The sequence below is a fragment of the Diuraphis noxia genome, unplaced genomic scaffold (assembly GCF_037042655.1).
Source record: "Diuraphis noxia isolate RWA-SAM2 unplaced genomic scaffold, SU_Dnox_SAM2 contig0002, whole genome shotgun sequence".
Classification (NCBI taxonomy): Eukaryota; Metazoa; Arthropoda; class Insecta; order Hemiptera; family Aphididae; genus Diuraphis; species Diuraphis noxia.
Window position 1 is genome coordinate 23,300,425 of NW_028301712.1, and position 144,179 is coordinate 23,444,603.

Here is a 144,179-nt window from a genome sequence, read left to right on the forward strand (position 1 = left end):
ATATATATATGCACAAATACTACGCATACACGCACACATAATACGTGCGACTAAGTCGGGAACCACCTCTGCAATTTAAAAGCGACGAGAAAGAGAGAGAGAGAGGGGGGAGATAGAAACAGGGATGTGATCGCCCAAGAGACAGAGAAAGATCGAATGAAAATAAATGTTTAGAGGAATGGAAGAAATAAAATAAATTAGCTACCGCTGGTTTGGCCCGATGTAAACGAACCCTTCGGTTTGTTCAGTACGGCCGCGACCGTTGACCGGTCCACAGATCATAATATTATCATAATTATTATGACCGAGTCGCTGAGCGGTATAAACCCGGTATCGTCGACACGGCCGTCGCAGGCCCCGTCCGTGATTTGTGCGACTACCAATTTTGCCATTTGTGCCCATTGACATTATTATAATTACGCGTGATACAGTTAATTACGATTCACAACTTAAAGACTACCGCTGCCACCGCCACGTAGTTAACACTACTTCCGGCCCGAGACGCCGCTGACACCTTGTACGTAACTGCAGGCATTGGAGCATCGCTGGTCGTGGTTTCCGGACAATAATTGTGATGGACGGTAAATAAGTGGTGACGTCGTCGCCGAATGCCTGCAGTCGTCTAATCTTTTTTTTTTGCAATCGCAAGCTTTTGTGGTCTGTCTGCTTTTGATTATGAGTTTTGACAAAATAGTGACCCCGTCAAATATAGAAATAAAAATGTTTACACATTGTCAACATACACACAACGTTAATATGTTTTCACGTCAAAATGTATGTATATAGTTTCCTACCAACATTCAAATCGGAAATATAACAAATTTAGTTAAAATTTAACTTCATAATAATTTTATTGATAGTGAACTGTACCTCGTATGCATAAGTTATAATGCACACCCTTATATTAAATTCAAAAAGATTGTCAAAGTAGACGAAATTACCAAAGTTGATGTATTCACTTGACTCCATAAAAGTAGGTCCTTCATTGTCCATACTCCTGTGGAAGTGATTCATTATTTTGTTCCTCTAAAAACACTTATTATAAGTAATATCTTATTTGTTGTCCTCTTAGATATATTATACTGCTATTATATAGATTCTTCAAGTATTTAATGTAACGTCTATAACTTAACTATTTTTATAATAGTATAATATATAATATTACGATTTATTATGATTTATCATGGAATTTCTTGAAAGTTTATTCCGTGCCTACCCTAAAAATTAATGGGATGAGTAAAATAAAATAGAAAAAAAGTTTTGTAACTAATACGTTTTAAAGTTTCTAAAAAAAAAATAATAAATAAGTTATTTATTTTTTTTAAAGACTAACTCTTTTAGTTGTTAATCTTTCGACGTCAGTCTCTTAACACATAAATAATTATATTTTAATTGGACATTAATTTAATCTTTCCCTAAGTAAATATATTTACATAATAGTCAACATTTAATTTTACAGTTACAAATAGTTTATTAAACTAAAAAGTTAAATATTTACTTTCGTGATAGTAATGCTACATTTTAATATATGTTGAATAAATGTTAAATATACAAATAACAAAATATAAATTTACACCAATCGTTTCCTATAATTAAAATCGTAAAATGTACTCATTATGTTATAACTAAATGCATAAGTGTAACATTAACTGAGTTTTTATGATAATATATTACCAGAATTAATCAAAGTATTAAAAATAAATCTAATGAAATATAAAACGTTTTTCCCTTGAACTAAGGACGCTAAGATGCTTAATGCATAATACAAAAAAAATCGTAATTATTCATACATGACAGCTTCCAAAGACATTTATATTTCAAATTATTGGATGTAAACCAGAACTTTTTAATAATGCATTACATCATTTTAAGATAGGTAGGTATGCAGTAATAAGATGTAGGTAAATAAAAAAAAGTTTTGTTATTTAAAAAATACGAGTACTATTACACAACGTTAAAATATAGGTACGTTTATCACGAAAATATTACGAAATCCAGTTGTCGTCGTATTCGATCAAAGTGACCAATGATGTGTTAGTAAATGGAATTATGAATTGGGTTGGTTATAAAAGAAAATGAATAAATCGATAATGGGGCTCCGATTTCCTGATAGAATATGTACTATAAAGAGATTATAGTGTCGTAGTGTCGTAGAGTTCGATAAGTAACTTGTAAAAACTTCACCGGCACGAAAATTTTACCTGCACACTATAAGAATATAATAATATGTCGTTGTAAATTGTTTTGAAACAATCTTTTATGATCTAACTATATACATTGCATAGGCCTAGAACTGACGGTATTTGAAACGGTTTAAGGTGCTTGTGCTATATGTATATATGTTATATTATGTACTATAAAGTTTATAATATGACGTATTTGAATACAATTACTCTTCTGTAAGTAGTTTAGTCTTTGAACACAATCGAAATATCGTGCATGCATGATGCAAATACTTTGCTGTCGTTTTTTTTTTTTTTTTTGGTATTATAGCTATTGACTTTTTTTGTATCTCAGATATTTTCCAGTAAAAAAACTTGTTACCTATCTACTAATAATCTACTACCTAAATAAATATCCATATTAAGTACCATAAATACCGTCAGCTCTTCACCCCATTTCAATTTATTCAGCCATCACGCCGTGACTTTGCACAATATTATTTAAAATATCTTTTGACACACTGAACAATTAATATAATATAGACATTCAACACTTCGCAGTACTGACATGGTGGAGTTATAATTAGTTTTGACAGTTAGATTAACCTTAAGCTGGTTAGACAATAAATTAGAGGTAACATTAATTATTCTATATTTAATAGATGGAAATATATGAATAAATGTATTTTAAATCAAGAAAAATAAAACGATCTATAGCCCTAAGAATACAATCAAATTATAAATTATACTCTAATGTAATTGTAAAGAAAATTATTGTAATCAATTTGTCCATTGGATCTTAACATTGAATAAATAATATAAGCAATTTTTTAATTATACTAGAATATTATATTGAAAATTAAATATCAATAAGCAAAGCATTTTTTTGTTCAAAAATTATGATTATATTTTAATGACTTAACTAAATAAAAATATAAAAACATATTAAATATTGGATTTATCTAAATAACTAATTTATACGCATTAATTAGCAATCGCACTGTTGGCATTTACATGAGCCCACAATGGTTTTCTGTGATCTGAACATTCTAATACAGTAATACTGCACAAATACCCATCAAATATTTGAACACATGAATTATAAATGTATAAAAGCACTTTTAAAATACAAATATGTCTACTATCGGTATCCAACACATAGAAGCCGGAAGTGCCATACAAGTTTATAATACGTAATAGCTTAACTATTATGTATACTATTGCGTTAAGGCGTATAGAGTAGAATTTCTACATTCTAAACACATTTAGGGGATAAAAAATAATATATGTTAATCCTATGTTAAAAAAATAATTTTCTAGTTGAATATTACATTTCGAATTGTTTGCAACATTTACATGTTTGTTTAGTATCGATTGATTAGATTATTGTTTATAAAAGTAATTAATGCAAATATATCGTAAGTCATTAATCATTATACTCATCAGTCATCACACAGACAAGCATAATATAACAAACAGTCACTCGATTTTATTCATTCATCTCGGTAAAGAATATTGGAGTTATCGCGTATTTGAAGTTTGAATATTATGTATGATATCTATTATCATCGGTACTGTCCAAAACATAGTTATAACCGAAAAACTATCAATATTTTATCATAAATAGACAGTGTTTTTGATTGTTTTCCACAATATTTTTCAAAGCTCGACAAAAATTCCAATAATGTACACCAATTCAGTCCTTGTTCAATTTATAATATAAATACACGCCGTGTAGTAATAGGTATGGAGTGAAACTTTTTGGGATTTTGAATTTTTTTTACGTGAAAAAATACCAGAAAAAATAACTTAAAAGTACCAGTCATTTATAAAATCAATAGCCCCCTCGTTTCACTCGAACCTAAAGTACGTAGGAAATTAATCATTGTACCAAAGGAGAGTTAAATTTATACCTCGTCCGGATTAAACACATGGCCATTAATTCCAGTAAACGTAATATTAAACATTATTCTTCCAAATGAAAGTGGATTACGAAGATGTTATTACAATGCTACGTTTTGTCACAATGCCTATGCCGTACAATATAGTAGTTTTGAAATACCTGCATCACGAATTCACGAGTAAACACTAATTATGAAATTAGCAACGTCAAAAAACAGATGTTAACGTTTTCATATTCATATCCAATGAATATAAAATTAGGTTTTTAAAAAACTTTTTATTTTAGATGGAAAATTAATTTATTATTTTAATTACAAGCATGATTGGTGTTAAAGTGTGTAATATATGTACAACATGTGCGATAATTATAAATTTATAAACTGCCACAAATCACATATCAATACAATTTGCAAAGTCAAAATACATATTAAACTAAGCAAAAACTAAATTAAAAATGAAAACATTTTCAACTTCGATAAAAAAAAGATAATATAATTTACACCCAATCAAAAAATTTACTACACATGACGATAATCAAAATTTTTAAAAATACCAAATATAAGAAAGTACAATAACATATAAAGGTTCATGCGACATAATATGTTTACTTTGTGACTAATTTAGATTGAAGATTTTCAAAAACCTTAAATATTTATTTTGGTTAAATTTTCCAATTTTAAATTCAGTTTAATTAAATTATTTAAACTAACAGTTATATCGCAATAACAGAATTGCATTTCAAATTTTAAGTTGAAATAAAAGTTGAGAATTGAAGAGAAAAAAATCACCAAGTCCTAGATGAATAAGAAACATTAGTCAGTATCGAATAAAATATATTTGTAGTCTTTAAAAATTGTTCATAAATATTGAACATAACAATATCATTTTACACGCATAACAATAACATTATTATTTGAACACCTGTCAGAACCACTAAGCCTCAACAGTTCATCGCTCTCGGCCACTTTCAAGTTTATCACAGAAGCAATACTGAAAAATAAATTATAAAAACCATACAAATAATAAATTTGTTGATTTAAATATTGTAAAAAAAATTGTAACCCAATGGCCTGTCACCTAGGGTAAATTTGTGTTAATCAAAAAACATAAAATAAAATAACATTATTTATCATAAATAGGTATCTATATGTAATAAAATGTATTTTCGTCAGTATTAACATTTATAATATTATGTAAATTTACGGTTATTGTATGTTTCCGATTCCGACCTCAGTGGTTTGAAATTACTTCATAATTATAATCTAAAGTTATAAAAAAAAAAACTTTAACATACTGTTTGATAAAAACGTACTATTTTACATTCTATTTTTCAAATAATATAACATAATATTGAAATCATTTTTATATTGATTAAAATATATGTGCCAAAAAACATTCTTTAAGGATGGTTTTCACTTTTAATTACCATGTGTGATAAAAAATTGTAAGCTGGTTGCTGGTACCAATACAACGTAAATGGATACAAATTAGATTTTAAAAAACAACACAAAAATAATTAAAATTAAAGTATTTATTATTAAACTAACTTAACAAGTATCATTATTATTACATCCTCAACATATAAACAGTGTTGTAACAATTTGTCTATAACAATTTTTTATTACTACATTTAAATAAACTTACGCATGTCTCATTGACATCGTTGATAGTTTTGATGGCTTTCCGTGACATTTAAAATAATTTATGATAAAATAATGACGATCTGCATTATATGATGTTAAATTAATATGGGTCCAAAGCATAAGCAGTAAATCAAACGGTTCAATGAATAGATTTAATTTATTTTTATAATACAACACTTATTCTATATTTGTAATGAAATTAATAGCTGAAAACCATAGCAGGGTTTAAGTGATTTTTTTTAATAACCTTAAGCATTGCCATCATTTGGTCAAACTTATCTAATGTACACATTTTGAAAACAGCAGAGAAGCACTTTATTTTATGATCATTAACAACAAATACTAGTTTATTAAATGCTTGATTTTAAAATTTTAAATTCTTACATACGGTTGAGCATTTAATTTATGCAAACTAATTTGCATAATTTTAACTAATTCATAACAGATTTTAGAGGGATTGATTTTACATTCTTCCATTTTCTAGTGAGCAGTCATATTCACGTCGTGATAATAAATACCTATTGCACTAAAATTGAAATTTGTTAATAAATATATATTAATAACATCTATATTTACAAAATTAAACATTATAATATAATATTCTCATATTTTTAAATAAAAATCGCATACCTTTTATTGCATGAGCAAATTAAAATAAACAAAACAATTAGGGTTCATGATTGAAACAAGACTTTTCCATTAAAATATGATGTAGTTTACGTATCTACATATTATTATACTGAACGCAGTTGTAAATCAATACAGTGCGTACCTAATATGTATAGCCAAAAACATCACAACCCAAAATTTAAAACTGTGAAAATATCTTAAAATCATTTTGCATAGTTCTTAAAACAGTTATATCTTAATAGCACAACACTACATACTGCATAATCATTCAAATTACTAAAATAGTCAACAGTCTAACGGTTAACATCACTGAGCAATTCATTGTGTTCCTAAATGTATTGATTAATTTTACATATTTTATTTTTTTATTGAAATTCGTCAGTTTTTATATTTTTATATAATTTTATATTTTTTTCTTATTACATATGTTAAATAAAGGAAAATACGTTCTTAAAAGACATTCAAAAATTTAAATTATATTTAAATTTATCATTTCATTCAAATGTGGTTACATACATGAAATTACAGAAACATATTTTGTTAAATTATTTACAATAAAAAATAATGATTCTCCAATTTATAAAACATAAATAAGGTTATTGTAAAAATGAATTCGCATATAAAATATTTTATTAATCTGAAAATAATTTTGACTTCATTTAAAAAAAATATCACATAATTTTTTTTATTTTTTTTAGCTTCCAGTAAAAACTATTATAGCTCGACAATTATATAAGTACATGATATAGATACAATGACAGTGTGGTGTTACAAAAGTATACATTTACAATGGTTTAGATAAAAATAGAGAAATTATACATTGAGAAGAGTCTTGGTAATTTATATCACATAAAATTACTATCATGTATTCATAAAGTATCCTCGTTAGTTGTTGACCGCTTAAAGTAAATTAAATTTCACAATACAGTTTATTTAATTATTCTCTGCTTGGTGTTTGTTACTTTACTTAAAAGTTAATAGTATGACATAATTATGGACTAGGTACAATATTAAATTTTAAAGTATGAACATAAATCAATTTAAAATGACTTGTTGAAACTTCAGATTTCCGAATAAATTTTAAATTTTTTCTAACAAATTATCCAAGAGTATACTATTTTTCAATAATTAGCATGAATAATATGAATTTACGAAAAGTTTACAAAATCATTAATATATTATATTGTGTAGTAAACAAAATAGGTACAGATTGTATAATATTAGATCATTTGCACATTTTCTTGATTTTTATCTTTAATATTTTTCAATTGCTATAGTAATTTTTTTTAATTATTTATCGGGAACCTTATATCAAATTTTCAAGCTTTTGAAAATTGATTATGTCAAATACTAAGTTTTATAAAAATTCCCCCAGATCTAATATGTTACCAGAAGCCACCCATAAAGTTAAAAATTTAAATATTTTTACTGATCTAAAAGTTGATGAATGATGATAGTCAGAAAAAAAACACACACATCATAATAAATTCAATACAATAATCAGTGTGCTCAGCACCTAAAATCGTTGAAAAAATAACTACTTAAATGCATGAAGTAACTTGGTAATTTGTAAGAAACAAAAATATATTTATCAAAACATAAGACTTTAACATAAGTTTATATAAATAATATTAAACTTATAACATGTTATATAGGATTTGAAAAATAAGTTTTGAAATGTTGTTTTCAATTTGTTCTTTTGATATCAATAGTATGTACTTTTTCAATTTATGTTGCACATTTTGTTTGATTAAATATGTTGAAAGTATTATTTACCTTATGTTGATTTCAACCATATGTCTATATGTCTAAATATTATAATACAATATAAAATAATTATTTATTTTTTCATTATCAGTAGTACCAATCTAAATGATTTATCTAAAAATATTTAATAAATAAGAAGCGATTTTTAATTTTAGTGAAATTTTTTTTATGTAGATTGTAAAACTAAAAGTAAACTTTACTCACATCTAATAAATTTATACATATATTATATATAATATATAAATATTTTCCAAAATGCTTGGGTATAAATTTAATATTTTTATATCAAATAAATACTTTATAAACTCTTATATGTAGTTCAAAGTTAAATCTAAAGGAGAAAAAGAATTTTGTCTACTCAGAGTTTTTCAAGTTTAAATAGCTATATTTAGTAAAATATGCATACAATATTATAAGATATGAATATAAACAGAAAAATAAACTACCTAAAAAAGTATCATAACGTTTAGAAGTGGAATTTTATATCAACTTTTCATAGAAATATTTGATTTAAAATCGCGATTGTCAACATTTTGTAAAGACGTGAAAACGTATATAACGACTTGAATTCTAGTAACACACACGCATACACTCCTTTATTTTATTCTTATATTCAAAATTACAAATTATACAACGTGTATAGGCAATTAGTGAATTATTTTACGGTAATACGCACATTTTGCGTAAGCCAGACGTTTCGTTGTCGTATATTAAACTGATTTTAATCGAAACTGTGTGGCCTGGTGCTTTGTGAATTTATATCGCAGGACCCGGAGGAGAAGGAAATGGACAGTTTGAACATCATCATCAGCAGCAGGAGCAGGACAATGGACACCATGCTGCGGCCGACGCGCAACAGCTGGATGTGCCCAAACCACCGGCACGCCGCCTATCGCGCAGCACAATGTCACTGAAGATTGCACCTGATATACCACCGAAACCACCGAAATTCCAGTTTTTCCCATCATCCCCGACCTCAATGTGCCTGCCCATGCCCTTGACCCCAATCACCGACCCGACCATCCCGAATGGATTTTCGCCGCAACTTTACCAGGCGTACACGTCCAACAAAGCCACCGATTTTTTCTTCAAACAGCTGGACGGTAAACGAATTATTATTTTTATACTTAGGTACCTATTTTTTTTTTTTTAATTTATTAGTTAAGCATCAACTACAGAGGTTATTAGCTTTAACAAGAGTATTGCATTTTTACATTATTATAATATTATGTTATTGTACAATTCGATTTTTTTCGCATATAAAACTATGTTTTGATAGTTTGATAATGGTCCAATTATTAATACCTATTAAAATAATATTATTCCGTATTTTTTATTGATGTGGTGCAATTTAACGCCGGGAAATTGGTTTGATGGTAATGATCAAAAACATGGCGTTGTGTAAAAAAACAAAACGAAGAACCGTAAACGTTCAAAAATAGGTTACATCGGGTCAGGTTAGGTCAAATGTCAATAAAGAGTTATGTGAAAATAAAAACCAAAGTAAGAGAAATGCCAAGGGTTTTCATTCCTCAAATATCTGTCTGTATACAATGTTATTTATAATAATATACCCGAATATCATGAATATATATGCAATTTAATGCAAAAAAACTTACACTGTGGTGGTAGTATTTGCCTTTTTTTAAGACAACTTTTCCAAAATTCGTTTTTTAGCTTTAGATACCACTAGTCGTAATTGTCATTACTGTAGGTAGCGAATGTTATTTCTACTAAATAAAAAAACACGATTACCAACTGATGGTATATTGCGAATGGCGTTTAACACGTAATTAGTAATAAAATAATACACCTAACGGGCGTGACTTATTTTTGTGTGCCTCTGACTATGGAAAAGTGCAGCACGAAAAAAAAATGTTGTGGTCTTTATATAATTTTCTTAACAAAAAAATTATTTGTTGCAATATATATATTTATATATATTTACAAAGTTATTAAATTTTGAATCTATCGATCAATGAAATGTCCTATTTTTTTAAATAATTATAAGTTTATATGATAATTTGATTCATGGCTATATAAATTGCAACAAAAATAACTATATCTGGGTTGCATTTGAAATTTTAAAATTTCATCTTTTTAATTTAAACAAATTTGTATTTGTATTCAATTTACATATTGTATGATTGAATTTGGGTTTTAAGATGAGTTGTAGGTAATAATTGATTATGCATAACGGCGGAAAAAGGGTATAAAAAATGTGCATTACAAAAAGTTAAAAAAAATGTTCTATGCCTAATGGTAAAAGATAAATCAATGAATACAGTAATGTTGTATTTTTATATTAAATAAAATAACATACCTGTAACCACTGCTCAATGGCAATTTTTTGAAAATGGGATATGATTTAAAAATATACAATATTTAATACCTATTCAATGTATTCAAACTTTCAGAAATATTATACCATACGCCCGAAACCCGATGACCATATTAAAATTCAGTACTTTTTTATCTGTTTTTAAATATTATATCCGTAGATATTTATTTTTCAATTTTATTGGAAAACTAAAACACAATACAGCACTGCATACTAAAATAAATATCGGTTAGGTAGGTACTCGTATTATGTTCACATTTTATAGGTTGTAACCATCAACGTTAAACATTTAAAATAAATACCATACAATAGTTAACTATTTTAATTTGTACTGAAATATTTTTTACAAAATGGTTTTAAATATGACCCTCCAAAAATACTGTATTTTAAATATGTTTAAACATAGACTAATCCATAGTTATAATTTAAATTTCATAGCTTAGATGCTTAATTTTATTTTCTGTCTTACTTGACTAATCCTTACTATAGTTTAGTATAAAACCTTAGGTACCCTTTTTATCTTTTACTTTTATTTGTCATGTTTTATGTGTATTATTTATTTTATATACGTACAAAAATACATATATAGCTTAACTAAATTTGTTTCAATTACAAAAATATACAATAGCAGTAAAACTAAATTAAAATTCAATAATAAATACAATAATAGAATACATTTCATGTTGATCAACCAGTATACTTCCTAGTATAGGTGCTCTAAAATTAAAAATAATATTACATTTGAGTTATAATTTTATCGAACACGAAGGATTTACTAATTTAAAGTACCTGTTAGATACTAATTGTCTTTAATTTTAAAAAAGGATTCAAAGATATTGTCTCCACGGCCAAATCGAGATTAAGCTTTGGCGAACGAGCCGTTTTTTGGATGTACGACAAGATCAGAGAATGGTCTAGAAAGTGGTTAACTCATTTCTTCCTACTCTTCATTGCTGCCGGTTATTGCGCAGCTGGAGCGCTAATATTTCAAGCAGTTGAAGGGTCAAAAGACCAAAACATAGTTCTCAGAGAGAGGGAACAGTTGATTATAAATGTTGCCAATGTAAGTATTGATTCATCAATAAATTTATTATGAACCATATTATTAGTTACACTTAAAAGTTAAAATACATCAACATAATATTACAGTTAATTAAACCGTGATCAAAGGAATTAAATAGTTTTAAATATATTTATTTTTTTAATACAAATAATGTTTTTTTTTTTTACAATTTATATACCATCTCTATCATTACACAATAAGTCAAATAATATTTAAATTAATTTAATATTTCTTTTTCTGCAATACTATACGTATTTCAAATTAAATACCTAAAGATAAACTTCATAATATTTTATTTGCAGTTTTTCCCCATCGTGATATTCTGATAATCTTATTTCTTGACAATATCATAACGTGCTCATTGAATTAATTTGTTTTTGCATGCAACTTCAATTACTGCAGACAAAGTAACACAAATCTCGGGCGGAATCTCTCCTAAAACAATAAGAAATATTTTAAAAATCTATTATCTAAATACCAATTCACGTATTATATTGTTGTTTATTAAATGCAATACTTAAGGCTTACTAATACGTATAATTAAAAATTAAAATCGTATATTATTATTTAATTTTTTCGAATTAAAAAATTCCAAAAACACAATAGGTATATTACGTTCTATATAGGTATATGTATAGCTACCTATAAAATGTATACAAACTCAAATAAAACACATATAATTCAAATAAAATAGTTATATACCTACTTATGTTCAGGGGTTAAAGTGGGGGGGGGGGCGCAGGAGGACTCAGTCGCCTTACCTCTGACGGTGGTTAAAAAGCGTCCCCTTAAACAAATTAGGATTTTATACATTAGACATTATACCTAAAATTATATATGGAACGCTTAAAACTTTATGGAGACATTAGTCCCCTCTGGAATTTTTCCCCGATTTAACCTCTGCTTATGTTATACTGTTATATAGAGCCATTATTTTTTATCCACATAATTTAAAATAAATTGAACTTTATAAATGTGTATTACTGAGATATCCAGATTATAATATATGTAAAACAATTAAAAACAACTGTATCTAAAATTTTATGGAGAAATTACTGAAAATACTGCTCTTTAATACTACCTACGATTTAATAATAGTGATTACAATTTATAAGTCACAATTGTTCTATATGATAAATATGACATTACAGACTAAACTTAATTTTATTTGGAAAATGTATTATTACAAACAATTTGAATGGGTACTTACATAAAAAATCTAAAACAGTAAAACATAACTGCACTGCATTTCGAAATACAACGTAAAGACTTAACTAAAATCTTTTTGAAAAAAAACCACCTCTTAACTATTTGATGATAATATAAATGTGATTTATCCAATTTTTTTTATTATTATTTTCAGCTAATGGAGAAAATCGTAAAAAGAAATGATTCAGTATTTATAGAAACCGGAAACCTCATTCGAAGATACGAATCTTTTTTTGTGCAGAACAACAAGCCAGAATGGAATTATTTAAACGCTGTATTTTATTGTGGCACTGTGTTCACAACCATAGGTAAGTTCAAATAATACGGAAGTACAGACAACAGGACATATTAAATTATATTGTGTACTTAAGATGCTTGACACAGTGTCATTGATGCAATATATTCCTAGTTGTTCCCAGTACATTTTAAGAACTTTTATTTCTACAACTACTGAAGTATACACGAGAAACATTTTGAGGGACACTTATAATTAAGCACCATAATGACTTATACTAGGTACATATATCAAATACTTATACATCAAGACTCATTACTAAACAACTATGTGATAAAATGTAAAGCCAATACATTTATAACTATACATTATAATGGACTGTATGGTATATCTAAGTGAAAAAAGATAACTCACACATTTGAATCATCAAAAGATTCAAAATACTTGAAAATTGTATTATTATACTCTTGATAACATTACCTCCTTAATTGATTCGAATAATATTTGTATATAAATACATTTAATATTATAATTTATAACACAAAACAATTTCATAAAATCATAAATTCCTCCTCTCAATCGTATAACATATTATCATTATAACCTTATTAAAATGCGTTCATATAATTGTGAATGCAGTTAAAATAACTGCAACATAACCGTTGTCACAAAGGAAGCGGAAAATAGTAAAATTTGATTTTCTAAATAATAAATTAATAAATAAATCATTACGAGTGTCTTCAAAATATAAAATACGTTCCTAATTGATTATAAAATATAAATAATATTTATTTTGCACAAGCAAAAACAAAATAGTCATCAGTCATATAATAAATTGTGTAAGCTCGTTTGTATAGCTAATAATGATCATCATTTATCAATCATCAATACTAAATATACAGAATGTAAATACTAAGTATTGTCAAACTTCAATCGACATTCCATGTAAAACCATAAAATAATAACTATAATCTACTTATTTTCTACAAAGCATTTATTTCTTTACAACTGCTATACTCGTATAATGGTATACTTTAAGGTACGTTTTCCTTCCAGACGATAGCCGATAAGAATTTTTTGTAAAGGACCACAAAATAGTAATAGATAATATAATTAGAGCTGGGAATTTAATGCCCTATAAAACCCTGAAAAATCTCCTTAAAAAATGCTTTATGCGTCCTGAAAATTCTAAATAATGCACTAAAAAAATACAGGTAAATTGTTTTTATTTGTAATAAATAATAAATTTTAAATAATATTTGATTAGATTAATTAAGTTGAAATAAAAGTGATTAAAATAATTTTTCGATAGTCCAAACTTCAACTTGGATTTATACACTGAATCACCTGATATTTTAGAATAAAAACGACCTTCTGTTACCAACCAATAAATTTTTGTTGTCGAAGTGATAGGTGAATATTTAATGAACACCAAATCATTTACTATTAGGTATATCATCAGGAATTTCATTTGTACAAAAACAATATATAAATTTACATAAAACATGCGTTAGCGTGTAAAATCTTTAAATAAAATTTCAAGTTTGAAATAGTTCCTATATCATATAAAATTAAATACGTAATTTTACAAAAAATTCAAAACTTTTTAATTTTTAATTATATTTCTTCGTAAACCTTTGCAAGTATCAAAATGTTGCATTTTTTGAAAATTTTTTAAGCTCAAAGTATAAAATAATTTTTATTCAAAACTTCGATGTAATATGATTTTAAGCGATTGACAGGAAAACCTAAATCCTTTAATATTGATCCTATATTAGTGAATCCTTCAAGGATCGATGCATATTATGTGGCTTTAGATTAAGGGTTGTCAACCTTTTCCAATAATTGAGCTATATTCTTAATTTTAAAACTGATGACCGACATGTATTTATTTATTTGCATTTTTTTATACTAGAACATGAAGTTTAAACAATATAATGTATCGTGTATACTACATTTTTATTGCGATCGACCTATAGTCCTATAAAGATCGACTGATTGGTGACGCTTTCTTAATTCATGATTTCGATTTGTAAAAGTTTTTTAACAATTTGAAAAAAAGTTGACAAGAAATTTGGTTTTGGTTATTTTTTGATTGAATATTTGTAAAAAAATTAGAACGGTCGCGGCGTTTAGACGCTGTTTGGGAAACAGTCTTGACGAGGCGTTCAAACGCCGCGTCCGGACGCTGCAAAGAAAACGTATCTTTATATTTTATTTAGAATTAGAACTATATTTAAATCATTAATAATAATAATACATTTTAAATTTTACTTGACAATGCATTAAACAAACTTAAACGAATAAAAATGATACTAGAATCTTTTGAAAACCACGATAAAAACAAATATTTATATTTATATTTGTATCAATTCTCAAAATTGTTTAATTTCTTATCAAAACTTTTTGGCCAACACGGCGGCACTTGGCGGCATCCAAGGTCACCCATTTATTTAACATAGAAAGATAGGGAGTGTCGTACCCCTGCTATCAGTTATCGATTCTTAAAATTCTTATTATTGGACGTTAAAAGTGTTTGGTGCTGAACAAAAGATAATACGTATTCGATTCGACAGCAAAAGTATTATATTACATACCTAATACACAATTTGTTTTCTATATTTAATTTGCCAATAATTCCCTATAGTAATTGAATACCATACAATACGCTATTCAATAAAGTACTTCATTCAAATATTATATTCGTCTTTGATAATTAGACTATTTTAGTATCTGTTGAAGAATAAAGTAAAACCACATTATTTATATAATTGAATCATATTTAATAATCGAATTTAATCGATTTTAATCACATATTTAAAGATCTCAAATTATTTATATTTTAAATTAAGCAAATAACAACTTACTATCTTAACAATATTATAGTATAATGCTGTACTATTAAATCCTATTCTACGTCTTTTCATTTTTTTTTTTTTTTTTGCAATTATATGCTTTGTAAACTAATAATTAAATTGAACACAATTAAAAAAAAATAATAATAATACATTTCATTCTAACCTCTACCTAGTTTACGTCAAATATTCAAATATATTTAAGTTGAGATTATTTAGGTGAACAATAATAAATTGCGTATTTTTATATTACAACTTAAAAGTGATCACTCAAAAATTCAATTTTGCTCTTTAAATATTCAGTGAGAGGTAACAATTTTTAAAATGAATAATCATTAAAGAAAAGGAATATTCTTATTTTTGAAAAACTTTCTGTGATCACTGAAAACAAAAGTTACCTACTATTCTGTAGTCGAATCATCTAAAAATTAGTTGAATCCCTATAACGTTAAGCAATTACAAGAAAAGAAAGAATTGAAAATAAAATTAATTATTAATGGTAATATTATAGTATATTCAAGTTGGCCAACTTCAAATACAAAATATGTAAATGAATGGATTAAAGCACAATAAATATAAAACAAAAATGAAAGAGAAATCGCCTTTTGTAATACAAATGTTTTATGCATATTGTACAAGTATATGTATGTGTTAAAACAAATAAACCACTTAACCGCGTAAAAACATTGTCTTCGAATAGTATGAATTATAAATGAGGAACGCTAGTGCTGAATAATTTGTACCCAAAATGAATAGTTTTTAACAGTACCGTTCGAATTCGAGATAAACAATATGGTTAGACATGCAATTTTCGATATATTATATATTTATATTGTGTTTTTGTTTTGCGATGAGTTTGTTTCATTTTAATAATATTGAATAGTGTACAGAAGGTTCTCACTAAAATTTATAAACAAAGAATAACTATACTCATCACGTGCCTATTCGTTTATAAGTTATAACACGTAGATAATATTATAACAACTACTTAAGTACTGAAATATTAATAAAACTCTCAACTCGATTTTGACGTAAATAATTATTATTGAAATTCATCGAAATAAATGTTCGCATCAAAGTGTAATATATTATAATGTATATTAATATATAGTTGAATAATGTAGTTCATGTCACGAATATACGATATAAAAATTTTAAGGCGGTGGCTTTATTTCCCGTTCGCGAAGTGTGTGGTATTAGATTACTGTTAAAATTGCATTAATCGTCCTAAATATGCACGAAAATCTTCAAATATTTATTTAAAAATAGTAAAATTAGAGGATTATATGCCCTTTGATGATAAAATATTTAAAAAATATAAACATATGAATGCGATAGGATTCTAATTCTAGTATATACGGCGAATAAGTATGCAAACTAATTTAGTGCAAGTACTGCAACATTGCCAATCGGGCATTGTGAAAAGTTATTTTTATGAAATTAGCACGTATGAAAAAGATGTGTGTACAAACAAATTATGGGACATATCACTGAAATCTGGTGGCAGATACCTACCACAATCATATTAAATCACCATTGACACACCATTTTGCTGTATAGTGATGACCATTATCACTTTTATTTGAATATTTGTTTTGAAAGTAAATTGGAAAAATCTGGAGTTGATAATACGTTTTCGTTCCAATGAGTCAACAATACTCTGCATAATGTTGTGAAAAATTGTTGGTTTTTATATTGTGTAGGTATTTTATAACTTTTATATGCCTAATATTTTTAATAATTTATAAAAAAAAATCAAATTTTTGAATATAAAATGAAAAACCCATCATTTTTATTCTTTATGTAATTAACTACTAAATAACAAACATCGTGAAAAAAATATACATGTTTTATTTAAATGAAGTCATTTTCTAGACGATTATCATTCATTAATCGAATATTATTTTAGCCATATTTGACTTATATTATTACGTCATATTTCACACCAAATATATTCAAAAGCGAATATGTTTAAAGTAAATTTAAAATAAAAATCCATTTTACAATAATTCCTAAGCACTGCTGATAACAGTGTTTACTACGAAAATCAAGCAGTGACTGTATGACGAACAGTAGACTGCGCGCATACTGGCCGCCGCTTTTCGGTTATATTTAACCATATTCTATTTATACACGGCCAGGCATTTCGCTGGCTGTGACACAGATTTTATGTTTTTCATATGATTTGACGCGTCAGTAAAGCGACGCTGGAACGGCCGGTGGTCAACGGTTTCGGTGGCGGTGGCGTTAACGGTACGAGTTTGGCTTAAAAAAATAAAAAAAATAAAACGTTGTACGATATCCGCACATCACATTATACCAATATTTAACGCCACACAGGATTCGCTTCCGGTGACGATAATATCTCTGCGTTAACAGTGTCGTGACGATTCATCCCGGACACCACCTGACGATGAAGAAAAGCGACGATGACGACGACGACAACAACGAAAGTTGTTACACGGATTACGAGACTGATGGTTTCTGGAGTTCGGAGAAAACGCTATTGGAATCCGTACAGGGGAAAGGGGCCGCGGACACAGCGACGACGACGACTCGAAGGAGGAAGAAGAAGAAGAAGAAGGTTAAGGACCGAGGAGATGGTAAGAAGTTGCACGTGACCGGAACTGGACTGAGACACCAGTGGCGGTGTTTCCTGCAGGAGAACGACGACGAGTGGCGACAATTCTGGAATTCCGGACGCAAGTGCTTTATCGATACGGTATAGTTGGAAATGTGGTCAAGTATTGTACGACGGTGGTCGGCAGGGATGGGGTGTTTCGGGGTGGTGTGAATTATTCGGACGGAGTCATACAATCGATCGCACCGGTGCCGATTCCGTTTGCAGTAAAATAACAACAATGGTTGGCTCCTTTGCGATTATCGCTTATACCTATAGGTACATATGCATAATTTTTTTTTCACGTCAATACCGATTTATGCGCTGCAGCTGCACAGTAATAAAACAAAATAATATTATGTTCTATATAGGATATAATATATGACCTATATAGGACAAATATATGACCTATATATGGATCCGTAAAGGTAGTGTTTTTCCATATCCCAAATGAAGACTTACGATGAATATCCAAAAAAATACCGTATTATATTATATAGACAACTATTATTTTTATTTCGATTCTGAAGAGCAATTCGACTAATACATTAATGGATTTACAATACTTGGAGGATTTTTTTTTTTTTTTTTAAGAACACCGCCGGTGTTGGTTCCGTATATTGTGTCAATCGATATTTAGTACTACATTTAGCTTAAGCCAGAAAAATAATATTTTTCCAGCATAAAAGTTTATCAAAAATTGATGCGTCACCATCTCCGACGTTGTCTTATGTTACGTTACAGCGACCACATTATACAATATAAATACATCTGTTAAAATCGATTAGATAGATATACGAATCATAGTAGAATTTTTCTGGTCCAAATTTCAAGGTCATTCCCCGTAGTGGATGCGGCAATCGATTCAACATTGTAAATGGCTACTACAAAAATAAATAGTTGCGTCCTCCGGTAAAAATGTTATCCAAATTGCGGTCCAATATGTTTTAGGGTACTTATACACAAATTGCAGCCCATGTTTTTTTTTTTTTTTGTGTGTACATAATAATATATATTAAATATATAAAATATAATATATTAAGTAACTTTATTTTCTTTCTCATTTGTATAGACTGTTTGTAGTAACATAAGTTCATCAGTTAAATTAAAAATATTGTTTTGCAGCAGTTTTCATTTAAATATTCGCCATGTTTAAAAAAAAAATGTATGTCAGGTCACAAGTAAAAACTTCTCTCATATTTTAATTTCGAATTTGTTAATTTTTAACTGTCGTTATCAAACTGTCATCGATAATATTATGGTATAATATTATGGACTTGTCTTAAAATTATATGTATCATACTTATACACAAAAAAACATAATTAATATCCGATATGTTACACAATTGTATTGTGATAGACGACAGACGACTGTCATTATTGTAACACGGGCAACGTTAATAATATTATAAGTCTATTATGAATATATAATATATATATATATATATAAGTATATAACTAAATTAGACATAATATATATATCTAAATAAGGTAAATATTAAATACACCAGAAATGCACTATCGCCTAAGAACCTGAACCGGAACTCCGAGACTGAGAGATGCGAAAACCTGGGCTGCAATAAATCCGAATAAGACGTTTATTTCATACGCCTACCTACAGTTTATCTTTGGGGGACGCAACTTTAGTATGCAGCCGACACCTTGACGGCCATCGGGTGAGGTCGTGGGAGAAGGGATCGGATAGGGTTTGGGACCATGCAGCCCCTCTCCGGACATCCGTTCACTCTAAACCTGACGCGGTCTCGTAACCAATATCATCACAGGTGATACTGGTGATCATGTGCGGCATAGGAGGTTTGGTGTTCCGTTACACCGAAGGCGCGTTCGAGTCGTTCTATAAGTGCGGCGTGAAGCGAGTGAAACGCGACTTCTTGGACGGGCTGTGGACGGACAGCAGACGGATGGGCGCGGACCAGTGGAAGCAGACGGCCCGTCGAAAACTTGTCGAGTTCGAGGAGCAGCTGCACGACGCGTTCGAGGCGGGCACGACCACGTACAGCGGCCGCAGCTCGTGGAGCTTTGTGAACTCGGCCATTTACTGTTTCACCGTGATCACGACCATAGGTAATGCGCGCATGTCACAGAGCCCACCCGCGCCCGACACATCGCCTGACTGTTCTATCGGTCCTGGTGATGTTTTTTTTCTGTTTGTCAAAGCTCACAAGGCAGTTTTATAGAAACGTTTGACACATCGGTCTATTGATACCTCCCACCCACCACCGATTTAGTCCAATATGTTATCCATAATATATGATATATAATATATATATATATATTACAGATCAATCCATAGAGATAATCCTAAAATTAAGAGATCCAATCCGTGTGCTTTAATAATATTAAAATAGTGTTATAAATTTTAGCATTAAATACAAATCACTAATCAGACACGGATAAACCATTTTTTTAATACAATAATGATGATATATTAGTATTAAATACAAAAATAATATTTTAATTTTTGATTTCGAATTGATGATTATAATCTAGATTTGCTAAGTAATTCTAAACAATATTTTTTCCATCAGGGTTCGTTAATTATTTTCGACCAAATGTATACTACAGCCAGCATGAATGTATGAGGTTTGAGAGCAGAATTCATACTTAGAGGCAAAGCGTATCTACTTCACGGTTTTTTGTAATTTAATCGAGCTTTAAAGATTATACTATTATGCGGCTAAACTTTATACGCTCACGTTTTCTGAGGTTCTGATGGTAATATTTTTCATACACCAAATTAATTGAAAAAGGAATGCGTTTTACAGATATGGCGTACATTTTTATCACATGATTGTCGAATACCAATGTTCTTTTTACGGCCCTAACTCGCGTTTTTCTGATGTACACTGTGATGGCTGGTACAATGATCATATAATACGTATAACGTTATATATATATTTACATATAGGATGATTCACCGAACATACTACCCCATTTTTTCCTTTAATAATACATTTTTTCAAATTATGGTTGTTTTTAATTTTTGGATATACTCAAAGACTGTATTTTCAAATCCTTGAATTTTTGTTTTTATATCACATTAGGCGTGTTCTATGATGATGCAAATTTCTATTTTTCAAATAAGAACCCCCATTTTTACTGTAAATTATTAGGTAAAAATTTTTTTTAGAAAATGTTGATTTGCTTAATTCAAAAATTGAATGAGTACCTAGTTTCCTAGTTGTATGTTAAGGATATAATAGTCCTAAAAAGTGGTTTGCAAAAAATATAAAATAGACATAAAATTAGACATATTATTTATTATACATGAAAAAAAAAAATGTGATCATGATTGGTTAATCATCCATGTACCTATATACCTATTTATTATTATGATTAAGTCGATGTTTTGACTACATTTTAACGGTGTGATAAACACAATTCACATGTGGTCTTATCACACAAAAACTTAATCATATTTAACACAAACACTTTAAAATATTGCTATATTTTCTTTAAAGTTTCACCGTAAATAGCGCAATAAACATATTTCACAGTAGAAACATACACTAATAAAACACTATCAATCATTTTTTGCCATTTTTGTAAAGGCTGGGAGTTGTTTAATTTTTTAACTGAAACTATTTCAATATAGCTATCGTGTTTTAGAATTTTGGATAGCATTGTTGAACTTATTATATACGAATATTATCAAAAAATTAAAAATCATTATTCACACATTTTCAATGTAATCAAATATTTTCAATATTTTTAAAATATCAAAGTTTTTTTTTTATTTTCACTGTGGTAGAATATAAAAATAAAAATTAGAAAGTTACTATATTCTAATGAACTAATGTTGAGTTTTTCGGTCTTTAGGACTTATAGGTGTATTTTACATAGATGATTACATAGCACGTTGAAGTTCAGTATAAATATTGTTGATTATACCAAAAATCTAATTATCAATTTGGATAAAAAGTCCAATTTACCCACGGTAGACAAACGATTGGTGTTTGATGTTTGGACAAGAAGAGTTATGTGACGGTGAAGTTATAATTTTATCTCTACGCCCATTTTCCACACATAATAAAATATATTCATTATGGCTCCTATCGTCTAAATTTTAAACGGTTCATAAATCAATCTGACCTACCTCCACAGCATAAAATAATTTTGTTGCACTGCTGAATAATATGTGTTAAACAGAAACTGCTAAAATTCTAGTCATTTGATATTAACTTTTCCAGCGACTAAACCCGAGGCACTGTATTTACAGTTCAAGCCCAAAAACTCGTTGCTCTCTATTGATTGGTGTATAAAATTACAAATATGCACAACAACAACAAAACAACACTACCTACATGACGTTGATTACACACAAAATACAATATTCATACCCACGTAGAAAATCTGAATACATTATAATATTATTATTATGTCCTGTAAATAATAATAATAATCTTCTAGTTGAATCGATTCCATTATTATGTCTCGTATTACTAACTTTGTCCATTATTCCTGTTAATATCCGCTATAGATTCACGTAGTATAATCCATTGTCATACCTAACTAAAGAATCCAAACATCCCTCAGGTATAAGGCGTATCGAACGGTATTAATACTATTAATATTACTATGATCCAGTATATTATATACGTCACGAATGAAAAAAATTTGGAAATAACAAGCATACAACCTTCATCCTTCGTTGTTACTTTACCTGTACTTAAGATGTATAACTGTATAGTATTGTTCGTTTTTGTTTGACCTACAAATTACAATAGGTATTACATGCGAAATGAATTTGTAAAATACACATTGTACACATTTTCTAATGAAAATTCCGTTGACTATATGAGTATATGACGTATGCGTGATTATATAGAATTAATGATATGCATACTTCAACAAATAACTCTCTTATACATACATGCGCATTATTTAATAATATGTATTTAAATTTCTAAACTACTAAAACGTTTTACGAATTTATAAGAAACGATTAGATTTAATACAACGGTCTGAATACTACGGTTATATTTATAGTTTTTAATTCAAATTTGTCAAAATTGGATATACTTATGACATATTAGATCAGTAGCTACACACATACAGTCGATACATGCAACATTTCAAATGTCGGATCAAACTAATCATCATTTATAATTATTTTGAAAATAAAATTTCGATATAATATTATACACTGTCAATAGGCAATACAAATGGTTCATAATAATATGATATTTTTCTTAACATATTTTCCTGATAAATATGGTATACACATAACTATTAACTATATTCTACATCATTAAACGTAAATATCATAAATTCATAAATTATTGATTGACGGCGGTTATTGATAAACTATCCAATGCGAATAATCATCTGTGACAACCATTAAATGTCTATCAGCTACTATTAAATTGCTTGATTGTTTATTTTATCTTAATTAAGAGGACGCTACACCCGTATGTGTTGTCTCCGTCTTACAAGTGCATAACATTGCAAAAACTGTTTCACGCGGGAAAGAACCGAGAAAGATACAGTTATAACTAAGAAACGAAATTATCACCACATAAAAAGGAGAATTTTGTCTGTCCAATATCGTCTTTATTTTTTCGATATCACTTATACAAAAAAAATTATTATTGTTTTATAATACATTAGTTTTGTGTTTTTAAGCATGAATAACTTTTTTTGTAGTTCTGATTGGACAGACAAAATTCTCCTTTTTATGTGGTGATAATTTCGTTTCTTAGTTATAACTGTAGCTTTCTCGGTTCTTTCCCGCGCGAAACAGTTTTTGCAATGTTACGCACTTGTAAGACGGAGACAACACATGCGGGTGTAGCGTCCTCTTAAATAAAAATACTACGCGTAAGAATCTATTTTGACCATTGTTGAATTTACGAAGATAATGGCCAAGTGAATCAATTTACAAACATACAATTAAATGCAATAATTCTTTTTGAATTCAATATCATTATTATTACACTCAATGGCTCAACATAGAAAAATGAAATTTAATAATAAATACACATATTATATGTATATATTAGTGTTAGACTAATACCTTTTTGTTTTATCGAAGTTTAAAAATAATAAAATAAAATTATTGTTTCATCTTATTTTTATTTTACATACAAACGTAGTAATTATTTTATATGTTTAACAATAAATACTCATTATATCAAAATTGTAAGATTTTTTTTAATCCTTAGTTTTGATAAAAAATTTTACAATCAGTTCTGCATATTTAATACTTACTTATTTATACAAAAATTACTATAGTAAAATTAAAAATGTAGGTTTTATCAAAAGTTATTATCAGTTTTCTCAACAAACAAAACCTTAGAAATTTAGGGATAGTATAAAACGTAAGGACTGAATATCAAATTATAACTAACATTATCTGAAAATAAAATTTAGAAGAAGTCCTTATTATGTTTGAGACAAAGTCTATTCTCTATTAGAAAAATCACAGTTTTAAAATAAAATATTAAGATAAAAATTAAAAGATTACATAATAATAATATGTACAGTGTATAAAATAGAAATTAATAACAATTTATTGTAAAATTCAAAATTCCATCTTCGCTAATAATGCATCTATAAACAAGTCAATTATCATTATTATGTTTCACACTTCTTTAGATTTCAATTTTCAGCTGTGGTATGATAATATTAAATTATAAGCAAACTAATTTCACATATTCCGATAGTATGAGCCGCCCATTGCACACATCATTATAATATTATTTTTGTACTGCGTGTGAAGCGTTAAACAAATTATAAAATCGTACCTATTTTATAATTTTTAGTCTACATTTCTTAGCTTATTTATAAGTTATTACCAAAGCTGATAATACTTGAATACTATGCAAACTATTTTCGTCAGAGACATGCATGTTTAAATGTATTGCGGTCAGTCGACAAAAAAAAATAATTGGGCTTTTTTTACTTTACATATTTTGTAGTTAATTATTATCAATTTATTTCCTATTGTTAGTTATTAATATAATTGTAATCAAATATCAGTCTTATTATTACATATTACTAAAATTTTAATATGTTTAATAATTGGTTAAGAACGACGTGTTTTCATGTATCCATTCAATCATCCAGATTCTTTGACGGGCATAAAATCATACCATCACTGAAGCCTCAAAATAATGTCCTTAACACTCCAATAAATAAACCTCGTAAAAAAATTTTGCTCGCAGCACTGATATTCTCTGGTCATTATAATTTATAGTAATCTATAATGTAAATTGTATACATTTTGGGTGTTTTCATTCCTTATTAGTAGGGCCCGGATTTAAATGCACTTAAAACCATACAAATATGTTCCAAAAAATAGCCAAAAATGTCCTTAAAAAATGCATTTTACCTCAAAAAATGACCTTAAAAATGCCATTTATATTTATTTTGTATACAATTTGTTATTATAATTTAGGATTTATTATTAAAATATATTTATTACTTTATTGAAAAAAAAAATTTGGAAAAATTGACTTGATGCTGCTACGATGTTGACACGCCACACGCATATGTTTTGGGGCAATATTATTCATTCTAAACATAGATACTAAAATATATATTAATAAATACGCTAAATTTGTATAGTATATTGAACGAATATGCATTAAAAACCATAAAAATGACCCAAAAATGCTAAAAATGCTCTTAAAACATAAAAACGGCAAAATATGCAAAAAAATGCAAAATAAAATGTTTAGCTTTGAAACACTCGTTACATGAAACGAATTTTATACTTGAAAAGCATTGTCTATAATCAATTAAAAAAAGATGCACTTTGCATTGAAATCCGGGCCCTACTTATTAGGAATAAATATATACGTTTATGCATTTTTCATAATTCGTGAAAATTACTTAAGCAGACAACCGGATGCGGTTCATAAAAATTAGGTTACTCACAATGGATTGTCGTTATTTCAGGTTATGGTCATATATCTCCGTCGACAAATACCGGTCGGCTGATAACCATTGTGTACGCAATATTTGGTATACCTATATTCCTTATTTTGTTGGCCGATTTCGGAAAAATGTTCACCAGAGGCATTAAATTTCTCTGGGCGTTCGTCCGGCGCTTATACTACACCGGCAGCTGTCGAAAAGTTCGCAGAACTGCACCAGTTCAAGTAAGTAAAAATAATTTCCATGACCATACTAAACCTTAAACTCTATGGACCGTATAGCGTACAATAGTGCTATCACTTATGAATGACTTGTGAATTCAGACTACGCAAATCTAAAACCTTAGATGGCTTATAAAGGATACGCATGACTAATAAACTACCATTTAATTTCCAAATATTTTATGCATTTTAGTAAACAGTAATTAGAGCGATATTTCAAGACCTATGTGAAATGTCTACTGTACGTCATATTTTATACTGAATATTTTATAAATATATTAATACGTTAATCATCTTATATTACGTGTTTAAAATGTGGATACAGCCAAATTATAATATCTGTAGACTGTTTCATATTATTAAATGACCAATTACTTATATAACTCCATGATTCCGATGTATGAAATATTAGTTAAAAATAATGTTAAACACTTCAAAATGTTCGTTGTGATTCCTAAGTAGGTGTAAATAATAGGTGTCAAAGGAAGTTAACCGTGATGATGTGAACGTTATATAATATTAATTTCAAAATAACAGTATGTTTTATTAAACAGAAATATGAACAACAATATAACTTTATATGCACATTGTATACACTATCGGTATACTAAATAAATAGAAAGTTGACAATTAGTGGAAGAGTTTCAAATACCTTTGTTTCTACTGTGATCATTTTAAAAGTTAAATCGTTTTGAACTGTAGATAAAAATATTAATGTATCAAATTTTGTATGTTAACATTTAAATATTTCTACACTGATAGGTATATAAGTAGGTAAATTAAACATTTGTACTTGCGTGTATTTGTAACGTATTAATTTAAAACATAATATTTTATTGGAAATTTGTAATTAGACTATAAAGTGTCGAAAGTATAATATATTTTCGACAAGTATTCATTAACTTTTAATTTTCATGGTTCTACATTGTGTACTAGATTGTCTTTAAGAAATGGTATCATTTCAATTATCAAATACCAATTTCATAGTTTTATGTGCATCAAGACTATACACTATTTATTCAACTTGATATAGTAAATTGAATGTTGATACTACGATAGTACGATACGTATAATAATTACCGAAATAATATATTATTATATTAAAATATTATATAAAGTTTATTGTTGTTTTTTAAACACAGCGTTTAAAAATTAAAACGAGGGTTCATAATAATATACAAAGCACAAACTATAAAACTCGTTTAATGAAAAAAAAAAAATTTCTCTTATCTACAGTAACCACATTAAAATAAGAGATCGAGGATATCATTTGATTTAATAGGTCATTGCATTTCAAAAGTGGTAGTAATTAATTTAAAACTATAATGGACGTTAAATTCATTAACCAAAAAAAAAAAAAAAAAAAATGCAGTAAAGGCGTTATAATGTTTCATTTCGTATTTCAATTGACTGAAAAAACATGTGAACAGTAATACAACGAAGACACTATTCAATTGTTTTTGTTTCCATAAAATATACAAAATAACTTTTAAAAGCTTTTAGAATTCGATTACTTTATAAGCCTTGAATTAAAACATTGAAATCGAATTAATGATTTTAAACTAATTTGGTACAATGTGTTCGATATTATGTTATTTACCAAACACGTATACATTAAATACTAATTAAATGGTGTTGAAATCAAAGTCACATTAAAATTAAAATTTTTAACAAAACTAAGTATGGAAATGTAGTGGGTATAATTTATTTTTTTTTGATTAATTGTATGTTTCGATGTAGGTGTTTTATATATCAGAGAATGAGAGAGACTATATAAATGAAAAAAAAAGAGATACTAAACAAATATTTATCTAAATTCCTTCCTGATCTAATCGTAATGTTTTTACCTCTATTTAAAATGATGAAAAACTTTTCCTAGAGAAAAAGGATTATTTTGTAAAATATTAAACCGATTTTTAATGAATAGCACGAAGTCAGTGATAGCATGAGAAGCAAGTATAGGAATATAAAGGTGACATTTTCAGTATTTTTTTTTTATATTTTCCGCCTATTGTAGACCACTTAATTCATTTGAACTAAACGTACAATATCTATATATATATATATATAAAGAGACTTGTCCTGGGTGATTCATCAACGCCCAGACCAAACCACACTAGGTTTAAAGACTTGAAATTTTGTACAGAGGTTCTTTAAGCAATGTAGAGGCGCACTAAGAAAGCATTTTTCAAAATACGCATTTTAAAGGGTTGTTCAAACAGGGATTTTGAGATTTACGATGGAAATAAATAATTTTGTTTATAATATTTGTTTATAAATGGTTGCTATAACATTCTGATTTATGTGTTCACACATTTATCACTTTATTATTACAGCTAATTATTATTATTAAATAACGTGTCTTCGTATACGCACCCGAGTTTATGTACGATTCTTTAACATATTAAAATAAAAATGTTTACATTCTTACAAATTAATAAAAAATAATTAATATGGTTGTCGAATTATTGAACATAAATGGCACAATTATGCCCCACATTTAAAATTATTGATGACAGAGCTTGCCTGTTTAGGGAAATATCTTTTGTGTTATATGACACTCAATATAAGGCCCAAGAAGTACGTAAAAAGATGGTAACCTATGTGATAAATCTCTGGGAAGATTATTCAATAATATCACATGATAGTGATGGAAATAATTATCGTTGTTTTGCTCACTACTTTAATGATATGTTAAAATGTAATACTTATGGAGGTTTATGTGAGCTGGTGGCAGCCAGATAATTATTTTTGGTATTTATTGAGGTGTATCTCAATGATGAACTGTATGAAAAATTTGATTCAGAAAGGAACCACGTAAAGAGATTTCGTTTTAATTCTATGTAAAACCTATCTAATGGGCATTTTGATGTTTATTTACCATATGAAGATGAATTGACTTTATTTGTATCTGACGATTTTGATAACATACCCAGCTCTTAGAAGCATACTAAAAAATGACGGAAGAGATTTACAAATGATATCAGAAAAAAACAACTTATACAAGCTGCTACTAAATATTAACTAAAAAATCAAAAAGTTTATAAAGTAGCAGATGCAGCCAAGTATAAAAAAAAACCAGAAGTAAATAGGGTACAAGTTCATAGATATGAACAAAATAATCCAGGAAGACGATCAGAAAGGCGAATCCTTCCATGAAAAATAAAAGCTTTTTCCGGCATGAAATATGAATCGGAAATAGATTATGAGACGAATAACACTTTGGGTACTATGAATCATAAATGCGTATACTGTGATACTCTTAAATTCAAACAATAGGCGCCTGGAATGTGTTGTAGTGCCGATAAAGTACAACTTTTATCTTTTTTACATCTTCCTGAATATTTTTATCGTTTGCTTATGGGGTTCCATCATGATCACATACATTTCATGGACCGTATTAGAAAATACAATAATTGCTTCCAAATGACATCTGTAGATCACTTTTTAATCAATATTTAGTTGATATGCACGCTAAAATTGAAACAGAGCGGATCAATTTAATAAGAAACAATCAAATGCAACTCAGAGCTGATAATTAGATACGTCTTAGAGATGCTATTGGGATACAAGATACCAATCTTACTCATCTTGGTCTGATGGTAGTGCTTCCAACATCTTTTACTGGCTCACCATGGGATATGCATTAAAAAACTCAGGATGCAATGGTATACGTTCGTCCTGATGTATTCATAAATTGTACGTGTAATCCTCGATGGAAAGAAATTTCAAATGCATTACTATCTGAACAAATGTCCTACGATCGCCATGATATTATAGCTAGGATATTTCATTTAAAATTTAATACGTTAATGAAATTGTTGACAAAAAGGAATTTGTTTGGGAAAGTGCAATGTTTTATGTATTCGGTCGAATGGCAAAAAGATGATTTGCCACACATACATATTTTGTTATGGCTAAAACAGTGCAGTGTATTTCTCCAGATAAATTAGATTATATCATTAGTGTGGAAATACCTGATCTTGAAAAAGATTCTCTATTTTACAAACCCAATGTGATACAAGGGCCTTGTGGTAATTCAAACAATAGTCAGGTAGCTGTAACAAGAAGTATCCTAGACCTTTCATTCAAGAAACACAGACAGAAGACGACGGATATCCAAAGTATAGGCGAAGAGCTCCAGAAAATTGTGGCTTTAATGTTAAAATAAATGGTAAGAAAATTTATAAGCGTTGGGTAGTGCCGTATAACCCAGTGTTTCACATACATTCGGTACTCATATTAATGTAAAGTACTGAAACTCGGTAAAATCTATAAAATATAAAAATACATTTGAAAATATATTACAAAAGGAAATTATCAAGCAGCATTTGGTTTTGAAAATGATAATGATGAAATCCAGCTTTATGAAAGTGTTCGATATATAAGCAGCTCTGAGGCTCTATGGAGAATTATGGCTTATTCTATCCACGAGAGATTTCCAACAATCTTCCATCTTTCTGTGCATTTAGAAAACGGCCAGCGTGTTTATTTCAACCCTAATGACTCCAGTCGTTTAACAGACAGGATCAAAAATCCCCCAAAAACTACTCTTTTAGCATTTTACGACTTATGTAAAACATATGATTTTGCAAAAACACTTCTTTATGTTGATGTTCCCTCTAACTATGTATGGAAAAATAATAGATTTGAGAGAATAAAACTGTGAATTTGCGTAAATGATTGGCCTGGAATAAAGAGAGATCAATCTCTGGGTAGAGTACATACCATTCGCCCTTATAATACCAAGTGTTACTATTTTCGCTTTTTATTTCATGAAATCTGAGGTCCTACATCTTTTTTGAAATTGAAAACTGTTAATGGCACAATTAAACCTACTTATCAGGTAGCGTTTAAGGCTCTAGGTTTACTGAATGACGAAAGTCATTGGAATACATCTATGGAAGAAGCTGTGCTTAGTGGTTCTCCATTTAAATTACGGGAACTCTTTGCGATTTTATTGATATTTTGTCAATTGTCAGATGCCTTTAGTCTTTGAGAAAAATACAAGGACAGTCCTTCAGAAAATATACGACATCGAGTGGAGTTGAATATACAACACGAGAATGTGAACTAAATTATTAATGAAGTATACAATAAAACGTGCGTGAAGTTGGCCCCCCCACTTTGTCGTATCGACCTCGAACCTTCGCCAATATTTTGGAACCAATTTGGAACTAATTGGAACCTTGTTTTCGAAATTTGGAACCTCAAATTTTAACCAGCAAACAATTTTTTCGGTTGGGGGGGCCAACTTCACGCGGCCCCCCCACTTTGTCGTATCGACCTCGAACCTTCGCCAATATTTTGGAACTAATTTGGAACTAATTGGAACCTTGTTTTCGAAATTTGGAACCTCAAATTTTAACCGGCACAGAATTTTTTCGGTTGGGGGGGCCAACTTCACGCGGCCCCCCCACTTTGTCGTATCGACCTCAAACCTTCGCCAATATTTTGGAACTAATTTGGAACTAATTGGAACCTTGTTTTCGAAATTTGGAACCTCAAATTTTAACCAGCACAGAATTTTTTCGGTTGGGGGGGCCAACTTCACGCGGCCCCCCCACTTTGTCGTATCGACCTCAAACCTGCGCCAATATTTTGGAACTAATTTGGAACTAATTGGAACCTTGTTTTCGAAATTTGGGACCTAAAATTTTTACCAGCAAACAATTTTTTCGATGGGGGGGGCAGCTTCACGTGCCCCCCCCCCCCCCCACTTTGTAGGGTTTAACTAACTGTTTAATAAACATAATAAAAAAATGCATATCTTTTGATAATTTATTTTTTTTTTAATTTCTTTATAAATGAAATATTTTAAAATGTGTTAAATTTTCTCTGACATTTAAATATATATAGAAAATAAAATATTCTATTACTGTATATATTTATTGAGAAATTAAGCGAAGAGTAACTGAAATGATGCTGCAAATAATACAGTTAGGTTACGTTAAGTAAGGTATAATAATATATTGTATAATATTACGCAGTAGGCATATGTAAAATATTTATAAGTGTGTATAACCATCATCAAAAAAACTACGTACACTTTATCGAAAAATCTAAATCTTAAAATTATAGAAGCAAACTTCACGCAGCTTCTATCGGCCAATTTCGCCCGATCGTAGAAATATTTAACATCACATTATCAACTATCGTCAATCTAAAAAAAATATTAGGTAACTTATAGTGCCCATGAATTTTCAATTCAATGTGGATAGTTTTTTTTAGTAATGTAACATTTACGTTATGAGTAACAACTTTTAATTTTATGTTTTAATACTTGAAGCAAAATAGAAGCCACGTTTTAAGATAATATTTTATAATAGCTGTAAGAGTAGACAAATGTAGATCATGGTGATCACTTGTTGGGGTCATTCTGACATTGTTGGTTAAAACAGTAATAAAGTGTTATATTTTAATTATTTTGAGTGTTCAATGGTGTACCTATACGTGCGTCGGAAGCTATCGGCATATATACCTATACAACCTCTTACTTCAACGTTTGCGTATAAAAACTACATTATAATATTATATTGTGTATATGATCGTATGTAATACAATTGTAATTGATTAGGTAGGTATACTGTAGGATTTTGATAAACAAAAAATTATACATATGGTTAATTTATATATAATAAAAAGAATAAAAATCGTAAATACAATTAAGTATAATATTCAATGTTCAATAACTACTAAACAATTTTTAATATAAAACAAATAAATTTTAATAAAAAAAAAAAAATACTCAATGTGGCTGGGCAGCGGACACAAAACTAAAATTGCATATTAAAAAATCACTGCTAAAACTAAATTATAATAAAGTAATAAGAGTTGTAGTAGGTAGTACTTATATTTTACGCATCCTGTTGTGCGATGGATGGCAGTGATGGCACACAAGTATACAACATTATAATTTGGTAAGCATCATATTTTTAATGATATCATAATATTATGAGTAATTTACTAATTTATTATTATAAATCACATTATCTATGTTATATTTATCGTGTCATATAATTTATATGCTATTTTTAGTACAACGCATTCAGTCCGCTGAACAAGCCGATATAAGAGTTATTTTTATCGATTACTTTGTAAATAGCTCAATATTCTCATAACATAGTTTTATACATATATTTTATATACCGTATTATTTTCATTAGTTAAATGGTAAAACCACGAGTCACAGAACAGATAATATTTTCATTCATTTGCAAAACGCTAATGTAGTGAGATAGACGCTTATAAATTAAATTTATGATTTTGGTTAAATTTAAGCATTTTGGACGTAGCTGTTAGAACTTTTTATAAGTTTTTTTCTAAAAATGAGCAATACAAAGGTAAGTAATTTACTTAAGTTATGATTTTTATGAATATGTAAATGCTAAGTTGATAATAATTTATTATAGTAATAAATACAAATTTAAAATGTACATTTTTGCGAATTTTAATTATTTGAATTAGTATACTGAAGGTATAACAATAAATTGATCAGTTGAACATTATTATTAATTGTGAGTATGAGTGCCGTATTCAGGGACACCAGGGCTGTTTTTTTCTTTTTTTACAGGCCGTATGTACTACCAATGTACCCAGTGGCGGTTTTGGCAATAATTTTCTGGGGAGGCGATAAATAACTTCACATAAGTGACCCGTGGGGGGCTTCGCCCTATAGAATTATTATACTTATACTCATAATTGATAACTTATAAATAATTGCTTAGGGACTAATCACTAATGATTAATACAACATACAATATTAATTATTATAGTAACTAATAACTAATAACTATACATTTTCAATTTTCATAATTATTTACTTTTACGCATAGAGAAATACGATTTATTTTGATAATAATTGAAAATGAGCAGTTTTGTGAATGTGTCACTGTGATAAGCCGCGAGGTTGATCCTTATCACTGAAGGAGGCGAAAATATTATTTTATTGCCGCCCAACTAGCAAAGCGCATGCGCAGTTCAAATGATTGTTTATGTGTGTGAGTGTGTAATTTCGTGTACACTTTGATAGCAAGGTAGGCAACAGAATCGGTTGCCACCTCAAGCTTCTACAGCGGGCAGCTGCTGTTGTAGTACAGTATGAAAATAACGTACTATTTTTAATATTTTTAATGATTTTCCTATCATTGAAAATAGTATACATAAAAGGGGCTTCGATTTTTTAATCGAATATAAAAATTCTTTTTCTTTTTAACTTTTCAAGGGAAACTTTTTAGGTAATTCATAACAACATAATTTTGTGTTTCATTTTACTTAAGTTTTGTATAATATTACAAATTTAAAATAACAAAATCTAATAGTAATAGTAAGTACCTAATATAAAAAAAAACTGATTTTAAACTGTTTATTGTAATAGTAATTATTACAATTTTATTTTATTAAATAAAAATTTGTTGTTTTAATAATTAAATGTTGTTTAGTCTTAACTGTTAGAGAATGGATTTTCAGGTTTTTAAAAATATATATTGACTTTATACAGCTCAACTGTGGTGAAAAATGGCGGTGCATCCGAAGTGCATACGAAAAACCGAGCGGAGACGATTTGTCAGTCTAGGATGTTTTATACTATATTAATTCTATTGTTATTATTTTTAAAAAAAATGTAGGTACCTATAAAATAAATTCCCAATTAATCAAATCAGATTCATTATGTACCCGACCCATTCAGTCGTTCATAGTTCCTATGTACAATAAATTTATTACAAAGTATTAATGTAAATCATTAACGACATTAACTATTATAATAATTATAATATAAAGTTATTTCTTGAAATTTCAAATACCCATGAGTAATATTTTTATATTACTACAATATAACTAAAATATCGTTATTCTTGGACTATTGGTTATTTAAAATATCATGCAAATTTGAACTTAAAAAAACTATGTTTTATAGGTTTTAGGTTTTTTATTACAGAATTAACCACTTACGTGGACCTTGTTTTAAATTTTAATTTTTTAGCTATTAAAGTTAAACATTTTATATATTTTTAACAATTGAATAATTTTAAAATTTAAAATTAAATAAATTTTGTCGAAATTTTAAATTTAAATTTAACGTTAAATGGTTATAAAATAAAACGTGCTTCTGTATTTTTAATGTTTTCCAACTGCTATTATATCAACTTATGGAGAACCTTGTACTACATTTTTAAGTTATTTGACCAAATGAATACAATTTTATTGACATTTGTCATTTATAAAATAAAAAACTAAAAAAATATGAAATTTCAAATGTCAATAAATAAATAAAAAAGCAATTCTGTGCAAGCAGAGGTCATAAAAGTGAAACATGTCGTGGTTATACCAAACTATTAATGTACAATCTACAGTTGTTACTTGTTATACTGTCGTAGAGGTTTCATTTTAGATTTTGAACGGAGTGATGAGTCGATGAATGTATTGATTTTACAATGATTGTTGTTTTTTTTTTTTGTTTTTTTTTTTGTGTCTGTGTACAGCATAACAAGTCGAAATAATGCTTTAGATTCAAACTTCGGCGGTGGTTTCCGATGGCCAAAAAACTTGAAAATGTATTAAAAGGTTCCTTATGAGTGGTTCTTATTGTAATTAAATAAAATCGAAAATCGTAAGTCACAATTTTTTTTTTATAAGCGTTAATAGTTAAAATTTTTACGAAATATGCCAAAATCAAAATTTGCAAGTAATTTTGAAGTTGAAAAATCATAAAATTTTTGAGTTTATATCTAAGGATAAAAAAATTCAACACTAAGTTTTCCATAAGTTTTCCTTCAAGTAGCTATAGAGAAAACTCGAAGCGTCATTATAGGAAAAATGTTATGAGCGTTTGAATTTTAAATTTTTACGAAATTGCGTAACGATAACAATTTGTCCTCAACCGATTTTAAACATTTGTTATTATTCAAAAAGTGTAATTCGTAGATACTTGAAAATTTCACCAGTTATTTAGATTGCCATTTTCTTTACATGATTCAATTTTCAAAATTTTTCGACTTTTTTGAGCTATTTATTAACAACTGAAATTTTCGATTTTTCTGATAATTTATTATTTGAAGTGTCAATAATTTTTTTTTGGCTGAGTCAAAATACTTGAATATTTAATTTATAATATTATAATTTAGTTTTAGCAGTGATTTTTTAATATGCAATTTTAATTTTGTGTCCGCTGCCCAGCCACATTGAGTATTTTTTTTTTATTAAAATTTATTTTTTTTATATTAAAAATTGTTTAGTAGTTATTGAACATTGAATATTATACTTAATTGTATTCACGATTTTTATTCTTTTTATTATATATAAATTAACCATATGTATAATTTTTTGTTTATCAAAATCCTACAGTATACCTACCTAATCAATTACAATTGTATTACATACGATCATATACACAATATAATATTATAATGTAGTTTTTATACGCAAACGTTGAAGTAAGAGGTTGTATTTTGTATAGGTATACGCCGATTGCTTCCGACGCACGTAGGTACACCATTGAACACTCAAAATAATTAAAATATAACACTTTATTACTATAAGTGATCAAATGTAAGTTTTCATTTTTATTAGCAACATTTGTTACATTCATTTCTTCTATTAATGTCGGTATTTTATTTGGAATTACACCATAAGGATAAGTGAGTGGGTAGGCAGGTAAAATATCTATTATATGAGGTATATTATTTAACATTTTTTAAATAATACATTGTTATAATACGTATTATTACACGCATTATTCATAGTCTTCAATTCTGTGAAAAATATGACATAAAAAAATTTTGAAAACTAGTTTTCAATTAGGTTTCAAATTATTTCCAAATTATTGATTAATTCCGAATAAGTTCCAAAATATTAGCGAAGGATCAAGGTCGATACGACAGAGTGGGGGGGGGAGGTTAGGTTAGGGGTGAAGTTGCCCCCCCCCCATCGAAAAAATTGTTTGCTGGTAAAAATTTTAGGTTCCAAATTTCGAAAACAAGGTTCCAATTAGTTCCAAATTAGTTCCAAAATATTGGCGCAGGTTTGAGGTCGATACGACAAAGTGGAGGGGCCGCGTGAAGTTGGCCCCCCCCCAACCGAAAAAATTCTGTGCTGGTTAAAATTTGAGGTTCCAAATTTCGAAAACAAGGTTCCAATTAGTTCCAAATTAGTTCCAAAATATTGGCGAAGGTTCGAGGTCGATACGACAAAGTGGGGGGGCGCGTGAAGTTGGCCCCCCCAACCGAAAAAATTCTGTGCCGGTTAAAATTTGAGGTTCCAAATTTCGAAAACAAGGTTCCAATTAGTTCCAAATTAGTTCCAAAATATTGGCGAAGGTTCGAGGTCGATACGACAAAGTGGGGGGGCCGCGTGAAGTTGGCCCCCCCAACCGAAAAAATTCTGTGCTGGTTAAAATTTGAGGTTCCAAATTTCGAAAACAAGGTTCCAATTAGTTCCAAATTGGTTCCAAAATATTGGCGAAGGTTCGAGGTCGATACGACAAAGTGGGGGGGCCAACTTCACGCAACTTACAATAAATGCTTAGTTAATCTTGAAGATACAGTTCTATCTCTGGGAGGTCAATTTTTACAACATTATGGTAAACCATCACAACCAGCCATCAAGATGTGAAGCAGTTTTACAAAATAAAGATTACCTTCGAGAGATCAATTATGATTCAAATATTTTAATAAAACATTTATAAACAAAAAAAAAAAAAATATATTTTGGCACAGTATATAAAATCTAATGAACATTTACTAAATAATAAACAGTCCTATAAATATTTTATTGGCCAGAGTACGAAAAGATCATGGAATAGCTTTGACTGTAGCTTCTTCGGGCATCGCTGCTACATTGCTAGAAGAAGGTAAAACAGCTCATTCTGTATTTAAATTACCATTAAACCTAGCGAGAGTAGAGACACCTATGTGCAATATTTCAAAAAAGAGTAATATAGCAAAAGTTCTAAAAGACTGTTAGTTAATAGTTTGGGATGAATGCACAATGGCTCACAAGGGTGGCTTCGAAGCTCTCAATAGAAAATTAAAAGACATAAGGGGATATAATAGTTTGAAGAGTGGAGTCACTATGCTGCTAGCAGGAGATTGTTGGTAAACATTATCCCTAATACCTCGGGGTACAAGGGCTGATCAAGTAAAGTGATGTCTAAAAGCTTCATATTTGTGGCCACACACCCATAAAGTTGCACTTTATAAAAATATGAGGGTCCATTTGAAAGGTGACACATCTGCTGAGATTTGCACTGAGATGTTACTTAAAATAGGAGACGGAAATTTCCCTTCATTGGAAGGTGAGATCACTATTCCCTTAAATTTTGAGTACAGTTGTTAGCTCTTTATCAGAACTATCATCCAGAATTTTTTTTTTTTTTGATTATATAACACCATAATGTATAATGTATGTAATAATGTAACTACGACGTTTTATAACATAATTAGTTTTAAAAGAGTTTACAGTATTTACTTTACAATACATGGGCAAACTAGGATCAAAATATCTAAAAGCCGCCTGTAATAAATATAAAAACTGATAAAATAAAATTAATAGTAGATGACTCAAAAAACTGTACACGGGCGAAGCCGAGTTATTCAGCTAGTATGTTATACGTTACAAAAGAGTAACGTCATGTACAATCATTCTAGAAGCTAATCCTCTCCTCCCTTTTCTAAGTTAGCTTAATTTCAGTTTTCCGGTGTTTTATTCGTCCAAATTATTGTAATGAAACATAACACTGACCGATTTTTTTTTTTTTAGGAGGTCATGAAAGGCGTACAGATGATGTACGACATTACCAAGTTCCGGAGGCCAAGCAACATGTTCGGCGGGGTTCCGGTTCCGGAGAGTCAATCCGGATTTCCTCCCACGTCCCCTAGTACGCCAGCCCTAAGCGTATACACAATCGACGACGAGTTCAACCTACCCGTTTCGGTGGCGTTCATCATGCTGGTAGTATACATCGTAATTGGAGCAATCATGTTCTGCATCGAAGAAGGATGGGGATTTTTCGAATCCTTTTACTTCGTCTTCATATCCATGTCGACGATCGGATTTGGAGATTTCGTGCCCAAGGTTTGTCGAAGACCAATAGGTTAAGAATGTTAAGATCGTTTATTGTATCTGGCAACCTTCATAATATAGTTTTAATAGAAAAAACTCATTATTTTTCAATTTTGATTGTAATTTGTTTATGGTAAAAATTGTAAAATTCCAATCATTTATTTTAGGTGGAACTATAGGATCGATGTGAATTTTATTTATTGGTGTACATATTGTTCATAATATTATTTTATAAGAAAGGAAATCAAATGTCAAATGATAACTGTAAATTTCTGTTGGTTAATTAATATGGATATTTAGAAATTAATATTCATAAGAAACGGACTAGCCTATAAATTATTAAAATTTTTCTTTTTTCTTTCATGCGAACCTATTTAAATAATTCTTTATAAAACAGAATGTTACAGGACATAGATAATCCATAATATAAAATTCATGGAAAATAGACTTAAAACAAATATAAAAAATAACTAATATGAAAAAAAAATTGGGTTTAATTAAAAGCAGTCTTACCTCAAATTCTCCATTACCGTCCATTATTTTTATAATAACGTAACATTTTTATATTTATTTTATAATCATTAGAATTGAACATTTGTTTCACAGAGCCAACTCGTGATGATTGTATCCATCGTATACTTGGTTTTCGGACTCGCACTAACATCTATGTGCATAAATGTCGTACAGGTAAGAGTTGACAAATTTAATGTTTTTCATAGATGAATTTTACTTAAAAATCATTGATGTTAAAATATTATACCTTAGGCTCTGCTGCTTTCATAAAAGACATGGAGAATTTACTACCCGTACAGAAATATCGTTCTCTGCTTGTCCATCCGGTCTCCGTTGCTAAATTATATATATTAATATAAGATAATAATGGTAATTACAATTTTGGGAAACAAAAGCCGAACAAACGTATTTTTGAATCATATCTATCCGTGGCTCCGAGCTATATAATTTTAATATACGTTATTCTTCATTTTATTCTCGGCCCACACTTGGCACACTTTATGTAAGTGTATTAAACTAATTACTATATAATATTTATATATATATTATCATGTACCCGGGAACCGTTCCCGGGCCGAATTTCGCATTTGGTACATTTTTTTTTTCTATAGAATTAATATTTAATGCATGTGATTAAGACGAATACGCTCGATATATTGTTACAACGAAATCTGTGATGGATTCGACCTATTATTCTTTCAACGAAATATAGGGTTTTTCCCACGAGATGGTTTTTATCAACGGACATGGAGTGCTCTTTATTATTACGCCCAGCTTATGAATATATGCAAGTTTCCGGGTGTCCCGACCTCCCCTGGATTATTAATTGTACAGTATAATATGTATATTGCATATATTTGCGGTACCTACTACAGCGCAAGAGGATTTCGGTTCCTGTAAATGTGTACGTTGCATTATTAATTAAACAGTAGGTATATACGCGTGGCATAACGATATTTCCTACCCGCGGAATGCGAAATCCAAAGGATAAACCTTTTGGCCGCTGTTATTATTTATTTTGGACGCACCACACAGCACACGTACTGTGATCCGACATTTTTAATGTAAGACACTAGTTTTTACCGTCGATGTTTGTGTTTTCGGATTAAAAAATGATCATAATAATATTCGAGGTCGGTAGCGGCAGGTGACGGGGATGACTCGTGACACAACGTTTTCCGAAAAATATTTAATTTAAACATTTTTAAACGTTAGAGACTATGTGGTAACTGTATAAGCCGTTTTAGGATTTTAACATAATATTTATATAAATTATATATAAAAATGAGATATAGTGATATCGGTTGTTGTTCGCCATAATCTGCAGAAGCAAATCTCGATGATCAAACTGTGCTAATTATTGAACCAATAGGTTAAGACGATAAGCATTATTAAGCACACTTTAGCCGAACGGAGCAATATGGAGCTAAAATGTATAATTTTGCTATGATCTCGTCAAAAAAAAAAATCTTTTGTGTATACGATTTAATGTTTAAATTATATTTCAGGAAAAGTTACAGAATTCGTTCAGACAAGCGACGACCAAAATAAGTGCAACAATTGGTCTCGGGTTACCACGGGTAGATAATAACGAGCCGGCACCTATCGTGGTGGACGACATGAGGACCATCGATGCGGAAGACGTGTCAACAATCGATGCGGACCCAGTTACCGATAACGACGACGACTGATTTTTATTTTTCATTTCAACGATGTACGATGACCAAGTACAAATTACATTATTATACGAGATGAGGGATTCGAGAATATTATGTTGTGATATCCCTTGCTTGTATACAATACATAATAATGACGACACACTCTTCCAAGTCCAGTAAAAGTGAAAAAAATAATAATTGTATATATATAATCAATATAAAATCGGTCAATTTTTTTCATTTATTTTTTCTGTGTTATTCTTTCGTAATATTGAACGACCTTTCCTATTTTTGTCAGTACACTGATACACTAAGATTTACTGTACAAAAATAAATTTATGTGCATCGCGAATTTATAACATCACACAATATTACAAACAAACGTATGGTAACAAATTTTCGGTTTTAACCGATATTCAAAAACGTATTCGAAACCAGTTTCAAGCCCGATTCAGGACGTACTTCGGAAACACTTTTTTTTCTGTACAATATAGTCATGATTCTCACTAGGTAACAAAAAAAAAAATTTAACGCAAGTTAAGTTAAAATCAATTAAATAACATTACAAAAACGTTTATTTGTGTAAATCAACTTAAGATGATGATAAGTGTTTATTTCCATCATCATCTTTTGAGCAGTAAAAAAAGGTACTTCGATTTTCTACTTCACCGTATTTCCTGATAGAAATGTGAACCTAGTTGGTACTTTGGAGCAGTCAAAAGTGAAAAATTCACAGCAGTTTTCAAAAATCGGGAAAAAAAATAAAAATAATAAAACTAAGATTTTTACGCAAAACTAGTTTTCTAAAAATCGATTTAATTATTTAGCATAACTCTAAAAAAAATAACTTAACTACCGTACATGCAATTTTAACGAAAAATTTTTATACACAATAAAATTGTCAAGATATTTTAACTCTTTTGAGCTATTTATAGATATAAGAATAACATTTCAATTTTTACCTATCAGTTGAAATTAGTTAAAATTACTGTCCATAAAAAATGTTTCACTTTGTCAAAAAACATGAAAATTTAATACATACAATAGGTTCCTCATAAGTTTTTGTTACCTAGTGATGATTAAATCTAAATTATGGAAATGTGTAAATTATTTTGAGTTAGAAAATATATTACGAGTATATTCGTTATACGTTATTAAAATAAAATTTTCTTCAAAGTGTTCAGATACTTTTTGGGCTATGTAGAAATTTTCAATTTCTTAAGTTTTTTTCTATAAAAATCGGTAAAATTTATTGTTGGGTCAAAAGCTTGAACATTTAATACAAGGTTCCTAATACGTTATGTTAATAGGTTTGTTCCAGCACAGTTTTGGAAACAAGTTATATTTGTTAACAACATACGCGCATGCGTCTAAAGTAATGAATTCGGAACCAGTGACCACTGACCTGCTGGAACAGTTTTCGGCTGTGAAAAGTTTTGGTTGTGGTTATTACCATTTAATGAGTTATGTAATTGTATCAAACTAGGTCAACACTTGCTATCATAATTATTTCTTAATACAACATTTTTCGAGCTATATTAACTCCTTAATTTACAAATAATCACTAATCAACTGTATAAATAAAAAACAAAAACAAGAATAAACTTTTCACATTGTATGCATGCACAAAACTTTTGACTGAACGTTAAACACTCGGCAAAAAATGTTTGTTTCTAACAACTTAACAACCTGTTGTTGCGCTGATGGAACAAAAAACATTTTTTTAAATGTTTTTAATTTGCTCTACTGGAACACAACTTATACTTTGCGCATGCTCGTGCGTTGAACTTTGCTTACAAAACTCTGCTAGAATATACCTAATAGCAACTTAAAAATACATAGACACCCATTTTTTTATTAGCATTTAAAGTTCAAATTTTGGCAAAATATTGCAAATTATTTAACACGTCCATTGCACCACTTCTTTTAGACATTTATTGTACAAAAGATCAGTGTACTCCCATGATAACTTTTGTACCTAAATATTATATAAAATATTAATGAGGGGATACTACTCTTCGGTTCACCTAAAAAATAATGAATATATATCCAGATCCTAATCCCATTAAAAATTTCTGTCTACGTCATTAATATGGGTACAGTAACTATCGACTATTAATAAAAATATATACTTTAATATCAACAATCTTAACTAACGGCTGGACGAACACAACGGGGATATAAGGTGTTGTATTTTTAATTAATTAATTGTGATCGATCACCTGTAAAAAAAAGTTTAAACGCCGTTTAACAAAAACTTCTATCGTTTATCACAATTCGGACAACGCCTGATATATGTATATCATTATAATACTATTGTAGAGAAATAAAAAATATTACTATCAGTATAAAAAATTTAAGTTCATAAAACATAAATAATAATATGTATAAAAGTGTTGAAAATAAGTAATACGCTAATGTGCTAAGTAAATTGCTAATTGCTATATAAGTACACTAAAACAACTTAATAGCAACCTTACTGCTCTAAATCAATTAACGCCTTATTTGGATGACATAAAAAAAGGCTTAATGTTGTCTGGAGGCTAAAAGAATTTCTTAAAACTGGATGGTGCATTTTTTTGTACGACAAATTATTTGACAAAAAGCATAATAACTTTCTGACGTCCGGCTAAGTTTTATTTTTATAAAATTTAAATTTTTCATAATTTATGAGTTTTAAATATTATGGGCACCTTATTTTGCTAAGTTCACTTTATTTTCTTACTTAAAACAACATTGCCGGAGTTTCATTGAAATTTATTAGTTTTGTCAACTCATAATTACGTTGTTTTCACTTATATTATAGGTATTATTATTATATTTAAATAGCACACACTTTATCACTAATATTATTATACGCATAAAAACATAGCTCTACTTGAAAATAACTCGATAATTCAACATTTGTAATGATAATATAATTTTATTATTATCATGTATCTAATTGTTTTAATGTTAGGTAAAATTTAATTCTACTGTCGGATAAAACTAGGTAAATTTAATAAATTACTACCCTGTCGAAATTCTAACCTAGTTATTTATATTAACTATGATAATATAATTAATTGGAATTCCCTAAAACGTATTATGAGAAAATGGTTGTTTATTTGTTTCTATATACTACACCATAAAATTCTCAACAATTTCATATTCTGAGCGAATTGTTATGGTTTTATAATGATGCATGTTTTGTTTTTTTCTTTTAGTCATTACATCTTGGAACAGTAAACAAAACTTTGGTTTTCAATTTTGAGATTGGTCTCTAATAGAAAATTAAAATTGATACTTTAAAGTTGCCAACGATTATAAAACTAATTTACTAATGACACAATTTCAAAATAACCGAGAAAAAACAAAATAAATTAAGGAAACCCGACAATTTTCACCAATAACAAATAAAAAAAAATTCAAACAATATTTTATTTTTAGGTTAAATCAAAAATAAATAACTTCAGAGACTTAACATTTTCACTAACTATTCATAATAATATTAGCATTTACAATTTATAACTTTGTGTAGCTTTTTTTTAAATTTATATATGATACAGTTTTTATTTTTGAGTTATTACATGAAAACGTAACACAATAAGGTTCCTTAAAAGTTATTTATACGTATAACAATTAAATAATATCAAAAATACATATTACTCGGACACAAATTTTTATGTACCTACTTCAATAATGTTAGAGTTTTGACAAAAGTCGTAAAATTCACAAAAATATTCAAGTTATTTTGCACAGTAAAAAATGTACAACATTTTCAAAATTCATATCTACGAGAAGTACTGGCAATTTAAGTTGAGGTTTCATACTAGATTTTCTCCGATAAAGCACGATTAAGCATAATACGATTGAACTTATAACTTTTTAGCAACAAAGTTGAGCATAGAATAATTTATGCGACGTTATTACATTCATATAGCCAACAATTTTTTATTTTTTATTTTCACGTATTATTACTATACTAAATTTAAAAGAGTCACGAGCAGTGAATAGAGCCCAGCTTTATTAACAATATTACTGATGCATGAGTTATAGATGTTGGTTTATATTTAATAATTATTGTCACTAGAAACAATACAATTCGCTATTAAATTAATACAAATAATAATAGTAATAATAATAACTAATGTTTAAAACAAGTATCATTACTCAAAACAAAAATAAATATTCTTAGATAGCCTTATACACTCCACAAAATATCAAGAAAACTATAGATCAGGGGTGGCGAACACACGGCACGTGTTCTAAAAGTGGCACGTTTGTCAAATTTCAATGGCACGCAAAAAATTTAAATTAAGAAAAATTATACTATTCTTTAAATTTTGTTGTAAAGAATTCAAATGAATAAATTATAAAAAAATTAAAAGTTATAATATTCATATATGTAAAATTGATTATGTTACTATATTATCACTATACTTAATATTTTCTATTTAGTGCTTACAAAGTTACAAACTTTAGGCACGTGAAAAATTATTAAACCTTTGATTGCAAAAATTTGGCACTAGACCCAAAAAAGGTTCACCACTCTTGCTATAGATTATAGAGTAAAAACAATAGATTAAGAAAAGGCTATACAAATCTGACTCATTCTGCACACTTTCATCAACAAAAACTAAAGAATCACAAAAATGTATTCGAGGCTGATACATTTACAGTGTAAATGTGTGTACATGTTGACAGTATAAGCATACGAATAAATTAAATAAATGTACTAGAACTGTTTACTTAGTACTTACTAAGTACTATTACGACCGTCTTAGATTAAGAATCCAATGAAAAACATTTTATCAATAAATTAAATAAAAATTGGAAGAAACAACTTTTTTAAATATGTATCGCTATCCATACCATATACATTATACATAGACCATTTAGATTTAGTACTTTAGAGCTATCAACCAAATCCTAAACATGAATAAATAAATAACCAAATAAAACTAAAAAAAGTTGTCACAAAATATATTCATTTTACTGTACCTACATTAACCTTTACATTACCTTTTTTTTCTCTTTCTTTTCCGTTAGTATCGAGAACCGGAGGAGGAACCATGATGTCAGTACTTCTCCTCCGGCCCCCATCGTTTATTGATAAAAATAACCAATTACACATTTAAGTAGCTGCGACGGGCCAGTCTCCCGTTCGATAGCTATTGCAATAGGTTGTGTACATTAATTACCTAATACCTATACAACTTACTTTTATATGTGGTATTAAATTCCTAAATACCTAATATTCTAATAGTTATAAATGTATTAATTATCTGGGTGTTTTCCGTATAAATAATATTAGCCATGAATTGCGATCAAATAAACTTAAGATATTTAATTGGTAGTTCTTCGTTCTTTATGACGTCGTATAGCTTTTATTTAATATCATAGAAACCCAGTAGGTAGGTACACTCCAATTTTTTTTATAAATTTAAATTATTTTTAAATCGTCTACCTCTTATTTATTTATTTATTCGTATGCTTGTTTACCTCATAAGTAAAAACATAAAAATATGTATCGTTAATGATTATTAATCGGTAACATATGTATATATGCTTGGCATTTACATACGAATGTTTTCATATTGAGTTTGGTATGTTATTAATGAATAATGATACATTAATAGAAAGATTTACTACATATTCGTTTGGCTTTGTGTGTTGACCTCAAACCCGTTTATCTGAGGGTCAATGGGTGAGGAAGGAGCCTCTCGTCACTGAAATTAATAAATTCCATCAATATAAATTTATTTTTTCTTGCACATAATAAAAAAAAAATTCGCTTCGTATCTTCTCGTGACTTGCTCTATATAGATACTATAAAATGTACAAAATAATAATCTGCACCGTTATACTGATTTCAATACAGCAAGCGTTTATAGATTTTTGACTTAACAGTTGAAATACAAAATAATATAGATAGGTTTACGGATGTACACCTGTGACCTGTAGAATGATCATTTTTATTCATTTTCAATAATGTTGAGTCTTTTTTTTTTAATATTAAAAGCCCAAACTCAAATTTACATTTTACTTCGTGTTTAGTTTGTTCAGTACCTACTTATCTAGGTATATATTTAAAAGCACGGTGCTTTGTCTTGTGAAACCCTTTTACTACAATATACAATAACCTAACCCTTTTACTTATCCTTCCCTAAGCCGTTTGCAGCGTTACACGTGCATTTTTCTTGAAATATTCACTGACCATAAAATGTTTACAGTTGCAAGTGCACATAATTATAATATATTATTAAATATTTAAAAGCAAAAAGCTAGTAAGTTATCACCATACACTTAGATAATTAAAAATCCAAGTACCCGAAAGATATGCATCATATAATAAACTGAACACTATAACTTCACGCTATACTATTATGACCTTTTCTGATGGAATTAAAAATTTAATACGAGATTTTTGCTTGAAACTTTTTTTTGACATTAAAATGTATTTTCAGCAAAACAATTTTTCACGAACTATGAAGGTTCTCCATACGTTGACCACGGTGAAACGATTTTGTTTCACTTTTAATAAACGATATTTTCATATAATGTGTCCATAATATAAAATATTATAATATTTGAGTTTATAAGCGTTCATTGTTCCTTTTTTGGTAACGCTGATTTTACGTACCGATACTAAAACACTACAACTACAAAATTAACACATACAAAAAATGTTATTTATCCGCATAACATAAACTTTTAAATTTTTATCAACGAAAAAATATGTATAATTACATTATTCTCCCATAGTATTTCGACTCTAGTGGTATCTTAAACAATACTCTATAATATTATACGTATTATACCTACCTGGTATTACTATGATAATTCGTCCGAAAACGTTAGGTATTAAAATTACATTTAATTGCGTTTGACATCATTTATAAATCAACTACTTATGCGTGCAAAATTTTCCACCTGCTCTCATGGACGACTTGAGACGGCCCAAATTTCCGCATGACGCTTCCCCACAGAAGCAGGTGCGAACGGATGACGAGAAATGAATCAATCGATATTATTTGTCCTATTAGAAATGATTAACTTCGGGCTTCACTTCTAATGACGGTGATTAGTTGTTCGGCAGATGCGATCCGCGGTCGGTCATCGCGATAATATAATAACATGTTGAAGATCAAATTGTCCTTCGCATTACTGACAGTGGTGTTGGTCATTGGCAAAAGTTCACAATTGTCCATGCTCGACCAATGTGGTCCTCGTCACACGAACCTAACCCAAGAATGTGTGGGAAAATTGATATTGGACACTCTGGCTAAAGTCACTGAAGACCCGGAGAATTTCTTTGGATCAAACGTGAGTATATAATATAACATTGTAAATACCTCGATAAATAACAAGAGAGATTTATGCGCAAAACACTATAATATAGTTTAAAATATTGGAGTAAAATTTTGTGATTTTCAAATGACAAAAAAGAAATCATAAATCTTGAAGTAAATTCTTCTATAATAATTTCTTTTTTGTTGATCTAGCTTTTTAATATTATCACATCTTTTTTTTTTAAATAAATCAAATTCTTTTTTATTCTATTAGGTGTCATATTAAAGTGTTCTATTCATTCTTATGACATCTAATACATTTAATTGTGTATCCTTCAGCAGAATAGTTTAACATAAATATCCATTTATCAATAATTTTTGATTTATAAGTGTTTTAACCTCTAAGTTATGAAAGGAGAAATTAAGTAGGTGAAAATTTAGCAAAATATAAGTACCTCCACACCTATTACAACTCACGCTCAACATCCGAAATTTTCATATAAATATTCTGCTTCAGAATAATCAATTAAAAATATAAAAGTTGTATTTTACAAAAATGTAATGTTATCTATATTTATTTATTTATTGACGAGTTAAATCCAACTATATACAAGAAATTTTTAATTGCGTACATATATAAATATGATTGTAACATGAAAATATTTAGTACCTACCTATATTAGCTATACTTTACTTGGTAGGTACTTATTAATTATTATCAACTTCATAATAAATATTGAACAATTCATTGGACCTATCGATCAATTGTACATAGTTATTGCCTTATTGGTATCATTTATCATAAACAATGGATATATCATTATGTTGATAGGAGCAGCTAAAGCGTAATCTAATTTGTGTGCGTTGGTAGATACAAAATGTACTGCCCATATCATGAATTTATTTACTATTGCCAATTAAGTACTTAAAGTTGCACACATAAATCATATTTTTTAAAAACAAAAATCAACCGAGTTAACGAGTGTTGTGCATTATAATTTTTTTAAGTATTTAATACGTAGAATAATATAATTTAATTTATTATATATGTATATATTATGTTATGCTACCTACCCATGTGCATCGTCTGATGAGCAAAGCTACGTTTTTATATATTTTTAAATATACTATTTTCAAATAAACAATAAACATAATGAAATAATAATGTTTTCCATAGCAATTTAATAACGACAGTGGAACGATAATGCGATTTATCAAACTGAAATTCGATAACGATACAATGAATATCGATGAACGTTATGAAATCGACGAGAGCAGATCCTGGAATGCAGGAAATTTTTGGGATCAATTGGTTTACGCATTTAAAAAACTGACCAATTACAGTACCGACCACGGAATTCTGTTGTCCCTGCCGCAATGGTCGAAAAAATTCCCACCTGTCACAGTCGTTGAGGAGGACGACGTTTTCCAAATAGTCAACCAAAGTGAGTATAATTAATATTTTATATAATTTACAAACAATAACAATACTTAAAAACAAACGTTAAAATTAACGTATATTTGAACCTTTATAATATAAGCATCGCGGATACAAACATTATGATATTCATTATAGTCTCATCAATTATCTGACATCGAATAAATTTAAAGAAAACATAAATTTAAAAATAATATTTTCATGGTTTCATAGTAATGTTCATAAAATTACAAAAATCAAATATCACCTATACTTATAACCACAATTTTTCGGTTTTGAATATTTTATAGTATCTATAGTAACAATTTAGGTAGGCAGAAATAATAAATTATTGTCATTTGAAAACCGGTAGTAACTAGTAAGTACCTATATAATAGGTAGGTTACATTATATTATTCCTTCAATGATTTTTACGCATGGCTAAACACGTAATTTCTTACACAATCGCCTAACCAAAAGTGTAATATTTTTTACTATTTTACTAAAATGCTAAACATAAAAATATGCGTATTACAACATCATGAAATAGTTACAAATTTATTAAAATAATATATTTTCAGTAAAACGGGCATAATCTCGTAAACGTGGAACAATAGAAATATACGATTTATTTTATCAAATGTTTTGACATAGCTACGATAATTTTGAGGTTATAATTACTACTATTATTTCAACGTTAGGTCAATATTTGGTTTGAAATAATAAATGTAATGAACAATTTGGACGGGTAAAATATAAGTTACTTGGCTTAGAACTATATAAGTTTTAGAAAAACACTAACAAATATTGTAACAATTAACAAGTAAGCGGTAGCTATAGGTACAATGAATTTTGTTACATTAAATTTTAAACAATATCATTTTCAAAACAAACAATATCATAATATTAAAATTACATGAAATAATTTGTACCTACTTTTTATCATATTATATAGATACTAAAAAGAGACTTACCTAAAATAATAGTCTATTACATATTATATTAATAAACAATAAATATCAAATTGATTACCTAGATGTAACGATAATGATAATTTAGATAATACTTGATTCTTAAATTCTCAATGTATAATGAGTTATTATAAATTATAATATTAATGTATTCTTTTACAATTAAAAAAAAAACACATTTTTACATTTCGATTTCCAAATTAAAAATAAGAATGTTAGTTACAAATCAAATTTTTTTTAAATTTTAAATAAACTAATAGTTAATAAAACAACGACTAGATATTTAAAACAACGGAACGAAATTGTATACTTTTTTAGACGGGTTTTTTTATTTGAATTACATATCGCCTATCTACGTATGTATTTTAATTAGTGTTAAATCAAACAGTTCTATAAAAAAAAACAAATCATCTGTTTAAGTTTAACTGTATAAAACTTAACCCGACATAAATTCACAATAAAAAAGCGGGAAAGTGGATATCACTCTGCTGTACAGTTAGGTTACAAGTAAGTTACTGTATAATGGATGAAATAACATTTGAATCCAATGATATTATATCATTGTATACGAAAAACGATTCTGAGCGGAGATGGTTTATCTGTCTAGGATATATTATAGATCATTAAACATTTTCAAATCTTAGATATAAAAAGAAAAATTATTATGAATTTCTAGCTTAAAACAATTTACGAATTTTCGTGATTTTTACGTATGTTATCAAAATCAAACTTTTAATGCTTATAAAAAAAATTGTGAGAATATTTTACTTTTGACCCCCAAAGTACCAACTAGATTCACTCTCTGAAATAAGGTACTGAAGTCGAAAATCGAACCATTTTTACTGCCCCAAAACGTGATGACAAACACAAAAAAAAACACATATCATGATAAAATCAATACATTCCTCGCTCCGCTCAGAATCTAAAAAAGTTTTATAAACTGAATTGGTAGTGTGGTTGGAATGAATAATTATATTATAAAATGTATTAAGAGGACTCCACGCCCGCATGTGTTGCCTCCGTCGTACAAGTGGGTAGCATACCAAATTTTACGCTCAGCAGATCACGTTTATCTCCGTTAGTTTAAAATTTAGAATCTCAGTGGATTGACCTATTATAAAGATTAAAGGCAAAATTATTATCCAAGGCATCTCGGGGAATTTTTATTATATTTTAATTTTAAAGCGGGTGTAGCGTCCTCTTAACTATTTTATAGAATACGTACTCGTCGAATAAAATTATAATTTTGAAGAATTCTAACGTCTAAAGTTCTGAATCCTATTTGTTCTGAGAAACATATATCATTTAATTTTCAATGTAATAATTAGGGCCCGGAAGTTTATGTACTAAAAACTAACGAAATATGTATGCACTTATGCGCTTAAAAATCCTGATATATGCGCTTAAATATGCTCTTATTTTTTTTTTTAACTTATAAATATGAGGAAAAAAAATCATTAGTTATGAATTTATGAGATACTACTCACGATTTTTAATTCAATTTCTTTGACTGGTAATTAAAAACATTGTTTTATTAATTAATATACATTTTTACACATTACAATTCACAATCAACGATTTTGATAAATTCCCAAATTTGAACGACCGCCTGTTATCTGCCAACATATTTTGTACACCGGAAAGCTCCTCTCCGCATCAACCGAAGAAATTGGTGCGTATTTAAAATATAGTAAACTATCACAAGAAAAATCTCCAGGTAAATTATCCACTGTCAATTCTTCTCCCAGCATAATTTTTGAAACTGAACTGACTAAATTCAATAATTTAAAATAAACATAATATTGTCCATTAGCTGTTATCGGGCCGCCGCGCGCCGCGGTCTTGCGGTTATTTTATAATAGAATATTATATTGAGCAAGTTAAACACATTAAATTCGGCATGGGCGCGCTCGTCGATCGACGTAATAAGATAAAGCCAATAAAGCTAGCTGTAGTTAAAATTTATAAATATATATATTAATATATTATAAAACGAATTGGGGAAAAATATTGTTTTTAATGTCAAATGGAAATTTGAAAAATACGATATAAGGATATATAGTAAGTTCTCTCAATATAAATGTATTTATTTATTTACGAATTTTTATACTGTATCTTTATAAATTATAAATTAATATGCTCTAAAAAGTTGTAAACTTAAGAAATATGCTCTAAAATTCAAAAAATCACTAAATATGCACTATAAACTTTTGGATATGTTTTTCGTAGTGTCTTGGAATGCATTTCTAGCTCACTTAGCAATAAATCTAATGGTTCAAAAAAAACATGCAAATGCATGAACTTCCGGGCCCTGGTAATAAGTATACAATTTGTATATTGTATACGTTGTTTAATACTGTTGACTTTTATAAAATTTCAAGTAAAGTACATGAATCATTTGACTGTGAGACCTAAATAGCTAAAGGCGAATATTTGGAAGACTTAGAGAGTCTTAAGTCCCACCATTGTATTTTCAACATGAACTATTATAATCAACCCTAAAAAGTTTTGAAAGATGTCTAAGATGTCTTAGCCTTTAGTTGGTTACATAATGGTGTTAGTCTACTAAAACCTTATTACTTTCTACTTGCGTTAGTCACTCAGAGTATTGAATATATAAATATAACTATTATATTTATTTGGTGATTGTATATTGTAAATATCAAACTATTATTTCAAACAATTGACTCAAATCTATAAACAGTTTTTTATGATAAAAGTAGCAATTATTATTGTTATTTTATTATTTTCATTTTCTAATACTTCAAAGTTATTACTATGATCAGGAAATAAATTAGAAACAACAAATTGTTATATTATGAGTAAAAAATATTATATTTTATTTAGATTTCTCTGGTTATTTAGGACTTCAACTTTAGATGTGGTTAAGGTATATTATGTATAAATATAATGTACATGCAAGCACTCAGTAGTCGGTTCATAACAATTTTAACAATTCTAATTTTTTTTCTGTTTCCGACCAATTGTAAGTATCACTATTCCACTGTAATTAAAATGTCAAAAAATAAAGAAAATAATCTACATATATATATAAATAAATTGTTACGTTATTTGTTGTGAAAAACTGAAAATGAAATATTGTTCATATAATACCATGTCGTAGGTAAAAGCCTAACAATAATAATACACATTTAAAAAATTGCAATATTTTCAATTTTCATTACTTTTAACTTTTTTTATACAAAACTTTTTGCACGCTATACGCTACAATATTACTACAACGTCGCCAGTACCTACTTCCTACTTCCACGGCTCCACTTTAATAACCAAATATATATTGCGTTCTGAAATATTTTATTTCATCTTTTGGCTATTAATATAATATCTACAAATTACAAGACAATTTCTCATATCGCATGTTCATTAAATATTGATAACTATTTTGACATTTTGTCGTGACTCATTCCTAAAGAATATATAATGACCCTCTATAAATAGAAAATACCTACCTTAACGTTAGAAATCTGAAATATTTTGACATTTTAAAAAGTTCAAAATACTAGGTACATAATCGATTCGAATTTCGCAGAAGTATAGAACAACGATTGTGGCGTTCGCTATAGTAAAACACCAATAATAGGTCATAATATTTTGTTTGACATTTTGTCTTGTCTCTTGTCAAATTTCTACCATTTCACAAAACGATCAGTACCTATATTATATATTTAGGGTATTTCTCTGGTCGATATTTCACACTCCAGAGTCCAGACCATATTTATGTGTAAAAAATAAAAAATCACATTAGCACACAAAAAGTATTGTACTTTTTTTTTAAAAACAAAAAATAATTATAAAATACAATAGAAGTAAATACACTGCGTATGCGACGTAAAATAACGTTTTAATTTAATCGCATGTATTTTACACACTTATATATATATATATATGGACAATAATATGGTACACACAAACATACTCTATTAAAACGTATAGGCGGAACTATATTATGATGTTTCCTTCGTTGTTGCAAAAAATTATATTCCCATTGTGTGCACTGCGAGAAAAATTTTTTTTACAGATCGTGAGTAGATATCCATTTTATATTTTTGAATGAATGTTTTTTTCCTCTTTATGCAGTATTCATGCTACTTCAGTTGAAACAAAATTTTTTATGCAATTATGCTTCACATGAAAAAAGTCAAAGAATTCTAAAACAGCGATAATGATTAATATTTCGTATTTTATTTAACATATATTCACGAGTGTATATACAATGAAAAAAGTTGGAAGACTGGTATGGATAAACGTTTTAATTATCCTGCACGAGACTTTGTCAATATGCATTATGAACCGATTGGTGATTGTATTAAAGTATAATACATTATAAAATATAAGTGCCTACCTAATGTAAAAATATGTGTATACCTATTACGAGATAGTGTTGTTAATATTATGATAAATATTAAATTGTTTGATTGTTCTCCATCATAGGCGTCAAATTCGAAGGCATTCGTTTTAGTGTTATAAGATGTGATTTTAAGTGGTTAAATAAACGTTAATACCATAATAAGAATATTATATAGATATATTATAAAATATAAGTGCTTACCTAATGTAAAAATATGTATATACCTATTACGAGACAGTGTTGTTAATATTATGATAAATATTAAATTGTTTGATTGTTCTCCATCATAGGCGTCAAATTCAAAGGCATTCGTTTTAGTGTTATAAGATGTGATTTTAAATGGTTAAATAAACGTTAATACCATAATAAGAATATATTATATTGATCGCCTATTTATTTTATCAGCGACGAAGTTAATGCTCTAAAAACTTAAATTGTTATATAGACATAATAAGTACACACACAATAGATGCACATTAATTAACCACAAAATTATGATAATAATAAACCTACTATTGACATACGAGAACGCGATTATATAGTGTGCGTACAAAATCTAGATAGGTTATGGTGTTTTGTTATAGACTATGTTGGAATATCGGAGTATTAGCTATTTTAATATTAACTACAATGCTGCAATGCCTGTAACTATATATAAAAATAAGTAATGAGTATTTCCGTTAATAAAGCAGTAAATCACATCAAAAAAATATGAATACCAGTTGTTTATTTCATCGGTTAGTTGATTATTATTTTTTCATTGTCAGATCCAATAAAACAAATGATGAGTGTTATTTCATGCCATATAAATCAATCAACCAATTTATAAGTTAATGACATCATTAAAACCGACAAAAAAAAACAATAGCCATTAGGTGTAATTTATATTTATTGTATACCTACCGTGGTTGTTTAAAATTTAAACATATTTTAGCTGCTAATGTCTTAGATAAAAATTAACAACTAATAGGAAACAGAGATTTTCATTCGAGCTAGACTTTCAAAATCCATTAATTCATTAATTATTCTAATCCTTAGATTTCTTAAAAAAAAATATATATATATATATAACAAACAAATTAAATCCAACCACAAACATTGTAATAATATAACAAAGTATTTTAATCTCCAAATGACAAGTATAATCTCACGAGAGTCGTAATAACGCAATTTTAAAAACACTTTCAAAAAACTAAATACTGGTATCGTCTATAAATTATATACCTACCTAATTGTTGATATTTCATGATAATTTATCTATGTGTCGAACTACTCTAATAGAATAGATGTTTTGGAAAAAAATAATCACCGTGACTACGATGTAGATGTGGTTTGTGCATTTACAAATAAAATATTGGATAGATATACAGACTACGGAAACGACAAAAATAACGATGTGGTGTACCATAAAATATTACTATTGGATCGAAAACGGCAAAAAAAAACTGTTAATAATAATATTCGGGACTCACGATAGTAATTGAACAACAAAAAAGTAGACATGTTTCGTAGTATGTCTTGTTTTTTTACTGAACTACTGCATTGTCTTATTGATATACTAGCTTATATTATTGAACTTAAACCAATCATTAGGATTAAGAAAATGTTAGGCACCTGTATAATATTACATATGTTATTATGTTAATATTTTAACTCCAAGAACGAATAGGTACAATAGACCTGCTCCACAGTTGAATATATTTTACTGATTCCAATACATACTCACAACAGGCATAGTACCTATAGGGTACTGCGTCAGAGTTGACTAACCAACATTTGACTGGCTCACACAGGCGTAGGTATAGTAGTTACTTACTGATTAAAATGTAAGCCAATACTGCACCCATTTTCGGCCTGGCATGTAAAAGACTTCGATCTCACAATTTTCCTCTAAGGCCTTTATTATTTTCTCAGCGTGCTATGTGTGATGGGATACTATATATCTTTCTCCTCTTCCTCCCGCCCGCCACCAAACTACATTTTAACGAGTTATATTATTTTTTATTGTTATTTAAATAAATAAGCCTCGGCGTCTACGGCCATTGGCATACAAGGAGTTCAAGATTAAAAAGTTTTAAGAATACAGTATTTACATATTATATAAACAAGAATAGATTATAAACTATTTATAAGAATGGTTTTAGTTAAAAAGGTCATCATGTGACTTATGATGTCTGGATGGTGAGCTTCCGACATGATATTTGATACCCCAGCTTCTCGTTTGTTGGTTTCATGAGTTATATATTGTAAGTTAATCATATTGGTATATGTCAGAAATCAAAGTTAACTAAATGATTTGTTTGTAATAAATAAAAATAAAAATCTTGTGACCGTGCAGTACGAGACGCTTTTTCGACCCGGCTTCGTGAGGGTTCTGCTTAAATAACAAAAAAAAATTAAGGGCGACAAGGACTGCATAAATCAGTGACGTTATTACCAGGAATGTTAGGTGTGTAACTCACAGGAACCCTCCGGTTTTGAGAAGCCCCGACTCCAGATATCTCTTATATGATCTTCAGTAACAGCTGAATTGGATATTTGGATAAAAAGAAAATTATTGATGACTGCTGTCGTATAAACAAGTATAGTTAATCTGTATGTTAGATTTTATAAAAATATATATATATATATAGCTAATAATAATAATTATCAACTATGACATGTGAGAAAACGATGATTTTTTGAGTCATATAAAATCGACTGTTGTATTAGCAGGTAAGGGCTCTCGTCTGGAAATGTTCTAATGGGCTCCTTGTTATCAAATCGTGCCACTGGCACAGATGCTAAAAATCAATAGGTAACACGTATAGGTACTTACTACTGGTTTTACCCTGATAGTCTGTGATACTGACACAATATTCATAAACTTCGAGCCTCAAAAATATTGTTAACCATAGTCCATAAGTCATAACTAGCCCGTAACAAACTTGTGAGCATTGAAAAAATACTGAGAAACTACACCTATAGGTGCATATTGTATTTAAATGAAAAAATATAAATGTCATCTATAAGTACAATTCATGGAGTTGTGTGCGTGAACAACAATCCGCTGCGTGCGAGTGATGTAACACTAACCTATAAACTGTTTTTAAAACGACTATTAATTAAATATGCAGTTGAATTTTTAGCAAATATTCACTACGACTTCACTTTGCGTCTACTTTCAGGAAAAATCCGTCCCGGAGTTACGAAACGTTATGAATCGTACATGTTTACATACCTGTCAAAATGACCCCGATTCCCAAGAGTTAGTGAACCCTGGTCGCTAAGGACTGAAGAAATATGTATTTTCTCTGTTAAACACTTTTACTTACGCTTTCGAAAAAATATTATTTTAGATTCTGAGCGGAGCGATGAATGTATTGATTTTACCATGATGTGTTTTTTTTTTTTTTTTTTTGTGTCTGTCATCACGTTTTGGGGCAGTAAAAATGCTTCAATGTTTGACTTCAGTACCTCGTTCGATCAGAAAGTGAATCTATTTGGTACTTTGGGGGGGTCAAAAGTAAAAAATTCTTAATACTTTTCTAAATAATTGAGAAAAACAAACAAAAAATTAAGGGAAAAACGGGAAATTTTACGCACACTCATTTTTCGACAAAATCGATTTTGGTTTTTGATGTAACTTTAAAACAAATGACCATAGATTCATGAAATTTTCACCTAATGTTTATATAAGTATATTCTATCCACCATGCAATTTTCAAAAAATTTCGACTTAAGTTGAACTATTCATAGGCATTTCAAATTTTCGATCATTATTAGTTTTTCTTTAATTAATATCGATAAAAATTTATTTGTTAGGCAGAAAAGCTTGAAAATTTAATACAATGCTCTTAACATATTGTTACAATAGCAGATGAAAAATAAAAGAAATTCATAGTCACAATTTTTTTTTATAAGCATTCAAAGTTTGAATTTTGACAAAATACGTAAAAATCACGAAAATTCACAAATTATTTTAAGCTAGAAATTCATAAAAAATTTTCTTTTTAAATCTAAGATTTAAAAATTTAATACAAGATTCCTTACAAGTTTTTCAATCTTTATCACAAATAAAAATTCCACCTGAAATTCAAATTAAATTTTTATGAGCATTTGAAATTTAAATTTTTACAACATTGGATTTTCACTTTTAGCGATTTCCTTATTTTGGTGTAACTCTAAAACAAATTACCACAGATACTTGAAATTTTGACTGAATGTTTATTTAGGCGTGTTATATATTTGATAAAATTTTCAAAATATTTAGATTTGTTTTGAGCTCTTTACTGACATTTTAATTTTTCAACTTTATTAGTTTTTTTTTCTATAAATATCGATAAAAATTTATTTGTTCGGTAGAAAAGCTTGAAAATTTAATACAAGGCTTCTAACACATTGTAATAATAGAAGTTAAAAAATATTAAAAATTCGTAGGCACAATTTTTTTTTATAAGCATTTAAAGTTCAAATTTTGACTAAATACGTAAAAATTACGGCAATATTCAAATTATCTTAGATAGAAATTCATAAAAGTTTTCCTTTTTAATTCTAAGATTTGAAAATTTAATACAAGGCTCCTAACATATTTTTACAATAGCAGTTGCAAAATAAAAGGAATACATAATCACAATTTTTTTTTTAAGCATTCAAAGTTTGAGTTTTGACAACATATTATGTAAAAATCACGAAAATACAGAAATTATTTTAAGCTAGAAATTCATAAAATATTTTCTTTTTATATCTAAGATTTGAAAATTTAATACAAGGCTCATAATATATTTTTACAATAAAAATTGAAAAATAAAATAAATGCGTAGTCACAATTTTTTTTTTTACAAGCATTCAAAGTTTGAATTTTGACAACATATGTAAAAATCACGAAAATTCGCAAATTATTTCAAATTAGAAATTCATGAAAAATTTTCTTTTTAAAACTAAGATTTGAAAATTATTAATAATCTATAATATATCCTAGACAGATAAACCGTCTTCGCTCAGAATCGTTTTTCGTATACAATGATATAATATCATTGGATTCAAATTTAATTCCATCCATTACAGTAACCCACTTGTAACCTACTGTACAGCAGAGCGACATACACGACTTACCCGCTTTTTTTTTTTTGAAAAACAATAATATAAGTAATAATAATTGTAACTTTGAAGTTTGAAATGTAATAACTGTTAATCATCATAAAATATCATAATTTAGTCGCTACCGCCCTTACCAGTTCAGAGAGGTTGTGCAATCAAATGGGTAGATCGTAAGTACAAAACTTTTACAAAAATTCTCAAGCTGCGGTATAGATAGGTACGAACTTACACCATTGGCGTGTTACCACTCTAATGCAGAACTGATGCGTATAATAAACGCAAAAAAAGTTTGAAAACCTCGTGTATATCATATAATACATAATACAAGAAAGTTTTAGACTATTTTCAATACTACTAAAACGTGTTCTCACAGCAAACGAATCATAAGAAAATCAAAACTTATAGCTACCGCGGTAATTGTTGCCGTTTTATTTAGTCGGAAGCCATTTCAATAACTAAAGTTTAACTACCACGTATTTTATTGTATTATGTTCAGTTGTCTTTATACTTCCACTAACTAGTATCACATCTAGTAAAAACATACATACTCACGAATTCATAGGTGTGCGCAGACATTGCTTGCTGGTGGTGTATTCCAATTTTACTATTTCACTACTTTTGCAATCATCCAATATGCTTTCCTATACAAAATATTGGAAATTCTTATTATGGCTTCACTTACAATATTTTTTTTAAACAAGTTGTACTTGTTTTTTAATAATATAAACATCAACATTCACCATAAAACCATAAAAAAAAAACAAAATAATCAATAACATTAATTTATTATTTATTTATAAGGAACATACATTTTCACTTAATACCTATACGGGCAATACGAAAACTAAATTTCGATACGGTGAATGGTCGGAGTTAAATATTTAAATTCTTCAATGATATCTTCAAAATTCAAATGTGTAACAATTTTTTGCTCCACAAATATTCCTAAAGATTTAATAATAGTAACATGCTTTAAAAATGTTTTTGTATAGCAAACACCAGGCCATGAAGCCGTAAAGCCGCGGGTTAGGTTGGGTCCATGGTTAGATATAGTACCTGTGATGCATTTACCTATAGTTAATAATAATAATTACAAGTAACAATACATTGCCTTCAATTAGACACTTAGGTATATTTCTTTGCCTTTAACCGCTGATAACATCTCAATAGTCAATCCAAGCACGTAAAAATTGTTTGGCTAACTTTAACTTTTAATTGGCCATCCATCCTATCATTCGCTGATATATAAGCACACTTGAACATTGCACCTAACCGAAACTGTTTTCGAGTGTTAACCTATGATGCGATGCAATCCTCGAATGTTTTCATTATTATTGATATAACATCGTGTAATTAATTTTCTCAGATAAAAACATGCCCCATCGGTATAAATTATCGTCCCATAGCAGAGATCGGGAACCTGCGGCTCTTTAACATGTAATCTGTAACTCTTTGAAAAATTCATAAATATATCGATCCCGTAAAATATAAATTTTATTTGTGAAAAAAATGGCAAAATACTATAACTACAACTACAAAAAAAAGGTTGTTTAGTTCCTGGGCGGCTCTCAGTACATCATGGTTTAGTAACTTTTTTAAAAGAATGGCTCTTTCCTATGAAGAGGTTCTTGACCCCTGCCCTATAGAATCAATTATACATATAATAATATGTAGATATATTATATATAACATACATATACACGATATATCTACCTCCTATACAGTAGATTTCAGTTATAACTAATTAGAAAATGCATAATACTACAATTTTACGTTTGTTTAATAAAACCAATCGTTCGTTTATAAGTTATAAATTATTACAAGGTCTCGAATATAAATGCCCTTAAAAATACCGAAAAAGTCCTTTCAAACAATACATTATTTATTGAAATTTAATAATTAAATGAACTCAAATTATAACGTAAAATAAAATTTACGAGTGATTTAGATTTAATATAAAATTAAATTATATTTGAAAAATATTTAACATGTGAAATACAGCTACAGTATCTTCTACATAATACGCAATACGACTTAAAGCGTCCAAGAATCGACCATACCGATATAATATAATCGCTCGATACGAAAATTGTGTTTACTGTATCATATAACTTGTATGCAATCAACTGGATAATGTGACATAAAGATAAATGTCACTTGTCAGCTTTGTCTAATTTAAAACCGGATTACCAGATGTTAAGTTCAAAATGAAAATAATTTATATTAGATACGTATGACTAACATGTAATACTTATACACTTCAATGAGATCAAAATATTTAAAAATACATTAAAAACGACAAAAAATGGCCTAGTATGAAATCCGCTAAAATGTAAAAAAAATGCCACAAAAAATGTGTGGTTAAAATACCGCGGAGTTCTTGAAACTCATTTGTGATTTGTAGTTTGGAAAGCATCAGCGCGTAAGATGTTCCAACAAAAAAATATACAAATGTATTGAAATCCGATCCCTGATTAATATGACCAATAATACCTACCAAACAATTTTTTAAGACAAAAATGTATGTACAAAAACGGATGCGTTTATATATTATACATATTATTCACCTATCTTCTATGTTTTATGAATTTGTATTCAATCCTAAACTTTTGCCGACTATAAGCTATAGGTACCTAATACCTACACACACATAGACCGATATAAGAACATAGGTACCTAGGTACGTATACCTTTACGTGTGATTTGTCTCACGATCGCCAACCCCTCCGCAACGACACCGCCGCGACCACTCACAAAACCGATGAGACAACTATACAGCTTCAGCAGTAACCACTCGCGTGTACCTGTCACAAAGATCGCCATGGCGGTGTAACTAAGGAGTATTGTTTAGTTTTTTTGTATTTTTTTTTTTTTTATAGTGGTTTACCTGATTACAGGTCGAGGCAAACACCACCCACACAAAAAGTACGCACTGCTGTTCCCATTGCTGGCGACGTTCAAGTTTCTGGTGATCAAGACGCTGTTGGTGCCCATATTGGTGGCCGTCATGATCATCAAGAAGATGCTGGTCCTCGGCGTCATGGCTCTGCCCACCTTATTGACCATGTTGCGGTTCTGCCGGAACCCCAACTTCGGGGGCTTTGGCGGCTTCGGCGCCGGTAACCTCGTGGCCACGGGCGCCGTCGGTCCGGTTGGCCAAGCGGCAGCTTTCGCGCCCCTCACGGCCGACATTTCGGGCGACTACTCTTCGTACGTGCAACAGTCGGCCGCCGCATCCCAGCACAACGGCGCCTACAAGGACTACTCCAAGAACCTTATGGACGCCATGAAGACGACGTACTGACGACGCGGCTGTGAAGCCCACCACTCGCATTGCAATATTGTTGTTGTCTTTGAACACGGTTTTATAATATAGACAATCCATCCCCAGTCCCCCACCCACAATCCTCCAACATTTTAAGCGCCCAACTACTGATTATTCGCATTATCTTATTGATAGGTACCTATCTACCTTTTTTACGTTATCCTCGGCCGGGCGATTGTAAACTCTCCCGATTTTAATGGCATGTAAACTCTCCCGATGGTCAACTCTCCCGGGTTTAGTCCAATACTACCTGACGGGAACATGTAAACTCTCCCGGGTCTAGTTCAGTACTACCTGAAGAGAACATGTAAACTCTCCCGGGTCTACTGCAGTACTACTAAGCTAGCTGGGGAGCATGGGGTATTATTCGTTTTACACAGTTAGAATTGGTTGAGCCATTATAGTCGATATCGTTTTAAATATTTAAATTAAAAATACTCTAACGGTAATTAAATATTTAAATGACAAATACAGGTTAACACAAGATAAATACAGATTAAATACGGTAATACAATTCATAATGAAAATTATAATCACAATCTCTGCAGTGTAGCCAATTCATAGAGTAGCAATAACATTTAAAATAACTCGGGAGAGTTTGCACATTTCTTTCTGGTAAACATAATATTGACCCGGGAAGGTTTACACATTTCTTTCAGGTAAACATAATATTTACCCGGGAGAGTTTACTAGTTTTAAAAATCGGGAGACTTTACCATACAATCGGTAGAGTTTACCACCGCCCCCTCGGCCATTTGCACCAAAAAAATTAATTCGTTTTAAATACAGACCGTCAAAATAAAAAAGGTATGTTTTTTCCGATCACTCAATTGCGCCCAATTTACCTGGTATAATTAAAATAAAGTAGTATATTTCTTTCTTAAATGATAATCAGTTAAATAATAATAATAATAATAATAATAATCAATACAATTTTGTTTAAATCTTAGTCAATTGTACAATTTTCTTTTTAAAATTAAACAATATATACCTTTTTTTATTGAATAATATTTAACATCAGCAGCAAAGGCCATTATTCACAATTTGTATACAAATTTTTTTAGATTATATTATACAGATTGGTTTTTTTAAGAATTTAAGAATAACCCGTGCGATGGTGGTAGCGTCCAGTCCGAGGGCTCCGTCCAACGCGACGGGTACGATTGAATTTCTTCGTTCATCCATAAATTGGTAGCATTCCGTGATTATGTGGCAGACTGTTAGTTCAGTTCCACAAGAAATGCACAGTAATTTTTCTTCCTTTTTCATGAGGAGCCTATTTATGATTATCTTATCCCTTCTATTCGGGGGGAAATTAGGTCAGCTGAAGATTTTGTTTTTTACTCTTCTGAGTTCAGTGTTCTGATTAAGCCAGAGCGTTTGCGTTTAAGAAGCATGCGTTCCTTGATTTGGCTTTTCAAATCTGCATATGTTGTAATGTTTAGCTTTTGGACGTCTGAGGATTTTGTTGCTTTCTTGGAATTTTCGTCTGCTTTTTGTTACCTTCAATATTACTGTGCCCGGGGATCCAGATGAAGGGTATATATTTGGAACTCTGAGTTTTGCTTGGATTATTTTTTCTAGGAAGGACTTTACTATGTCTGTTGTGTTTGTTTTGTTTTTAGGCTTTGTAGTGTGCTTAGAGAATCTGAAAGTGTGATATTGTTTTCAAAGAAGTTCCCATGATCGAGTATAAGCTCCACTGCTCTTAGGATTGTTATAACTCCTGCGGTGTAGATTGAACAGCTTTCGAAAAGTATAAAAGTGGAGGTGAGGTCTTCGTTTATAATTGCTATCCTTGCCCTTTTTTCTGATTTGAGGGCGTCTACATACCTTTTTTTTGTGCAGATGAGTAACACCTCTTGTTATATTACCTATACCATAAGTATAGGTTGTGCGTGTTAGGTACAAAACGCATGCCAAAAAACACTGACATTTTGTATCCTCCAGACACGATTCTATAATACAGGTATACGCACTGCAGTCGAGTCACGAAGACTTGGACCTCGATAACTCAAAAAAACTTTATAACCAGATTTTTTTTTTATTCCTAAAATTTTTACATAAATTCAAGTTAGGTATGTCTCGAATAACATACTCGTATACCACAAAGCAAATATATCCCCCTTCGAGTAACCAAGACTCAACTGAATATAAATTTTTTATAAAACTCCCAAATGCTTCTCTAATAAGCTGATGGCTATTTATTTTTCGTATTTTCATTTATTTTCCAAAACTAAGTGACAGTTAAAAACACAGTTTAAAGCTAATTAAGATTAAATACCTCCCTCCATGGGTACCTATTCTCAAAACAGCACTACTACATGCTATCCTACCTTACTTTTGATTTTGTTTAATTATCATACGTAATACTTACAAGTACACGGTTCGGAGGTTATAGGAGCAAAAAAAATGCAAAATATGCACAAAAAAATTATAAAATATGCAAAAAAATACTATATATAATTTATTACCAAAATATGACACGTAGACGATTGGCATAATTTTATTGAACTGAGCAAACAGTTAAAAAATGTATATTTTAATTAATTGTGAAATTAAATACGAAATAAATATAACATGTTTTATAATACCTGATAAGTTGTTACTTCGAACCACATTATCATTTATACATTGTTACGTAAAATTATTTAAAATTCATAGTTAAAGAAAGAAAAAAATCAATTTTTTAGAAATTATTAAATATGCATGATATGAGTACGAAAACCAAGAAATATGCACTTATTTCTTTAAAATCGATTAAATATGCTGGTTACCTATGCATTTTTAATTTTTAGTTTTAAAACTCAATATTGTATAGCTCAGATTTCTAGCTTGGTCTGCTATGAATCGAGAGCATAATCAGAATAATATGCAAATCCTGTATAACTTCCGAACCCTAGTTATAAGTCTTATAATCATTAACGTAGGTAATGAATTTCTAAGTACCTAATTTATTTAAACTGGGTTTGTTTTTTCTGCATTGCGGAAATAAAAAGATAAGCAGGTAGGTACCTATATTGATGAAATAATAATCATAATTTTATAACTCATACGCAGAGGTACCTAACGGGTGGCCAGTGCAGACCAGTGATGACATCAGTTAAATGTACAAAATCGATATTATATTTCTTAAACATGATACTGCAGGTGAGTCAGGTCACCAATGCGGCGACACCAAATTCTTTTTCTTTTTTTTTATCAATGCTTTCTAACACGCCATAGTTTGTGAAGCCCATTCAACTCAGCATCGACACTTTTATCAATTAATCGTTTTACATAATTATATTAATAAGTATTAATAGAGGGTCCCTACACGGCTACCTACACATTTAGGAATCATAAAATATTTTGTTTTTATTCTTGGGTACATTTGTTTTTTTATATATGATTATTTCTTTAGTCTTACAATAATATATTAAATATTAATAGAGGAATCATTTCCTCGCCGATAGAAGTCTAAAGCAACATTTTTAAACGTGTTATGTTCTATCTTTAAACATTGTATATTATTTATTTTTCAACTGTGAAGTAGTATTGTATAAAAACACACAATCATGCTTCAATTTTGACCAATAGTACCTCCAATAAGTATCCCACTATTACCTAAACGTGTTAAATACCTAGGTACACTAGGATTAGAGGTGTCTCTGTAAAAGGTACCACGTTTCAATATATTTCTAAAAGACTAAAACTACTACTTGTCAAATTTATTATAAGTTTTCCATTTAAGTTTGATTATAATTTATAAAAGACCATATATTATATTATATTATATTATATATTATATTATACCGTCACAAAGCTATGTAATTTTTTTTTTTTAATACATAATTATACATTATACCTAGGTAGGTATATTATATTTCATATATTTATTATTTAGATATATGGTTATTCAAATACGGTGTATGTAATTAAGAATCTTAATATTATTTTAACACTATATTATAATAATGTAACAAATATAACAAAGTATTATTATTTGTATAGACAGTGTTTTTAAAGTGAAAACTAACGGTGAACATTTACTAAATACAATAAAATCAGGTATAATAGTATATTATATTATTCAGTTGATATACGACCACGTATGAGCAAATAACTTTTATACTATTGGGAAGGGAACTGAGACTTGGTATGTATTACTAGTATTACAACGCATGTTCAACCATGATTATGTATTATTAATTATTAATTATTAATTAATTGACAATGGTACATAGGTTAAAGGTGTTCGATAAAATAAACGTAGGTAGGTAGGTCATCGTGGTATACAATGTATACTATGGTATACCTACTATGTAGTAGCCTGCCGTAGGTATTTGAGCAGTTACAGTCTGGTTAAGATAATTTATAGACTAGTTACGTTTCGAATAAATTAATTGGCTATGTGTAACGTATGAAAAACACATGTTATTTTTGAAGAAAACATTAAAAGCACTTGAACTACAAGGTTTTAAAAATAATGTAACAATCTAATCCACACGAACATCGGAACATACCTACACTAAATATTTGCATATATATACTATATAGCCTATTGTGAAGTACAAAAAAAAGCTATGGTAGTCGGTATAAATAATAGAATAGGTATACTATATTACAATAAAGTATTCAATGATAAAAGTATCACCCGGTATATGTTAGAGTAGTACCTAACTGACACCAATACGGCAATTCGGAATATCACAACTATAACACGGACTGCACGCGAATGGGTCGCCACGACTTACACGAGTATTATATACATCCGGACTCGTTTATCGTTTGGAATACGATTTATAAGACTATTTGCATAGGTACCAACAACATATTTTTCTACAGCGGAGGTTCGCGTTATGATCATTTGTCGTATAGGTGCTCCGTGCTCTGCATTCTTTCAAAACTTATCGCACAAGTATAGGTATACTCTTAACACCTTCAGTATGTGTGTAACGTATGGTCGAAGATTATTCGGGTCCGTATACCCTCAAAATCGTCACTTATAGCCGTCGTACCCTATAGCCGTGTATCGCACACGTTGTAATATATTGCCGCATCACGCCTCCTTTATATGTGTAGGAAGATAATAATATATAATATGATGGTAACTATAAGCTAGTAAGTTTATTACAATAAAGATACGTATAACCCTTCTTGACACCAATGTGTTCAGGGCAAGTGTTTCCGCTCTACCAATTGCCTCGAGATCCTCAGATCATAATCATTAGCCTACATAACGACTAGATGAAATTGGTGTGCGATTAATATCCGCATCGACTCGCAGCCCACGCCGATTGTCAACGGTAAGTCACGGATAAGGTGGTCCCGGATATAGGTTGAGTTCCAGGCTTCCAGCAGTATTAGGTAACGAACGAAAACCGCCGACAAGTCTTCTCCGAATTCGAACGAGTATAGAACAGTACGTAAGTGTGTATTAAGTATGTAGATATGCAGGGAACGAGAGACTTAAATTTTTATCCGGATCTTTTCACTGCAGCCATCATTTAGATGCGTATTTATTACACAGGACAACGCTATAAGTAGTAAATCAGTCGATGGACACACCATTAGAATATTAAATATTTGCAGATGACCCTGGAGATACCAGTGATCATTGACAGACAAAACGTTATTTATTTAAAACACAACAATTCACAATAATAAAAAATATCAATCCTTTGGTATTAACAATCCAACTGATGTAACAATTATAAGTAACGTAGAATTTATCAATTTTAAGTAAATTTATAAGCGTATCTAATTATTATTTTTATATTTTAAGACAACATTACAACAATACTTATAGTGTAATCGTCGACAGGTAATTCGTAGTTTTATTTTTTCTAACATGTTCCCAAGACAGTTTATTATCTCTACTACCGTCAATCTGCAAGTAGCAATTGACCACTGTTAGTTGGACTCAAATACTCATACTCAAAGTATAGGAACAATTAAACGTGCACCTACACTGTACACTGTATAGTGTGCGTTATGAACCAACAAGCTATTTAGTATTTTTTCAGTATTAAATTAATACAATATCCTTCATTGCAACAGTATCCGTATATTGTATAGGTAGTTGAGAATTTTCAAACCTATGCAGTAACAATAATAAACGACAAAATCAAATAATACTAATTTAAAATATCGAGTTCAAAACAATACCAGCAGCTGATGTTTCGTGGCGTAGGAAAATTACAATTAATAGTAGTGGCACATGAGGTTTTCATTTTGAAGTTTAATTCACTTACAAATCGTATCTTTTATTCAAAGTAAAATACAGAGACGTTTGCACGTTGAAAACGTTTACTTCAAAATTATAAAAAATAATAGGCTCAATAAAGGACATCAAAACGTAAATATACCTATATGATCAAATAATACTGTACTGCATTTGTTTTTCCACCTCGGACAGGGTTTATTAACATTATTTTGTTAAAAAACAAAAAAAAAACATTTTTAAGCGATCTATTTAACAAGTATTTTAAAGCCACAATTCACACAGACGTATTCACAATCCGTAAATATAAAAAACTGTAATAATTTTAATAAGCAACTTAATCGTTTTTCATGAAACATTAGGTATGTAGATTCCTACAGTGGTATAGTATACCTACCTATTACAACAAATGATTGTACCTATATAGTTGGTTCCAAAAGCGCATGACGATTACATAACAGAATAGAATTAGATTAAATATAAATATTATATTATATGACCTTATATTGTTATTTGATAAAAAAATTTATATTTCTTAAATTATTAGTTGCATACAATTTATATAAACAAACATGTAAAGTAAAATAGGTATACACACCGTACATTACGATATACGATAAAAGTTCAATAGTTGTTTTATTTTGATTTAGAAAATTGTTTGTGGAAATATATTGCTCACTGATAAATACTAAATCCTAGTTTACCGATATTCTTAACCTGGCTTAATTATTTCATTAGCTGGCTCACTTTTGGTAATCAAAATAAGTGTAATACTGTAGCAAAATGTTTTTACGGGAATTTATAAAATGTTAGGGGAGTTAGCATAAACCCGTTGTACATTTGAAAACACATGCGGGTTTAACGTTCTCTTAATATTATACGATAAATCAGAAGTCACAAAGAGCGGTTTCACGTTATGATTGAGATAAATTATTTACTCGTAATCCACAAACACTGGAAAATAGTTCTTATTTTGAAAACTGTGTTTGAAATTGCTCGATTTATTATCACTAAGCAAAGTAAATATTGATAGGAACAACCAGTTTCAGAATAACCAAATTTCATTTCTCAAATACGTATACAAATAATAATTATGAATCAATATAAAATATAAATATTTTAATACCACTATATAAGCAGCATTGTTTTTATTAACCTCCAAATTATACTTCGACATTGAAATATTTAAATTAGAAGGAACCTTCTACATACATATCATAATGAAAAGAAATTGCACAGACCTAATTAAATGTTCAACTATCCAATCATAAAAGAAAATATGTAATACATACTTCAACCAAGGCTTTCAGTAAAAATAACACTAGTATACAAAACAGTAACAAAGATAAACGTTTACAACAAATGGGATAACAAGAGGTAGGTATCATCATTTAAAAACAAATGACACCTATTTTTCAAAAACTGTTTATGATTTTAGAAGGGTTCAATTATTAACATTATATTATAACAAAAATAATTATAATGGTGTTTTTATTGTCTGATGTTTTATTTTTTTTTTTCATAACATTCGCTTAAAATAAGCAATAAGTTGTTTACATGATGATATAATATAACGGTTAACAGAAATGTCATTTTTGTGAGGCACATACTAGATTTACAAGGAAAAATGTTGATTTTTCTTAAATATTTACTAATTAGCCGTAACTATGTCTATGAATATTAAATATAGTAGGTACTGTACATATACAAAATAAATAGTAATCACTTGGTAGTAAAAACCTTGTGATGTACATAAAATATTGAATAAACTTAATCATTGTAACAATTTAATTTCATTAATTTGCATTTACACTTGAAGTGTTTATTCTTCATAATATTATTTATTATTGTAACCATACACATTGAATTTTATCATTCTTAATTTTTTATAAAAATAAAATTATTTCAAATTTATATCAAACGTTAACATAATGATATTACTTTCCTCCAAAGTGAACATCGTTATAATAACAAAAACATAATCATATAACAAAAGGTAATAATAATAGTAATAATAATAATAATAAAAATAAATGAACATATCACAGACAAAAAGACATTTTAATACACCTAACTTGTTTTTATATATTTTAAAAACATACATAGACATAACAAGTCTATATATTTTAAGATGGGTATGTCTAGTATTGTAAAGTGAAGTATTTTAATCAGTAATAACTTATATTATTGGATAGTAAAACACAAGATCCTAATAATATTGTTATAAACACGGTAAAACAACTAATAACTATTTAAATGATAACTTAAAAAATAGTTAGTATTACATTTAACTAAAATAACACAATAGAAGACTACACAAATATTGTCTTCGGACTTGAGACTATAAAAAACAATAATTACAACAAGTTAGTAGTGATCTTTTGAACAGAAACACTTAACTAATACATTAAAATCAAAACAGCAAAAAATTACAACTCTTTGTAGTTGAAATAACTTCCTTACTTTCACAACTAAAAATAGAAAATATTTGTTGTGTAAATTATATACATTTTAATATTTTATTACTTAAAAATATTTATAATTTAACTGTTTAAGGGGTAATATTATGTTGTAAATAATTGTGTCTCTCAAAATCTATAAAATGTCTCTGTTGACAACTTTTATGCTTGTGCTTTTTGTTCAATTGTCAAAAATATAAGGCGTTTTTATAAATGTATACATATATATACATTTATGTATAAGTATATATTTATTCTACGGAAACACTATTTTAACTATTACGACAGTGTTATAAGAATTAGAAAATAAGGGTCAATACTTATTTTTATATTTTAACCAAATAAATATATTGTACATAGATAGTATTATATACATTTATACATGTTATATATTATACACTAATAAAATAACATAAATATATATAATACATCTGTTTGGTTAATATTATATAAGACCATATATATATGCATACATACATACATACATACATACATACATGCATACATACATATAGTTTTTTAAATTAATTATAGGAATTCCGAATTGAGTTTGGGACAGAGAAAAAATTTAAAGGTATACAAATAACAATAATCATATAATTTTGCTCACTAACCAAGTTATCAATATTTAAAATATAAAGTGAATAGTTATAATTTTTAACTTTAAGAATATGAATTCCTCTTAAATGTTAATATTCGCCAAATACCCCCATAGTTTTTAAAAACAAAATTATTAATTTCTTTGTGCTTTTAAAATGTCTATGTTTTTATTTATACATCATATAATTTAATACTGAACACCTGAAACTAAAAATTTAATCTGGATACGCAGCATTATGCAATTAATAACAAGCCTAATTTAAAAACAATTTGTATACATAATAAACTAATGTCTGCCCACAATAAACTAGTTTAGACCAGGTAACTCAATACTAACCTAAAATTGCTGACCTTTAGACGCATCATCTCTAACTGTATAATGACTATATATACGTGATCTTGAGGCTACAGGCAAATCACATCGAACACTAGTTGTTTTTGTTATTTTTTCATTTATCAATGATGAATTTATTGGAGGAGGTGGAGGAGGTGGCCGATCATCGGAAATGTTTGATTTCTTCATAAGTATAAATTTGAAAAATTCATAAGTCGTCCAGGATATAGCTGTTGATGGCATTTGATACAAGACACGAGCTACCATACCTCTAAAAAATCCTCTAGGACCACCCAAGGTATACACAGTTGCGACTGCACGAAATAAACCTTCAACTCTTACCTAGAAAATATGAAACAATTTTTAATTGATAAATTAAAATTTTTTTTTAATTATATCACAAGTTTTAATATTTAATTTAAATATTAATTGCTTATTTTAAATGTTTTACAGCTATAAATTGTAAGACTTAACTTTGCATTAACAGGATTTAAGAAAATTTAGCATTCAAATAATAATACTGGCTGCTAAATACATAAATGAGACTAATGTCTAATTCGTAATAAAATAATGAATGAAAATAATCATAGGCAAAACTATGGGTCAGGCCACTTAGGCCATGGCATAACTAACTGGATAATATACTGACATAATAAAAATTTAAATTTAAATAAAAAAACTTATTTTATAATTAGAATTTTTTTTCATATTTTTCATTTGGCCTGTCCTAATACAATTTTTTAGTTTCGCCTATGACAATAATATAATATAAACTAGTTACCAAGGCAAAATAGAATTATACAAGAATTAAATAATGTATAACCTATAATCACAATAATTATAGTAGTAAAATATAATTAACACATAGTATTTATTAACAACTAATTAAAGTACAATAAAATTACCCACCCATGCAATGAATAATTACATTTTTAGTAGCATATTTCTTTGTAAAATAATATATTCCACATTAATAATTTTAAATAATTAATATTTATGAACAAGCTAAAAAATAACCTATGAACTTGCACTTTTTTTTAACAGAAATTTCTAATGTCTATTCATACAATAACAACTTAAAATTAAAATTAATTTTAATTTTAACATAATTAATTGTTAATTTTTAATTTAAGAATAAAAATTTGGATTGAAGTAATAATGTAAACAGTTAATTATAATTAATTAAACAGTAATTTAAGTATTATGTAACTTTAATGAGATAATTTATCAAAAAAACTCGTTATGTTTATTATGTAAGTGACTTTTTAACCTAGTCACCAACATACCTAATTGTGCTAACATGCTGATAGCTAATAGGTAAATATTAATACTTGAAATACTTCAATTGAATGAACTTGAGAATATATCATACAAAAAACAAATTCAATAAAATATATTTTCTTTTTTTTATTAATTACTACTGCTACTATTATTAAACTATGATAGCTGAACAAATACAATTTAACCCAATAATACGTATTAATGTATAAATATATTACAACGAAAATGTTTCAACAACCAAATTTTATAATACTTTAATAACTATAATTACTATAATAAAGGATTATAGCATTCATAAATTCAAGTGGATAATCATTATATATTCTGAAATGGTATAGTTGAATTTTGTCACATACACCATTCACATAAAAATAAAGGAACAATAAATATTAAATAAGAAAAAGTGTATTCAAGTAATTAGTTTGATAGAAAATTTGCCATAATGTATTTTTAGTTATTGTGAAAAAAAAATATAATACAATTTCTTATTTTTTAAACAAAAACAATTAGATGTAAGAGAACTAAATTTCAAAAGTTGATAGCTAAAATATAAAATAGCAATATTTTACAATCTTACAATAACTTTACTGATGAATGACAAAAAATTGAATTTAAAATCTAAATGGGCCTATTAAAATCATATCTTATTTTAAATTAATTTTGATCACTGGAAAAATAGTGAATAATACAATTATAAATCATAATATCAGTTGTACACATAAAAATGTTAGACAAACTATATTTTTATTAATTTTACTAACTTAAACTAACTAAATTAATTATACTTTACATTATATCCAACATACCGATTGGTATCATAAAGCGATAAGAATTCTGAAAACAGATTTTAATTTGTTGTCAAGTCTTCTTGAGATCGACTTTCACATATTTTTGATTTTCTCCAAAAATTAAAATATGTCAATTTTTTAATTACTATTTTAAGAGATTTTGAGAGATAACAAAAATGTGAGAAAGTCAATCTCAAGAAAACTGGACAACAATTTATTTAAATCTGTTTTAAGCATTTTTATCACTTCATTATATTGATTGATACATTGGACATATAACACGTCTATAATCCTATTTTATACGTGTGTCAGACAAGGACAGAAAACCGCTGCTTCAAATCCCCTTAACTAAAAATTACATTATTTCAGTTTTTTTTTTAATTTGAATTGTAACGCCAAACATATTAATAATAAATTTATAAGTAATTTATTAGTTTGTTATACTATCTTTGAAACAAAACCCAATCATAAATATAAGGTTATTATATGATTATTATAAAAACAAATCATTACAAATTAGTGTTATAAAAACAGAATGTCTATCTTGTTACCTGTTAAATAAGATCCAATAATTAAGGTATATTGATTAAATTACTTTTATAAAGGTAATAATGGTTCGAATCCCGGTCATGGGCAGCATCGCTTGCCAGGCAGTTCACGCTGTCTGGAGAGAGGCCGCCGTCCCCTACCTGGGCATGGCAGAAACCTACAGGTGCCTACTAGAAATTCTGCCAAAAAACACAAACGTGTACCAAAACCCCACCCAACTTAAAAACCAAACAGTAACCACCCTGCACTCAATGGCCTATGTTGCCACGAGTTAATTAATAAAAAAAAAAACAAAGTTAATAAATAAAAAAATAGTATTTTAAAAATAGTATATCCTATATAGGTACAATATTATATAGAACATTTATAATTATCAAATTTACCATTTAAATTGGCCATTTGCCATTGAACCTATTAAATGCTCATACTTAGTTATTTATTAGTTTATTACAAGAGAAATTTAGAAGTTAAGATTATAATACACTTTTGTTTTAAATTTATTTATCTTCTATACATAAATAAAATCTTGTATGTTATTTGTGAAGACTTAACAACTTTTAATTCTTTAATTGTATTATTATTTTAAACACATATATTATTAGATATTGGCATATGTTTTAATAACTATTCTAAAAAAAACAGTACTTTAAAAAACTTTTTGTCTATTAAAACTTTGACTCTATATTTTAAATTAACAAAAGCTTTCTTTTAAAAAACATTTTTTACACAATTAAAATAATTTGTCATGTTAATATTATAAAAAAAAAATATGCAAGTATTTAGTTGCAAATCATATTTCCATATTTCCAATTGTAATAAATTATAATTATCATTATATTGACCAAAGTAATTAAACACATGCCTACATATCGGAATTATAAATTAACTTATGGTAATAGTAAAATAATTTAAATAATGTATAGATAACAATATTTCAAAGCTATTCCCCTACCAGGTACAATGTACCTATTGTGACAGGTGTTCAATCTGACCATGATCTAATTTCAAGAAATAATGGTTCCAACATACTTACAAGAATTAGTATGTTTGCCCTCCATTATAGCTAACATATAAAATGTTTATAGTTTATATAACAATAAAAATACAAACTTCACAAAATTACTATCTCTAAACTAAAAAATATTGATGACAATACTGGTTGGATACTGAAAGCTGACTGTGTAATAAAATATGAAATTAATGATAAATAATTGAATTTTAAAAATATTACTTCTGTTGGTTTACCCAAAATTTGTCAAAAATTATAACGAAAACATAAGAACATTTCTTTATATCTTTACAGTTTTTTACTATCTTCTCAAAATCCCTCAGAAAATGATAGGTAACTTTTTTTAAGTTCAACATAAATATGTACTACAGTACTGTAGGCATACAAAAATTCAAATGTTTTATTTGAAAATAAAATAAAAGAATTGTAAAACCTATAGTCTCCACTTGCCTAGGTGTTCTATGAATCTAACTATAATATAATTAATAGATACATGATTATTTATGTAAAAGTGTTTAAGATCAAAAATAAATGTTATCAAATCATTTCAATAAAATGTTATTTTAAAAAATTCATATTCCAATTATCACTCATTTATACTTAATTTCTATAGATAATTATTTATGTTATTATAAATAATCTCAAATTTTATATCATGAATTATATATAAATATTTTTTATTTCTCATATTATTTATGAAACTAAAATGCACTAACTTATTTTTAGTGCAATTTAAATTTCAAGTATTTTAATAATGAACATTAGTTTGAAATAAATTATGCGTATAAAAAATATGGTGACATTATAAATATAATCAAATAAAAAGTTTTTTTTTTTATTTATAAAATCAATTTCATCTGTAAAATATGAAATTTGTTTAAAATATTACTTATAAAACTACCAACAAATAAATGTAGCTTTAACAATTAATTTAAATAAATCAATAACAAAATATATACTATCAACAACAGAAATCTAACCTTGTATAAACATGACAATATTAAATAGTTCAATACTTGACATATTATATTGCGTTTGGTTAGAACGCATAAGAAAAAAATTAATTAATTACATAGAAATATTTTTTAATAGTATTCAGGTATTAAAAACCTAGTTTATCATAGTTAAATCAAATCTAGAATTTGCATAATGATTTGTAAGTTTTTAAATTCATAATAAAAATGTTATATCACAACCATGATTTATTTTTTCAAATGTTAGGTATAATAGATTAATATTAGAATTTAATAAGAAATACTAGAATAAAGTGACAAAATGATTTTGTATTAAGATGATTGATGGCATATATTAACGAAATCTAAATTCAGTTTTATTTTTAATCTATTGGCCAATGTGTTAGTAACTTAACAATTAATATTAATAATGAAAAAAATTATTCTAAAAATAAAAATTAGATATTTCACTTACATTTGTAGTTTGAGTGTTTAATAGAGTCTTGCACACATCCAATGGCGTTGTTATGGCAGCTGCAAGTCCCCCAGCAACGCCTCCTGATATCATGTGATATAAAGGATTGTATATTCTATCTGGATTCAAAAAATTTTGACAATACTCGTATGTCATAAAATGAACTATTTGAAATGGCGCGTTCATGAACAGCTGTACCATGTACGAACGATAGAATGCTCCTAATCCTTCAGTTCGCCAAATTGAACTCACACAATTTAAAATACCATTATATGGTGAATTTGACATTTGTAGACGTTGTTTAACAACTACAAAATAAAATTAATATAACAAAATTAATTTAACATGGTATTGCTAATTTTACCATCTGTTGGAGTCATAATTGCATCATGTATAATAGTTGAAACACATCCAGCAACACCTGAGGAAACTGTCATATTTAAAGGTGTTTGATGGGAAATTTTTTGCTTCAAATGTTCATAAGATGCAAAATAGAGAGCATGAGCAGGACCAGCACCTATAATTACTGTCCCCATTCCACGCATTGGTCTTAAATATCCTTCATGTTTTATCATATTGAAAAGGACAGTGCCAATTCCACGATTCCCTACATTTCCAGATGGCATGAATGCCTGTAGCCGAGTCTAAAAGAAAAAAAATTGATTTAAGTTGAAATACAAGAATAATCTTCATAGATCATATCAGTTAAGTAATAATTTCATACATTCATTATTACTGAATTAAAAAGGGACAATACAGGAAGTTGGTGTTAAGGTTATGTATCATAAACACAAATTACCCAAACACTTTTGAAGTTTAATATTAACCCAATAATACTAAAGATGAATTAAAGATGAGTAGGTAATTTCAGGTTAAGTATGAGATTGATTTATATTCAATTTCAATTAAAAGAAAAACTGAAAATAAAAACTTATGTAAATATTATAGTAAAAAAACCAAGATTTAATTATTAACAAAAATAAAACTGTATAAATTAGTAAGTACTTAAATAATATTTAAGCTCATAAACCATGGAAGTTGAATATAATGCAAGATTTTTTTATATTAATTTCTAAAATAAGTACCTACCCTAATTACTAGACTTTAAATTATGTATTAATTTCCTAATTTACCTTGAGATAATGTGATAAATTTTAGATAAATAGTATACATTTACACGATTTCCATTACTATTTTAATCCATAAAATTACGTACTTTCTAAAATATATGAATAAGACTAACCACTTACCTTTACAGAATCTAGAGGGTACATAACACAATGTTCCATAATCCCTGCAATGGCACCAGCAAGCATGTGATCAGTCACATTAGACGATGGTAAGGTCTCATATTCATCAAAACTCATAATAAATAAATTAATTATGAACTAATAAATAATTATATTTATTTCTGAATAGGCGAACTGCCGATCTGCATGAAAAACTTAGTTTAGTGAAAGTGAAGTCGCTCGAATATTTTTGCCCCGAGGATGTGTTATGTGCCACGAACATGAAGTTAGTAATGCACTTGTGACGATTGATTATAACGGGTTCCCAAAATGTGGTATCACCCTTTAGAACGAAAGTTATGAAGTCTACACAAAATAATATCAAGGCGTAACTATAAATTCTATTAAAAATCGTCTATAATAAAAACTAAATCGAATCAAAAATAATAACGTACCTAATGAAAAATTTAAACATTTTATAAATATTTTAAAATGTGTTAAGTTATAATATAATATAATGTAAACATAGTTTTATTTTAATATTTAAATAATTAATAAATCTAAAACTAAAAGCATGGCTTAAAAATGTTGAATTATACATGACGTAATAGTTTCTTAAGCTAACGATTGAACTATAATGTCATAAGTGGAGATTGAATTAATAATTATGAACATTATTTGCGTGATTATTGAGAAATCATGTTGATGAATGATAATGTATACCTTATTTTTATTAATAATTTCAATGATGGTTGTATAATTCTATAAAATTGTGCTAAATACAAAATGTGATTAATTTTACTCATTAATGAACCATAAAGTACCAATACTCGAATTGCTGGAGCGCCATCATTGCCAAAAGCCGAAGGTTATGACGAAAATGTTAAATTGAAAATGATTGTTTATCAATAAAATAAAGGTTTGTTATCATTCATGTATTGTAATACAACTACGGACTATGATTAGGTAAATACAAGATAGAACAATATTATGTCCATGACTCAAAAGAAGGGATATAAAAATATATTTGTTATCTTCGATTGGAATAACACGGTTGGTGTTTTTAATTTTATAATCTTAATCACAGAATAATAATTACTAGTGATTAAATGAAATGTAGATTGTAGGAACACGTGCGATTGTCCCAGTTTAACTAGTAATTATTACTAATATAATATGTTAATATGATTAATTGCTGATATCCCCCCCCCATAATATCTTGTCAATTAAATCATTGAAGTTTGACGTACTTTGTAGTATTCTGCATTCGAGTTCAGACAGTTCAGTTAACGATGCGGAAATTACCAGAAAGTCGTCTGTACAAAAAACCGTAGTATGATCGATAGAGATTCCGTTGAAAGTAAAAACCATTTTTATTGTGGATATTTTAGTTAGCCGTAAAATGAGTGAAATTAGTGTCTAAATCGAAAAAAAATAATAATTAAACACGAACAACAACACTGCGGATGGACTCGAGTCAGATTTAGAAAAAAATATGTAGTAAACGGCGTCTAATGTATAATTTGAATGCCAAAATAATGTAATTTGAATATCTAACTGCCATGCCAGTGGGCGATAATATTACATGACTATACGTTGTAGATTATAGACGTATAGTGTCAACTGTCAAGTGTTAAGAATATAATTGTATTAACTATGGGTTTAGACATGAATTATAAACGCGATGATATTATTTTGATGTATGGCAATCGGAGTAGCGAGTAACGATTGACTGTGAAATTTCGATACTCGATAGTTTACTATAATAGTAAACGGTAAATCAACATAACTACTAACTAGAAAAGCAGAATACGGTCACGGTGAAAGCTAAAGAGAACATAAACTAGTTTATACTTTTATTATAGTCTTATAGGCAAGGTGGATATAGCAGGCTAGTCTATGGACTATGAGCATGGCTCTAAGCTGGCATTGCAGGCTATCAGACCACTAATTGTGATTATCATACATATATCTTATCACAAACATATTTATTTAGGGAGAACAGCTGCAATTGTCCGAAAATTGATAACAGCTCTGACCGAAAAATGGTGGCGTCGAATCTAATTGTCAACATCGAAACTTTAAAAAAATTTGTTAAAATAATTATTGTTTCTTTTAGTGGTATCACTAGTTTGAAACTTTAAAATAAAAGAATTAATATACTACCTATTATGGTTACCCGATTGTCATTCACTAATCACAATGTCTTATTTATAGCATGGCAAAATAGATATATTTTGTCATGATTTATAGTTAATTTATCTGAATTATTAATAATACGACCATTAAATAGATTAAATGTAATCTATTTCTATTCCTTAATACAACTACACTGTATAAAAACATTGAAGACATATTATTATATAATATAATATCCTAATAATATGAAATATTAATAAATCATTATGAATATGAAAGTGGTCTCTACTTCTCTTTCTCCTTCAACAAGTTGTATAATCCAGAAAAACGGAAAATGTTCTATACGTATTATTATGTATAAATATTTGTAATCCAGAAAAGTACAGAAAATGTTCTATATATATATATATATATATATATATATATATATATATATATATCGCATGCCGACATGCCGCAGTGATGCAGCTCGTTTAGTTAAAATATTATATTGTACTGTATCGTAACCGAAAAAATCAGAATAACCAAGTAACCGAAAAGTGTTACCCGTCTTGAATACTTGACACGATAGAAACGTGAAGAAGACTGGACTATAATTAGTTGAAGTTCTATGAATTATACATATTATATAAATCATAGATAATAAGAATTCTACATTCTACCCATAATACCAATGTCTGCCAATGTGAGTAAAATAGTGTTTTTCTCATCCTCATTCCGACACGCTCTTCCCTCTATGCTGTTATTATAGCTTTAATTGTAGCTTCCGTTCTGTAATATCGATGCTGCGAGGCCACCGAATGATAATCACATGCATTTAGGTGTGATTCATAATTATATGCCTTTGGGCGTCAAGCTTGACCGGAGACCGCCTTTGACACTGATATACAGTGCGATTAATGATAAGTGAACACGACAATTATTATAACGTTGTATAAAAGCATTAGGCAATATTCCGATTCGTGAGACAACGTTGGTCCATCGGTTAAGTGCTACACTGAAAATCAATACATGATAAATATCACGTTTTACCGCACCAGCAACTGCAGGCTGTGAACAATCACAGATTGCTCTAACGTTCTGTGTCTAAACTGAATAAGATAATCCAAAATGCCTTACTGGCTACAACTGCGGGGGAAGCGATCTTGATAAATTCGTCTATAACTCATCTGAGATTAGAGAATGGAGACAGAGATTGCGCGGACCGCAAACGCACGGGCATGGTGGTAACACTCCGCGGTGTGCACAGTGCACACGACACCTTGAATTTCCTGGCGACTGTTTCATAATGTTATTTTAATACCTTTTTTTCTTCTTACGCTAAAACACTTTTTATTTCATGTGCATGTCGTATGCGATACACATATTAATATATTATTATTATATTAACCATAATATTTTAGTACCTCATGGCTCATACACTACCTGTTGTGTGACGTATTTAATACAATATTATAAGTAAAATAATATGATTTTTTTTTAAGTAGGTAAGTATTTTTATTTTCAAGAATCATTTAATAGCACAGTAAGTGAGTTGATTCTCGAGACCTACTTTATGTATTAGTTGATTCCCGGGTCATTATTAAGTATGTACGAGTTGATCTCCATTGTTGTATATGTATATCAATAGACTCCGCGACCATAATAAGTTCAACCGTCACCTTTTTATTGAAGTGTTGTCGTGGTGAAAAGAATTTCAAAAAACAATTCAAACATTTTCGTCTAAAAGGGATAATATAATATTCAAAGTAATAAAAAATACAGTTAATTTCATATAATTTGAATAATTATCAATAATTGTCGTAAATAATAAAATAAGTAAAATACATATATAGGTATATGGTAAAAAATAGTGATATAGGCCAGTTTTATACAAGAGAATATATTGGTCATATAATTCATATATTCTACTTTAGCTTGTTTAGATTTGTAATTTACAAATATTCAGTGGATTGATAATCGGGGCCCAGCGGAATCAATAGGTAAAAAAGTTCGGCGGAGTCGATACGTTTCGCAATCAATAGATATTTTACAGGTAAAAAGGTAATTTTGGCGCAATAAACATACGCCCCGAGGATCAACTCTTGCGAAGCCCATTTAAGGAGCCTTCGTGCTGCATCTGCATCATTGAATGATATTTAAAATTCATATGACCATCATTATTCAACTTCAAATGAACAACCAACCTATAAATTTGTGCGACACTGAGAGCGTTACCATTATTACGTCATCGTGTTAATATCGTACTTTTTTATTAGAATAAGTATTACATTACTATACCAACCTTATCATACTTTTTAGATTCTAAAGGTAACTATAATAATTCATAATTTTTAATAAAATTAATAACTTATTACTTCTAATGTCGAATGAAATCAGTAATCGCATGACATATATAATATACATGTACCAATATGCATTTGCATGGACAATAGGAATTGTGGATACTGCTTCTGTTTTATCAGATTTTTAGGTTTTAGTAAGAACATATTTTATACTTACTATTAACTTTCATTCTTCAAACTAGAATTAATACTTACAACTTAAAAACTTATTTATTTATTAAAACTTAAAAAAAATTTAAAAACTGTAAAATTAGCTTAAATTTAGCATAAATATTTTTAAAAGATGTTGAGTATAGAAGATTTTAATTAACTATTTAACAGCGGAATATTTCAAATTTCCACGGTTAATACTTTTTAAATTTCTACAAAAAAATTTAAATTGAGGAATTATACTCATTTTTTATGATTCTTGTAATGCTTATATGAAAACTTTTATTAATTTTAAGATCTTAGGTATATATGAACCTATACCTTAAACATTTTAAGGATTTTTAACTGAAAAATAAGTTTTACATTTGTGCACAATTTTGACAAACTTCGATATTCATGAAAAACATTAAAATTATACCATATCATACTTAGCTACAAAGATATTTGCAAAAATTTCAAGTACCAATCTACAATTATTCGTTTTTTAATAAACTATACGACAGTATAACAAAATCTGATTTTTATTCAAAATTCCTGTTTATCTATATTTTGTTTATCGTAGTAGGTATTGTTTAAACGAATTTCTAAAAAATAATACCCATGAGTCATTATAATTGTAAAATCAATACATTCAACACTTCGTTCTGAAACAACAGAAGCTAAAAGTATAATTTTTGTGTATTGACTGTGTATGCCATTGTTGTAGGATAAAAACACTATAGGTACAATATTCATGATAGTACGAAAATGCATTATCTTATACACTCGATCGTTAAAAATTAAAATTTGAGCTTCAATTGTTTTAAAGGTTTCCTAAAAATACTAAAGAAAATATGTTTTAATACTAAATTTCGAATGAGATATCTCTCTGTTTTCCAAACCGTAGCACATCAGCTGGTGCACCATGTCTAAATATAATATAAAACCCGTATAAGTAATAAAAAAAAAAAAATATTAATTACATTATAAGTTTGATGTTTTATTTTCGGAACTCCACAACTGTGTAAATTCGTAATTGCAAAGCATATATTAATTAGGTACAACAATTTTTGTTCAAATTAAACGCCTATACAAAAAGTACTCCTACACTTTTGGATCATAGGCTATATTGTTCGTTATTTATTAATAGTCGGTTTACTATCATATATCACGATTCAAAACGTATTGGGGTATTTATTCACCTGTTATTGTTATTTTTTTTTGGCTGGCAATACACATTGATATCAATACTTATTTACTCGGTAGTCAAAACACAATATTCAGGTGTTAATTACTAATATATAAAAGTATGGATATGCATTTTAACATTTATCATTTACGGGCGCGGTTCGTTTCACCCAAAACTGACATTTCCCCTTTCGCCCAGATATCTATGTTTCAACATTTTCAAACAAAAGCATTTCGATCGTTTTAAAATTAAATTAGCAATGGCTATTAAGGAATATAATGTTTTTTAATTCGTGACAAAAAATTTAAAAAAATACGTATTATAATTATTATATTAATATATGATAGTATATTATATCATAAAAAAGCGAGTAAGAGTTGTGGATGTCGCTCTGCTGTACAGTATAGGTTACAAGTGGGTTACTGTAATGGATGGAATTAATTTTAAATCCAATGATATTACATCATTGTATACGAAAAACGGTTCTGAGCGGAGACGGTTTATCTGTTTAGGATATATTATTAAAAATTTTCAAATCTTAGATATAATAGAAAAAGTTTTTATAAATTTCTGTCTAAGATAATTTGAACATTGCCGTAATTTTTACATATTTAGTCAAAGTTTGAACTTTAAATGCTTATGAAAACAAAAATCGTACCTATGTATTTTTAATATTTTTCAACTGCTATTGAACAATATGTTAGGTGTTAAAAAAGTTGAAAAATTAAAATGTCAATAAACAGCTCAAACAAATCAAAATTTTATCAAACATAAAAAATGCCTATATGAATATTCAGTGAAAATTTCAAGTATCTGCGGTCATTTGTTTTAGAGTTACACCAAAATAAAAAATTTATTGAATGAGAAATCTAGTGAAAATCCAATGTTGTAAAAATTTAAATTTCAAACGATATAAAAATTTGATTTGAATTTCTGGTGGACATTTTACGCTCAGCAGATCACGTTTATCTCCGTTAGTTTAAAATTTAGAATCTCAGTGGATTGACCTATTATAAAGATTAAAGGCAAAATTATTATCAAATATCTCGCTCCGCTCAGAATCTAAAAGCTTCTAAAAAGTCGTCACAAAATACAAATTATTATTTTATTTTTATTTTTATAGATGCTTTTTACATATTCATACCTTGGTATTTTAGTAATAATATAAGTTTTCAATTATTTTTATCTACTTAAAACAATAAGAAGGCCAAACACAATAGGTATATATTTAGGTAGGAACTATCAAGGGGGTTCCTGTGGAGGGAGTGATGGGGCGACCGCTCTCCCCCCATAAGGTGATCTGACTTACACGGTAATTATTGGGGAATTTTACAATTTATACTTAAGTACTTAACATTTTTTTTTTACATGAAATTATAATATTAAATCAAATTTCTTAATATCTTGTTATATATAATTAACACTTATTCACGGTCATAGAGTCATAGAATTTTTAGAGAATATAATATATTATATAGTGGTGTATCTATATACATAGGTAGGGGTATTATAGGGGGGGGAGTGGGTTATTGAGCTTTAGCCCCTCCCGAAATTACAGTCTTAACTGTTAACTATATTGTAGTCTCTAGGTGCTAGAATAGCTAGATAATTATTGCTAGTCGCTATATAATTATATCCCACCCTAAAAATTATTTCTATATACGCTACTGATATTATATTATAATTTATAACTATTATTGATTCATATATTATATATATCAATTTATAATAAAATATTCTATGCTCAATTGTGTTGCTACAAAGGTATATAGGTACTCAATTGTGCTTTACCGTGTAAATAAATAAAATTTTTTTATAATTTTAATTTCTATAAAAAATTATCAAGTTCATCTGGGATGCAAACCCTAATCAGTAGGTAATTTCCAATATCATATTTTCATTAATAATAATAATGGCAATTCATTATAACGCATTAATAATGCACATTATAAACACTGCATCTTCAATAATAATTAATAATTATATGTATACGGTGATTATTTGTAATTTTTTCTTTTAAGTACCTATCTATTTACAAAATATAGGGGCACATAGGGAAAAATTGTGAAGAACATCAAAAAATTACATCTAAAATCCATATCAGTGTTTCAATACTGATTTAATATGATTCATAAAACATCATATAACTTTTTATCAAAACAATTTTAAAAAATAGTTCACAAAAAAGTTAATTTAAAAAAAAAAGCACTCGTCATAGTTATAGTAGTTAAGGTATATTAGCATTATTGGTTCGTATCTTAGAATCTTAAAAGTATGAAAATCATTGTTTTTTTATTGTTTACCTACTTGTTAAATTAATATCACAATAATCTATTAAAATATCATTAACAGCATAATAATAGGTACATCAATTTCTTGTCCACCCATATTTTTATATAATTATTAACATATATTTTACAATATAATCACTTAATCACTTATTTATTTACACTACGAGTAAAATACTTTGATATCCATTTTACTTGTAGCCAATGAGTAAATTTCTGTATTACTCGTCTCGCTTGTGATAAAATTTACTTAAATACTCACTACGTTTGTTTATTTTTAAATCTGGTATTTATGAATAATTATTAATCATATTACACAACCGAACAAATACTTGAAAATTTAAAATCGACTACTAAAACTCTTATAATATAGTCTAATCACCATAAAAACAATTGATGATTCACTCTGTAAAACAAAACATAAAACCCTAAAACACAAATTCATCTTCTTACCTTTAAAAAATAAGAATGGAACTTGCCATTCTTTAGGTCTATTTAAATAGCAACCGTATTTTCAAAATTTCCCACGCAAATATTGTTGCACTTTTAATGACCTCAAAGGACCACCGAATAATTGAATAAAACTCTTTTATAGCCATTACAAAAATCACTTCCACCTAAGTAATTCACACCTAATGAAGTCCGCTAATTTATAATGAAGTCTCCCTCAAAACATCGCCTAGATGTGATCTCATTAATTCCAAAATAGCTAAAATGCCTATATAGCGATACAATTAATGTATGTAATTTAATTAAAAAGAAACCTTGTAGAAATTGTTTAATATGGTGTAATACTTTATAACTTTATTACATAAGCATAACATATACAGACATACAGTAAAGTATATTTTATATGCTATATAAAGCTTAAAAACTTTATTAACTTGATCCATTACGTAAGATATTGGACAACGATTTTTGGGCCGCTTGAAGGAGCCAATCCACCCTTGATATGGTATCAAATAAAATTTAGCCCTGAGAATCCACTGGGGTAGTCAGAAATCTCCCAAGGGAGGAGCCCACCAGATATAACATCAAAGTACGTATATTAAAGGATGTACAATTTAAATGCTGTCCATTATTTTGACCAGTCTTGTAGTTGCATTCTCCTGGCAGACATATTTTCAGGACGCTTCCAAAGAAACGGCCAAGTCTAGATACGATAATGCATTATCGATTATATCTTTTGCTATTTATATTTTATTTGGAATCGCATTTACAATTTACTATTTTTATTTTGGTTTTTTTCAAATCATTATTTAATTATTATATTATATAATACGAGTACTGAGTAGTATTGTGTTATACTATTCTATATACTACACGGACCAGGGGGGAGGGCCAAGAGGGGCCCTTAGGGCCCCTCCCTAAATACGCCACTGTGAGAATCAATTTGGTGCTCACTTCCTTTTACTTCTTCGAGTCCTTCGGCACCCCAATATATATGAATGTGAGAAAAATTATACATTTTTTCGAATAATGGTTCACCGGTAATGTGTGCACTAATTTTATTTGCAACGTCGTTCGTTTCGCGCGCATCCACTGTTTACTATTTTAATTTTAACACTATCTTCACGCCAATATCGAAAATGTAGCAAACTTAATAAATTGCGTTTATAAGAACTATTCTATGATATGTTAACTGGGGATCGTACTTCACCAGAAACAAATTTTTGTTCGACATACGGCCATTGTTTAGGTTCATCGCCAGATTCATCCGTACCTGTTTTTTTAATAAAATGTTATTAAATATCAGACCATGATGGTAAATATTTTAGTAGGTATTACTTATAATTTACTTGATCCATAAGGATCATTGATAGGAATTAAAGTTGATACAAATAAGAATAAAAGTACTTTAAACATATCTCCAGTAGTACCTTACTATTGTACCTACTATATACACTGCAGCTACGGGGACCGATAAAAGTCTAAAAATTAAACTTCAACGAAATTTCATAAATAAATGTCAAAAAATATAAATAGTTTTAGATGATGAACTTGTTTTAAATATATTACTGTAAATTAAATATTTGAAAGTTGGCACTAATTATTTATTACTTAAGTATATAACAATTATTTATTTTAAACAATAATGCATCTACTTATTTATTTTTCATAGTGAATTATTTATGTGTATATATTAAACTAATGTTTATTAGTTGTAAAATATCTGCCAAATATTTGTACTATTATAGGTCTCATTTTATTGATGGATGGTTCATAATTGATAATTTTATATGTATTACACTAACATAAATGATGGATTTTATGATGTTTTTAGATATGTGTAAATAATCTCCGATTTTATTTTGCTAGATATATTTCACAAGTGCTTTTTTTATTTAAATATTTTACTCATTGTATCTGTTACGTTATAATACGTATAGATGTTTGAGGGATGATCGTCAACCTATAGTATGTGGTCCTTAAATCACCATCCTGTAGAGGCATGAAGCTACTTGACTAGAATAACTAGAATTGTTGTCCTATCATCATACAGATATAATTTGGAAAAGTGCTAGACTGTTACACAAATGTCGTCTCAAATAAGAATAAATGTGCTCAAAGAGCACACTCTGGCAGTGAATCGGAGTGTTACGTGGTTACGCCGGTGATGATGGGTCCTAAAAATAGCTATTTTCGGGTATTAGCCTAGACCGTAGTTGACTTTTTGAACTGTTCGGTGAATGGCCGATATGCGGATCATTGGCGGCGCTTGGTTTTACGTTTTTCTCCTCTGTGCCCTAAATCATTGGTAGAATTAAAGGTGTCCTATAGCGCTGACCGAGTATCAGGTCAACGCAGTAAACAGCATCGTATCCTCGTCGAAGACTTGAAAAGAATGTTTTGGTCATTGATCGCCACGATTGCTGGAAACGTAATGGAGTTCGACGAATGAATGACACTGCTGATTGGTTATCGTCTCGTAGGGTACTCTTGTCGTAAACGCTTTGATAATCAACGGTAATTCTTTTCACCGGTTATGTGAGTTGTGGTTAGCTAATTAAGTTAACATTTTTGAATTGTAGTATTTTATATAGGTAGGTACTATACGTACTCGTAACTCGCTTAAAAATTAAAATACCGAAAAAATCTAGTATACGAAATAAAATAATGTTTTGACCTTTAAGTCCAATATTATTCTATATTTTAATTACTAAATATAAGAAACTTGTAATATTAAGACTTAAGAGCTAATAAAATGACCCAATAAATATTACTACAAAAACATATCAATATCTACAAACAATAATTTATTTCAATTTTGATAATATTTCATAATTCATAAACCAAAACTCAAATAATGCACTTCAATATTAACTTTGATAGAAATATTTTAGATAATACTAAGTATTATACTTAGTAAGTAATAATAAATCTATTGGCGCTAATAATGACGGTGTCAAATTAAATAAGTTTTTGAAGCTTAATATCCATAAACAATTGTTCTGTTATTGAATGGTTGAAGAGGTCTATCGTTTTCGTTTATTAATACTCCATTATGACTTGAATGTAACTCTCTGAATATCATTAACTATTAAAATTGAATGAAAATTTAAAAAATTAATATCATCATTGATTTATTAAAATAATTTTATCAATTTTACCTGTCTCCTAGATATAAGAACGGGTTTAGTAAAAATTATCCAGATTACACATTCTGTGAACGGTTTAGTTGTTAGAGATCCCGGGTAAGCGAAGTAATGTTGTTTTAAAGCTGTTTTCTTTATCCAAGAGAACTCTTCTTTAAAACTTCGAATTATCGACGTGTTTTGGTTGACTATGTACTTTAAATCTGCAATAAAATTACTCATTTCTCGATTGTCTTCTGTTGATATCTATATACAAATAAATAAAGAAAAAACTGAAAATTCCATATTGAACTTACTAGATTGATATAAGTTATGTTATATATATATATACATATATGTTTATCTAACCCATTATAATATACCTAATATTATATTGGGCGTGAGCAGGCACGTAGCCAGGGGGGTCGAGTGGGCCGGGCTGCATGCGATAATGCGACAGGTAAATATAATCTACGTAATTATTTAGATAATGTGTGTGTGTCCCCCCCCCACCAACTTTATACCAAACGCGTATTTTATTTTAATTATCTTGTGATGGTACAAAGAGTTGTTAGCGCCAATTATTTTTAAAGTTAATTGTTAAGGTTGTCACCCTGCGCCCTAGGCCAGTAGGACGTCTATATAGGCACGGTAAGACTTCGGTGGCGCGAGCCAGTCGAGTGGAGTCTGTCTTGTATAAGTGACCGGTACGCCGTTTTCGTAGCCGTGTCGTCCGATACAACCGTCAACCGTACGGCCGACCCCGTTTCATTATTTATACATTGTGTTTTAGTCTTTCTAAGTATTATTAAGTATTGTGAATTAATACATCACTACTGGCACCGTAATTGTCGTGTAGTCAGTTGTCAGTATTAAGTCTTTCATAGTAATATACGTTTATACTTTATATACTGATTTTTAATGTTTTTATCCTGACCCGAGCCTTAGTTTAATAATTACGGTCTTTATTAGATATTATTATTAAGCTAACAGAGTAGTCCGCGGAGAAATCGCATTATTCGTGTGACGGGTGGCAACATATATTATATTCTACATTTTTAAGACTAGAACTAATAACTTTAGATTCTGAGCGGAGCGAGGAATGTATTTGTTACAGTTAAAATGTTTAATCAGTTAGTTTATGAAATAACTAGGCAATTTATAAAATAATTAAAGTTTGTAGGTTATGAAAATAATTTATACTTTAACTAGTTATTTTATACATTCCCTGGCATCACTTTATTAATGTGTCAAATTGTAAATAACAAAATATCATGATAAATAGATATAGTTCCAACATTTTCAACAATTGAATATAACATATTAAATCAGAAAAGATTGATGTCCTTTTGGTCGGTAACCTAACCTAACCTAACCCTAACCTAATTTGTTAGCTGTAGAAGCTGTTCCAAATGAAAGTGTAACATTTTTTTTTTTTTTTTTTTTTTTTTTTTTTAATATATTAAAATGTTTCAGCATATTATATGCTATTACAAGTTTACAATTGTTTAATTTTACATAATATAATGTTGTGTTGGTTGATTATATAATAGGTATAGATATTTTTAAGTAATACAATGTGAAAAGGAATAGAGAAAAGATATTATGTTAATTAATTAATTAAAGTGTAACATTAAAATCTGCGGCAACTGCGCAGTGACTGGAAATTGCAGTCAGGGTTTTTTTAAGTGCACTTGTACCCAAAAATGTGTCACAAAGCGATGTGTTTGTAGAAAAAAAGAGATATTTCAGCAGTGCAACTCTAAATGTCACAATAGCCTTACATGTACAAATAAATAAATAATATAACTATAATTAATTCAGTAAAATAAAATATTTTAATATATATTTGAAATTGTAATGCATTTTATACTTTAACGGATATCAACCTGAAATTGTATATAATAACTGTTAAAGAACAATTTTCAGGTATTATTCAAAACTTTAACTAACATTCGTAGGTAATTCATGAACTACCTAGTTATTTCATAAAATGACGAAATTCAACACTTTAGCTGTAACATATTGATTTTACCATGATATGTGATTTTTTTTGTGTTTGTCATCACATTAAAAGTGCTTCGACTCTCGACTTCAGTACCTTGTTAGATCAGAAAGGGAATCTAGTTGGTACTTAAGGGGGTAAACAGTAAACAATATTTTTGTAAACAATCGGGATTAACAAACTAAAAATTAAGGGACAAAATGAGAAATTTTACGCAAAATCAATTTTGGTTTTTGATGTAACTATAAAAAAAATGACCATAGATACATAAAATTTTAGCCGAATGTTTATATAAGTATATCCTATCCACCATGCAATTTTCAAAAATGTTTGACTTAAGTTGAACTATTCATAGGCATATGGAATTTTTGATCATTATAAGTTTTTTTTTTAAATGAATATCGATAAAAATTTATTTGTTGGGTAGCAAAGCTTGAAAATTTAGTAAAATGCTCTTAACATATTGTTACAACTTACAATAGCAGTTGAAAAATAAAATAAATTCGTAGTCACAATTTTTTTTATAAACATTCAAAGTTTGATTTTTGACAAAATACGTAAAAATCACAAAAATTCGCAAAATATTTTAAGCTAGAAATTCATAAAAATTTCTTTTTCAATCTAAGATTTGAAAATTTAATACAAGATTCCTTACAAGTTTGTCAATCTTTATCACAAATGTCCACCAGAAATTCAAATCAAATTTTTATAGCGTTTGAAATTTAAATTTTTACAACTTTGGATTTTCACTAGATTTCTCATTCAATAAATTTTTTATTTTGGTGTAACTCTAAAACAAATGACCGCAGATACTTGAAATTTTCACTGAATATTCATATAGGCATTTTTTATGTTTGATAAAATTGTGATTTGTTTGAGCTGTTTAATGACATTTTAATTTTTCAACTTTTTTAACACCTAACATATTGTTCAATAGCAGTTGAAAAATATTAAAAATACATAGGTACGATTTTTGTTTTCATAAGCATTTAAAGTTCAAACTTTGACTAAATATGTAAAAATTACGGCAATGTTCAAATTATCTTAGACAGAAATTTATAAAAACTTTTTCTATTATACCTATCTAAGATTTGAAAATTTTTAATAATATATCCTAAACAGATAAACCGTCTCCGCTCAGAACCGTTTTTCGTATACAATGATGTAATATCATTGGATTTAAAATTAATTCTATCCATTACAGTAACCCACTTGTAACCTATACTGTACAGCAGAGCGACATCCACAACTCTTACCCGCTTTTTTATGATATAATTTTTCTATCATATTTTAATATAATAATTATAATACGTATTTTTTGTCACGAATTAAAAAACATTATATTCCTTAATAGCCATTGCTAATTTAATTTTAAAACGATCGAAATGCTTTTGTTTGAAAATGTTGAAACATAGATATCTGGGCGAAAGGGGAAATGTCAGTTTTGGGTGAAACGAACCGCGCCCGTAAATGATAAATGTTAAAATGCATATCCATACTTTTATATATTAGTAATTAACACCTGAATATTGTGTTTTGACTACCGAGTAAATAAGTATTGATATCAATGTGTATTGCCAGCCAAAAAAAAATAACAATAACAGGTGAATAAATACCCCAATACGTTTTGAATCGTGATATATGATAGTAAACCGACTATTAATAAATAACGAACAATAAAGCCTATGATCCAAAAGTGTAGGAGTACTTTTTGTATAGGCGTTTAATTTGAACAAAAATTGTTGTACCTAATTAATATATGCTTTGCAATTACGAATTTACACAGTTGTGGAGTTCCGAAAATAAAACATCAAACTTATAATGTAATTAATATATTTTTTTTTTTATTACTTATACGGGTTTTATATTATATTTAGACATGGTGCACCAGCTGATGTGCTACGGTTTGGAAAACAGAGAGATATCTCATTCGAAATTTAGTATTAAAACATATTTTCTTTAGTATTTTTAGGAAACCTTTAAAACAATTGAAGCTCAAATTTTAATTTTTAACGATCGAGTGTATAAGATAATGCATTTTCGTACTATCATGAATATTGTACCTATAGTGTTTTTATCCTACAACAATGGCATACACAGTCAATACACAAAAATTATACTTTTAGCTTCTGTTGTTTCAGAACGAAGTGTTGAATGTATTGATTTTACAATTATGATGACTCATGGGTATTATTTTTTAGAAATTCGTTTAAACAATACCTACTACGATAAACAAAATATAGATAAACAGGAATTTTGAATAAAAATCAGATTTTGTTATACTGTCGTATAGTTTATTAAAAAACGAATAATTGTAGATTGGTACTTGAAATTTTTGCAAATACCTTTGTAGCTAAGTATGATATGGTATAATTTTAATGTTTTTCATGAATATCGAAGTTTGTCAAAATTGTGCACAAATGTAAAACTTATTTTTCAGTTAAAAATCCTTAAAATGTTTAAGGTATAGGTTCATATATACCTAAGATCTTAAAATTAATAAAAGTTTTCATAAAAGTATTACAAGAATCATAAAAAAATGAGTATAATTCCTCAATTTAAATTTTTTTGTAGAAATTTAAAAAGTATTAACCGTGGAAATTTGAAATATTCCGCTGTTAAATAGTTAATTAAAATCTTCGACATTAGAAGTAATAAGTTATTAATTCTATTAAAAATTATGAATTATTATAGTTACCTTTAGAATCTAAAAAGTATGATAAGGTTGGTATAGTAATGTAATACCTATTCTAATAAGAAAAATACAACGATATTAACACGATGACGTAATAATGGTAACGCTCTCAGTGTCGCACAAATTTATAGGTTGGTTGTTCATTTGAAGTTGAATAATGGTAATATGAATTTTAAATATCATTCAATGATGCAGATGCAGCACGAAGGCTCCTTAAATGGGCTTCGCAAGAGTTGATCCTCGGGGCGTATGTTTATTGCGCCAAAATTACCTTTTTACCTGTAAAATATCTATTGATTGCGAAACGTATCGACTCCGCCGAACTTTTTTACCTATTGATTTCGCTGGGCCCCGATTATCAATCCACTGAACATTTGAAAATTACAAATCTAAATAAGCTAAAGTTGAATATATTAATTATATGAACAATATATTCTCTTGTATAAAACTGGCCTATATCACTATTTTTTACCATATACCTATATATTTTACTTATTTTATTATTTACGACAATTATTGATAATCATTCAAATTACAAGAAATTAACTGTATTTTTTATTACTTTGAATATTATATTATATAAAGCTATTTAAAAATATGAGGTTTTAGAGTTATATTATTTTAATAAATGTTATCCCTTTTAGACGAAAATGTATGAATTGTTTTTTGAAATTCTTTTATCGGTTATTGTTTAGAAAACAGTCAGCGGAATCAACATAAACAATTATTTGGCGGAATCGATAGCCGGTGGAATTGATATTAAAGCGGCGGAGTAGACAAAACCTATATTCCCAGGTCATTAAATATTTTTTTCAATATTTAGTCAAATATTCAGCTTATTAGCATAATCCAATAAACATCACGAAAAAGTCGTGGCTGACAAGTTTCTCAAAAATTTTGTTCTTTTTAGCTTTTTAATAAAAAAAATTGAATAGGTAAAAATTATTATGAAAAAAAATGTAGCGATTTGGGAAAAACGTATGGCTCATTGTTTTTAAAAATTAGTATCTGGTAATGAGATTACCAGTAAACCACGACAACACTTCAATAAAAAGGTGACGTTTGAACTTATTACGATCGCGCAGTCTATTGATATACATATACAACAATGGAGATCAACTCGTACATACTCAATAATGACCCGGGAATCAATTAATACATAAAGTAGGTCTCGAGAATCAACTCACTGCGCTTAAATGATTCTTGAAAATAAAAATACTTACCTACTTAAAAAAAAAAATTCATATTATTTTACTTATAATATTGTATTAATTACGTCACACAACAGGTAGTGTATGAGCCATGAGGTACTAAAATATTATGGTTAATAATGTTAATATAATAATAATATATTAATATGTGTATCGCATACGACATGCACATGAAATAAAAAGTGTTTTAGCGTAAGAAGAAAAAAAGGTATTAAAATAACATTATGAAACAGTCACCAGGAAATTCAAGGTTTATTTTGATTAATTTTTTTTTATTTTGGCGTAACTCTAAAAAAAATGACTGCAGATACTTGAAATTTTCACTGAATGTTTATATATGCATTTTCTATATTTGATAAAATTTTCAAATTATTTTGATTAGTTTTGAGCTGTTTACTGACATTTTAATTTTTCAAACTTTTTAGTTTTTTTCTTCTATTAATGTCAATTATATTTTATTGGTCGGGTAAAAATCCTTCAATATTTAATATTAGGATTCAAATATATTTTGTCAATAGCAGTTGAAAAATGTTAAAAATACATAGACACAATTTTTTTTATATAAGCATTTAAAGTTCAAATTTTGTCTAAATACGGATAAATTACGACAATGTTCAAATTATCTTAGATAGAAATTTATAAAAAATTTTCTTTTTAAATCCAAGATTTGAAAATTTAATTCAAGATTCCTTATAAATTTAAAAATGTCCACCATAAAGTCAAATATTTTTTTAATAAATATTAATAATCTATAATATATCCTAGACAGATAAACCTCCTGTGCTCAGAATCGTTTTTCGTATACCTACAATGATATAATAACATTGGATTCAAATTTAATTCTATCCATTACAGTAACGTTAGTAACCCACTTGAAACCTACTGTACAGCAGAGTGATATCCACTTTTCACTTTTTTTTTACGTTATTTAGTTGAACATTATTCCCAGAGGCGCAAACTAATTCAAATTATGGGGGGGGGGGGGGGGCAAAACAAAAGTATGCAATACACACCTATTAGAAAAAAAATTTCACTGTGCTCACTTACATATAAATAATAATATTAAAATGTATCAAATAAAAATATAATATAATATAAGTGTATTGATGTATGCTTATTGCGTAATGTCTGAAAATTGACCATCGAGTATCAATCAATTGACCACCTACCTACTAAATGAAGGCGGCAGTTGCCCCCTCCCCCTGCACCCCAAGATTTGCGCCTCTGATTATTCCCGATCAATAAAATATTTTTTTTAAGCTAATTACTTCTCCAAAGAATCCGATAACACAAACACCATCGCTGTAATTTTGAGCGTTTTTGAAACTTCCATATTCTCTTTTATAATGTACAATATGAACTTCCATAGCATATCTAACGCAAAAAACAAACAATCTATTACTTAACTTTTTCTTTAACTCGGACACATAGTTAATACAATCTATTTGAATAACATTATAATTATTGGAAAAATCATATAAGGTAAGATCTTTAGAGAATTTGTTCATATAAATACATGCACGTAAATTATTATAGGAATGTTATTGAGTATCCATATCAACACTTCTGATAAGTTAAAGAGTATTTGGAAGTAATAACTTTTGTGATTATTTTGGGATAGGTATTATAATACTAAAAACTACATTGAAAATTATTCCCAGCTGGGTAAAGCTTATGTTTTTTTTTGAACTATCAGAATATATTTGAAAAAAAATCAATAATTTAATTTTTAAGATTACATATAGGGTTACGGATGAGTTCGAGTTGATCCGTTTAAATGTATACTCATTATTTCGACAAGATTTAACTTGTTTGAAAATATTTTTTACATTATTTTATGTCGCGTGAAAACAAGTAGTTACTTCAAGTTTGAAATTATTTTATTTTGTACATAAAATTACAGAGAAATGTTCAATTTTTACATTTCTAATCACTACTTACTTGTGCCCGTTGACTTTGTGTTCACTTCCCATATCATTTTTACCCCAATGGAAATGCATCTGTTCGAACTCATACTTACTATCGAATAGTGGCCCCCCGGTAATAAACGGCACATCATCAGAATTATTGGCCAGTTTAACGTTAACTATTAAACCAAAAATTATTATAATAAATCATTGCAAGTGCAATTAGTATTTAAATTCCTACCTGTATGTCCAGTATTAGTGATTTCAAGTGTTGCCTTATCAAATGCCCAATATCCAAAACAACGTAAAAATGGGAAATATCGTCTCACTGCGTATTTTGTATTTATATCCACGGGTGACTGGAATTTAATACCCACGTGATCTTTAATAACATATGGCCAGTCATCCGAACTATTTTCTAAAATTAAAATAATTCAATTTTATAAAGGCTGCAGTATACCATAGCCATAGGCGCAAATAGTGTTTGAGATTTTTTGATTTTTTTTAGGGGGAAAGGGGGCTGAAACCTTAGCTATTTAATAAAGCATTTATACAATATTAATTTAATACCTAAAAATGTTTTTAATACAACATATAGATATACCACATACTTAAATACAATAATATTGACAAAGAATTAACCTTGCTTAAAATGTTTTCAAATGTAACTAATATATAATATACATACTACATTATGCCCCTCATAACTTTTAGGAAAACGATAGTAATTATTAATACTGTAAGGCCTTAGTGCAACAAGTAACAACAAAATAATATAATTATAAAACAAATTTTTACTTTAAAAAATGTACCTAACACAGTTTTAGAGCTATATTCTTCGGTTGGATTTAGCAAATGTGTTTAATATTATTTAAGTATCTACTAAAATATCTTTATCGATATTTAATATTGCTAAATTAGTAAATCGTCCCTGAGTCATGCTAGCTCGGACATATGTGTTACCTATTCCTTCTCATAGATGAAAAGAACCTTTGACAAGTGGCTGAGCTCACTGGTAATGTAATTGCCACTTGCTTAATTTTAAATAAATTAGGAAATACTTCTTCATTTAGATATATCTAAATATATTTTTTGATATTTTCAAAATTAACTTCCTTTATCATATTTTTTATTACTTTTATTTCACATTTTAAGTTGGAACAGTTGATATTTAAAGTATCCTGCATACAAATATACAAACAAACAAAAAACAGTTTAAAAAAAGTATTTGTTTAATGGAATTCATTATTTATAAATATTGTACAAATACAAGTTACAACCTACTTAATAATAATCAATCAGAAAAGAAGATAATAACAAAAATAATATCACAACAAATAACATTTGTTCATTTACGGATTACAAATTCTTAAAAATATGAACACGAATTTTGCATCATAAGCTATAATAATAGTTATAAACCTTAAAAAAAAATTAGGAAATATTTGGGAGGCTTGGACCCTAAAGCCTCCCCCCCTATTTGTGGCTATAAGTCTATAACCATGCCTACATGCCTGCATGTGATAATATTATATTAATGTGTATTGTGTTTGTATATACTATAGTGGTGTAGGTATTTGAGAGTTTGCAATGAACATTACGTATAATATACTCCAGTATCTAAGCACAACGTACAAACACCTCATAAACATATTATGAGTGTACCTACACAAGATAAAAATTGAGATTTTTTTGTTAACTAAAGTTTTGCTGACATTCATGATCTAAATTTAGATATATAGAATTACATTTTTTAACATTTTGTAAATCAGACCACAATATGATATAAGTAAGAACTTTGGATTTAAAATGTACAAAAGAATACGGTGTATTACATCAATATCACAGTAACAACTGTTACACCTCATTGATATTTTGAATTTCTATCATTTTTCTTTTAGATAAAAGATGAGACATTTTTACAAATTGGTTCAAAATCAGGTTTTTCATTTGAGTTTAAACAGTTCTGGAAAAAGACGTTTGAAAACTAAAAAATTACTGTGCATTATTTAAATGCAGATTTTAGTGCTTGTATAATTATAATTTTAGAAACCGGACATTGATCTGCCTGCAAAATGTTCTCTCTTTTTTAAATAAAAAAAAATTAACAAATCCGACTAGTGTACAAGGCGCGAGAGTTCCTCGTGTAAGACATGCTTTTGTATTAGAAATGCACCAGCTCCGACATCCTTAATACAAGAACATTTATACTCGGTATGTCACCTAAATGTACACGTACGTATTTAAAGAATATATGTATTACTATTTATATATGGAATAACTTGCATATATACATATAAACATTATAAACATATACCTACATAATATTCAAAATATTACCTACACGGAAATAAATTAAGCATAATGTTGTACTTTTGACTAAAATTGTTTAGGGGAATTATTAATCAATATATATTTTCAAGGGGCATATCGCACTTTTATAGTTTTATTTAGGTTCCTACCTTTAAGGCTATACACCATCGAGTGTCCACGTATCTGCTATTAAAAGAAGATGTTATATCTACTACATACAGATGCAGGTGACACTCTTCAAATTATTGAATTGTTAACATTTAACTAGAGTTAAAGTAAAGAAGAATAGCAATGATAAATATTAATAATGGCCATAACTATAAAAGCAAAGTAACGTAAATGAAAAACATACCGACTTGAATAAAAAGACACCATTATCTTAACAAGAATTATAATAATATGTTCCTCTTAGATTTGGAGTTATCGATATTCTATTAAATTAAAAACAATAAATGCATGTCTTAAATACCTAAGTAGATAGATCTTGGTATGGTAGTATTTATAATCCAAAGAAAGCTTTTGAGTTTTGATTCATAAAAATTTAATTTAAATATACATTTTGATACGCAAGCTTAGAATAAAATGATTAATCATAAACAATTTTTTTATAAAATATCATGAATGAAACTGTGAATTATCTAATATTCTAAACGTCAATAGTATTAAAAGTTAAGCATAAAGATTTTAATGATTATAATTAGATACTAACCACTAGCAGACATTGAAGACGCCAAAACAGCAAACATAAACCACAGTGCAGACGTCCAAATCATTAGATGGCTGTAACAACGATCATGATGACTTAAGACACAATGAACAACACATAATGAATCTCGACATCTTATTGATTATCATATCCCCCTAACCTCCTGCTTATAAATTAAATAAGGAAATGAAGTATACGTACTAGAGTAATACAGTTAAATTAACCTCGGAGTATTTTTGTAATAATAAAGTTTGGTCACTTTTATTTTACTCACTAAGTTTAAAAAAACAAATCAGATATTGTATCATGAACCTTTGAGTAGACTGTTCAAAATAGAAATTACTGCCTCAATTTCAATAGCAGTTTTGAAATTTATGGTAAACCATTTTTATTGTAACCAGTAATTTTCAGGTTTTTGTTTTTAATTGTTCAGTATAGTTTTCAAGAAAATTGCATTCAAAAGAAGAAGAATGTAATTATATAATCAGTGGCCTTAATTAATTATGTAACCTACCGACGCTTTTTTGGTAAAATGTATGACTTACCAAAATTTTTATGGCCTACGTTAAGAAGTCAGTCACCCATTTTCACTAATAACATTATGCCAATGTCACCGCACGACTGGAGAGCGTATATATAGTGTGAAAAAGGTGTTTTCTATAATTATTCATGAAATAACCGTGAAGGATAAATCATTATTTTTAAATATTTGTTAAGTCAAAAATATTTATATACAATCTAGAATAACAAAGTTCTATGTGTATTTTATTTGCATATTAAAGCTACTTACAAATAATTATGTACACAATTCAATACATAACTAATACAAGATATCTATCTTAATATTTCCGTATAATACTAAAGAAAATGTCCATTAAATTATTCTAATATAAATATTTTATTATTAGATACCAAAGAAATATTTCCTGAAAACTGTATAATACTACTACTTACCCGTTCTTAAAACTTAGTTGAAATTAAAATATATTTCAAACCTGCATTGGGTCAACGATACATTTTATTTTGCACAACTGAGCAATTGTCACACTTGTCCTGTTTATTTAACTGTCATTCTGTTTGTACATGTCCGGTTATACAAATTGACCCAACTTGGTAGGAGGGTTTTTTAATTGAGTAGCTTTGATTTATTACGACATAAAGGAATACAAATTTCACAGATTAAATAATGTTGCAATACGATTAAATGAAATTCGTCGAGTTTTAAAGGCCTGTGTTTATTTTTCAACCAACTAATAATTTCATATAATATATTTTAAACTGAGGTACATTTAAAAATTGACTGCCATTAAATATTTCACATAGTACTGAGTATATTTTAGTGAATTGTAGTGTAATGAATTGTATGCATCTAGAAGTTATTATTATTCATAATATACCTTAGAAAAATATGAAAATGCAGTGCAGTTAATATTGAATTTTAGCACTACCTACATGGTGATTCATCTAAATTCCTATATACATTTTTTCAAAAAAATGTAACTTCCTTTTTTAAATATTATTACCGGATGTTTTTTTTTTATTGCAAAACCAATTTTTTACAATTTTTTATTGTTATTTTTTTAATTATTTTAAAATGAAAAAATATATTTTTAATCTCTTATTTCTAAACAGAATATTTTTTAGAAGAACTTCAATACATTAAAAATTAAATTTCAAACGAGTATTTAATTACCAGGTAAATATTCTACTTTGGAGCGTGAAATTAAAAATATGTCAATCAAAAAGGTAAAAAATTTAAAAAAGCATTTTCAAACAAGTTTTAACTTCTAATTTATGATTTTAAATATTTAAATGGATCACCTTTTATAATTTTTCTCAACATACTCGTATATTTCGACTCTGATGTACAAAAATTTATTTCATTTTTTGTAATATTTTCAGATTTTTCATGAAGAACTTTTTGATTTTTCCGCAAACCAATCTTCACCCAAAATAATTTTTAAACAATACTTAATTAATGATCATTATTTCTTTAAATTAATACGACTATCTACGGTACTACATTCCAATATGACTTTAAAAATTATTTCCAACAGATATTGAATTCAGTGGCGTAGCTGAGGAGGCAAATTATTTTAATGGTCTATGAAAGTCACTAAAAAAGTTAAATTATATTTTTAAATAAAATAAGAAAATTCATTGCTATTTTATTTATTTTTCTACATGTTTAACTTATGAAAGAACCTAGGTAAACCACCGTTGTTTAAAAATTGATCAGCCTCCCCCCTCCCCTGAAGAAAAATCCTGACTACATCAACGATTGAATTAAACAGTTCTGCTTTAATATTATATTGAAGGTCTCCTTCTGGACAAAAACCTAACTTGGACTAACCACATCAACCCTAAAAGAACTTCGCTTAACCTCAGACTTTACAAGCTAATAGACCACTTCTCCAATCTAAAACCTCTCTTACTAATAAGACTCTAATTTGTTTGTACAAATATTACGTCCCGCAATCACTTACGGAATTCAACTGTGGGTACCTCGAAAAACTCAAACTTAATCAAATTTCAAGCATTCCAGTCAATATTTTTCCATGTCCTCACTAATGCTCCCTTTGCGGTACGTCAGCATCCGCATCCTACATCAAGACCTCAGCATACCACCAGAATCCACAATTGCTTCTCATCATTATAACAAATTTCATAAAAACACCTTTAACCATTCAAATCTTCTCATATCTAATCTCTCTTCTAGTACAAGCCCTGACAACCCCCTCCGTCATCTCAAACACAAATGGCCGCGTGACTTATTAAATAATGCCTAGTACCACTTTATATTTATAAAGTTACCTTCCCCCTAAGTTCAAATTGGAAGTAGTATCACTGGACGCTCCCTTCTCTCATATTTTTCACGTCTTAATTATCATTTTGTAACTATCACATTTACTTATTATATTAATTATTGTATAATTTGTATATAGATTGTAAATTTTCTTTAATTAATAAAAAAAAAGTACCTATTATATTGAATGATACACCTATATAAGATCTTTGGCACAACGCACTTAGAACAGTTATTTCTGTTGGCCAATTAAAATATATTGATAATTGATAGATAATAAGTAAAAAAAATTTTAATGAACAATATCCATATCTAAACAAAACATTTTGACTATTCCAGAAATTTAACCAATTCGCATTTTCTTAACTTTTACCAATCTGATATGAAAACCAAAAATTAAATTATAATTGTCGGCTAGTAATTGATTACAGTACAAACAAGTTTAAGTCAAATATTGGTAAGTAGGTAATACAAGTATGTCATATAAAATCAGTGTTAACTACATTTTAAGCTTAAAATAGCCAAATAGGTAATAAATATGTAACCTTCTAATTACTAGTGCTTATAGTTCCTCTGTACTCTATTGTATTTTAAGAAAAAATTTTTTTGAGTTTATATTCAATTTTTTTCAAAATAGAAAATTAAAAACAATTGAAATAAAATATAAAGACGGATTAAACAGTCTATAGAAGCTTTCCAGTGGAGGTATTACAACGACACGGTAAAATTACTACCGTTTGGTACCGTTAATAGGTCACAAGTCAAAACACCACTGTATATTACTTATGTCTATAGTATTCAAGATATAAAAACTTAAAATAACTTACATTAATTAATATAAACTGTTGGATTATGTAAGATTAATGTATTTCCTTATTAATTTACCCCTTAATAAATGTAATATACAATGTAATTAATATCATTCGAGAGTCTATTTAATAGATAAATATATAATATAAATACATTTTAATTAATGTTTATTCCTGTAATATAAATATTATTAATTAACCTATATAATCGTTATTCGTTATAGTGAATTAAATTATGTTATAATGATTCAATACTCACAGATTCAACATAATCATTAATATATTATTTAATTCTTCTTTATCTTATTAGTATATTATTGTATACATTTTTCCATAACAGTAATTTAATAATGGTTTTCATTTTTATTCGATATCACATTTCCCGTAGCATTTCGTATTTAAATTTATACGATTAAAATTATTGATTTTAATGAATTATACTCTTAAGTCTTAATGCACCTTATTTTTTTTTAAGATTCTTAATACAAAATATATGCTCAATGTATACGTGTAACTCGTTTAAGTAAACTATACTTTGAATATGATACCTATCTTTATGTACTAGTGGGTATATTATTTTTTATATTTTACATTCGCCACTGGTATCTACATATAGCTATCTCAAACACAGACATACATATTGTACATGACGTATGACTTACGTACTGGTAATGCAAACAAGTTTAATATGCATTTAATATTTTAATGTGTTAACAGCAAATAATAACTGCATTAAATTTTTTGAACACATGCAGCAGCTGGCTTATTAATATTTTAAAATTATTCGTATGATACATTAAATAGGTAGACTAACCTATTATGTAGTAGTATATTCGCAAGCGTGTATTAAAAATATTCTTTATTTCCGACAATTTGTTTAAGGATTCTAATCGTAATAACTAATAACGAGGAATTAGATTAATAGGAAGTTTTTTTGAAAAGACTATTGCAAAGAAATGCACTCAAAAAACGACTTGTTGCTAGAATATGAAAATCAAACGGGGCATAGATGAAATGTCAATAAAAAAATAATAACATTTTGTACATAAAATAATATAATAGCATACATATATTATAGAGCCAAAAAATTTCAGTATAATATAGTTTTTCTGGTTTAAAGTTACAGGCTCTAGACAAACCCGAAAGCCACAGTTCCCTAAATTTAAAAATAAATTCTCAAAATAATAAACTTAATTTCCAGTAGACATAATTAAGCTTATTTAACACAACTTCCAATTAAGCTATATGATGTTCTTTTTGTGATATTATTATATTATTCACTATGAAGTACTGGGAGGTATCTTTATCATATGAATTTTCTTTTCATTGTGTCTAATATATTTGTATTTATACAAATTAATTTAATTTTTGGTCGCATGTAGAAGAAATTTTTTATAAACAATCTAAATAAATAATTAAAAATAAAATATATTAAATATAAATTTAAAAAAATAACATAATTTTAAAATAAACTGTTTACCCCTAACGTTGTTTAGACTCTAGAGTCTAGGTTCTAGAGTCTATAATCTAAATACAGTTTCTATAGCAAAATAATAAAAATAACCACAACTCAAACTTTTAAATCAGTAAATAAGAATGTATTAAGAGGACGTCGCACCCGCATGTGTTGTCTTCGTCTTACATACGTACGATATAGGAAATGTTCGTTCACTAGTTTCAATAGGGTATTGTCAGTTTTGATATTAGAGTGAATTCACCTATTATCAAACTTTTAGGTAGCAACATTATCTGTGTGTTATGAACATTTTAAAATATTCATAATTTACATACCCATAACTCACTTAAAAATTAAAATATCGTAAAAAACCAACGAGAGAACACAGATAATGTTGCTACCTAAAAGTTTGATAATAGGTGGATTCACTCTAATATCAAAACTGGCAATACCCTATTGAAACTAGCGAACTAACATTTCCTATGACGTACGTGTGTAAGACGGAGACAACACATGCGGGTGCGACGTCCTCTTAAAGAGGTTAGGTATTCTAAATGGTGAGATGGGCCACTTAACTATGCTTGTATATATAAATATAATCACTTATCTACTGAAAAAAAGTCATTTCTTAGCTAATAAAAAATATTATTATTATTATACTACCTACCTAATATGTCAAATGCTTCTTCCGAACATATTATATATATATATAAATATATAAAAAAGTTATCAGAGACGTATTTAAGGGCTATAGGCGAAATAAATCCCCGCATTTACTGAGTTATATTTTTGTCTATTTCAAAAAATTGAGTTTAAAAAATGATATTAAAAACCCCTATATCCTACTCTTCCACCCCTCCCCGTACAAAATTGCTGGCACTGAAAATTAAGTAGGTATATAATTATTATGGATTATTGTAACTTATCAATAAATAGGTGTTTAGGTTTTTACTATTAATAAAATTACCTATCTCACTTGTATGACTAAAACATGATATCACATGATTTGTATTAATTATTGTTTAAAACAAGATAATACATAATCTATACAAAGTTGTACAGTAAGAGTATATAATAAAAGCAAAAATTAACAATGAAGCGAAAACATAAGAGCAGAAATCTCACATTGGTGACATCACAACACTACCTTAATAGTAGGTTAGTAAATACCTTAAATATCACAATGTAGATAATTAACGTTGAGATTAAAAACAATTTAGATTTATTTGTTCGAATTTCTGATCGTAATTTATTATGTACCAGCCAATAAGTATGCATAATATGTACACAATAAGCAGGGCTCGAAATGGACCGGAACACAGTTCCGGTTCACGACAAAAAAATTGTTAGCGTTCCGGTTCGTAAAAAAAAATACGTTTATCGTTCCGGTTCAAACAAATTTTTACTGTACCTACGACCTACCATATTTTTGTAAAATTTAAACATTTTGCAGAATTGTGCATTGTAAAATATTTAATAAACGACGAACGACCGCGACGCGACTTTTTGAGTTATAAATATAAGTTTATAAGTAGTTCTTTAAACATTTTATTTTTTTATTTTTATTTTTTATAATATATACATATTCGTAAGTAAGTAAAAAAAGGTAAAAATATATTTAAATTTTTAAAAGGGCTGAAAATATAAAGTGAGTTTCATAAAATAGTAGATACAACAAGGGTTAGTATTCAGGAAGAAGAAATTATAATTTTGGTTGGGTGAAGCCCCCAATTCTATGGTATGTACTAAAAAAAAAGCGTTCCGGTTCAGAAAATTTTCCATTTCGAGCACTGACTATAAGTAGGTGGCTACTATATTAACAAAAAATCAAAGTGATAGTACGGAAAAATATTGTATATTGTGTATTCTATTTAGGTTTAGGATGTCTAGAACATTAATTTATTATCAGGTAACATATTATAGTTGTTTATAGGTACGTACTATTATTATTTTACGTACAACTTTTAATATTTTTGAAATATTTTATACGAGAAACGAAAGGCTAACATACGATTATGGATCCTTTTCCTTAATAAATAAATAATAATATGATCAATTATAGGTAATTAGTTGATAATTAAATAGAAATTTAAATGGCCTCTTGAGTCTTAATTCTTATTATTTTACACCTACTTATATAATAATAATTGTAATTATAACAAACTAAATTTAATCAGAATCGATATTGTTATATTTTTAAATTTGTGTATAGTCGTGTTAGATAACCTACTTATTTATCCTAAACTATTTTTCTTTGACTAAACAATTATTTAATGCTATTATTAAACAACAATAATTGTCTCTTACAATTCAAAATATCGTGTAATGCTAATACCTCAACTAACATTTGTATATAGGTATAATCGTAAAATGCTAACTAATAATTAATTACTCGACCTTGACTATGGCGTTAAGTATTGAATTCTCATGTTTTTTTACACAAATTTAATGATTATACAAATCATATTCTCCATTGTTTGTTTGTTTGTTTGTTTTTTTTTTTTTTAATCCAATTAAATACATTTCAAACTATAACAACAATCAAAACTTATACTATTTTAATGTTTTTAAATTTGTTTTATTTATTTATGTACATTAAGAACATTTATATTATCTAAAACTAACTAATAGCTCTTCAATTAATCTTAAAACGATTTGTTAGTACATTAATACCAGCACAGTGTGTATAAAATACGTATGTCGAACAAAAGTATGAAGCTGTCTTGATTATGTAATTTATTAAAATTATTTATAATGATGGTAGATTCAATATTATCTTGCATTCTTGCTAACAAACCACCTACTTGTCATAATGACTCCTAAAATAACCACAAATCAGTAGTTAATATTAGATTTCATTATTTTACTCAAATATAGCTAAATATAGGACTCGGAAAAAGCATTAAATATAGCTAAATATAGGACTCAGAAAAAGCATTAAATATAGGACTTAAAAAAAGCATCAAATATATTTTTTTTTGTATGAAATAATTTTTGATTTATTCGAAATGTAACTTTGGTTACTAAAACAATTAGTTATACACTTGAATAAATATGATATATCGTGTATTAATTTATACGATACATTAAATGGGCGCACACGAATTGCCTTCCATGAATTTGTTTTTAAAAACGTTACTTGGGCCCACCATATAAGAATGAAAATACTTGCTCTAAATAATCGCTTAAGCATGCTAAAAATTGTATTATGCAATAATAAACACACCCCCACAGGCATCAAACTTCTTATGTACATAAGCATACTCAAACCAATATGGATATACGGTCTGTAGTTAGGTACGGTCTAATATGCAGTGGCGTCACTTCAAAATTTGGACCCGGGAGCGAAATTTTCAACGGGCCTCCCATCGTCCAGGTATATATTATATTAAGAAGATCCGGGGGAGTGTAAAAATGTTTTATTTCTTTGGGTCCCTATACGAAAAGGCCCGGGTGCAACCGCACCCTCTGATTCCTCTTAGTTACGCCACTGGTCTAATGCGAAAAAATCAAATATTAATAAAATTCAAGCATTTCATTACATTGCTCTGAGGAAACTCACGGGTACGCCTTCCTACGTCTCAAATTATTCTCTACATTCAGATCTGAAATTAACAATAGTAAGTGATGAATCTAAATGTTTCTATAAAATATTCCACAACTACCTAAGTACTTATTTGAATCCTCTTATCAAAAATTAGGCCTGTGCTACAATTCCTGATAATCCCCTGAGATGTCTAAAGCGCAAGTAGTGTCATGATTTGTTATAAAAAATAATAATCAAGTAACCATAGGAAGTGTCATAATTGGGTGGCTCCTTCCATCACAATAATTTTTTCTTATCAATTGTATACTCTTAGCATATATTCTTATTGTATAATGATAAAAATGGTATAGAATTTGTAATTTCTAATCAATTTAAAAAAAAAAAAAAAAAACATTCACTTGAATTGTCTCTTATTTTAAATAGTATCCCTCTTGTACTGTAATTGATTCCGATAAATTAAATTAAATTAATAATAATTCAAAGCCAATTGATTTAATGTAAATTATTTATTAAATAATTATAACTAATTTCATAAATATATCAACACATATTTTTTCAACATTACAAAAGTCGATGTATAAATTAATAATTTAAGTTTGCAAATCTATGTTTCTAAATAGGTATCTTCACAAGCACCATGTATCATTCCATTTTTTTGCAGACTTTTACAGAATAACAAAATATAAATATTATTTTTACCATTTAATCAATAATAACCTATAATTCACAATCAGGAAAATAATTATTACAATAGAAAATTCAATTTACACCCCACTGAAATGTTTTACAAAAAACATTTTTACTTAGGTATGCCAATATATATTATAATTTGTATTTATTATTAATTATTATATTTTATAACTCCATATGTTACAGATTTTTTTCCGTGTAAGTACGTACACCAAAATACTCTATACACTTCTATTCAGGGCCTCCACAAGGGGGGAGGGGGGGGGCAGAAGGACCCATGGTACTGAGGCCTGGACTTTCGAAAGGCCAGGCGTTTCATGCAAATAATTACTGCAAAATTACTTCAATATATATTAGAAGAATGTTCGGGGCCCCGATTTAGTTCTGTACCAAGACCAAATTTATGATGCGGATATCTGTTCCTATTTATGTACTTGGACTATTTCATATATTTTCAAGTTTATGATACTTACTTTGAATTTTTGAGCGTTTATAAATGTATAAGTATTATCTTAGAAAATCTAAAAAATCTCTAGTGATCTAAAATGTTATCTCTGATTTGATTATTTAATAAATCCTAAGTCATGATATTAAATTGCCTTAATTCCGTTGTCTCGATCAGTTAAATTGTTCGCATCAACTCTCTGTTTCCGTGTTGGGTTTGAATGGAAAATCGTTTGTAATAATCTTGGCACCTGAAAATCATTTATGATATACCTATAGATAATAATAACTACCTATTTGAAGTGTAAAATATTTTATTTCAGGTGATCTACAAGACTACAAATTACAATAAACTATACAATGGTATATGAAAATCGTTTCAAACCAAGAATATATTTATCTCAAAGCCCTTCGAAATGTTCTATAGTACTAAATAATGTGTTTAAAACACATAATGATCGAAATATATTCAATGGAGTGAATTTAATTGCACACAGTGGTACAATGTAATTGCTCTTTCTGATCTTTCTCATGTTTTTCATTTGAAATTTTATGAAACTTAATTTGAGTGTTTTCCTATTTAAACTTCTAAATCGACAATTAATATTGAATTAAATAAAATTTGTGATATTTTTTTGTTAATTGTTTTTTAAAGATGTGCTCTACTTGGTGAAATAAATAGCGGTAAATCTATGCTGCTTTCTTGTTTAGTTGGTGGAGATAAAGTAGACAAAGGTCATATATGGGTTCTTGGAGGTAAACCAAGAACAAAAAGTAGTAAAACCTTAACTAAATACACTGGTTATATGCCTCAGGTACAAAAATATATATATATTTAATATTATCTACTTATTATAGTTTACCACACCAAGAAGATAATAATTTTGGTAGATACACAATATTATAGGTACCTATGTTAAATAATACAATTGTATTTTCAAATTAATTTTGTCAATAGGTACTATTGAAGAATCCATTGATAAAATGTAGAAGTTATTTATGATTTTTTCTAGGAATTTTGTTTGTATAAAACCATGACAGTTTTAGAATTGTTTGCATATTTTGGTAACTTATATAATATTAATTATAAATTTATTCAGTGGAGAATAAGCTATTACAAAGACATTTTTACTCTACCCCCAATTAATTCCACTATTAAAAAATTAAGGTATGTAATAATATCAAATTAACAGTTTTTATAGTACCTATATGATATGATTTAACTATATTGTAAAGTATTTATAGTTTCAGTGAAAAACGAATGATATCATTTATAATAGCAGTATTCCACAGACCTCGATTAGTGGTATTAGACGAGCCTACTGTTGGACTTGACATTTTAAAAAAAAATCAGTAAAAAACTAAATATATTTTATTATTTTTGAAAAAATATTAATATAACGTTTTTCTCATTTCAGAATTTGGAAATACTTACGTCACATGATTACTACATGGAAACCAACAGTAGTTGTAGCCACCAATAATATTGAGGAAGCATTTTTAGCAACTAAGGTTCGAATTCATAATATATGACAAACGACTAAAATTAAGTAATTTTATAACAACGGCGTTATAGATGGTTGAATATATTTTAGATAGCGTACCTGAAAAATGGAAAAATCATATTTGAAAGAGAAGTAGAGGAATTACGTCGAACAAATCCAAATAAGTCTATAGATTTAATCATAGAAAACCTTTATACCAGTTTAATATCTAATAATTTTGATGTACACAACATATTATATTACCTTCTTAAACATAGATAATGCGATTTCATCTATATCATGTATTATCATTAGGGTCCAAAAATATAATAATTTGCACGTTTTTACTTGTTTTACATATTATTCCATTTTTTAATACAAAATTCATACCTAATACCTATTTCTATATTCAGAGATTTTGAATTTTATATAGGTACAAAATTACCAGTCATTATTTAAAATCGACTTTTAAATAAATAATTAAATCAGTATTTTGATTTTCATCATAAAATTGTAATATGCTAATATGCTTAATCGAACTTTGAAAACCTTGTAAACTGTATTTTTTTATAATTAATATATACCTAGTTGCTGAGTGAAGATAAAAAAGTTTATATATAAAATAATTATATAATGATGTCTGTGTGTGTGTGTTTTTTTTTGTCATACTATTTTTTTTTTTTTTTTTGGAAGTAGTTTACTGATTGAATATTTTTTCAACAAGTTGGTACTTTAGAATAATTATTTCTTTCATTTTCACAATAGTTTTCCTAAGTGTACAAAAAAAGTACCAAAACTGCGTAAAATGATTATAGAAATAGATTATGATAAACTTAAATTAAAAATAAATAATAGTTGCATTTATTTATATTTAAAAAAAAAATACTAAATCCGTACACATATTTTAGTAATTTTTAGTGACTTCCGGACCCTAATGATAATGCTATTTTAATATTACATAATATACAAATTTATTATAATTTATAAATGCATTAAAAGAAAGTAAATTACAACATTAATTGTTTAATTCAAGTTTAGAAAAACTCTTGGATCAACACAAATCAACCTGAGACACCACGAAATAAAAAAGTAATCCTATTACTTAAACAAAAATGAATAATTTTTAATTTTGTTACCATATCCTATGTACACTTTACTAGCATCCTAAAATGTAGCCCCGATAAACGTATATGAAGTTAGTAGCGTTTCAATTTTTTTTTGTTCTACTGTTAACTAAAAAATGTGTGACGAAGTTAAGAATTGTTTAAAGTAGAAACATTTCGATCACGTAATCAACTAAACTTTTTTAAAACGATTACGTAATTTACTTATACAAATACTAATAGACTTTTTACGACTGATATGAACAAAAACAGTTGTACAAAGATTGTTTAGTGCAATAATGAGTGAATGACAACTATGCAGATGTCTTAAAATATGCTGATAGCTTTATTTATAGTCATGACATTAATTGTGTTCTAAAAAACAAAACTATAGTAATATTTTATAATCACCTGGAATTTTAAGAATAATTATTTCCATGACAGTAATGGACATAATTGAATAAAAAATAAGTAACTTAAAAGCTTTGTTACTTCAATATTATAATTTTCAAACTACCTACCTACAAAATTATACGTTTTAAAAATAAACCAATTATACTCTACTACTTAAAATTTAAATTAAATATAAAAATATTTTTAACAATAATGTATTATTTAATAGAATTACATGTTCTAAGATTTTTCGTTTATTTTCTTTGGGAATACACTATTACACTTAAACTTGATGACACTGACACTACAAAGGTACTACGCGTTTATGTAATTATATCATTTAACTAGGCCCATATTATGATTGTATATGATATGAAAAGTTACATGAGTTTTTGTTTCTAGATCTAAATAATAACATTTGGGCATATATAAATCAGAATTTATCAATATTCCATATAGTCTATAGATACAATATGCATCATGCATGATATAACTTATTATAGTTATTATTGTTAGTTTTCGTTAAAAATTAATGTAACTATCAAAACTTTTTCATTGGTTCAATGAATAAAACGTGCATTTTTATAATACTTAGATCTATCCTCCTCATATCCCCTCAATAACTCCCCTGCTAATGGTGTTCAAAACTTAAAATCAGCCATCTCGAATCTCAAAGCACCATTTTAAAATTCAAATTTTGGAAAATACTTTCCATGTACACACTTATACATGGTTACGAAGGTACCGTGAAAATTGCAACCCTCAAACTATATTATCATCATTGTTAGGCTCTATATACGTTGATCAGTCAATGAGTCAATCAGGACACGTTCAATTATTATATATTATTGCATTATAGCCATCCCGCTCGGGGTTGCCCGTGACTCGGCCGTGAGATTCGATTGTGATTATGCAAGAGCCGAACAGCATAATAATATCTAATCCAAAAGTTTCAAAGTTGAACTATTTATTTGTATATTTATTTCTTCGATTTAGTGATTTATCGTCATTAATATTATTAGTTATATTTATATCGCCGATTTATCCCATCTTAATCTCCATTAATGAATTTTAGATCAGCCATTTTAATAGTTTCGAACAAATATTAAATACAGACCTAAAAAGTATAATATTCTCAAATTTTCAATAAAAAATAAAGTTAATTTTTTTTTAATCGGTTGTGTAATTCCAGAAGTTACCCCAAACACGCAATTTTTCTTCTTTATACCTATAACACTACCTATAGATAATGACCACTTAAGTGATCAAATTTTAAATAATACGAATTAATTTATTAATATTTATCGTGACCAGCATGCATTGACTTCATTTATCTCGAGTAAATGAATACATGTTTATTATTTTTTTTCTGAGTACAATATTCATAACCACAGTTAAAATTGTTCATGCATTTAACTCGATTCTGAAATACGCCTATTAATCTTAAACTTGAGCATGTGTGTATCTAATGACTATATTATAATTATTTTCAGTTAAGCATTTGTAAGCAAATCGTTCCAAGATCGAATATTTGGAAGTTCAAAACCATTATTATTCAAAATATGAAGTTTTTAACTTCTAATATTTGGTACGTAATTTTAGGTAATGATTAACTACACAATTTAAAAGTTAGGAAGAGCTCAATTTCGTGGTACATGGCGTTTGTGCCTCTAGAAATATTTTTTTACGCAGTCATCTTGTATAATATACTATATACAGTTATCTAGGCTGTTAGGTACATGTACGAATGCATAAATGTATGTTTAATTTTGAACTTTTTTTACATGGCTGTTATTATTTTACACATAATTCGATATTTTTACTTTATATAATTTACCATGCATGATATATATTCACGACTTTGGTTTCGCTTCATCATATCAAATAAATATATCCAATAACCCTAAATATATAAGCACCAGGGGCGTCATCTGGGGAGTGGCAGGGTATGCGGTTGCACCCCTTACTTTTAGAATGTTACAATTGGCTCTTCGCCTTGCTGAAGCCTAAAATAATGCACGAGCCACGAATTCATAATTATTTATATGATTGAAATCAAATTGTGATAACCGGTCTATAATGTATGAAAATAATTGAATGCAGGATAATATACATATACGTATGTATAATGTATATCTATTTTTTATATGGCCTGGTGAAATTTCAAAATGGCCTGCTTGAAATTTTGCACACCCGAAAAAAAACCTGAAATGACGCCCATGATAAGCACTTGTAATCGTTTTTAGAATAAGTTATTATAGTCGCTGATTTCAAACTATAATTAGATACCTAATACATCCTGCGCAGAGGAGAGTAAAAAGAGATAATCACGCTCAATATTGTGCGTTTGAAACACTGACCAAGAAGCTATTTTATGTTTTTTTTTTTCGTGAGGTATAGATATTGTATGTGACAAATTTTTTTAGTCTAATCACTAATTGCCAACAACTAACAAGCTATAATGAATAATAACTAATAATTAATACAATACATTTATGTCAAATTTAGGATATTTATGTTGTTATGCGTGATGCCTATACTTCAAGTATGCTTACATTGCATCTATTATGGACAGTATCCTAAATCTATACCTATTGCAGTTTTTAACCAAGAAACTGATTGCGTTTATGACCCATGTAAACATATTGAAGAGTGTTCTTACTTATCGTGTCATTTCTTGTATATTTTGAGCCAAAATAATGTAAAAGTAGTAAGTAAAAAAATAAAACGTTCCATTAGAACATTTAAAACACGTATTTTAAATCATGTGTTATAACAGAATTATTATGGTTCTGAATTTTTGGGTATAAACTCCATGACTATAGGATCAACACTAGGACTTATGAAAGTGCCCAAGAACTACACAATAGCAATAATTAATAGTATAACACAAAGCTCATCATCGAATGAACGTGGCGAACTATTAAAATCTAATATAAATATTGAAATAGACATGTCAAGTAACTTTATACCTAAACAATCATCATTGTCGCTAAGATAAAATTATATAATATAATCATTAATCATAATATACAATAAATAATTGTGCATTATCTTCATAGACATCGAATTTGGGAAGCATCTACAAGAAAATATATTAAAAGCCCATAAACTACATCTAATTGACGTTTACAGTCGGTACAATCTGTCAACAAAATACGCCGAAATCCCATTTAAGGTTATTATTTATAAATTAATGAAAATTAATTTCTTAATATCATATTATATTTATGCGTTTGCAGATATACGAATACAAAAATTTAAATCTCACTGAAAACACAGCATCCGAAATAATATCATGGTAATATACGATTAATAATGATTATAGTTTGCGAAACTTAAATCATCAATATTAAAAAATATCGTTAATCAATAGGGCATTTGATGAAAGAATAAGAATAGTAACATGCCCAACAGGTAGTATTTCAGTGGGATAGTTGATAAACAAGGAGCCCCAAGTACATAATTGAGATTCTGCATGAGCGCAACAATTAATGCAGTGGCGGTTTTGATAAAATATCAAGGGGGGGCTATTTTTAATTGTTGTGCCCCCTCACCCTCCATAATAGTTGCATATATAACTTATATATATGCATATATAACTTACAGAACATAACAGTTGACACAAAAAAAATCCAAGGGGGGCGAGTGCCCCCTTCGCCCCCCCCCCCCCAGTTAAAACCACTACTGAATGAATGTATTGATTTTACAATGGTGTGTGTGGTTTTTTTTTTTGTGTGTGTGACGGTGTACACAAGAAGTATAGCCATAATAATGCTTCGATTTTCAATTTATTATTCTTCAGCAGACAACTACAGCAGTGCCGTAGAAACCGCCGGTGCAGGTGGTGCAATGCACCGGGTCACTTGATCTTGAAAGGGCCCTATGCCCTTACCGATTATCTGATATAATGTGACCTAAAATAAACAACAAAGAAAAAAGAAAATTATGTTATAAAATTATGGGGCACCTACACCAATTCGGGCAATTTGCACTGGGGCACACAATAGTATCTAGCTACGGCACTGCACTGCAGTACCTATCTCTTCTAGTGGAAAAGTGAAAATTAGTTAATTGCAATCGGGAGGTAAAAATTTAAATTCCTCAATGTAGTTGTCAAATATGACGGAAAAACAACAAAAAATTGAGAATCTTACGTAAAACCAGTTTTCGACAAAAATTTGGTTCTTGATGTAACTCTAAAAAAAATGACCGTATATACATGAAATTTTCACTGAACATTTTCACCACATTAACATTTTCTATACTCTATAAAATGTTCAACTTATATTTACTAATGTACCTAGTTAACCTAATTAAAGCCATACCTATAAAATTTTCTTTATTTTAAAATTAATGTCGTTAAAAAAAATGCACTCGGTTAAAAAACTTAAACACATTAACATAAGGAACCTCTTGTGGAAATTTTTAGCGAAAATTAAAAATAAAAGTGTGTAAATCTGCAATACTTTTTCATGAGCTTGTTAATAATTAGTGGTTTTAATTTAACAATTATTACGTCATTCGATTTCTCATGGAACGATTTTGTTATTTTGATATAATTCAAAAGCAAATAACCGTAGATACTTGAAATTTACACCAAATTTTTATTTTATTTAGTTTTATAATTTTCTATTCATTATTTGAGCTCTTTAAAGGTATTTTATATTTTAAATTGTTATGTTTTTTTTCTATAAAATATGTTTATTTTATTTTATTTATTGGGTCAAATAGATTGAAAATGTAATACAAGGTTCCTCACATATTGCTACACTATAAGTTTAAAATATTAAGAATAGAAACGCATGATTTTTTTATATAAGTATTTTAAGTTAAAAATTTTTAATAAATTTAAAATTTATCAAACTGAAAATTAGCGAATTATTTTGTATGGTTGGAAATTTATAAAATGTCCAATTTTATTTTAAATAAAAATTAAAAATAATATAAAACAAGATTCCTCTTATGACTTATGTGTAATTCATACTGAAACCAAAAAACTCAAGTGTTGTGATCTAACATGTATTTGTGTTTAATAACAAATAATAAAAGAAAGAATATTTTAATCTTTCTGTTGTTGAATATGTTTTATTTCCTTTTCTTTTCATCCCACAGAAAATATTACATTTACACTCCAATATAGAATTAATATAATACACTTCACACTTCACATAATAGATTACTATTATTACTGTTGATCGAACTGTTGTTCTTTTCGGTATATTTATAAATTCATCGATACTAATTATATTTGAATTTATTTTTTATACACATTATTTTATTTCACTATTGCTAATTTTTAACTATCATTAATTTAGCGCTATATTTTCGTCGGCGATGTTCTACTTTGCGTTGTTATTGCAAAGTGAAATTCAAAATGGATACTTAGAGAGAAGTATAATAGCAGGTAATTGAGATTAAACTTTATAATTGGTATACTGATGAGATTGAACCTATAAGTAATAATAAAATACTCGAAGGAAAAATATCAAGATCAATAGTAACAGGAAAAAATCGACATGGAACAAACAATAGTCACATAATAATAAGTGTCCTAGTCATCTAACCCAATTTGTTTATGCTAATTTTTTAATAATAATTTATTCATGTTATATTATTGCAATACAAAATAAAATGAACAAATATGAATGAACTTCTTTTTAAATCAGCTAAATTAATATTTTCCCCGTGATAACTTTGAACTTTTACAGTCAAATAATTGTTTGTTAACTATTAACTTTTTAGATTAATGTTTTTAGCATTATTTTAATTTATCCATCCAAAGTTTATTATTTTCACTTACTTACACACAACTTGGATAATTATTAAAAAAGTAAAATAAACTTGAAGACATCAATACGAGTATATGTATATCGGATATATAACATGGATGGGTTCCTATGTGAATTCTAAGGCTTGAATATGTAATATACTAATATCTAATAAAGTTTTTCGTATATTGTTCTTACAGTTGCAACAATTTTAAAAATATCGAAAATACATACCTAACTAAAAATTTTGTACCTTAACTACCATTTTAATTTTGAAAATATTGGATATGAATACAAAAAATAAAAAACTTTCCTTAAATAACTTCAGTTATTCAAAAAATATTAATCGTACATTTTTTTCATCATTTTATAACCTTTAATTTTTTATGCACAGTAAAATGTCCAATGTATTTAAACCAATTTTTTATACACACACTGTTTATTAATGTTTCTGATGAAATAATTTTAATATGACCCTAAATTACATCTTTACTGATACTTTTGCTGTAAGTCTTTCTTAACTTATGTATATTATTACTATAAGAACATCTGAACATGTATGTTCTTAAACATTTTGTTCCACGGATATATATATAATATATATATGTATATTATATGTTTTCCTTTTATTTTTTCTCGGGTATAATTTAATCAGAAATTATCATCTAGATTCTAAATCAATAATTTTACAACTTTTACTAATTTAACAAAAACAATTTTAAATTTAAATTATAGGAGTCACGATTTTTGAAATTGTGTTGAGCTTTCTTACAATACAAATAATATTCTCGATAATTCAAGCATTTACTTTCTTTCTTTTGGCCGATTTTATTCTATACATTAGCTGGGAAAGTTCCTTGTTACTAATTATTCAATTAAACATTGTCATCGGGACTTGTGGAATGAGCATCGGTAATTAAAACATAGACGTTTATCTACAAAACATTATTTTAGGTACTTCGAATTTCAATCATATTATTTATTTTTTAACACAGGCTTATTCATTGGTTCGTTCGCAAGCAGTTCAATAAAATCATTTTATGTGACACTGTTGGTATACTTAGTAAACATAATGTTGAGTGGTAAATGATTGGTACATGTAAATATTATTCATTTAATAATATTTTTGAATGATTTTAGGTCTTTTTTGGCCATTAGACAACACAACATTGGCTCTATTACCATTTTCAGTTTTATTACCATTATCTATTCCGATTCGAGCAGTCCACGCTATATTAATCCAAGGACGTCAATTCAATACGGACGGCATTCTTTTCGCAGTAATTACAATTACTTTTTGGATACTCATTTCAATTACAACATTTATTTTTAAGTTAAGAAACAAAATAAACTTTATATTTTAAATTTTAATAGATATATTTTTTATTTTAGATTCTCAGTAAATCGACGAGTCGATTAGTTTTATAATTATTTGTAAATGTATTTTTAGATTCTGAACGAAGTGATGAATGTATTGATTTTACAATGATGTGTTTTTTTTTTGTGTGTGTGTGTCTGTGTACAGCATAATTAGTCGAAATAATGCTTCGATTTCAAACTTTGGGGGTGGTTTCCGATGTAAAAGTGAATATCCTTGGTGCATTATAAAGGTCAAAAGTAAACATTTTCCAACAGTTTTCAAAAAAATCGAGAAAAACAAAAAAAAAAAATGACAGAAAAACGGGAATTTTTACGCAAAATCAGTTTTCGACCAAATCGATTTTTTTATATAGTTGTAATTCAAAAACTAATCACTGCAAATACTTGAAATTTTCACCAAATGTTTATGTTAGTGATATCTATATACAGTTTAATTTTCAAAAATGTTTGACTTTTTTTGAGTTATTTATAGACCACTGAAATTTTCGATTTTTTTTGAAGTGCCGGTAAAAAAATGTTGACCAAAAAAATTTGAAAATTTAATACAAGGTTCCTTATAAATTTTTCTTATTGTAGCTAAAAAAAATTAAAAATCGTTAGTCACAATTTATTTTATAAGCGTTTATAGTTCAAATTTTTACGAAATCTGTCGAAAACGCGAAAATTTGCAAGTAATTTTGAAGTTGGAAAATCATAAAAATTTTAGTGTTTATAACTAAGAATTAATTTAAGTGCCTTTGAATTTTAAATTTTTTCGAAATAGCGTAACGATAATAGTTGATATAAGTTGAAAAATCATAAAATTGTTTGCGTTTATAACTAATAGGATTAAAAATACAACACTAAGTTTTCCATAAATTTTCCTTCAAGTAGCTATAGAGAAAACTCGAAGTATCATTTTAGGAAAAATTTTAAAAGCGTTTGAATTTTAAATTTTTACGAAATAGCGTAACGATAACGATTTATCCTCAAACGATTTTAAATATTTGTTATTATTCAAAAAGTATATGTAGTAGATACTTGAAAAAATTACCAGTTATTAAGATTGGCATTTTCTTTACATGATTTAATTTTCAAAATATTTTGACTTTTTTTGAGAGATTTATAGACGACTGAAATTTTCAATTTGTCTGAAAAATGTTTTTTGAAGTGTCGATAAATTTTTTTGGCCCTATCAAAATACTTGAAATTTTAATACAAAGTTTCTCATAAGTTATTCTTATAGTGATTAAAAAATTATAAGAATACATAGGGAAAATTTTTTTTTATTAGCATTTGAAGTTCAAATATTGGCAAAAATTCGTCAAAACCATAAATATTTTTTTTTTGTGTCTGTCATCTCGTTTTGGGGCAGTAAAAGTGCTTCGACTTTTAACTTCAGTACCTTCGATCAGAAAGTGAATCTAGTTGGTACTTTGGTGGTCAAAAGTAAAAATATTATATCTAAATAATCGGGATAAACAAACTAAAAATTAAGGGGAAAACGGGAAATTTTACGCACAATCAGTTTCGACAAAATCGATTTTGGTTATTGATGTAACTTTAAAACAAATGACCGTTGATACATGAAATACCAGCGAATGTTTTTATAAGTATATTCTATCCGCCATGAAATTTTCAAAAATGTTTGACTTATTATGTTGTACTATTCATAGATATATGCAATTTTCGATAATTATTAGTTTTTTTTTAAATTAATATCGATAAAAATTTATTTTTTGGGTAGAAAATATTGAAGATTTAATACAAGGCTCTTAACATATTGCTACAATCTTTTTAAATCTGATTTGAAAATTTAATACAAGATTCCTTACAAATTTGTCAACCTTTATCACAAAAAAAATGTCCACCGGAAATTCAAATTAAATTTTTATTAGCATTTGAATTTCAAATATTGACAAAAATTCGTCAAAACCATGAATATTTGCAAATTATTTTGTAGTTCAAAATTCATAATATTGTTTGTATTTATATCTAAGGTTATAAAATTTAACACTAAGTTTTCCATAAATTTTGCTTCAAATAGCTATAGAGAAAATTTGAAGCGTCATTATAGGAAAAATGTTTTGAGCGTTTTTTTAAATTTTTATGAAATCGCGTAATGATAACTATTAATCGTCAAACCAGGTATATGTATATCTATGATAATATAAGGTATTATGAATTATGATAACTACATGCAATGTTATTGGAAAAATTGATTAGTCAAAGGTCCACCCCTCCACCTAATGTACCGCAGAGCGATACCCACTTTCCTGCTTTTTTTTTTTAACTTGATACTTTTTACATTAAGTATTTAAATGTGTTTAGGTAGGTACTTAGAACAATTTACCTTCGAACGATTTTTATGTTTCAAAAAATATTATTTGTTTACTGACTTGACAGGGCTCGCCTCCCCTTTGAAAGTTGTATTATATTTCAGCCCCCCCCCCCATCAGATTTTTGGTCTCTGTACTAAATGCAGAACGACACTACAATTCAATGCATTGATGTTACAGGTTAATCCGTTTAAAGTCTGTGAAAAAATTACTTTTTATATTTAATCAGGTAGGTATTATTATTATTAATTGTATATGAGCTTGTCTTTTATGTTTTATTTTTATCACTTTTCTTGTACTTGCATAAAAGTAGTTGTATAGGTATGATATCAAATATCTTGAATCGTGGATATTGTGATGTTTTATGATCATGTACCTACATATATTATTAAAAAAACAACTTAATTTTCTTCTGTTCCAATAGAAAATGTTTAATGAATTTTCTAAGTCAGTTTTAAAACAAATAAATATTATATTAACATTTAACTAACAGATTAGTTTAAATTTTTTCTATGATGTTGATGTAGGTAGGTATATTAAATATTGGAATATGATTCATTGATTCAATTATATAAAGGGTGGCAAAAATCAAATATCAAGGGAACACTATAGTGCAATACCTACCTACTTGCATGTATTGTCCCGTCTTACAAACGCATAACATAGCAAATTCTACGTTCTTAATAAGTATTAATTTAATTTTCTCTAAAATTAAACAATTACCAAATGTTGAAGTAAGAATAATATGTAGTTATTGATATGGGATTTAATTTTAAAGAGTTTTGAGCATTTGAAAATTGTAAATTGTGCGTTTTAAAATTCTCATAAAGAACTAAGTAATAAAAAAAAATGCCAACGGCAACGTAGTGCTCCCAAGCAGTCACCCATCCAAGTACTACTAGCTACCCCCGATGTTGCTTAACTTCTGTGATCGGGCGAGAACTGATGTATTCAACGTGGTATGGTTGTTGGCAATAGTAATAGGAAAAACAATCATATTTAAATGCATTTGAATATCATAATAAATATTAAGAAATAGTACTTATATTACTTAGGCACATACTATATTTTTAAAACTAGCAAAACATTGTTATAACCAAAAACTATTTAAAACTTCACTTTATTTTAATTGAAAGATGTGTAATATTTCTAGTTTTATCTTCATTAAGTTATTATAAAATAGCTTTCTGACAATTAAATGCATTATCGAGTTCATCCACTTACCTTACAACAGTGATATGAAGGTGTTTTCCAGGAAGCAAGAAGCAAGATAACATATTTTTTATGAGGTTTAAACAATAGATCAATTAATTTTAAATAAGTACCGATCATGTATAAAATTAAGTATTTGTTAAATGTTAATAGTGTCATTTGTTTTTAGATTTATATTTTAGAGTATGAGTATATTTTCAAAGTTTTTAAAACAAAAATCGGTCAGTAATTACCTTTTTTTAAAAATAATTATTACTAAAACAATTGTGAATAAAGATGTGGAAGTTGTGCAGTGGCCAAAAAGGGCAACAATTATTTAGTCAATGGGATACATTTTCAGGATCTAAAAGAATTGTTTTAAGAGACAAATAAAATAAAAACCACAATTGTAAAAAAAACTCAAGTTATTTAATATTATTATTCATTTACTAGTATAGCATCTGTCAACTGACAAATAAATGAAAATAATAGGAAAAAATATTGAGAACAGACCAATTAATCATGTACCTAGCAGGAACATAGTTCTGATTGACATAATTCCGCTCATTTATTACATTAAAGCTTAAATCTAATGGAACGAATATTGTAGAAAAAAAAATTAAATTATAATAATATAGTAAAAAAAATATTAAATACCACTTGGTTCTTAAGATACAAATTAAAAAAAAAATATATATATATATTATTGTTTGTTGTTTTAACGGTCCACTGTAGTTTAAGCTACAACAGGTTTATACTCCGGCATGGAAGCAATAATATCTTTGTCATCTTCTGATAAATCTCGAGCAAGTAAAAATGTATGCGCAGATCCACAAGTTACCTGTTCTACATATAATCCATCTAGTTTTTTCATTTCACATGGTTTAGCACTGGATTTTTTCAATTCTCCAAGACCCTAAATTGTTGTGTGTAATAAGTGGTAGTTTAGACAAAATTTTGAAAAATTATATATTACCAATTCGCCAGAGCTAGTTCCAGAACCCCAAACAATACAAGAATCATCAGCTGCTGCAACTAACCCAATAGAGCATGTACCAATACTGCGCAAATTCCAACCATGAAGATCTTGTACCGGTTTTGGATACATATTAGCTTCTCCTCGACTACTCATTTGTCCAAATAAATAAACAGCACCTTTTTTTAGTAACAAAAATAAAATATTAATAAATAAATTTTAAACGAAATATTTGTTATAATTTAAGGTTTATATTGATAGGAAAATTTGACATAATATATTTAAAAATTTTAATCGTACCAAATTCATTAATAGCAATACTGAATGCAGGTCCACAAGCAACATGCTTCACACCACTTCTTTGAACATCAAAGTATTTGATAAGTCTCGGTTGTAATTCATCTTTTGGTTCAGAATGTCCAAGGCGACCATAACCTCCAAATCCCCAAGAATATGCTTTTTTATGGTCATCAATAGCTACCTAAAAAAAACAACCAACTTGAATTATGAAAAACAAAAAACTTTTTGTTTTGTTTATCATACTGTATGATTTGTTCCACATGCAAAATCTCTGATTTCAGGTTTTTGCAAAATTTCTACTTTGTTCTTTGTTTTCTCTACAAAAGTCATTATAGGCTTAGGTAATTTGACAGTAGCAAAATTAATAGCTCCAGCTCTTTCAATATACTCTCCATTAGTGTTATGTCCCAATTGCCCATACTCAGGCAAACCAAATGAATATAAAGTGCCTTTACAATCAAGTAAAATGCTGAACTCAGCACCACAACCAACTTTTACGATTGGTGGTCCATTATATTTAACCTATAAAATAAATACATTTTTTTATTTGCTAATTCATGACATTTTTAAAGTTAAAAATACTCTGCAAGTCTTATGGATGATAAGAACTTTGCAGAGTTCATACAAAATTTAAAATTATGGTATTAGTTTTAAATTTTAATACAGAATGTGCATTCAAATTAATGAATAGATTATAATATATGATTTTATATTAATCAATAATAAATTCAATAGGCATTCATATTTTATGTAAGCATTTATCATCCAAATAAAAACCTGTCATTTTATACATAATATATTAGTAGAGATGTTACGAACTATTCAATAATCCAACTAAAAGAAAAAAATATTAAATAATAATACATTTTAAAGAAAATAATATCTAATTTTGACTTTTTTAATGTTTGGCTTTAGTTCAATAAAATATTTGAAGAGTTTGGTGCAATTAAAAGTGTGTGTTCAGATTTGTTCAAGTTCGTTAACATAAAGAACGGTTCAGCCTTAAATATTATAATTCGTAAATTTATAAATTAGACATGTATAAAACTAAATTAATAAATGATTTACATACTATTCAACTATTTAAATATAAAATAGATATGTAGCAATAATAATAATTATTATTTAAAAAAAGAATACTAAGGTTTTTATTTTACCATATTATACTCCATAAAAAAAAAGACATAAGTTCTGCGAATTATTGTCCTCTCTTGTATGGTGACTAGCTCACTACTTATGCATTACCTGGTATCTTTTCTTACTTAATAGAGTATAGGTATCACATATTTCTTTGGATACTTTATTTAAAATATGTTTGTCATATTAATATAACTATAATACTTAAGATGTACAAACTAATGGTACCTTTTATAATCAGATGATAAAAGATATTATATTAAAATTAAAAATACTGATTTATAAACAGCCATCTTGGCTTTTTTATTATTTGAATTATTAATTAATTGATAAATTATTCAGTTATTTTTTTTAAGTATAAAAACAATTTTTAAATTATTTGTAGTTGTGCTTTATAAAAGCAGAAAATGTTTCATAGTCAGCTTAATGTTATATATATATAAACACAGACAAGATGCGATAACTCGAAGTTGAAGGAGGATGAAAATTCGCTTTGAGATATATATTATTCAAGATATCTAACTAATCAATAGGGGAAGAATTTTCTAGAGGAATAAAAAAAAAATTAAGTAGGTAGTCAAGTTTTTTTAAGTTACCGAGGTTTGAGTTATCGCTACTTGATTAGGTATATATATTTAAATATAAATTGTGGTTAAATGAAAAATAGATCTTAAGATTTTTCTAAATTTTAAAGTACCTTTAGAACATTTTTTATTTCTTTTTAATGAGGTAACAAGAAGAACTTACAAAACAATGGTCACAATGGATTATAAATTACATTTTATAATCTGAATAATTTAAGTTTAACTATTTTAACATTTTTAAGCTTTTGTTTCAAAAAAAATAATATTTTATCTTATTATCATACATAAACTATAACAATATATTACTAACCCTCATTGCTGTTGTAACAAAAGGTTCTTTGCTCTTCACGCCACACTGACTATTCTTATTATCACCACAACTGTAAACCGCACCACGATCTTAAACATATAATTCAATCTTCAAACACAAAAATTTTTCTAGAGAACAAATTAACCAAATAAGAAATTATTTGTTTGGCTAAAATGTGCACTAGCATATTTTGTAAAATTGCATTTATGTACAACAAATAGTACTTTTACATAAGTGCATAGTTCAAATTATTAGGTATTTAAAAGAATTATGATAATATATTTTAAAAACATACCAGTGAGAAGTAATGTATGTCCACGACCAGTAGCAGCATTGACAATAGCATGGTCAGGTAAACCTTCAATTGGAGTTGGAATGTCACGTCTGAGTAAATCTTTGACCCCCAGTTGACCTTTTTCGTTTCGCCCTAAAAGAGTAAATTCAAAGTTTAAGTACCTAATGAATTATCACTTAATGAAAATTGACTACAAACCTAAAGACAAAGCTTTGCCTTCTTCAGTTATAAAGATAGTGTGTGAAGAATTGCAGCTACTCACTACCAAACGAATACGGTTATCTTTCAGTGGTCCAAATAAATGTGGTTCATATAAGTTTCGCCCAACAGACTTGCATCCTTTTGGCATTGACTTGCGACCATTTAAATCCCAATTAGTTCCACCAGTTAAAAGGACAACTCCAATGTGATCAGGGCCTTTCACTCTCTACAACACAAAATTTTGGTAAAATATATTGAATTACTCTTTTACTAAGTATATAGTTTAAACACAGATTCTGTCCTTCTGACATATGTACACAATTTTACTCCACTTCTTATTATAATGGGCGCTTATTTATTTTTAACATCTAAGACTATACTTAATTAAACTTATAGGGTAAATTTATTTATTTTTAATCTAAATAAGTATTATAATAACTTGTTAGATAAGAATGAAAGTCTCATTTTGATGAAATGAACCATATTATAGCCAAACCTGATATAGGTAATAACTAATAAAATTTAGTTAACGACATAGGTAATAAATGTACCTAATACAAAACTGTAGAACCTACTGATGATCAATATTTGTAACTAACGAGTAATCGAATACTTTACACTGTAAACTGTAGATGATTAAAAATTAATTTAAAACTTACAAAATATGTACAAGAGATAATGTGTACAAGGATGTAACAAAGAAAAGCTCGTTTGCAACCCCATCAAGCAGGGTAGCAATCTAAAGGTAAATGAGAGGCATGTCGGACGATGAAACAGAACAGCTGCGAAAAACGCAGTTTTCAGCAACTACCACGATGCCGGTACGCATAAATGCATAGTTAATGCACTTTACGACTTACCAGAGACGCGTTGTCTTCTGCCAGTTCGTCCACGTCGTCGTCATCGGACCTCCGGTCATCGTCGTCATCCTCTTCACTCAACACGGGTGGGTCGTCTTCGACGATTTTGGACTTTTTGCGTGACACGCCATTTGCCTTGCCTTTGGACTGCCGTTTGGCGGACATGACGCCAACACGTATGGCAACAACGTCGAGGTGGATATGTAGAGCGTGTAAGCGGTTGGCTGGTAGTCACGTCGTACGGGCTATTTCGTTAGCAGCGGTGGTCGGCACAAGGGATGGTCGTTTGTGGATGAACGAAAAATGTGCACAGGTCGACGGTGATGGCGCGAAACTCGGGTGGCGAGCAACAAAACACTGTAAACACAACGCAACGGGGGAGAAGATCGGGTCAAACGGCGACGGCTGTAATGATAGTAGCGGCGGACGCCATTAAAAGTAAAAAAAAAAGAAAGAAAGAAATCTCGAGAGGGAGAGAGAGGTAGATAACGAGCAAATGAGTGATCGAGAGAGAGTGAGCGAGTAAACGACGGATGACCGGGGGGAAGGGGAGCGAGTGAGACAGAACGGGACGCTCCACGCGTGCGCGCGCGCGCTAGTTGGGCTGAAAGAAAGAGAACGAAAACCGGGACTGGGAGCAAGCGAGATGGTCGATCGGAGAGAAGAAGAAAAAAAATATAGAAAAAAGTGCGGCGATTGTTTGTTGTGAACGCGGTGTGTGCATGTGCGTGTGCGTGTGTAAAAATCGGGGACCGTGTCGGTGGTCGGTGGTCGGGTGGCGCGGCTGCAGCTGCCGCGGCAATACCCCCCCCCCCCTCCACTCGCTCCAAATGTAAATCCGACCCCCCCACGACCATCACTATTGTCAGTGCGACGCTCGCCGTACCTTTTCGCGGTGCGTCGTCTACTCATCTCTCTCGGAATTGGGGAACCGGAGGGGGCCCGAGCGAGTCTGCGACCCGGGCGACCCGGCTGTTGGCTAGGAAAGGGTCTTTTTTCGGTGTTTCTTTACAAAAAAAGGCAGAAGATGTGGTAGTTGCTTTTTCCCGCTACTATGTAAAATACTGTAATTATTAAATTTTTACTACTAAAATAGTATTTTAATGCTGTGTGCTGCAATAGTGTATTTTACCTGTGTTAAGTATGCAATTTCATATACCTATTATATATTAAATCATATAAAAGTGGACGTCAGGTATATCAATTATCAGACAAGCAAACGTCCAGTGGCACTACTAAACCAATTTTTTTTTTTTTGGAATGGGCACTAAAGCCCAACCATAAATTTTCCTCATCCACTAAATTCATGGACTATTTTTTATTATAAAAAATTATATAATTATATAATATGTATATAAATTGTATTATATATTTTTTTTTATTATTGACAAATAATTATATATCATCATAATCATTAGTTTATGTTAAGCTACTGTTTTACTTTTTTAAATTTGGTCAAATAAGGAAGGATACAATTTCGCATAGATAAAATATCGATTATTTCAAAAACTGGTTTCGTGTAAAAATCGAAGTTTTTCCTTAATTATTTTGTATGTATTTCATGACGCTTTTGAAAACTATTGAGATTTTAAGATTTTTAACTTTTGACCCTCCCCCCCCCCCAAAAAAAAAAGGTACCATCTATATTCACTTTCCTATCAGAAAAGATGCTATTGAACAAATTTAAAGCATTTATAGTGTTCCAACTTCCAAAAGCTGACGACACACTCATTATATAGTATACTAAATATATTCATTGGTTTACTCTGAATTTAAAAAAACACATTACTTTCACTCGTTACGCTCAGAATTTTAAAATTTTAAACAAGATTTAATTTTTTTAGTGTAACTAGGTATATAACGAATATGCGTAGATATTTTAGATTTTCACCAAATGTTTGTAGTATAGCCAGTTGAATCGACGAAAAATAATTGAATTTTTAAATTAATGTGACATAATATAAACTCCACAATAATGGTAAATAGTAATTAAGACGCTTTATGTAATGGCCTCTACTGCCGAGTTGAACTCAAGATTAATAAAAAAAAAGCGGGTAAGTCGTGGATGTCACTCTGCTGTACAGTAGGTTACAAGTGGGTTACTGTAATGGATGGAATTACATTTGAATCCAATGATATTATATCATTGTATACGAAAAACGATTTTGAGCGAAGACGGTTTATCTGTCTAGGATATATTAGAGCAACGGTTCCAACCAATGGGCCGCGGACCAGTTGTGGTCCCCGATCAGCATGGCACTGGGCCGCGAGCCATAGGTATAATATTAAATATTATATATATATATAATATAATTAAGTTTTTTTGTAATCAAAATTTTTTAAATTTTTATTTCTAATAACTATATATACATGTATATTGTATATATATATATATATATTAGAGATTATTAAAAATTTTCAAATCTTAAATTTAAAAAGAAAATTTTTTATGAATTTTCTAGCTTAAAATAATTTGCGAATTTTCGGGATTTTTACATATGTTAACAAAATTCAATTTTTGAATGCTTGTAAAAAAATTTTGGCTGTGTATTTCTTTTATTTTTCAACTGCTATTGTAATAATATGTTAGGAGCCTAATGTATGGACTAATGTAATAATACTATAGTAAAAAAAATGTTAACTAATCTAATATAATATAAGAAATGGTTTGTCTTTCGAAGCTGTATGGCTTGTGGAATGTGAAGGAAACAGAAGTGTATAATGTATTTTTATCCTAATTCCTGGTTTACTTGGGGTAATACCACTAATACCTATATTATTATACATAACTAATAAATGTTACAAAACAATCAAAAATTACCATACATTGATGATAAACTTAACAAAAAAAAAAAAAATGAAACAAACAAAAAAGAAGAACAATATTGATTCAAAAAATTCTAATTTATTTATAATATGATATATTATAATATACAAAAGCGAAAGGAAACTTCTTGGTCTATCAATGGTCACTAGATGTCCATGAGTGTGATAAACGGGTTGGGCTGATATTTGGCATACAGATAACTATGATGGCGTATGCATTGCCATTGGCTAAGAAAGGATTTTTGAAAATGCAATCTTTGAAGGGATTAAAAATGGATTGTAAGAAACCTTGAGATAATTTATTTTGACGGCTATTTCTAAAGTTCTGCCGAACCGATTAGCGTGATTTATATTTTAAATACAAAAGTGTTAGATGAGTTATAAATCATTTATTGAGAAAAGTTCAAATAGTAAATTAAATACTAACTACGAAAATAAGAATACAATGGTAGCACCACCTATCTAGCAAAATAAAATTAAAAAATACACCGCGAAGGCACAATGTTACCAGTAAAATAAATAAAATTATAGCTGTGACCTGTGAGACAATTGATTAACGTTAACGAGAACCTTCTTGTGACGTGACGTCACAACACAGTGGCTGTGTGTTTATCATTATCACCTAGCTCCCGTGAAGTTATGATTAATTCATAAATAAGAATGCACCGGAGTGCTTGGCACTTGCACAAATGTTTTGGTGTTTTAGGTTATACTTCCTATTACTCAATCACTATATTCGCCAACATATCTATTTATCCCTTTGAATGCGTCCCAAAAAAAGTTTTACCTACACCTACGTGAACTGCAGTACAAATATGAACGTCCCTGATTGCATTTGTATAGGTATTTATACTTTTAAGTGGTTCTTAAAATAATCTTTTTTATATTAGTTATTTTTTTATGTAACGTATTAGTATTATTACATAGTATTATATTAGTTTGGGTAGTTAGACTTGTAACTTTAACATATACTATATTATATTTTATTCATAGATAATAAATAGTAAATACATGGATAGGACCATAGCCCTTTTAGTCATTGACTAATCCATCCGATATCAAATACATTGCCCATTTAGTTAAAATAAATATATATATATATTATAATGTACTGTTTCAGAGTAATTCAGCAACCAAAATAGTCGCCACCTATTATGACACGGTGGAAATATGATGAGGGCTACCGGCTATGAATAAGATCATAGGCACAATTTCAATAAAAAAAACTAAGGGTGCTTAAGTTATGCATTTTCTCATTTCAGTTTTTTGTATGATGGAGAAGTTTTTGATACATAAGCACGAACATTATTTGAGGGTGCTAATTTTAAAATTGGGGGGTACTAAAGCCCACTAAGCCCCCCTATTTACGTCTATAGATAAGACTACAAAATAACATTGAGACATAACATCTCTACAGACAAATAATTTGGTATTGTTATATGTATTTAAATAAAAAATATATTTATATATATTATATATATGTGTGTGTGTGTATCTTATTGTATCTTTCTATCTTCATTCTTCTGTAAATCAGGTAATCAGGACCTTTGATACCAATTATCTTGGGAACTAAATAAAATATTTCTCATAGATTCTAAGATAAAAAACTTATTCTTACGATTGACAACGTTAATTTTGCTTATTAAAATATATAGATTATGAAATCTAATATAATAATATACTATAGCTTTAACGCTTTAAGTATTGAATGCATTAAGAGAACGCTAGATGAACGTGTGTGCAGTTCAAATCGTAGTGCCTAGGTACTAATACATTTGTGACGCATATTGTGTGTCGTGGTACACATAAAAATAGGATCTAGAAAAAAATTTTTTTCAATTTCAATACGTTATTCTGATAAATTAAATTAAATACTTTATCAGTGTTTTTTTCCCTATCACGTTTATAAAACAATTTTGGTACATTTACTGTTAGGATATCCGAAGTACCTACTCACCTATCATAATATATAATTATATATTTAAAAAAGAAAGTTCTAATTATAAAAAAGCGGGTAAGTCGTGGATGTCGCTCTGCTGTACAGTAGGTTACTGTAATGGATGGGATTAAATTTGAATGCAATGATAGGTACCTATCATTGTATACGAAAAACGATTCTGAACGGAGACGGTTTATCTGTCTAGGATATATTATAGAATATAGATTACTAAAAATTTTCAAATCTTAGATTTAAAAATAAAATTTTTTATGAATTTCTAGCTTAAAATAATTTGCGAATTTTCGTGATTTTTACGTATTTTGTCAAAATTCAAATTTTGAATGCTTTTAAAAAAAAAATTGTGCATGTATATTAATTTTATTTTTCAACTGCTATTGTAAAAATATGATAGGAGCCTTGTGTTAAATTTTCAAATCTTAGATTTAAAAAGAAAAACTTTTATGAAATTTCTATCTAAGATAATTTAAACATTGCCGTAATTTTTACGTATTAAGTCAATATTTGAACTTCATATGCTGATAAAAAAAATTGTGCCAATGTATTCTTATAATTTTTTAATCGCTATAAGAATAACTTATGAGGAACTTTATATTAAATTTTCAAGTATTTTGAAAGGGCCAAAAAAATTTTATCGACACTTAAAAAGAAAATTTTCAGAAAAATAGAAAAATTCAGTTGTCTATAAATCTCTCAAAAAAAGTCAAAATATTTTGAAAATTAAATCATGTAAAGAAAATGCCAATCTTAATAACTTGTGAAATTTTCAAGTATCTACGACTTATACTTTTTGAATAATAACAAATATTTAAAATCGTTTCAGGATAAATCGTTATCGTGACGCTATTTCGTAAAAATTTTAAAATTCAAACGCACTTAAAATTTTTCCTATAATGATGCTTCGAGTTTTCTCTGTAGCTACTTGAAGGAAAACTTATGGAAAACTTAGTGTTGTATTTTTAATCCTTAGTTATAAACGCAAAAAATTTTATGATTTTTCAATTTCAAAATTACTTGCAAATTTTTGCGTTTTCGACAGATTTCGTAAAATTTTGAACTGTTAACGCTTATTAAAAAAAATTGTGACTTACGGTTTTTAATTTTTTTTAGCTACGATAAGAACAACTCAAAAGGAACCTTGTATTAAATTTTCAAGTTTTTTTGGTCGTCCAACATTTTTTTACCGGCACTTCAAAAAAAAATTCTCAAAAAAATTGAAAATTTCAGTTGTCTATATATAACTCAAAAAAAGTCAAAAATTTCAAGTATTTACAGTGATAAGTTTTTGAATTATAACCATTTACAACCAAAATTGATTTGGTCGAAAACTGGTTTTGCGTAAAAATTCCCGTTTTTCTCGATTTTTTTGAAAACTGTTGGAAAATGTTTACTTTTGACCTCTATAATGCACCAAGGATCTTCAATTTTACATCGGAAACCACCCCCAAAGTTTGAAATCGAAGCATTATTTCGATTAGTTATGCTGTACACAAACAAAAAAAAAAAAACACACATCATTGTAAAATCAATACATTCATCACTTCGTTCAGAATCTAAAAACAACGATTTTATACTTTACAGAGTACATGTTATACCTAAGCTATATTTGGATTATATTTATGATAAATATGATAAATTGTAGGAACTGATAGATTACTAACACTTTAAAAAAGAAAAATTGTGAGACAAGATGACATTATATTACTAATTTTAACTAAAGAAAGATTTTTTTTTTTATTAATTGTTTATGGCATCAACTACATGGTTATTAGCCGGCGTTATATATTAAATTTACATTAATTACTTACATATTTGCTTAATTTCTACTTATTACTTATAAAGAAAGATTATATTATTGAATTTTTCGAATTCGTTTAATCTTTATTTAAATCTAATTAAATAATAATTGCTTCTATGTTGTGAATTTCAAATGATATTCGGCATACTATTTACATACAACATATTAATAAGATATAATTAATTAATTTCTAAAATATAATTTAATTAAAAATCATATTCATTTACTTTGAGTAATTTATTATGATATAATGTTTAATATTATCATAGATTAAATATACTTAATATTTCATTGAAATCTATGGAATAATATACACTATAGTCAACTTACCTTAGATTTCAATAATTCCTTAGGTTCGCCAACTTTTGAATTACAACAGAATAAGAAATTCGTTTCTTAAGAAATCATAAAATTAGTAGAGCGAATGTGCATAGTCAAAAAAAATTAAACTTCAGCCGCTCATAATAAATTAATTCCACTTTCTGGTTAACTTTATTTAAATCATAGACATGTCAATGGTACACTAAATGCCAATGGTGCCCAATACATTGGAATTTCTGCTGCGTTATGAATGTTATGATGAAGAATAAAATATTTTTACGACAAAATACATACAGGGTGATTCTTTTAAGTGGGTACACTAATTATCTCGAAAAGTATTTACTTTTTTCAAAATATTTTTATACATGGTTTCAAGTTAAAAGAATTTACTTAAAATAATCACTCTGTATAAAATATATACTAATACGCATATTATACCTAATACATGCATAGTAAAGGTATAGCATTATTTATTGTTGACTGTTGTGCATTATTTATGTAGCTTATAATATTGTCTTTCAATAGGTTTATATAGGTTTATTAAAGTATAATCAGGCCCTAATATTTAAATTTCGGACTGCACACTTAATTTTATATTGCTTTAAACAAAAATTGTATTCTTGCTACTGTCTTAGAAAAACCAATGTATTACATGTATATAATATATATATAATATGTTAAGGTGTATGACCGCAGTAGACGAATGTTGACATTTACTAAAAATCGAACTATCGAAGTGAATGTTGAAAAAATGATCTTAACGCGTTCATATACCAGTGATTGTTGACATTTACAATCAGTGCTTGATAAATGTTGACCACGCTTGAAGCACGATGTATATTGTATGTAAAAGGTATTTCTGTATTATTTTGTAAAAATGTAAAATTATCGTAGACATTATCGTCCAGTCACAATATCCATTGGAGACGTTTGGACGTTAGTAATTTTATCGTATATGAAACAATCTGATTGTAAATCGTTTGCAATATAATAATATAAGATAAATATACCCTCGTCAGGATCAACGCGTATTCTTAACCGAGAGCAACAGTTTAAGCATAATTCGTATTTTATTTATTCAAATTCAAATTAATAATGGATAAAAATATAAAAAAATATTTTGTATGAAAAGTTAAATGCACTTTTATTTTTAAAAATGAAGGATAATTGTTTTTATTTAAGCACTGAAACATATAACGAATATATAAGTTAAGTTATAAATGATAAAACAAAACAAAAAAGCGGGTAAGTGGATGTCACTCTGCTGTACATTAGGGGGTGGGGTGGACCTCTGACTAGGGAAGGTTAAATTTGAATGCAATGATAGGTATCATTGTATACGAAAAACGATTATCAACGGAGACGGTTTATCTGTCTAGGATATATTATAGAATATAGATTACTAAAAATTTTCAAATCTTAGATTTAAAAATAAAATTTTTTATGAATTTCTAGCTTAAAATAATTTGCGAATTTTCGTGATTTTTACGTATTCTGTCAAAATTCAAATTTTGAATGCTTTTTAAAAAAAAAATTGTGCATATATATTTATTTTATTTTTCAACTGCTATTGTAAAAATATGATAGGAGCCTTGTGTTAAATTTTCAAATCTTAGATTTAAAAAGAAAAACTTTTATGAAATTTCTATCTAAGATAATTTAAACATTGCCGTAATTTTTACGTATTAAGTCAATATTTGAACTTCATATTATGCTAATAAAAAAAATTGTGCCAATGCATTCTTATAATTTTTTAATCGCTATAAGAATAACTTATGAGGAACTTTATATTAAATTTTCAAGTATTTTGATAGGGCCAAAAAAATTTTATCGACACTTCAAAAGAAAATTTTCAGAAAAATAGAAAAATTCAGTTGTCTATAAATCTCTCAAAAAAAGTCAAAATATTTTGAAAATTAAATCATGTAAAGAAAATGTCAATCTTAATAACTTGTGAAATTTTCAAGTATCTACAACTTATACTTTTTGAATAATAACAAATATTTAAAATCGTTTCAGGATAAATCGTTATCGTGACGCTATTTCGTAAAAATTTTAAAATTCAAACGCACTTAAAATTTTTCCTATATTGATACTTCGAGGTTTCTGTATAGCTACTTGAAGGAAAACTAATGGAAAACTTAGTGCTGTATTTTTAATCTTTAGTTATAAACAACAAAAAATTTTGAAAAAAGAACGAGAGTTCTTAAATAAAGTTATATCACAGCTATATTCAATGTGGGATGTAGTGAAAATTGTGCTTGGTAAGCTCAGCCATGCACTGGAGCCAAACACAAGGATCCATCGAAAGAGTAAACCAAGATTTCCAAAATATACTGAGAGCTATGAGAGCTATGAGAAGATAATGAAACTAAAAAATGTTCAGAAGCCATTTGTCCAATTTACAAAAAACACGACATATCATCAAGGTGTTAAGCAAATGCTATATACGAAGCTATGCCTGGCACTAAAACACAAATAGGTATTTTGACACCTTCTCTTCCACGAGAACAAATAGAAAATTTAGTTATAGAAGAGGAATTAGAACAAATACTTCAGTCTGTATAAATTATAAAATAAAAATAAAAAATATTAAATTGTGAAAAAGAATGTAATACAAATTAATTTTATAATAAAGAATACTTTATAACAGTAAATACTACGATAGTTAACCGTGTTGTAATAAATAAAACTTTAAAAAATGTATACTACCTAAACTATATCTTAAAAAATTAATTTGTTTAACTATATTTACTTATGAAATTTTTACCTATCTGTCTATATATTTGATTACATAATATATTGTCAAGCATATTATCAAAATTCAATAAATAACTATTGCGCATGTCAAACAAACACTGTTAAATGTCCGCATTGAGAGATATTTGAAATAATTGATAACATTTACCAAAATTAAAGGTAAATGTCAACATACACCGGTGACTGTGAACAGTGTGAATATTCACTGCAAAAAAGAGCATATATATCTTAACATATATGATAATTTAACAACGCAATTAAATAAAACAACAAAATTCAGAAAATACTCATATTTCCTAGTAGCTAGCATATTATTTAATTTTTGATTTGTATATCGTAGTGCACACTTGTACATTCGAGGTAAACATTGTGTAACGTGGTACATATAAAAAAATATGATTAATAGAACCATAAGAACCACATAATCGAGCATATCTACGTTCAGTGGCGCCCACAGTTTTTCCACGAACCAGTGCAGTTATAACTATAGGGCTCCCAAATTTATTTGTTTGCATATTTGGCATTGCCAACTCTTTACGCTTTATTCAACGATATAAATATTCAGATGGACCAGATGAATAGTTATGAATTTATAGTGTCTGATCAAAAGACCAGAGTGGGGCCCCCGAATGTATGTAGGCCCCGGGACCTACGAGAAACCAATGCAATTGCACCACTTGGTACCCTACGTGGGCGCCATCGTCTACGTTAAACAATATTTACGAACAGTTATAGTAAGTAAATTATATTACAAAAACGTTAATATTACTTATTAAAATAATATGTAGATTATATAATCCAATATAATAATATATACTAGGTATAGCTTTAAGAGGACGTGATACCCGCACATGTGGTGTCCCGTCTTACAAGTGCGTAACATTAGGTAAACTGTATCGCGCGGAAAAGAACCAAGAACTCTACATTTATAACTAAGAAACCAAATTTTCACCATGAAAACAGGAGAATTTTAACTGTATCAGAGCGTTTTTATTTTTTGATAAGACCAATATAATATCAAAAGTTATTGAAGTTTGAAAAACGTACAAATATCAGAATATTTGTAAGTTATTTTAAAAGTATTACAACTTTTTTCTTATTAAAGATATCAAACAAATAAAAACGCAAAAATGTTATTTTCTATATTGTGTTAGGTTACCCTACTAAGAGTACAGACTGAGTGGTAATATCCCGGGGGCTTGGACTTTCGAAGAGCTCATGCAAATAATTACTTCAATACTTCAATATGTAGAAGAAGTATGTTTAAAAATTAAATGTAATTTAAGAGGAGCCCGGGATTCAGTTCTGTACCAAAGCCAAAAATAATGTGTCTGGGGGGCCTAAAATCTAGGTAGAGTAATAATTATTCATCATATTACTCGTATTATAAAAATGTAATGTAAAAATTATATATTATATAAGAGTATTTTATATAATTGATTAACTTCCAGGGTCCGCAAAACATATATCCTCGGTCTGCTAGTTGTTGGGCCCCTGATACAAACCAACAGTATTAACATTTGTTTACGTCGTAAAAATTTAAACTTAGAAAAATATAAAATAGACTAGAAATTTCAAACTAAAAATGTCTACACTGTTGTTCCGGAAAATGAAGTAATTGTGAAAGTACGTGTTACATTGATAATGAATACGTTTTAGAACCCCATATTTCCTAATTTAGGATAAATGGAACAGTCGTCCCAATAGACGTAAGAGGAACCCCAGTTTCCTATTTTACTGTGGAACTACAATATTATACGTATCTAACAACCTATTATACGTATTTGCATTACCTAGAGTCCTGAGCTTTGCACAGTGACATAGTGACTAATAATTTATAAAGTTCATGTCATCTAACAATATAGAAATTTATTGAACAATTTAACAGGAATAAATGAAGGAAATAAAAATAAATCAGTATATTATAAAGGGCACGGTCAAACTGTCTAGAAAACATAAAGACATGCATTTTTCATAAACTAGAATACCTGAGGGTATTTGCTTATAATTTGTCAAAGTCAAGACTCATAAGAAATTTGAATTTTATTTTGTAAAACCGTGATGATAATTTATTTTATTATTACTTTTATTTTAAGTTTAGGAAAAATATATCGAACAGACTTCTTCCTTATTGAACATTTCTAGAGATTAACTGACGCTTAAATTTTTCGATCAATTATTTTATTTTTTTTTTTTATATAGTAATTATTATAGTTGACCAGCGGCGTATTTACGGGATGGTTTGGGGGATTAATTCCCCTTGATATTTTTTTCCTATTATTAAAGAATTTACCCATATTTACCTGGACACTAAATCGTGTTTATTATTTTCTATCTTGGTGTATTTTTCATTTTTGTAAATAAGTGGAAAAAAATCGGTGAAAATGTTATTACGCCACTGAAACCGCTATCGTAGCTAGTGCGGCGAGTTCGTGCGATTTCTGTCCGATTCTTATTCTATTGTGCTTTGTGCCTGTATGCGGGCCGCACTAGATGCCCAAGGAGGTGTGTATTACTCATTGCTCATTACTCATTAGTAATTAGTTATTATTTATTACTGTATAATTGTAAATTTTTAATAAAAAAACAAGATAATTTTAGACTAAAATACCAAAATCAAATTATTATATAATTATGGAATGGTCATATGGTCTAATAATGTATTCTGCGTAATCAGGCTATCGACATTCTTATTTGTTTGGAAAAACAAAATATTTATGATATTATTTTTGTACTAAATTTCTTATTGTATTATTGGACATTGGTGTTAAATGTTGATAGTAAGATGGTAATTACTAATTACTAATTATTGAGTACATTATCTCAAAGAATATTTTTTGAATGTAAATTAAAAATTGAAATTTCTTTCAGATCTAAATAATAATCAATATATTATTATTAACTAAAAATAATGAATAATTGGTATTCAGTTTTCAGTGTAGAATATAATATGTAATGTGTGGTGTAAAAGTGTTTAACTGTAGTCTGTAGAGTATTAAGAGTATTTAGTGATTAAGTTTTGGAAACCTGATGGAGGGTGTAAGCCCCCCACTTTTATGTGTGACATTCAATGGCTCATCTCCTGCTTATAAAAATTCTTAAATACGCCGCTGTAGTTGACGATCGCACACTAGACATCCATCAGATTAACTGTCAGACATCGTCCACGTCCATTACATTGTAACATGCCACTACGGACATTATACTTGACGTTTGAATGTCTGATCACGGACTTATACTTTCTTAATTTTTCTAGTTCTTAAGTCTATAGTTTGGTTATATTATACATTTTAACCATAATAGTCATCGTGCATTTGTACTCACACATTTGACGATACACGGGTGGGGGATAGCACATTACTTCGCGGAACGATTGCAAGATCGAAAAATGAGTTCAGGAATTAATTTTATGGCCAATTTTGTCATTTTGTGATATATTAGAGGCTTTTTCAACGATATCGATAATCGTGATAGTGTGATACTAAATCAATTACCAAAATGTATCGATTGACCATTGAGTATTCAGGTTAAAAAAAGCACGTCATAACAAAAACCTTGGTCTCGTTGTTTTTCTCATTTATATAGTAATTACTTAATTCACCAGTTTTTTAAAAATTGTTACCTACAAAAAACACAGTAACCTGACCACTATAACATTTATAACCGTCAATATTATAGTCATATTGAATCGTGATATCGTAAAAAACAAAACGATATCAATATTTAAAAATATATCGTTAAAGAAACCTATAATATTATATTAACTAGGTATACATGTAAGTGTAATACACTAGGAGGTATTATTTATCTTTTTTTATACAAAATAAAATAACATAATTGAAATAATAAGTTTCAATTTTTTT

At 28.2% G+C, this 144,179-nt stretch overlaps 7 protein-coding genes across 13 annotated transcripts in view; 3 read left to right on the forward strand and 4 right to left on the reverse strand.

Moving 5' to 3' along the window:
• The first annotated feature begins 236 nt into the window (after positions 1–236).
• On the forward strand, positions 237–42,024 carry LOC107164581 (TWiK family of potassium channels protein 18-like). Of its 3 annotated transcripts, XM_015512449.2 has the most exons (8): positions 237–581; positions 8,872–9,207; positions 11,270–11,508; positions 12,872–13,025; positions 26,351–26,553; positions 39,307–39,621; positions 40,216–40,296; positions 41,631–42,024. In XM_015512449.2, the coding sequence occupies exons 1-8, from the start codon at positions 575–577 to the stop codon at positions 41,811–41,813; spliced, it is 1,518 nt and encodes a 505-aa protein (XP_015367935.1). In that variant the 5' UTR covers positions 237–574; the 3' UTR covers positions 41,814–42,024. The 3 variants fall into 3 exon arrangements, with proteins under 3 accessions (XP_015367935.1, XP_015367952.1, XP_015367944.1); XM_015512466.2 differs by lacking the exons at positions 237–581; positions 8,872–9,207; positions 11,270–11,508; positions 12,872–13,025 and adding exons at positions 17,940–18,060; positions 18,148–18,529; positions 20,212–20,512; XM_015512458.2 differs by lacking the exons at positions 237–581; positions 8,872–9,207; positions 11,270–11,508; positions 12,872–13,025 and adding exons at positions 17,995–18,529; positions 20,212–20,512.
• Positions 42,025–47,338: 5,314 nt separating this feature from the next.
• LOC107164410 (uncharacterized) lies at positions 47,339–68,205 on the forward strand. The gene is made up of 3 exons (XM_089221406.1): positions 47,339–49,088; positions 50,232–50,499; positions 63,788–68,205. Exons 1-3 carry the CDS (start codon positions 48,900–48,902, stop codon positions 64,192–64,194), a joined length of 864 nt encoding a protein of 287 aa, XP_089077532.1. The 5' UTR covers positions 47,339–48,899; the 3' UTR covers positions 64,195–68,205.
• Positions 68,206–71,894: 3,689 nt separating this feature from the next.
• Positions 71,895–80,506, reverse strand: LOC107164567 (mitoferrin-1-like). 2 transcript variants are annotated; one of them, XM_015512438.2, is made up of 5 exons: positions 80,119–80,506; positions 79,233–79,512; positions 78,869–79,176; positions 73,817–74,155; positions 71,895–72,761 (listed from the first exon to the last, which is right to left on the reverse strand). In XM_015512438.2, the coding sequence occupies exons 1-4, from the start codon at positions 80,233–80,235 to the stop codon at positions 73,817–73,819; spliced, it is 1,044 nt and encodes a 347-aa protein (XP_015367924.1). In that variant the 5' UTR covers positions 80,236–80,506; the 3' UTR covers positions 71,895–72,761. The 2 variants fall into 2 exon arrangements, with proteins under 2 accessions (XP_015367924.1, XP_015367916.1); XM_015512430.2 differs by having other exon boundaries at positions 71,895–72,891.
• Positions 80,507–91,423: 10,917 nt separating this feature from the next.
• On the reverse strand, positions 91,424–106,724 carry LOC107164363 (carbonic anhydrase 7-like). 3 transcript variants are annotated; one of them, XM_015512162.2, is made up of 7 exons: positions 106,474–106,724; positions 102,603–102,673; positions 99,822–99,998; positions 99,615–99,759; positions 98,942–99,047; positions 91,799–92,029; positions 91,424–91,725 (listed from the first exon to the last, which is right to left on the reverse strand). In XM_015512162.2, exons 1-7 carry the CDS (start codon positions 106,488–106,490, stop codon positions 91,618–91,620), a joined length of 855 nt encoding a protein of 284 aa, XP_015367648.2. In that variant the 5' UTR covers positions 106,491–106,724; the 3' UTR covers positions 91,424–91,617. The 3 variants fall into 3 exon arrangements, with proteins under 3 accessions (XP_015367648.2, XP_015367654.2, XP_015367672.2); XM_015512168.2 differs by lacking the exon at positions 106,474–106,724 and adding an exon at positions 103,554–103,681; XM_015512186.2 differs by lacking the exon at positions 106,474–106,724 and adding an exon at positions 103,595–103,614.
• Positions 106,725–110,933: 4,209 nt separating this feature from the next.
• Positions 110,934–122,506, forward strand: LOC107164096 (ABC transporter G family member 23-like). Its single transcript, XM_089220756.1, has 17 exons — positions 110,934–111,046; positions 112,675–112,857; positions 113,007–113,166; positions 113,365–113,519; positions 113,597–113,704; positions 113,770–113,863; positions 113,947–114,078; positions 114,874–114,924; positions 116,825–116,919; positions 117,840–118,041; positions 118,111–118,291; positions 118,394–118,509; positions 118,574–118,632; positions 120,650–120,738; positions 121,838–122,014; positions 122,098–122,184; positions 122,243–122,506. Exons 2-17 carry the CDS (start codon positions 112,712–112,714, stop codon positions 122,464–122,466), a joined length of 2,076 nt encoding a protein of 691 aa, XP_089076882.1. The 5' UTR covers positions 110,934–111,046; positions 112,675–112,711; the 3' UTR covers positions 122,467–122,506.
• A 3,892-nt stretch (positions 122,507–126,398) lies between these two features.
• Positions 126,399–131,144, reverse strand: LOC107164210 (protein RCC2 homolog). The gene is made up of 8 exons (XM_015511947.2): positions 130,655–131,144; positions 129,792–130,020; positions 129,594–129,725; positions 129,299–129,387; positions 127,511–127,789; positions 127,268–127,448; positions 126,968–127,146; positions 126,399–126,907 (listed from the first exon to the last, which is right to left on the reverse strand). The coding sequence occupies exons 1-8, from the start codon at positions 130,817–130,819 to the stop codon at positions 126,728–126,730; spliced, it is 1,434 nt and encodes a 477-aa protein (XP_015367433.1). The 5' UTR covers positions 130,820–131,144; the 3' UTR covers positions 126,399–126,727.
• Positions 131,145–144,153: 13,009 nt separating this feature from the next.
• The window catches only part of LOC107164556 (uncharacterized), a 9,979-nt gene continuing 9,953 nt past the window's right edge, over positions 144,154–144,179 (reverse strand). For both annotated transcript variants that reach the window (XM_089219423.1, XM_089219422.1), the window contains one exon: positions 144,154–144,179. This exon is cut by the window's right edge and continues 1,000 nt beyond it. The gene's annotated coding sequence lies outside the window, so the exon portion shown is untranslated.

What these genes read in the sequence shown, in the direction of transcription:
- LOC107164581 (XM_015512449.2), top strand. An exon ending in CACTGTGTTCACAACCATAG is followed by an intron (nt 13,026 to 26,350) that starts GTAAGTTCAAAT and finishes TCGTTATTTCAG; the next exon opens with GTTATGGTCATATATCTCCG. An exon ending in TGTGCATAAATGTCGTACAG is followed by an intron (nt 40,297 to 41,630) that starts GTAAGAGTTGAC and finishes ATTATATTTCAG; the next exon opens with GAAAAGTTACAGAATTCGTT.
- LOC107164410 (XM_089221406.1), top strand. Translation starts at nt 48,900, where the DNA reads ATGTTGAAGATCAAATTGTCCTTCGCATTACTGACAGTGGTGTTGGTC. An exon ending in AGAATTTCTTTGGATCAAAC is followed by an intron (nt 49,089 to 50,231) that starts GTGAGTATATAA and finishes TGTTTTCCATAG; the next exon opens with CAATTTAATAACGACAGTGG. An exon ending in TTTCCAAATAGTCAACCAAA is followed by an intron (nt 50,500 to 63,787) that starts GTGAGTATAATT and finishes ACCTGATTACAG; the next exon opens with GTCGAGGCAAACACCACCCA.
- LOC107164567 (XM_015512438.2), bottom strand. Translation starts at nt 80,235, where the DNA reads ATGAGTTTTGATGAATATGAGACCTTACCATCGTCTAATGTGACTGAT. An exon ending in ACCCTCTAGATTCTGTAAAG is followed by an intron (nt 79,513 to 80,118) that starts GTAAGTGGTTAG and finishes TTTTTCTTTTAG; the next exon opens with ACTCGGCTACAGGCATTCAT. An exon ending in AATTATGACTCCAACAGATG is followed by an intron (nt 79,177 to 79,232) that starts GTAAAATTAGCA and finishes TTTATTTTGTAG; the next exon opens with TTGTTAAACAACGTCTACAA.
- LOC107164363 (XM_015512162.2), bottom strand. An exon ending in CACAAAGTCAACGGGCACAA is followed by an intron (nt 99,048 to 99,614) that starts GTAAGTAGTGAT and finishes TTTTTGCGTTAG; the next exon opens with ATATGCTATGGAAGTTCATA. An exon ending in TTCTTATATCTAGGAGACAG is followed by an intron (nt 91,726 to 91,798) that starts GTAAAATTGATA and finishes CAATTTTAATAG; the next exon opens with TTAATGATATTCAGAGAGTT.
- LOC107164096 (XM_089220756.1), top strand. Translation starts at nt 112,712, where the DNA reads ATGGTATATGAAAATCGTTTCAAACCAAGAATATATTTATCTCAAAGC. An exon ending in TAATATCTAATAATTTTGAT is followed by an intron (nt 114,079 to 114,873) that starts GTACACAACATA and finishes ATTCAAGTTTAG; the next exon opens with AAAAACTCTTGGATCAACAC. An exon ending in GCCAAAATAATGTAAAAGTA is followed by an intron (nt 118,042 to 118,110) that starts GTAAGTAAAAAA and finishes GTGTTATAACAG; the next exon opens with AATTATTATGGTTCTGAATT.
- LOC107164210 (XM_015511947.2), bottom strand. Translation starts at nt 130,819, where the DNA reads ATGTCCGCCAAACGGCAGTCCAAAGGCAAGGCAAATGGCGTGTCACGC. An exon ending in TTGTTACAACAGCAATGAGG is followed by an intron (nt 127,790 to 129,298) that starts GTTAGTAATATA and finishes TTTATTTTATAG; the next exon opens with GTTAAATATAATGGACCACC. An exon ending in GAACTAGCTCTGGCGAATTG is followed by an intron (nt 126,908 to 126,967) that starts GTAATATATAAT and finishes ACAACAATTTAG; the next exon opens with GGTCTTGGAGAATTGAAAAA.